Here is a 144,179-nt window from a genome sequence, read left to right on the forward strand (position 1 = left end):
TCCACTGTGCTGGTGGAAAGCACAATCAGCTTGCAGGCTGAATCACAGGTGAGTTGTTAGAATGCACCTGGATAGGGAGTCTCTACTGCTGATGGCTGGAGCACACTGCAGGTGTGAAAGGTGTGAAGCCAGAAAGGTATTGCTGTGGTGCTGGTGCTTGTAGTTCCACGGAGTAGCAGATACAGGAGAATATCCAGGAACACGGAGACACAGGGGAGTATCCAGGAACACGGAGGATCAGGTGAATATCCAGGAACACGGAGGAACAGGATAACAGGTCCAAACACACGAGTCGCAGGAGTGACACAAAGTTCAGGACAACCTCTGACTCACCCAGCAGCTCCTGATATACCCCCTGACCGGCAGGCATTGGCTGGAGTGAGACAAGGGGGTGCGGCCAAGCTCCGGATTGGCCGCCGCACTTACACTGGGGAATACTGTCATGGCGGCGCCCATGCCGCGGCCCGGCAGGGACGCGGCGCACTCACACGCCCGTTGACTCCAGAGGCGCCTCCAGGCCCGCGGCGACATCCATGAGCAGGGCGACAGGTGACAGCAACATGCAGTGACCCCAGACGGAGTCCGCTCCGGCGGACCGACATAACAGTGGTGAGTCGATTCCTGACACTGTGTTTACATTATATTAAGTATGCGGGGGGAATCCAGAGGAGGCCACCCACAAGAGAAGCTGAGAAAGACATAGCCCACCTTTTCAAATCAACCTATGACCTCTCCCGTAATGAAAAGGTACATCTCTGTGTCCAATAGACAAAGGGATTACAGTGACCATTGTATTGTTTTGGATGAAGTGAATAAATAGAGCTTGCAGCAGGCTTGGTCACACAAGACTCTGAAGGCTTTCTACCTGATAGCTGAGGACTGGTCCAGGACGCGCTTGCGAACGATTCCCCACGTATGTATATTCTCTGTAGCCATTATTCTCTGTTATTCTGTTTAGATTTCCTTGTTAGCCTGTAGTGTATAACTTGTATCTGTTTACCCCTTTTCTCTGAATAATCCACTGCTGTGTTAGAGCCCAGTGGTTTACCACAAACAGTGTTGTCTTTTCACTTTCCTGCCTAGGCTTTTAAAGTAGATTAACCTGTTTAACCTGTTTTAGATTAACCTGTATTGTTAAGGTGTATGCACTGCGGATACTTTGTATCGCCAGTGCTATTTAAGGTTTAAAGTATAAGCATATCATTACATTGTTTCATTAATAAGGTATACAGTATTTCAATCCGTGTGCGTACGTGCCGCATGTGCGTCGCACCCACGGCACAGCGTCTTTTACGCTAAGTGCGTATCCATACGGTACTCAGTACGCAAATAGCGTACTTAGTCCGTAGTGTGTGTAATAAGTCTAGCGGCCATAGCGGCTCCACGGTAACAGTGTATAGCTTTATGTTTTAAGATAATATTTGACATTATCACTGCAGACACAGGCTGGTGGGAAGGGACACACTGAATGGCCCATTTTCAAGGACTCCACCACATCACCCTGTTCTCCGTAATTTGGGCCTTGAGGTCCTTGCAAGGGCAGCAAGGCCCTTTGTACCTTGTTGGATGTTGCCCTATTGGTGCTGGTTGTGAAGGGGCCCACATAACAATTCAAGCTTCAGGGCCCTAAAAATTAGGCTTACCATATTATCTCTTTAAACCAGGACACTCACGAATTACACAGGTTATGTGGCTGGCTGACTTCAACTCTGCATTTCGCCTGTAATTAAGCAGCTAGAGAACCTGTGTAATTCATGAGTGTCCTGGTTTCTGTATGGTAAGCTTACCAAAAATGTGGGTCTGCCACTGTATATCAGGTAGTGTGTACAGACCAAACAATTTGATCAAAATCATTGATGTCTTCATATTTGTCTGCACTGCAGGCAGATCTCACGATGTGATAAAAAATGTAGGGGAGCGCGATAGTGTGTACACACTGGATGATGTAAACGATTTCTCATTCCTATTCAGCTCCAAACGACAAATTGTCCAATATATTGTCTAGTGTGTACCCAGCTTATGCAAAGTGTGTCTAGTCAATGTTTTCAGATAATGGGGAATAATCAATTGTTTGAAAAGTCAGTTGGGAGTCTGTTTTTTAATATCTAATAGACAGGAAAATACAGACACCCAAATGACTTTCGAAACATTTGAATTCCCACCATTGACTTCAGCAGTTAAAATACATAAAAATGTTTTCATACATTAAGATGTCGAGTTTGGGTTTCAGCTGTCATAAAAAAAAAATGTTAAATAAGTAAGCAACAGGCATTTTATGAAATGTAGACATATTGTCAATGTGACAATTGGGAAGCTGAACTAAATGATAACTGAAATGTCTCCTAACCCACCAGAAAAATGGCGGCTCGCTATAGCAGCGTCACTTTCTCATAGAGCTTGTATTCCGGGCGCATGTGTCGTCGCTTCAGGGGTTGAACCAACCTTTCCAACACAGCTGACGGTCTCCTCAGCTGTCACTCAGCTAAGCCGGCAGTGACGTTGCCTAGCATCGGAAACAGGGGCGGTCTCCGATGAGGGAGCTGCCGGAGTTCGGGGAGCGGAGCTGGGAGAGGCCGAGGCTCGGGCCGGGGCCTGCGGAGCCACCGGGGTCATGCGAGGCGCAGCGGCAGAGGAGGACGCCGCGTCCTACCGGGTGCTAAGCCGGCTGCTAGGCTGCGGAGCAGAGGCTGGGGAGGAGGCGGCAAGACCCAGGCTCATGGTGTTCCGGAATATGCTACGAGGGGAGGAGGACGCGGAGGCCTCCACGGAGCCAGGGGCCGGAGTGGAAGAGGTGCCCGCAGAGGGGGCTCCCCTCGCGGCTGAGCTGTGCAGTCGGCATCGCAAAGTCGCGCATCCCGGGGAGGGCCTGGAACTGCAGCTCGGGGCGCTGGGGCTGCGGGGGGCCGGCTGCCCGTGCGAGGAGACCAGTGATGCCCTGCTGGTGCTGGAGGCGCCCGAGGCCCGGAGGCTAGAGGAGGAAGAGGACGCCGCAGAGGCAGTGGAGGGACAGGCCGGGGCGGCCGCCCGGAGGGGAACGGGGAGGAAGGGGTCGCTGAGGATTCGCCTATCCAGGATTTTCCGGACCAAGAGCTGCGCTGGATCCGGGGCTGCTGCGGACAGGAGAGGAGCTGGCGACCTGGGAGGCTCTGGCGGCAGCCTGACTGACATGTCCAGGGAGCGGGAGCTGGACAGGTGAGAACTGGCATGTGTGAGCCCCCAGCGTTCCTCCTGCATGTGCACACACTCCCGCTGTGGCCTAATATCTTTTTTTTCCCCATGAATGTGGTCTGAATAAGATGATTGGTGCTAATATCGTAGTGTGGACAAAAAACAACAACAGTAACACACTATGGGAATGTATTTTGCACCATAAAGAAACCTAGTTTTCCCATGACTGTGAATGTGGAGTTTGTATGCTTTTCTTGTGTTTATGTGTGTGTTTCCTCTTAGTGCTTCTATTTGCTGCTAGTCTTAAACCATTTCATTAGGTAAATGCATGTCATGCTGCATTCACACATGTGACCCATGAGTTTGCGGGGTCTAGCATGCCGGCAAATTCCCCGGTCTCTGCTCCGTCACCCTGATCAGGAGCAGAGTCGCGGACTCGGGATTTAGGGGTCTATTTACTAAGCCTTGGATGGAGATAAAGTCGCTGGAGATAAAGTACCAGCCAATTGGCTCCTAACTTTCGTTTTTCAAACACAGCCTGTGGCATAGCAAGCAGTTAGGAGCCGATTGGCTGGTACTTTATCTCCAGCAACTTTATCTCCATCCAAGGCTTAGTAAATAGACCCCTAAGTGCCGGGGCGTTTGCATTCAGTTCTACCTAAATAATGAGTTGATGCACATTTACACACACGAACCCAGGATTTAGGTGCTAGTGTGAAAGGGGTATAAGAGAACGTAGAAGTACCACTGTATTCAGGCTGTGTATATGTCAACGACACAGATTATTCCGCACAGCAACACGGGTTATGTGCTGCGCTCGTGTGCAATAACACGTGTTAATAGGGGTATGTCTGTCAACATTCACAATGTTATCTGATGACATTCTAACATGTAGACATTTTGGGGGTGTATACAGTTAGCTACGCAAAAACATTGGGTGCGTAAAATGTCAGTTTTTTGCAATTTTTCCCAATGTTTCACAGATACTATTTTTACAGGCTATCCAATTGGATCGTCCATTAAAAAAAAAAAAAAGTAAAAAAATCACACAGGTTCAGTGAAACCTGTGTGTTTTTTCGCTGGCTGCTGCGGGGCTGCTTATGGTGTTTGGTTTTGCCTGCCTGAGGCAAGTGAAACAAAATCCCAAATAAGCCACAGCACGAGCCATCTTATTTAGGCTAATTGGATACCCCCCTTTGATTGTTGACATGCTGTCTGAGACACACAGAGACTAATGTGAAACATTCTCTGTAAAGTGTTGCATAATATGCTGATGGTTAATAAATAATAATTACCTTTGGATCTTTCATTTGTTTCTAAGGAAATATTCACCTGTATTTCTGTTGAGGCTCATACCCTCTGGCAATTCTGTTACATGATTTTTATTAGTGTTTTTAACACTATTAAAATATATGCGCAGACATGACGCTACATTATTTCTATTGTCCCAATACCCTCTAATGCTGTTTAGATCACTGTTGCAGTTGCTTTCTCTGTTTTGTTCTATGGGGGTCATTCCGACCCGATCGCTCGCTGCAGTTTATCGCAGCGTTCCGGTCGGAACTGCGCTTGCGCCAGCGCACTGGCTGAAGGCCGTCGTTGCCTAGCAATCGCTTCTGAGGCAGAGGCGGTCGCTGGATGGCAGCATCAAGCTGCTTTTTTGGGGTGCGGTCCAGCCCACCGTTGGGGGGTGGGCCGCGGCGGCTGCGTGACGTCACACGCAGCCGCTGCGACCCGGGGCAGCGAAGAGGTTCTCCCGGCCAGCCGCAGGAGCTGCGCTGGCCGGGAGTAACTCCTGAGATGCAAAAGCATCGCCGCTGTGCGATGCTTTTGCATTTCTGCGGGGGGAGGGGGCGGCACTGGCATGTGGGGCGGACTAGCCCTGTGCTGGGCGTCCCCCCGCATGTCTGAGTGCCTGATCGTAGCAGTGCTAAATTTATCACAGCTACGATCAACTCTGAATGACCCCCATAGTTCTGCTTCCCACAGATAAATGCATTGCAAAAGCTTACTGTGGCTTCTCAGATGCTAATGCAGGTCAAACATGTTTGCATGCAACATGCATATTTTTTACTAGCTATATGCACCTTAAAAGCTATATATATTCTTGCTTCCTATCTCATAACAATGCCGATTTAATAAGCATCTGGAGAATGCATATTCTCTGTAGGGAAAATGCACAGATTACGGTTGCGTTTGTTAGCTACAGAACATATTTGTCATGCATCTATGATATATGATGCTAGATGATTGCCCCCCTTGTAAGCAGAAGAGGCACTGCCCAAATAACGTACCTACAGTCTCTGTTTTTATTGCTAAAATGAATTCACAACAAATAGCTCATAGTAGATCTTTTTTCTACGTCTGATCAGGTTCACTCAGATTCAACTCCCAACCACCGCATTAGTGTAGTCACAAAAAACCATATGTACAGTTTATACAACACTGGAATATAAGAAAGGAGTCTCCAATGTATTATAAGGGAGGTTTGTGAATGTTATCCAAACGTTTGTAGCATACACTTACAATGTGGTAATAACCTAGCGTTGTCACACAGAGAGGAATCTAGGGCCTAATTCAGAGATGCAATGTTGGTTTTGTACGCAGTGGAGCGATTTTTTTTTTTTTGCCACTGTGCATGTGTCCTTAGTCACATTGCCCATGTGCCACAATGGTATTGAGACAGTGGTTGTTGTGAGGATTTCTTTACAAAGCGAGTGGCAGTAATGGGCCAATTCAATTGTTTTGGGCATCTAGAAATCTGGTCTAAGCAGGACTTTTTAAGACGCCCAAACAATTGTTACAATTCAATTGTCGCGCCAAAACAGGACCGGTTTTAGCCACCTAAAGCAGCTAAACACATCTAAATTCCCTGCTTTGGGCATCCAAACTCAGTTTGGACGCCCAAAGTGTTGAGTTTCCATACATTTTTTTTTCCCGCATCTCAGGATGCTGCAAGAAAAATGTGACCTCCGTAGCTGCTGGGCGCCCGAACAACAGAACAATTGGATTGTTGCCATCGAACACCCTCTAGTGGCGGCCGCGTAAAACAAACAAACAATTGAATCGCCCCCTTAGAGCCCATTTGGGGAGGTAAATGGGGAAGTCACGACTCAAACACAGGCGTGTCGCAACTGTTTCAAGGGCATGTGACGGTGTGCCACTGTGACCCTGTGTGCAGTTACAATGGATTTAGTGTCTTACTTCCAGCAGCCATGCTGTGCGACCATAGGGACACTCAGAAGGTTAATGTTTAGCCAATGTGCTTCCCATGGCTGCATCTTTGTATACCAGTGGTGGTTCAGAGGTGCTGCCAGTGGACGTCTCAGTACAAGTCTCCGCGGCTGCAACGTTTGCATATATTCGCACAGCCGCTGCATACATATTCACAGCTGCAGTGGCATTAGTGTACATCTGAGTCCTGCCCCTAATCCATGTTGGAGAATGCAGAGCACTTGCATTAAGGAGAGAGGAGTCTCTAATAGATAGACTGGTTCTGTAGTGTAAGTGCATTATATACTGATTCTATAGAAAACTTTAAGCCTCACATTTAATCTAATGGAAGATCCTTTTTTTATGCAATACAACTCTCCATACATATTGATCATCCCTAATACTGGTATAAACAATATTATAATATTGCATTGTACCAGAGAGATAGATACAGTGTTCTGAATCCTGAGTAGTGGAATATCTTATCAAAAGGGATCTAATTCTTTCTTGTTACACAAGTGCTTAGGATATAATTATAAAGAGGTTACCAAGACTGTAGGTTTGTTTACATTGGTTAAAAAAAGACCTGATATAGAAGGAATGATTAATATGTATAAATCTACACAAGGATAATACAGATGTGTCTTACAACCTTTTTTTTGCATCATGTGACATACAAACAGGGTGACTAATTGTGACTGGAACAAAGACGCTATGAACGTTTGAAGGGGGTCTTCACGGAAAGGGAGATTAAGCTGAGAAGTTCCACCTGAGGTCGTGGTGGTGGCAACTTCACAAATCGAACAGAAAAATAGACTGGATGCCTTTCTTACAATGTGTTGAAGTTGGCTCTGTAGGACATAAAATTTCCCTATACGCTGACCACGGCCTAATGTGTAGCACCAGGCACACATCTCTCCCTAATCCCTTTCATGATCTTCATCCATTTGCTAAAATCTTAAACTATGAGAGTAATGCAAAAGAGCCTGAACTCTTGATTTCAGTCTCCCTCAATATTTGGTTGTCTGTTAAGCATCCTATGATTTCTCTTTGCTATCCATATCTACTTAAACATTTGTGGGTCTGTTTAACTAGGTCGTTCAAACAGTAATTTGGTGCCAATTCCCCCCCACTGATAAAATGAAATTGGCGCTCTCACATTAGGACAAGTTATTTATGCCCCGGATGGGTAGAATAATATAGATTAAAATGAATATTTTACCACTTGTACTCTCTCATTCAAACATTTATCGGCTATATCCTTGCTAATACTTTTAAAGTAATACGGCAGCTAGCCAGCAAACCAAGAATTCAAGTTCCGTTCTCCCTAACCTGTCCATGAGGGTGGATTGGAAGAAATAGAGCTGTTAAATATTATAGGGCTTTCTACCTCGCCCAGTGTGTTTATATTGCACTTGCTCACACAGAAGGATTTCGTTTGCTATAGGGGCTAATAAAACTAATCTCTTTTCATATTTAATATTGTTCATTTGTAAACCAACATTCACACCTCACTTAACAGTCTAGCTCCTACAGTAATTTTAGCTTTCTCCACTACAATCTGGAACCATGCAGCTAAAACCTACAAGATGCTCACTAACTGTTGGGAATGACCACCTCCTTGGGATTACTCTCCTCCTTTTGGGGAGTGGACTTGTGATTACATTCTTGGCGGATACAGCTCCACTAATGTTCCACAGCATATGCATATCTTTGCTCTCTAAAGGCCAGTACTGACGGTAGAGATTTGTGCTGAGCGATCTTAACACAGAACGCTCAGCACACATCTCTCCCCTCCGCTCAGTACAGCGCGATGAGTGCTGAGCGAGGTGGGTGCTCATTTCACCCAGCGGGTGAAATGAGCAATGTGCCAGATTGAGCCTGCATGCTGGCCAATCTAGCACCAGCGATAGCGACACGCGGGGCTGCGCATCGCTATCGCTGTGGGAGTACACACTGAGAGATCAGTGCTTAAATTCCAAGCAATCTAGTCACGTTGCTTAGAATTTAAGCACTGATCTCTCCGTGTGTACCCCTCCTAATGCTTGCTTTTATCTATATCTCCAGATCATATATTTTTACATGTCCTCCAGCAGAACTTGTCCTGGCTCTCAGCCCCTGCTTGCAAAATACTTAATCTTCATAGCCTTTAATTCTGAATTAAATACCATTCACAGCAGTAAACAATGCTAAGCATGAATATGAGTATTGAAATAAAAACACAGGTAGGGAGTGACAAGCACAGGGGAAAGGGTAGGGCATCTCACTATCTACAGTAGAGTCAGTAGGCAGTAGTGAGATGCAGGGAAAAGTACAACAGCTCTCAATGATCCTGTATCTATTGTATGGGTGACCAGATAGTTTCAGAGTTGCTGACTCAAAGATTGATGCAGTGGACAGTGGGGACAGAAGAGAGTGTGATGGTGTCATTTCAGAGAGAGGGGCATAAGTGGAAGATCCTTGAAGGTGAGAATTCGTTCAATTTTGTCATTGTAAGTTTCAGGAAGGTCACATATGTTAGATGGCAGAGACACAAGCGTTGGAGGAGAGGCAGATTTGGAGAGAGATTGGTGGAGGAGAGGCAGATTTGATAAAATTGAAGGTTGAAGCTGATGAGAAGGGAGGAGGTGTTGAGAGAAGAAAAGGAGGACAAGGATGAACTCTTGGTGGTTACGAACAGGTTGAGAAAATGAGGAGGTGGAGGTAGGAACTCAGAAAGATCCTTAAGAGAGTAACTTTAGGAGGGACATGGGGGTGATGGAGGTAGTTCACAGTGGTGTGAGAAAATGAAATATATGAATAGATCGTATGAGTGTGAGCAGTTTAGAAGCAGCATCATCACTGGGAACATCCAGTGGTGTATTGGAGTTGTAGAGGATGAGCAGGAAAGTCAGTGGAGAGGAAGATGGGATAGCCAGGTGTCAAAATTGTCAAGAAAGTGGGAGCAGGGGGATGTTAGAGTATCAGGACCAAAGGTAAAAACGGTGCAAGAAACATATGGAATGGATCTCCTAAGGGAGACTTGGGAGGGAGGAAGCAGAAAGTGCAACAGAAGATAAGGATTCCCAAATTCACTGCTTGATTGGTACCAGGACAAGAGGTGTGGGAGAGACCTAGTTTCCTATTGTTTACTAACACCACAGGGGACACTCAAAGGGCCTAATTCTGAGTTGATCAGAGCAGCAAATTTGTTAGCAGTTGGGCAAAACGTGCACTGCAGGTGGGGCTTATGTAACATGTGCAGAGAGAGTAGATTTGGGTGGGGTGTGTTCAAACTGAAATCTAAATTGCAGTGTAAAAATAAAGCAGCCAGTATTTAGCCTGCTCAGAAACAATATAACCCACCCAAATCTATCTCTCTGCAAATGTTATATCTGCCACACCTGCAGTGCACATGGTTTTGCCCAACTGCTAACAAATTTGCTGCTGCCATCAACTCTGAATTACCCCCAAAGTCTTTTGTTTACTCCCTATTGTCCAACAGTAAACTTGCCAGACAGGGGGGCTCTCTGGCTGATGTAGTCGCCTTGATTATGTGTTGTATTCCAATGCTTTAAGCTCCTAAAGCCCCGTATACACGGGGAGAGATGTGTGCTGAACGATCGCTCAGTGACCGCTCAGCACAGCGCGATGTGTGCTGAGCGAGGGGGGCGGACGGGGGTGGGGGGCGCTCATTACACCCAGCGGTGAAATGAGCTACCTGCTAGATTGTGCCTGTGTGCCTAGCACCGGTGATGGCGGCGCGTGGGGCCATGCATCGCTATCTCTGTGGGGCATACACACAGATAGATCCGTGCTTAAATTCTAAGCAATCTAGTCAGATTGCTTAGAATTTAAGCATTGATCTCTCCGTGTGTACCCCCCTTAAGACACAGAAGTCAAACACACCCCTGCAATATGAAGCTTCTGGGGGGGATAAGTAGAGCTTCCCAGAGAGCTGAAGGGACATTCTCTGCTCCTTGACTAATACCTGTTTTACTCCGCCAGCATATGACATGGGTCATTGCACATAAGCGTGCATAACCTGTGTTGCCGGTTGGTGTAAAAGGGTCGAGTTGTAATAATCCAGGTAGAGTAACTAGATATTCTAACTCTGGTAGTTTGCAAGGTTGCCTGGCAAACTCTGCAGTGTAAACCGGAGCTGGGTCGCATCAACCCGGCTTCCTGTTCAAAGTGATCTACAGGCAGGTGCTTGGAGATCATGTGATCTCCAAGCGCCGCCCCCACCGCATCACCGGCAACATCAACCTGGCAATATGCCGGGTTGGTGACTGCAGTGGAAAAGGGGACTGACACGGGTCGCAGCCGAGTAGCACCTGTGTCAGGCTCCTGGCTGAGACCCGCGCTTTTAGGGGTATATTCAACAAGAGTCGGATCCGACTTTTGGATTTGGCCGTACACAGGGTCCTGTCAGGCCGATGGTGTCAGCGGCTGCGGAAGCGCTGACAGCAGCGGCCAGGGGAGCAGAGATCGGCGACCGTGACTAGGAGGGGCTGGCTGCTGGGGACATGTGTGGAGCGGCAGGGCGAGGCGCTGCAGGAAGAGAGGTGTGACGGGGGGAGCAGAGATCGGTGGCTGGCAGCGGGGGAACATGTCTGCGGCGTGGGGTGGCGCTGCAGGGAGAGAGGTGCATGGCCGGCGGGGGGAGGCGCTGCAGGGAGAGAGGTGCAGCCAGGCACCTCTCTTCCCTCCTGCCGCAGCAGACATGTCCCCCTGCAGCCAGCTCCCCCTGCTGGCCGTCGATCTCAGCTCCCAAGCCGCCCGCAGCACCGCTCCTCTCCTCATCTCAATCCAACTTGTTTTCAAGTCAAATTGAGTTTGTTGGAAAGGGGGCCAAAACCTGTCGGATTTGGCCCCATTTCCGACAGAAGCACGTGGATCGGCGTCTATTCCGACGATCCACGTGTTTACCGACAAGTCGGGAATTCCCGACTTGTCGGAAAAAATCAGCCCTTTTTGAATAGGTCGGAACCCCTTCCGACCTATTTCTGTCGGAAGCTGCCGTCTTTCCGACAAGACGGCAGCTTCCGACAGTTATTGAATACACCCCTTAGTCTAAAAGGAGTATTAGAAGTAATGTTCTGTCAGGAGTTAGTGGTGGGAATTGTCATGTGAAATTGGATTACAGTAGTGTGCTAAACTTTTTATAACCCATTCTGTTCAATAAACTACTTTTGGATTTTCATCGACCACTGTGCCTGAGTGATTTGGAACCCTGTGGGGTATATGCAATTGCGGGCGAATCGCGGCAATTTTTCACCCGTTTTTCAATTCGACAGGTGAATTCCGGCAGGTGGGTGCCGGAATTCACCATATTCAATGAAAAACGGATTCGACAGTCCCGCGGTCGAAAAACGGCCGATTTGACGGATTTTGATCCGGTTTTTTAAAAACGGGAAAAACCCGAAAAAAAAATGGCGTAGGGTCCCCCCTCCAAAGCATAACCAGCCTCAGGCTCTTCGAGCTGGTCCTGGTTCTAAAAATCCGGGGGGGAAATTGACAGGGGATCCCCCGTATTTTTAAAACCAGCACCGGGCTCTGCGCCTGGTGCTGGTGCAAAAAATACGGGGGACAAAAAGAGTAGGGGTCCCCCGTATTTTATACACCAGCATCGGGCTCCACTAGCTGGACAAATAATGCCACAGCCGGGGGTCACTTTTATACAGTGCCCTGCGGCCGTGGCATTAAATATCCAACTAGTCACCCCTGGCCGGGGTACCCTGGGGGAGTGGGGACCCCTTCAATCAAGGGGTCCCCCCCAGCCACCCAAGGGCCAGGGGTGAAGCCCGAGGCTGTCCCCCCCCATCCAAGGGCTGCGGATGGGAGGCTGATAGCCTTGAGAAATGTGAAAGAATATTGTTTTTTCCAGTAGTACTACAAGTCCCAGCAAGCCTCCCCCGCAAGCTGGTACTTGGAGAACCACAAGTACCAGCATGCGGGAGAAAAACGGGCCCGCTGGTACCTGTAGTACTACTGGAAAAAAAATACCCAAATAAAAACAGGAGACACACACCTTGATAGTAAAACTTTATTACACAACTGCCGTCACACACATACTTACCTATGTTGACCCGCCGACTGCCACAGTCTCCGACGATCCGGGGTACCTGTGAAAAAAATTAGACTCGCCTGATCCAGTGTCCGGGAGATAATCCACGTACTTGGTAAAAAAAGAAAACGCATACCCGACCATGCCGGACTGAAAGGGGTCCCATGTTGACACATGGGACCCCTTTCCCCGAATGTGCCGTGACCCCACGTGACTCCTGTCACTGAGGTCCCTTCAGCCAATCAGGAAGCGCTACTTCCGTGGCGCTCACCTGATTGGCTGTGCGCGTCTGAGGTCAGACAGCGCATCGCACAGCTCCCTCCATTACTTTCAATGGTGGGAACTTTGCCATCAGCGGTGGGGTTACCCGCGGTCAGCCGCTGACCGCGGGTGACCCCACCACTAACCGCAAAGTTCCCACCATTGAATATAATGGAGAGGCTTTGCGATGCGCTGTCTGACAGCTGAGAAGCGCAGCCAATCAGCAGAGTGCAAGGACGTTGCGCTCGCTGATTGGCTTAAGAGACCTTTCAGTGACAGCAGTCACGAAGGGGTCTCTCTGCATTCGGGGAAAGGGGTCCCATGTGTCAACATGGGACCCGTTTCAGTCCGCTGGCACGGGTTTGTCGTTTTATTTTTTTGCCAAGTACGTGGATTATACTCTGGACCCTGGATCAGGTGAGTAATTTTTTTCACAGGTACCCCGGATCGTCGGAGACGAGACGTGCCAGTCGGTGGGTCAACATAGGTAAGTATGTATGTGTGTCGACATGTGTGAAATAAAGTTTTACTGTCACGGTGTGTGTCTCCTGTTTTTATTTGGATATTTTTTTTTCAGTAGAACTACAGGTACCAGCGGGCCCGTTTTTCTCCCGCATGCTGGTACTTGTGGTTCTCCAAGTACCAGCTTGCGGGGGAGGCTTGCTGGGACTTGTAGTACTACTGGAAAAAAACAATATTCTTTCACATTTCTCAAGGCTATCAGCCTCCCATCCGCAGCCCTTGGATGGGGGGGACAGCCTCGGGCTTCACCCCTGGCCCTTGGGTGGCTGGGGGGGGGACCCCTTGATTGAAGGGGTCCCCACTCCCCCAGGGTACCCCGGCCAGGGGTGACTAGTTGGAAAAAATACTTGTGCCTCCAAAAAAGACAAACCAAGTACCTAATCCCTTCTAATATAAATAGATATGCTATTACCAATAAAAAAAACACCAAAAAAAACATGTTTTAAATTTTTTTTATTAGTTTCACCCACCAAAGTGTGGCGGATTGAAAATGACGAATTTACTGTCTAAAAGCACTGTTGTCGAATTTGCAAACCTCAATTGAATATACTTTGGTCGAATTGCAGCACTTGTATCATTGCAGAAAAGTCGAATTTCAAAAAGTCGAATTTTGAAAGTCCGTTTTTTTGACGGAAAGTACTGAATTGCATTGACGATTTATTTTTTTTGGCGAAAAAGTCCAGTGTTTCGCCAATTTCGGAAATTCGACCGCAATTGCATATACCCCTGTATCTTCACAGGGATGAAGTTGGCAAGCTCACTAGAGCACCAAAGAGGTTCTTGGGAGTGAAGGAGCAGGTGATAGGTGGAGTGTTTGAGAATAGACTTGGAGGCAGGGGCAGTGCCGTAAGAGGGTGGTTAGGTAGGGGGGTGGGAGTTGGTGCAGTAATAAATATAATAATAATAAAAGGGATGCAGTCAGTTTACCGGCTGTCGGGATCAGGAGTCCAACGCTGGCATCTCCACACCTGCCCGTACTTCCCACTCGGTTGGTGGGTCCATGACACGAGCGAAGCTGGCCACCACGCCCAAAGCTCGGCAAGCGCAGCCGCTGCCTTGCCGCAGGTATTAAGGCAGATTAGATACTGCTGTTGGGATACTTACTGCTGGCATCCCGTCTACCGGGATATTGTATGTATTCGTAATGAAAAGCATGAGTGGGAGTAGTAGTGAGTGAAATTGTTGATCCAGAAGAGTGTGCTGAGTTCTGACTGGGGTATTATGTTATATATATATATCTGCACTAATTTTTCGTCCAATAAAAATGGGCTGTTATAGCGATTTTAGCCTGATGGACGTTATCTGGCTATCCAATTAAAGTCCACTTTTAGCTGCCGAAAAATGTCTTGTTTTTGATCAATAACACATATTTAGAATATAGTTTAAAACTGGGTACACATTACACTATTATTATTATTATTATTATTATTATTATTATTATTATTATTATTATTTTCTCCAGCAGGATCCACAGGATAACGTTGGGATATGATGAAGCAACAGCAGATATGCACCAATCGGTCAAAGCTTTTCGGCCTCCCAGCATGCAATGGGCCCGTCCATATATCCCCGCCTCCTGGCTCAGGCTTTTTGTTTGGTGCGGCAGGAGCTGGACCATGGTCAGAGGGCTGCTGTGTTTTTTTTTTTTTTTTTTAGCATCCCTAAGCTTTCTTATTTTATTTTTATAGTCTTAATATTTTTTCTTGAGTGATTTTTCTAAAAAGCGTCTTATACGTACCTTAGAAAGAGTCGCTCCAACAACTCTCTGCCGGGTTGCGAAAACGCTTACCTATGAGTACAGTGCTGTTTTGACGGGCGTCTGTGTTGGATATAGTAGCAGGTCCAGCAGACGTTACCAGGCTGTGGCCGGAGCACGGGGAGAAGGTAAGGCATCGGTTCCGCTTAGAAGGGGAATACGGACACAGCCGCACTGTTTTGGGAGGAGGCTACCAAACAGTTGCTGACGTGGCTGCCACCTCGGGTGCACCAGCGCTAGGCCTTAGGGATCATAGGCTCCAGGAATAGTATGAGGCCGCGGTCCATAAGGTTGATGTCAGCAGTGGGGAGTCAGACGCTCTCCTGGTCGCCCCTCCCCCCGGTTCATGACCAGTTATGCGTTTGCCTTTAAGAAGCACCCTCCTCAAAGGTTTTTTTGTACCAGCCCGTCTTGGGTAGAGACGAAGGCCAGAGCTTTGTTAGAGGTAGTCCAGAAATTGCTTCAGTCAGGAGTAGTCATTCCAGTTCCTCCTGCACAAAGAGGACAGGGTTTTTACTCCAACCTGTTCTTAGTTCAGAAGCCAAATGGGCCATTTCGGCCCATTCTCAATCTCAAAGCGCTGAACAAATACATTTGGGTACCTCGGTTTCACGTGGAGACGTTGCGTTCCATCATTTTAGCCAGGGGATTATATGGTATCCCTGGATATACAGGATGCTTACCTACATGTTCCTATAGCACTGTCCCATCAGTGCAATCTCAGGTTCGCTATCCTCCAACAGCATTTTCAGTTCCAGGCCCTACCTTTTGGGTTAGCCACAGCCCCCAGAGTATTTACGAAGATTATGGTGGTAAGGGCAGCTTATCTCCATCAGCAGGGGATAAGAATATTTCCATACCTCGACGATCTTTTAATCCTGGCACAGATGCAGGAATTGCTTTTATGTCATCTGCAACAGACAATAACGTGTCTGCAGAACCACGGGTGGCTCATAAATTGGGCAAAATCGTCTCTGGTTCCGTCACAGCGGATGACTCACTTGGGGGCTGTACTGGATTCAAGTCATCAGAGTGTAATTTTACCTCTGAACAAGATATCCAAGGTTCAGTCAAGGATTCAGGACTTGTTACACAGTCGAAAGGTATCCATTCACCCAGCAATGCGTGTCATTGACATGGTGGAGTATGCACAATTCCACACAAGGCCTCTGCATTGTCTGATTCTTGCCAAATGGAATGGGTTGCATCAGACGATAAAAACACAGACTATGGTTCTTGCGTTAGAAGTAAGAAGGTCACTAGCCTGGTGGCTACAGACATCCCATCTGGACAAAGGGAGACCCTTTTGGATATCAGATTGGGAAATTCTGGCGACAGATGCCAGTCTCCAGGGCTGGAGAGCAGTGTGATGCGATGTGACGGCAGTAACGTATCTCAACCATCAGGGAGGAACTCGCAACCGAAAAGCGATGAAGGAAGTAAGTCGCATACTAAAGTGGGCAGAACTTCATCATCCAGCCTTGTCCGCAGTGTTCATCCCGGGAGTCTTAAACAGGCAAGCGAATGGGCTCTACAGCCAGAGATATTCCAGACTCTAGTAGACAAGTGGGGGTTGCCAGAGATAGATCTCATGGCGTCCCGTCTGAACAACAAAGTGCTCGCATACGGGTCAAGAACAAAGGATCCCAAAGCGATCTTTGTGGATGCCCTGTTGGTGAGATGGGACTTTTATCTGGCTTATGTGTTTCCTCCAATCACCCTATTACCCAGGGTGGTGAGAAAGCTAAAGCAAGGAAAAGGTGCCGTGATACTAATAGCTCCGGCTTGGCCCAGAAGGCATTGGTACACAGATCTGCAGAGAATGTCGATGGATGTTCCACTTCTGCTCCCTCAATGTCCAGATCTACTGATGCGGGGTCCTTGTTATCACAGACATCTGGATCGACTGTCTTTGACGGCGTGGCTCTTGAAACCTCTATCCTAAAGTCAAGAGGATTCTCACAACAGGTAATTCAAACTATGTTCAGAGCAAGGAAACCTTCCTCAGCTCGCATTTATCACCGAATATGGCAAACCTATATTCATTGGTGCAGTGAATGGAAAATGTACCCTAAGTCTTTCATTGTTTCCAGGGTTTTAGCATTCATTCCGGCAGGAATGAATAAAGGTTTGAAGGTGGCTTCCTTGAGAGTGCAAGTGTCAGCATTGACTGTATGGTTCCAGAAGAAAATTGCCAATTTACAGGATGTGCGTACTTCTTTTTTCCTGGGAATGCTGCGCATTGAACATCATTTTGTTCCTCCTACAGTGCCTCTAGTCCTGAAAGCCCTTCAAGTTGCCCCGTTTGAATCACCTAATAAAGTGGATCTTAAATGGTTGACAGCTGAAGTTCTTTTTCTACTGGCTATGGCGTCAGCTAGAAGAGTATCAGATTTAGCAGCATTATCGTGTCATTCCCCATTTCTCTTACGTCCTAGAGGATGCTGGGGACTCCGTAAGGACCATGGGGTATAGACGGGCTCCGCAGGAGACATGGGCACTATAAAGAACTTTAGATGGGTGTGCACTGGCTCCTCCCTCTATGCCCCTCCTCCAGACCTCAGTTAGATCTTGTGCCCAGAGGAGACTGGGTGCACTACAGGGGAGCTCTCCTGAGTTTCTCTGAAAAAGAATTTTGTTAGGTTTTTTAGTTTCAGGGAGCACTGCTGGCAACAGGCTCCCTGCATCGTGGGACTGAGGGGAGAGAAGCAGACCCACTTAAATGATAGGCTCTGCTTCTTAGGCTACTGGACAACATTCGCTCCAGAGGGTCGGAACGCAGGTCTCGCCCTCGCCGTTCGTCCCGGAGCCGCGCCGCCGTCCTCCTCACAGGGCTGGAAGATAGAAGCCGGGTGAGTATAAGAAGAAAGAAGACTTCAAAGGCGGCAGAAGACTTCAGATCTTCTCTGAGGTAACGCTGTTCGCCATTGCTCCCACACACAACACACACAGCGGGCACGGAAGGGCGCAGGGGGGGCGCCCTGGGCAGCAATAATAAACCTCTAGGGACTGGCTAACATAGGCTGCGGAGACAGTATATTATATAATCCCCGCCAGTATTGGAAATTTGAGTGGGGGCGGAGCTTGATCCCCCAGCACTAACCAGCGCCATTTTCTCCACAGCACACTGCAGAGAAGCTGGCTCCCCGGACTCTCCCCTGCTGAACACGGTGACAGAGGGCAAAAAAGAGGGGGGGGGGGGCACTTTTAATTGGCGCAGTGAGTGTATATGTATGTATGTGTATATGTATGTATGTATGTATGTGTGTATATATATATATATATATATATATATATATATATATATAATTCGCTGTTTTATCTGGGAATTTTGTTTCCAGTGTCAGTTGGCGCTGGGTGTGTGCTGGCATACTCTCTCTCTGCCTCTCCAAAGGGCCTTATTGGGGAACTGTCTCCATATAGATATATCCCTGAGTGTGTGGGGGTGTCGGTACGCGTGTGTCGGCATGTCTGAAGCGGAAGGCTCATCTTTGGAGGAGGTGGAGCAGATGATTGTGGTGTCTCCGTCGGCAACGCAGACACCTGATTGGTTGAATATGTTGAATGTTTTAAATGCAAATGTGTCTTTATTACATCAGAGATTGGACAAAGCAGAGTCATGGGATAGAACAGGGAGTCAATCCATGGCTTTGACTGTGTCACAGGGCCCTTCAGGGTCTCAGAAACGTCCCTTGTCCCAAGTAGCAGACACTGATACCGACACGGATTCTGACTCCATTGTCTACTACGATGATGCAAGGTTACACCCAAGGGTGGCCAAAAGTTTTCATTATATGATTATTGAAATAAAGGATGTTTTACATATCACAGATGACCCCTCTGTCCCTGACAAGAGGGTACACATGTTTAAGGAAAAGAAACCTGAGGTAACCTTTCCCCCATCTCATGAGCTGAACGCGTTATGTGAAAAGGCTTGGGAAACTCCAGACAAGAAACTGCAGATTACCAAAATAATTCTTATGGCGTATCCTTTCCCTGCGCAGGACAGGTTACGGTGGGAATCCTCACCAGGGTGGACAAGGCGTTAACGCGCTTGTCCAAAAAGGTGGTGCTACCGTCTCCAGACACGGCAGCCCTCAAAGATCCTGCTGATCGCAGACAGGAAACTACCTTAAAATCAATTTATACACATACGGGTGCCTTGCTCAGACCGGCAATAGCGTCGGCTTGGGTTTGTAGCGCTTTTGCGGCTTGGACGGATACTTTGTCAGCTGACATTGATACCCTGGATAGGGATACCATTTTATTGACCATAGGTCACATTAAAGACGCAGTCTTATATATGAGAGACGCTCAGAGAGACGTTGGTCTGCTAGGTTCGAGAGCCAACGCCATGGCGATTTCTGCTAGGCGAGCCCTGTGGACCCGCCAATGGACTGGTGATGCCGACTCAAAGAAGCATATGGAAGTTTTACCTTACAAAGGTGAGGATTTATTTGGCGAAGGTCTCGTGGACCTGGTTTCCACAGCTACCGCGGGTAAATCTACCTTTTTACCTTATGTTTCCTCACAGCAAAAGAAAACGCCGCAATATCGGATGCAGTCCTTTCGGTCGCATAAGTCCAGAAGAGGTCGGGGCTCTTCCTTCCTCGCCAGAGGTAAGGGTAGAGGGAAAAGACTGCCTGCTACGGCTAGTTCCCAGGAGCAGAAGTCCTCCCTGGCTTCTACTAAATTCACTGCATGACGCTGGGGCTCCACTGAGGGAGTCTGCGCCGGTGGGGGCACGTCTTCGACTCTTCAGCCACGTCTGGGTTCAGTCAGACGTGGATCCTTGGGCAATGGAAATTGTATCCCAGGGTTACAAGCTGGAATTCGAAGACGTGCCTCCTCGCCGGTTTTTCAAATCGGCTTTACCAGCTTCTTCCCCAGAAAGGGAGATAGTTTTGGCTGCAATTCAAAAGCTGTGTCAACAACAAGTGGTTGTCGAGGTTCCCCTAGTTCAACAGGGGAAGGGGTACTTTTCAACCCTATTTGTGGTCCCGAAACCGGATGGCTCGGTCAGACCCATTCTAAATTTAAAATCCCTAAACCTGTACTTGAAAAAGTTCAAATTCAAGATGGAATCGCTCCGGGCAGTTATCTCCAGCCTGGAAGGGGGGGATTTTATGGTGTCACTGGACATAAAGGACGCATACCTTCATGTCCCCATATATCCCCCTCATCAGGCGTACCTGAGATTCGCTGTACAGGACTGTCATTACCAGTTTCAGACGTTGCCGTTTGGGCTTTCCACGGCCCTGAGGATTTTCACCAAGGTAATGGCGGAAATGATGGTGCTCCTGCGCCGGCAGGGAGTCACAATTATCCCGTACTTGGACGATCTCCTGATAAAAGCGAGATCGAGAGATCAGTTGCTGAAAAGCGTGGCGCTCTCCCTGAGAGTGCTGCAGCAACATGGCTGGATTCTGAATCTACCAAAGTCACAGTTGGTTCCAACAACTCGGCTATCTTTCTTAGGCATGATTCTGGACACGGAACAAAAGAGGGTTTTTCTCCCAATGGAAAAAGCCCAGGAACTCCAGAACATGGTCAGAGACCTGTTAAAACCGAAAAGAGTGTCAGTCCATCAATGCACTCGAGTACTGGGGAAAATGGTGGCGACCTACGATGCCATCTCCTTCGGCAGGTTTCATGCGAGGACGTTTCAGTGGGATCTTGTGGATAAGTGGTCCGGGTCCCATCTTCAAATTCATCAGAAAATAAGCCTGTCCCCCAGGGCAAGGGTGTCTCTCCTGTGGTGGCTACGGAGTGCTCACCTTCTAGAGGGTCGCAGGTTCGGCATTCAGGACTGGGTTCTGGTGACCACGGAAGCGAGCCTCCGAGGATGGGGAGCAGTCGCACAAGGAAAAAACTTTCAGGGACTATGGTCAAGCCAGGAGGCTTGTCTACACATCAACGTACTGGAATTGAGGGCCATATAAAACTGCCTACGTCAAGCGGAGAATCTTCTTCGCGACTTACCGGTTCTGATTCAATCAGACAACGTCACAGCTGTGGCTCATGTAAACCGCCAAGGCGGGACAAGGAGCAGAGCGGCATTGGCGGAAGCCACCAGGATTCTTCGCTGGGCGGAAAATCACATAAGCGCGTTGGAAGCAGACTTCCTCAGCAGACACGATCTCCATCCAGGAGAGTGGGGACTTCATAAAGAAGTTTTTGCAGAGATAACAAGTCATTGGGGACTTCCTCAAATAGACATGACGGCATCACGCCTCAACAAGAAGCTTCGGAGGTATTGTGCCAAGTCAAGGGACCCTCAGGCAGGAGCAGTAGACGCCCTGGTGACACCGTGGGTGTTTCAGTCGGTCTGTGTCTTCCCTTCTCTTCCACTCATCTCAAAGATATTGAGAATCATAAGACGAAAAAGCGTGTTGACAATACTCATTGTTCCAGATTGGCCTCGAAGGGCCTGGTATTCAGATCTTCAGGAAATGTTCACAGAAGATCCGTGGCCTCTTCCTCTCAGAGAGGACCTGTTGCAACAGGGGCCCTGCGTGTTCCAAGACTTACCGCGGTTACGTTTGAAGGCATGGCGGTTGAACACCGAATCCTAGCTGGGAAAGTCATCCCTACTCTGATAAAGGCTAGGAAGGAGGTGACGGCGAAACATTATCACCGTATCTGGAGAAAGTATGTATCTTGGTGTGAAGCCAAGAATGCTCCTACAGAGGAATTCCATCTTGGCCGTTTTCTCCACTTTCTACAGACAGGAGTGGATATGGGCCTAAAATTAGGCTCCATTAAGGTACAGATTTCGGCCTTATCAATTTTCTATCAAAAGGAATTGGTTTCTCTCGCAGAAGTCCTGACCTTTGTAAAGGGAGTGCTGCACATACAGCCTCCTTTTGTGCCTCCAGTGGCACCATGGGACCTTAACGTGGTGTTACATTTCCTAAAATCTCACTGGTTTGAACCTCTTCAAACGGTTGAATTAAAATTTCTCACTTGGAAGGTGGTCATGTTGTTGGCCTTGGCATCTGCAAGGCGGGTGTCCGAATAGGCGGCTTTGTCTCACAAAAGCCCCTATCTGATTTTCCATGTGGATAGAGCGGAATTAACGACTCGTCCTCAATTTTTGCCTAAAGTGGTTTCATCGTTTCATATGAACCAACCTATTGTGGTACCTGTGGCTAAGGGTGACTTGGAGGATTCCAAGTCCCTTGATGTAGTCAGGGCCTTAAAAATTTATGTAGCCAGGACGGCTCGGGTTAGGAAAATAGAGGCACTGTTTATCCTGTATGCAGCCAACAAGGTTGGCGCTCCTGCTTCTAAGCAGATTAATGCTCGCTGGATCTGTAACACGATTCAGCAGGCTCATTCTACGGCTGGATTGCCGTTACCAAATTCGGTAAAGGTCCATTCCACTAGGAAGGTGGGCTCTTCTTGGGCGGCTGCACGAGGCGTCTCGACATTACAGCTTGCCGAGCGGTGACTTGGTCGGGTTCAAACACTTTTGCAAAATTCTTCAAGTTTGATACCCTGGCTGATGAGGACCTCATGTTTGCTCAATCGGTGCTGCACAGTCATCCGCACTCTCCCGCCCGGTCTGGAGCTTTGGTATAATCCCAATGGTCCTTACGGAGTCACCAGCATCCTCTAGGATGTAAGAGAAAATAAGATTTTAAACCTACCGGTAAATCTTTTTCTCCTAGTCCGTAGAGGATGCTGGGCGCCCGTCCCAGTGCGGATGTATTTCTGCAAGGCTTGTATATAGTTATTGCTTACATAAGGGTTATGTTACAGTTGAGATCAGTCTTTGGCTGATGCTGTTTTGTTTCATACTGTTGACTGGTTGCGTATATTCCAGGTTATATGGTGTGGACTGGTATGAATCTTGCCCTTAGATTAACAAAAATCCTTTCCTCGTACTGTCCTTCTCCTCTGGGCACAGTTCTCTAACTGAGGTCTGGAGGAGGGGCATAGAGGGAGGAGCCAGTGCACACCCATCTAAAGTTCTTTAGAGTGCCCATGTCTCCTGCGGAGCCCGTCTATACCCCATGGTCCTTACGGAGTCCCCAGCATCCTCTACGGACTAGGAGAAAGATTTACCGGTAGGTTTAAAATCTTATTTTCTGATTATTATTTTTTTATCCAGATAAAGCAATTCTCAGAACTAGATCTGGGTATCTTCCGAAGGTGGTGTCTAAATTCCATCTTAATGAAGAAATTGTAGCCCCGGCGTTCCAGGTACCGGGACTTTCTGCGGGAGATGCATCGCTGGATGTGGTCCGTGCATTAAGGATCTACGTGGATGGTGCCAGTGCCATCAGAAAGATTCTCTCTTCATTCTCTACGGATTTCACGAGAGGATGGCCTGCTGATAAGCAGATGCTGGCAAGATGGCTTCGGATGACTATTTCAGAAGCATATTCTCAGGCTGATCTCCCTGTTCCGGCTAATGTCTCTGCTCACTCTACTCGCTAGGTAGGTCCATCATGGACAGCACAACAGATATGTAAGGCGGCCACATGGTCTTCTATTAACACATTCATTCGATATTATGCCTGATTTCGGGAGAAGGATTCTCCTGTCTAATCAGGAGTGTCCCCACCACTAAATTGCTTTTGGGAAATCCCATTGTTATCCTGTGGATAACCTGCGAACCCTGCCGGAGATATATACATTATGGTAAGAACTTACCCTTGATAACGGTATTTCTCCTAAGTCCACAGGGATCCCACCCTGACGCACCTGGTTTGAGGATCCTTTTACTTACTAACCTCTTCCCTCATGTACGGAAGGGTGTGCTTGTGTGTTCTTATTGCCTGATTAGGGCTATCTGTAATGCTCCTGCCTTAAGCTTTGGAATACAACTGATTTGCCTGAGCCAGGAGACGGGGATATATGGACGGGCCTGTTGCATGCTGGGAGGCCGGAAAAGCTTTGACCGATTGGTGCAAATCTGCTGTCGCTTCATCGTATCCCATTGTTATCCTGTGGTCTTAGGAGAAATACCGTTATCAACGGTAAGTTCTTACCATAATGTATATTTTCTTTTTATGTTCCCATTGTGTTATTTTGCCTCCTCACAAACTATTCTTTACTGATCGGTATGTAAACAGTACATGCAGAAGCTCTTTATTTAGTGTTCTGTCTTAATTTGTAGACCTGAGCTTGTTTGTGTGAAGCAAACGAGCATCATCAAACTGAATAAACATCCGAGTGAGATGTCACACAGTGAGATATTGACTATCTCCGGTTTTGACTTTGCGGTTTTCCCTGAATTCCCCGGAGCCCTGAACCACCGATATTCACTATCTTTACTTAAGATTTGGTCTATGTGAGATTTTGACTAAGTGCCAATTTTGACTATACTATGTACTAGATTATACACAATATAGTCAAGATTTTTCTTTTCTTGCATTCTATAGGAAAGAACATCGGTATCGCAAGCTGTGTACACATGGTGCGATTTGCACTAACTTTCCTTAGGATTTTGACTATACATATAGTCAAAATCATAAGGTTACAATGCACCGTAATATTATCCACACACGGTGCGATTATCGCATGCTATTTGATGTTTTTAGTTTAAATCGCATTGTGTCTAGTTCAAAACGCAATGTGTTTAGTGTTCCATGCGATGTACGCTCCTATGTAGTCCATATCACAAGGCTAAATAGTATGTGCAGGCAGGTAATTCTGAACTACATTGCATACATTGCATATTGTAGTGCAGTCAAATTCAGGTGTAGTTCAAATAGCATACCACTAAAGTACAAATAGCATAGCACACATACTGTAGTATAGCTCAAATCGCACCTACAATAGATAGCACCGTGTGTGGGCACTATTCGTCTTTATCACAACTGCATCTCAGTCTAGCTGGGCCAAGTGACCAGATGCTGTACATACATGTGTACCTATAGAGAATTTCCGATTGGGTCAAACATTAATGACACTGTAGAATGTTGTTTCCAACCTGGATGCATTCTATGTGGCATGTGCAGCTTAATGTTGAATATTACACCAGCAGTTAATGTGTGGATATGGAACTGATCTCTGAGGCTATGATACACTTGCAGTATGCAGTTAGTGGGGGCAGTGTTATGACTGCCTCAGATCTCATATTTTTCATTTTCTTTGCCATGGGAACTCTGTATTTTCTTGTATGATTTGTGACATGGTGCCAGACCCTCCTTCGGATCCTCTGTCTGTACTCGGTGGAGGTGGCATCTCCGACAGTTGCCTTACACGTTCTCTATCATTTCTGTGCTTCCATGTAGTCCTCTGTATTTGTAAGGATACATACACACTGGTGTTAGAATTCTGTATTTAAGGCGTAGTACATAATTACATATTTTCGTGCATTTTTATTCATTTGAAAACATCAATTCCTCTGCATTATAGCGTGTTGTAAATGCTGGAGTCATTAGAGATGTGATTAAGAAGTCTTTCCATATGGATGTGGCTTAGAAAAAAAGCATATTGAATTTGTGCATAAATGCAGTTACATTTATATGCATATTTGCATTCCAGCAAACCCATTGCAGACATAAGTGTGGACACTGTTGTGACAGCCCACTCCTCTCTAAACATATTGGAAGATGTATGGATTTCAGGTTGTTGGTTTAGGTCATGCTTATCTGATGCAGGACTCTACATTGCAGCTTGAAAAAACTCCTGACATGGCATTTGGCGCTCCCAGCAGACATTGCATACCTGGGCTCGGTCTCTTACTGCAGGTGCAGAGGCACTGGTGGTTGGGACGGGCAGTCTAGCAGTGAATCAGAATTAATCGGCTGCACTTTGATCACATATGTACAGATGTATCGTCCTATATCTTGCCTCTATACGCCATGCAGTGGAAGATGCCTGGCATGAGTAAGTGGACAGGTCCTGTGCAACTGTGTTATAAATGAGCATCTCTTTTTGGCAAAAATGCATCTTAATCGTTTCGCTATATGAATAAGACGCATAAGCAGACTGCTGATTAAATTAATATGCGGCATGCATGTATTCTGTGTGCAACCACGCTTTTATCTACATATGAACTGCTACAATTCGGCATGTCTTGACTAGAAGCACTGTTTAACGTGCAGCAAGGCTAGATGTAGGTGGACAGATGTCCTAAGCCTTGGAGAGTGGTAAAGTGTAGAGAGATAAACTTCCAACTAATCCATTTCTAACTCATTTTTCAAACACAGCCTTTAACATTGCAGCAGGGAGCTGAGTGGCTGGTACTTGATCTCTCTCCACCTTATCACTCTCCAAGACTTAGTCAATTAGCAGCAATAAACCGTTTTCGTGGGAAAAACAGGCTTTTATCACCATTTGCAAAAAAAATTACTTATTGAATTATTATTGTCCGGCAATAATTCTGATACGTTTTATTGCAAATGTCTTTCTCTGACGTCCTAGTGGATGCTGGGGACTCCGTAAGGACCATGGGGAATAGACGGGCTACGCAGGAGACTGGGCACATCTAAAGAAAGATTTAGGACTATCTGGTGTGCACTGGCTCCTCCCCCTATGACCCTCCTCCAAGCCTCAGTTAGATTTCTGTGCCCGGCTGAGCTGTATGCACACTAGGGGCTCTCCTGAGCTCCTAGGAAGAAAGTGTTTGTTAGGTTTTTTATTATCAGTGAGACCTGCTGGCAACAGGCTCACTGCATCGAGGGACTAAGGGGAGAAGAAGCGAACCTACCTAAGTGGTGGTAGCTTGGGCTTCTTAGGCTACTGGACACCATTAGCTCCAGAGGGATCGAACACAGGACCCGACCTCGTCGTCCGTTCCCGGAGCCGCGCCGCCGTCCCCCTTACAGAGCCAGAAGCAAGAAGGTGGTCCGGAAAATCGGCGGCTGAAGACTTCTGTCTTCAAGGTAGCGCACAGCACTGCAGCTGTGCGCCATTGCTCCTCATGCACACCTCACACTCCGGTCACTGATGGGTGCAGGGCGCTGGGGGGGGGGGGCGCCCTGAGCAGCAATACTGACACCTTGGCTGGCAAACTGGCACCATATATAGCCCCAGAGGCTATATAGGTGCTTTTTAACCCCTGCCAGAATCCATAAAAATGCGGGAGAAAGTCAGCGAAAAAGGGGCGGAGCTATCTCCTTCAGCACACTGGCGTCATTTTTCCCTCACAGCTCCGTTGGAGGGAAGCTCCCTGGCTCTCTCCTGCAGTCAATACACTACAGAAAGGTTTAAAAAGAGAGGGGGGGCACAATTTAGGCGCAGTATACAATATATATAGGCAGCTATAAGGGAAAACACTCTTTATATGTGATATCCCTGTGATATATAGCGCCCTGGTGTGTGCTGGCATACTCTCCCTCTGTCTCCCCAAAGGGCTTTGTGGGGTCCTGTCCTCTGTCAGAGCATTCCCTGTGTGTGTGCTGTGTGTCGGTACGGCTGTGTCGACATATATGAGGAGGATAATGATGTGGAGGCGGAGCTAATGCCTGTAAATGTGATGTCACCCCCTGCGGGATCGACACAGGTGTGGTTGGACTTATGAAAGGATTACGTGAAAATGTCAACTCCTTACACAAAAGGTCGACGACACAGAACAGCGGCTACTCAGCTTGTGCCTGTTCCAGCGTCTCAAATGTCATGGGGGGCTCTAAAAACGCCCGCTACCTCAGATGGCAGAAACAGATGTCGACACGGATACCGACTCCAGTGTCGACGACGATGAGACTAGTGTACCCTCCAAATAGGTCCACCCGTTACATGATTGAGGCAATGAAAAATGTATTACACATTTATGATAATACCCCAGGTACCACATAAAAGGGTATTATGTTTGGTGAGAGAAAACTACCAGTAGTTTTTCCTGCATCTGAGAAATTAAATGAGGTGTGTGAGGAAGCGTGGTCTTCCCCCGGTAAGAAATTGATAATTTCTAAACGGTTATTGGCAGCGTACCCTTTCCCGCCAGAGGATAGGTCACGTTGGGAAACACCCCATAGGGTAGATACAGCGCTTACACGCTTATCAGAAAAGGTGGCACTACCGTCTCCGGATACGGCCACCCTGAAGGAACCTGCTGATAAAAAGCAGGGGGTTACCCTGAAAGATATTGTCACACACTCGGGCATTATATTGCGACCAGCCATTGCTTCGGCATGGATGTGCAGTGCTCCCGCTGCGTGGTCAGATTCCCTGTCGGAAAATAACTAGGGATAGGGACAATATTTTGCTGACAATAGAGCATATAAAAGACGTGGTCTTATACATGCGTGATGCACAGAGGGATATTTGCCGGCTGGCATCAAAAATAAGCGCTAGGTCCATTGCCGCCAGACGGGGGTTATGGACTCGGCAATGGTCAGGCGATGCCGACTCTAATCGGCACATGGAAGTTTTGCCCTATAAGGGGGTAAAACTGTTTGGGGATGGTCTTTCAGACCTCGTTTCCACAGCTACTGCTGGGAAATCTACTTTTTTGCCACAGGCTACCCCACAACTAAAGAAAGCACCGTATCATCAAGTACAGTCCTTTCGGCCCCAGAAAAGCAAGAGGGCTAGAGGCTCATCCTTTCTGCCGAGAGGCAAAGGTAGAGGAAAAAGCTGCAGCGCACAGCTAGTTCCCAAGAGCAGAAGTCCTCCCTGCGTCCGGTGGGGGCCCGTCTCAGAAATTTCAGCGCCCAGTGGGCTCTCTCGCATGGATCCCTGGGTCCTTCAAGTAGTATCTCAGGGGTACAGGCTGGAGTTCGAGACGTTCTTCCCCCTGCCGTTTCCTAAAATCTGCCTTACCGGCACCTCCCTCTGCCAGGGAGGTGGTGTTGGTGGCTATTCAACACTATAATCACAACAAGTGATGGTCAAGGTGCCCCTCCTTCAGCAAGGAAGGGGTTACTATTCCACAATGGTTGTGGTACCGAAACAGAACGGTTCGGTGAGACCCATCTTAAAATTAAAATACTTGAACTTTTATATCAGAAGATTCAAGTTCGAGATGGAATCGCTCAGGGCGGTTATTACGAGCCTGGACGAGGGGGATTACAGGGTCTCCCTGGACATCAAGGATGCGTACCTGCATGTCCCCATTTACCCTCCTCACCAGGAGTACCTCAGATGTGTGGTACAGGACTGTCACTATCAGTTCCAGGCGCTGCCGTTGGAGTTGTCCACGGCACCGAAGGTCTTTACCAAGGTAATGGCCGAAATGATGATACTCCTTCGCAAGAAGGAAGTTTTTATTATCCCGTACTTGGACGATCTCCTGATAAAGGCGAGGTCCAAAGAACAGTTGGTAGTGGGGGTAGCACTCTCTCGGGAAGTGCTACAACAGCACGACTGGATTCTCAATATTCCAAAGTCACAGCTGGTCCCGACGACACGTCTTCTGTTCCTGGGAATGATTTTGGACACAGACCAGAAAAGTGTTTCTTCCAGTGGAAGCACACGAGTCCTGGAAAAAATGGTAGCTTCGTACGAAGCATAATTCCATTCGGAAGGTTCCACGCAAGGACGTTCCAGTGGGACCTGTGGGACAAATGGTCCGGGTCCCATCTACAGATACAACAGCGGATAACCCTGTCTGCAAGAAACAGGGTGTCGCTGCTGTGGTGGCTGCAGAGGGCTCATCTACTAGAGGGCCGCAGATTCGGAATACAGGACTGGGTCCTGGTGACCACGGAGGCCAGCCTTCGGGGCTGGGGTGCAGTCACACCGGGAAGAAATTTCCAAGGAGATTTCGCTTCACATAATTATTCTGGAGCTAAGGGCCATTTACAATGCCCTAAGCCAAGCAAGGCCCCTGCTTCAGAACCAGCCGGTACTGATCCAATCAGACAACATCACGGCGGTCGCCCATGTAAACAGACAGGGCGGCACAAGAAGCAGGATGGCGATGGCAGAAGCCACAAGGATTCTCCGATGGGCGACCTACACCCGGGAGAATGGGGACTTCTTCCAGAAGTTTTCCAAATGCGGGTAAACCGTTGGGAATGACCACGGGTGGCCATGATGGCGTCCCGCCTCAACAAAAAGTTGAAAAGATATTGCGCCAGGTCAAGGGACCCTCAGGCGATCGCTGTGGACGCTCTAGTGGCACCGTGGGTGTACCAGTCGGTTTATGTGTTTCCTCCTCTACCTCTCATACCCAGGGTACTGAGAATAATAAGAATGCGAGGAGTGAAAACCATACTCATGGTTCCGGATTGGCCAAGAAGAGCTTGGTACCCGGAACTTCAAGAGATGCTGGCAGAGGACCCTTGGCCTCTGCCGCTCAGACAAGACCTGCTGCAGCAGGGACCCTGTCTGTTCCAAGACTTACCGCGGCTGCGTTTGACGGCATGGCGGTTGAACACCGGATCCTAAAGGAAAAGGGTATTCCGGAGGAAGTCATCCCTACCCTGATCAAAGCCAGGAAGGATGTCACCGCATGACATTATTACCGCATTTGGCGGAAATATGTTGCTTGGTGTGAGGCCATGAAGGCCCCGAAGGAGGAATTTCAACTGGGTCGATTCCTACACTTCCTGCAAGCAGGGGTGACGTTGGGCCTCAAATTGGGGTCCATCAAGGTCCAGATTTCGGCTCTGTCGATTTTCTTCCAGAAAGAACTGGCTTCACTGCCTGAAGTTCAGACTTTTGTCAAAGGAGTTCTGCATATTCAGCCTCCTTTTGTGCCCCCAGTGGCACCTTGGGATCTCAACGTGGTTTTGGCATTCCTGAAATCACATTGGTTCGAACCACTTAAGACTGTGGAATTAAAATATCTCACGTGGAAAGTGGTCATACTGTTGGCCCTGGCTTCGGCCAGGCGGGTTTCAGATTTGGCGGCTTTGTCTTGTAAAAGCCCTTATCTGATTTTCCAGATGGATAGGGCAGAATTGAGGACTCGTCCTCAGTTTCTCCCGAAGGTGGTCTCAGCTTTTCACTTGAACCAACCTATTGTGGTGCCTGCGGCTACTAGGGACTTGGAGGACTCCAAGTTGCTGGACGTAGTCAGGGCCCTGAAAATGTATGTTTCCAGGACGGCTGGAGTCAGAAAAACTGACTCGCTGTTTATCCTGTATGCACCCAAAAAGCTGGGTGCTCGGGAGCGTGGCCTGGCTGTGAATGGAGTCAGAAGCAACTTTGCAGAGCTCCTCAAACTACGGGAGATTAAACACAGTTTTACCCCCCTTACAAGCCTTCCTGGGTACACAATTACCCTCACTGTTTCCCCTGGTCCCCCTACCGAGCCCCTAAAGGTGCCGCAGAATCGGGGAGCAGTTTTAACTGCTCCTGCGGATTGCGGCCTACGGACCAGACGAAGCCGGGGCCTCAAGTTTCACGCACCACCGACGACTGCTCCAGGACCTGGCGGACCGCGGTGCGGACTCGTTCCGGAGCCCAAAACGCTCATCAACTGCTGCCAGCAGTTAAGAAGGACCCTCCACTGCCGGCCAAGTGCTCCAAGAGCTCCAGCTGCCCGGGGATCCGGAGATAGAAGGCCGGGAATGGACCGGACGGACGCCCGGCGGCCTCCATACACGCGAGTCCCTCCACAGCCTGACGGCTCCCCTGCGGTCTCCTACCCTCTCACTCGACTCTGCACACAGCTGCGGACACCCCTCCGAGCACGGGGCTAGTCCGAGAGGCCCTTACACCACAGGCGGAATCGAGGCCTACGCTGACAGAAGAGACCAGGGCCTCGATTTTCGCCTTCCCCCGACCGCGAGCTCCAGGCCCAGACGGAGACTGAAACGGGACCCACAGCGGTGCCCAGCGTACCCACTCTTACCCCACGTTGCCCCACAACCTACTTCAATCCCTCAGACACCTACCAGACGGGGACACACCGCCCAAAAGGCACTGGGTCAGCATTTAATCTGAGGTTTTCCAGACCTGCATGTACCACGGCGGCCATCTTGGATTCTTAGGCAGCCCTGGATGAAGGAACTCGGAGTTCTCACCCACTATCATACGCACCGATCCTGGGGACACCTGGCATCTATTAAAAGCACCCCTACAGCCGTGGTCTGGACACCTGTCTGAACAGACACCTGTGGCTGTCACTCCCACCTATGCGGTCTTTTACATATTGAAAAAAGCACCCGTGATGTATATGTAATTCACCTTCCTTTCGCTGCACGGCACTGGACAATACCCCTTTCGCTTCACAGTTTTTGAATTTTTCCTATACATCTACACATCGTCACCCTAGATCTGGAGATGTGGCCTCTCTCCTCGCTCCTGACCCCTCAGTAAGCCGCTGCACATTCTAGAGGGCTCCCTGTTGCTTTTACCAGCTCCGTAGGCCAGGGACCAGGACGAAAACGGGGCAGCCCGGCGGAGCTAGAAGAAGTCCGGCGGCCATCTTGGGAGCAGAACACACTCCATCAGACCGGCCCACTGCGGCTCCACTTCACCCTCTGAGCCTCGCTTAGTGACCTCATCAGAATTCCTTACCCTGCTCTCACCCTCACCTCCTGAACACCCTATCACACCCTATAGGTGCTCCTACGGGCTAGAACTACTGGACCAGATAGCACCTCAGAGGGTTCAGGCCACTATTAACGGTACTCTTTAAGCACCCTGCAGGGCCCTCCCCCCCCCTGACACCCACACACGCCTGCAGGGCCTTGAGTATCTCTGAAAGAAGCCCCGGCCTCCGGAGGATCCCAATCCTGCCGGAGCTTAGAAGCGTCACTCATTACCTACATGCCGTGGCATGCCCAGCTGGACCCTTTTGACCATCTTCTTCAAAGTGCCTAGCATGTGACCTCGATATGTACTACACCTGGTTCCGTGTGTGATCCTAATGATATAGGAGCCTCCCTCGTCCTTCCCAGGTGTTGACAACCAACCTACCTCACCTCTTTCCGCCAATATGCCTAAAGGGGGGAAAAAGACGAATGCCCATAACCTGGTGGGCTACTTCAAGAATTCGGCTCCATCTTCCGCCCGGAGAGCAACCTCACCCCCACTCACTTCAGCAACCTCTGACAAAGACTCGGACGATGACTCTTCCTCCACTCCCGCCACAAAGGCTGATGTCGCCCTTCTCCTATCCGAGATGCGTAATATCAAAAAATCAATTCGTGCAGAAGTACAGGAGGCTATCTCGGGTCTAAAATCGGACGTGGATAGCCTGGGCACCAGGGTGGATGCCATCGAAAGAAAACAAGAAGAGCTTATCGCCTTCCAACAAGAATCAGAACAGGAGATATCTCAAATGCGTACGGATGTTATGCTCTTAGCGGATAAACAGGAAGATTTGGACAACAGAGGCCGTCGGAACAATCTTAGAATACGCAACGTTCCCGAGACGGTGGAACAAAATCACCTCACGGATTATCTACTCCGCCTCTTCCGCTCACTTGCTCCCTCCGTCCCAGACGATATGCTTCTTCTAGATAGGGCCCACAGGGCTCTACGTCCTAGATCCCAAGACGCCAAAACACCAAGAGACGTAATTCTCCGCTTTCACTATTTCGCGGTCAAAGATCGAGTCTACGCCAAAACCAGGAGGATGTCGACTATCCCGTTCGAGGGCTCCGATCTCTTGATCTTCCAGGACCTGTCGCCGGTCACGCTGAATAGAAGGAGGGAGCTAAAAGACATAACCAAAGCCCTAAGAGATCATAATGTCAGATACAGATGGGGCTTCCCTTTTGCCCTCCAAGTCAGAGCGGATGGTAAAACCCTCTCTGCTAGGTCCCCAGATGAGGCCCTCCAACTACTCCATCAACTGAACATCTCCGGCCCCCCGACCACTCCTCAACGCTCTCTTCCAGTCAACACCTCCCCTTCTCTCACAGCCCCAGCCTCAAACTGGACCACCGTCGGATCTGCTTCCCACACCTCCCCAGATACATGAATCGCCATGTATAGATGTCCATGATGGGTCTCGATGCGCATACGAGCCCCTAACGGACTGCAGGGGGTCTTTCCGCACTATGCCAAGATCCCCATAGGATGTAGAGACTTTGGTTAAGCTAATGTTTACCATTTATTGCCTTGGTGATCCTGTTGTGGGGGGGCCTGTCCGGGCCCTCGGGGCCGGGGTTCGTCGTGGCTGGCCGCGGGGGCTCCGGCCCCGGGAGGCCCGTCTGGGCCGAACCTTCTCTCTTTACCTCATGCAGGTTGTAATGTTATTATTGTTGCTATGTGGTCGACATGACATGTTTACCCCCAGTTCCATTAATGCTGTTTCCCTCCCTCCTCCCCCCCCTCCTCCCTCCCCTTCTCCCTCCCCTTTAAGCTCCCCTAGTTTATTGTTCGCAATATGTACACTTAATTTTAGTCTGATTGCACACGGGACCTGGTCTCCTCTCCGAGCAGCTAGGTCCACCCACCCCCCATTCGACCTTTAAGGTCGACGTCGGACGACTTGGACCTGCGGGTCGACTTCTTCCTTGGGTCCGACTAACGAGAATGGATTTTCTCCGCCCTCTAGCCACTGATACTAATATATGCTTGTCCTTCATCTGTTCTCCTACCCTCTCTTTTCTTCTCTCTCTGATCCTCTTTCCTTTCCCTTCCCCTATCTCTTTCGGAGCCCAGCTGGTGCGCTCCCACATGAAGAGTGCTCTGTTCTCATACCATGGTTCTTAGAATAATCACATTGAACACGAAAGGTCTGAATAGCCCGCGTAAACGCTCTCTCTTATTCCAATCCCTTAAGCAACTTAAAGGCGACATTGTTTTCCTACAGGAGACTCATTTCTCGGGTAAATCTCATCCAGAACTTAAGTCCAAACACTTCCCGCTCACTTTCCATGCTTGCGACCCCATACGCAAGAAGAAAGGGGTCACTGTACTCTTTGCTAATCATTTAGATTTCATCCCCTCTGAAATACTGAGCGACCCTGAAGGTAGATACCTGTTGCTGGTGGGGTTGTTAAACGGGTCCCCCTATACATTCTTAAATGTCTATGCTCCAAACCAGAACCAGGCCCCCTTTTTCCACTCCCTAAATAGCCTCTTAGCCCTACACAGATGCGGTAGTGTGGTATTAGGGGGGGATTTTAATGTGACTTTGGACAGCGTTCTGGACAGATCTAAACCTCTGCCCAGATCTATGCGCCCCTCACATACGCGTAATACAGCTGCTTTGAACCTCCTGCTGTCACGCCACCTTCTCTTCGATACATGGAGAGTGAAAGAGCCGACTGCTAAAGATTACACATACTATTCCCCCATATACGATGTTTACACAAGACTGGACATGATTTTCCTGAGTTCGGAGCCTGCGCAATGTATCATAGACACCTCCATTCACCCCAACACGTGGTCAGACCACGGCCCGGTCACTGTAGATGTCCAGGGCTCACATCCACCCGCTCGCCATCCTGTGTGGAGATTGAATGACAGACTCCTTCTTAACCCCCAAACGAAAGCCCACATAGCCGCCGAAATCTCCCACTACTTTGAGACAAACGCATCCCCATCTGTTCCCCCTATGTTACTATGGGACGCTCATAAAGCGGTTATACGTGGATGCCTGATCAGCGCCTCCTCTTATAACAAGAAGACCAGATCTAAACGCATCCGGGAACTCTCAGACATGCTTAGTTCCCTCTCACTGAAACACAAAAAAACAGGGTCCGAAACGGATCTCTCCTCCCTATCTGCGGTCAGAGGTGAATTAAATATGCTCCTGACGACGAAGGTGGAGACCAGCCTGAAGTGGCTCAACCAATCCTTCTACGAAAAAGGGGATAAAGCCGATCGGCTATTAGCCTCTAGGCTCCGGGCTAAACTTGCAAGGAACAACGTTATGTCCATCCAGCCTCTCTCTGGTGAGAAGACTAGGGATCCTAAACGTATCACTGAAACTTTCTCTCGCTTCTACGAGAAGCTATACAACGCCCATGAGACCACTCAGACGAAACCAGACTTTATTGGGGCTATCCGTACCTTCCTATCCCACTGCCATCTCCCTCGTCTGAGTTCATCGGTTTCTGCCGAATTGAATTCAGAGATATCCGACGAAGAAATTGCCACTGTTGTCAAAACCCTAAAACTTAACAAAGCCCCTGGCCCAGACGGCTTTACGGCCGCATATTACAAGACCTTTCTCCCCCAGCTTACACCTCACCTCTCAGCCCTTTTCAATGCTGTCTTGCAGGGAGCTTCTTTCTCCAAATCGGCACTGGAGGCTAAGATTATAGTCATTCCTAAGGAGGGTAAGGACACATCTAATCGCGCTAATTATAGGCCTATATCACTACTTAACTCAGATATCAAGATCTATGCCAAAATATTAGCCCTCCGTCTAAATAGTGTCTTGCCCCACCTTATCCATAACGACCAGGTAGGATTTATTCCCGGCCGCCAAGCCCCAGACAACACGAGACGAGTTATTAGCCTGACTCATTATATCAACCTTACACACACTCCTGCTCTCTTGCTTTCTCTGGACGCGGAGAAAGCATTTGACAGAATAGGATGGCCCTTTATGTTTGAAACCCTTGCTCATTTGGGTTTTCAGGGGGAATTCCTTGCAGGGATACAAGCTTTATACTCGACCCCTTCCGCTAGGGTATCTGTGAACGGAGTACAATCAGACCCTTTGAACATTTCCAATGGTACCAGACAGGGCTGCCCACTCTCACCCCTGATTTTTGCCTTAGTGATAGAGCCATTAGCAGCCCGCATACGAGCCTCGCCTGATATCGGAGGACTGGAAGTGGGGGACTCTGTTTACAAGATCTCCTTGTTCGCAGACGACGTCCTCCTATCACTTTCCTCACCTCACACCTCTCTGCCGAACCTTTTTACTCTCCTGTCTGATTACGGAAATATATCGGGCTACAAAGTCAATTGGTCCAAGACAGAAGCTCTTCCCTTCCACATCTCCCCTTCCCAAATAGCCAACATGCAAAACAACTTTAAATTCTCCTGGTGCACTTCTAAAATTCGATATCTGGGGGTCTATATTACGAGTCGCTATGGAGACTTGTTTAAGGAAAACTTCTCGCCATTGCTTAAAAACCTTAAGGCCGATCTCCATAAATGGCAATCACTAATCATCTCTTGGCTGGGTCGTATTATTGCTCTGAAAATTAATATTATCCCCCGTCTCCTCTATTTGTTTCAGACGCTGCCAGTGAAAGTCCCGGATTCGGTACTGGCACAAATCCATTCGTGGTTGCTTCGTTTTGTGTGGAGAAATAAAACCCCTAGGATAGGGTTTTCTACCCTCCGCAAACCAGTGCAAGAAGGGGGGAGAGGATTCCCAGACATCCGTCTTTACTATCTGGCTACCCATCTCAGCCAAGCAGTGGCATGGTTCGCCCCTACGCAGTCCATACGTTGGCTTCAGTTAGAGAGGACGCTTAGCCACACTCCATCTCTATCATCTATACTCTTATCCCCTCCTAAAACTAGATCTCCCCATTTGCAACTCCACCCGGTTCTGGAATTCACTTGCCAGATCTGGGACTATTGCACACGTCATTTCCACATGCTGTCATTCCCCTCGGCGCTTACCCCCTTATGGGACAACCCTGCTTTCGTCCCAGGCCAATCCATAACCCGCTCGCGCCCATGGTCGACACATAACATTCGCTTTGTTCTAGATGTGTTGTCCGAGGGGTCTTGTGCACCCTTACCGGATATCATATCAAAACATGACTTCCCGGAAGCGAATCCTTTTACCTATCTCCAGGTGAAACATTTTGTCTCATCCTTAATGAGCTCATCCCCATTCCAACCTCTCTCCACTCTGGAGTCCTATTGTTATCACAAACCGCTTGCTCGAGGAATCATCACCCTACTGTATTCCCTTCTCCAGGCAGAGGATAAATCGGTGACCCCGGCTTTTATACTCAAGTGGGAACAGGACCTTGGCCCGATACCGGATGACTATGATTGGTCAGATATCTTTACGGCGGCCGCGAAATCCTCTATCTCAACCTTAGTTAAGGAAAACGCATATAAAATATTATATAGGTGGTATCTAGTCCCCTCTAGACTCCACAAAATGTTTCCCTCCTCTCAGCCTTTGTGCTGGAGAGGGTGCGGAGGACATGGCTCTTTCCTCCACATATGGTGGACGTGCCCCAAAATTAAGCTATACTGGGATTCAGTCGCACGCTTGCTGAGTACAGTACTCCAGACCCGGATATACAAAGACCCTTGGTCATTCCTGCTAGGTCTCCCCATTGCCAATGCACCTCCGAACTCGGGTAAATTACTGACACAGATCTTGAACGCGGCTAGATGCGCAATTGCCCTCCATTGGAAAACGAAGGAGCCCCCCCCTATACAACAGATCATCAACAAAGTATGGTACTTCGCAAGTATGGAAAAAATCACTGCATACCTCCATAACAGATCTTTCCAGTTCCTTAAAAACTGGGAACTATGGTTCGACTCACAGGCTCCCGCACATGGAGTACGACCCTCCGGGAGCTCGACGGCCCTCCTATCATGATCCCTGTACTCTCCTAACCTGATAAGTAGCCCGTGGGATATCCTCAACATATCCTTTCCGTGTTCCCCGAATAGCACTTTCCATCTTGTACTGGCGCCCTGTGCGTAGCCAGCGCAACACGGGGGCGTACCAGCGGCCTCTCTCCAACCTTGTCCCCTCTCCCCCTCTACTCTATTCCCTCTCAGTCTTCCCTGTCTCTTCTTCTCGCCCTTCATGTTCTCTTTCTTTAGTCTTTATCCTCTTATTGATATAATCATGAGCTTGTTTTTTTGGTTCCCATCCAATTGAACAGTATCTGCTTACCCCGATGCATAACTCCTTGCTGTATCTGTGCATCATGGGAACCATATGTTCCTTATTTTAAGGTTATATCTCTGCTTTTGGTACTATAATGTTAGACGGAACAGCCCACCCCAAGAATGGGGGGAGGCTGCTGTAATGTTTGTAACCTGTAAAGTTTATAACCTGTAAATTAAAATAAACAATTTAAAAAAAAAAAAAAAAGCTGGGTGCTCCTGCTTCTAAGCAGTCTATTGCGCGCTGGATTTGTAGCACTATTCAGCTGGCGCATTCTGCGGTAGGATTACCGCAGCCTAAATCAATAAAAGCCCATTCCACAAGGAAGGTGGGCTCATCTTGGGCGGCTGCCCGGGGGTCTCGGCTTTACAACTTTGCCGAGCAGCTACTTGGTCAGGGGCAAACACGTTTGCTAAATTCTACAAATTTGATTCCCTGGCTAAGGAGGACCTGGAGTTCTCTCATTCGGTGATGCAGAGTCATCCGCACTCTCCCGCCCGTTTGGGAGCTTTGGTATAATCCCCATGGTCCTTACGGAGTCCCCAGCATCCACTAGGACGTCAGAGAAAATAAGATTTTACTCACCGGTAAATCTATTTCTCTAACGTCCTAAGTGGATGCTGGGACTCCGTAAGGACCATGGGGAATAGCGGCTCCGCAGGAGACTGGGCACAAAAGTAAAAGCTTGGTGTGCACTGGCTCCTCCCCCTATGACCCTCCTCCAAGCCTCAGTTAGATTTTTGTGCCCGAACGAGAAGGGTGCATGCTAGGTGGCTCTCCTGAGCTGCTTAGAGTAAAAGTTTATTTTAGGTTTTTTATTTTCAGTGAGTCCTGCTGGCAACAGGCTCACTGCATCGTGGGACTAAGGGGAGAAGAAACGAACTCACCTGCGTGCAGAGTGGATTGGGTTTCTTAGGCTACTGGACATTAGCTCCAGAGGGACGATCACAGGTTCAGCCTGGATGGGTCCCGGAGCCGCGCCGCCGGCCCCCTTACAGAGCCAGAAGAACGAAGAGGTCCGGTGAAATCGGCGGCAGAAGACGTTCCTGTCTTCAACTAAGGTAGCGCACAGCACTGCAGCTGTGCGCCATTGCTCTCAGCACACTTCACACTCCGGTCACTGAGGGTGCAGGGCGCTGGGGGGGAGCGCCCTGAGACGCAATAAAAACAAAAATACCTTAGGATGGCAAAAGAAATACATCACATATAGCTACTGGGCTATATGGATGTATTTAACCCCTGCCAGTTTTCCAGAAAAAAGCGGGAGATGAGGCCGTCGTGAAGGGGCGGAGCCTATCTCCTCAGCACACAAGCGCCATTTTCCCTCACAGTTCCGCTGGAAGGACGGCTCCCTGACTCTCCCCTGCAGTCCCTACAGAATCAGGGTAAAAACGAGAGAGGGGGGGCACTATTGGCAGCTAAATTATAAACAGCAGCTATAACAGGGAGTAACACTTATATAAGGTTATCCCTATATATATATATATAGCGCTCTGGTGTGTGCTGGCAAACTCTCCCTCTGTCTCCCCAAAGGGCTAGTGGGGTCCTGTCCTCTATCAGAGCATTCCCTGTGTGTGTGCTGGGTTTCGGTACGATTGTGTCGACATGTATGAGGAGGAAAATGATGTGGAAGCAGAGCAATTGCCTGTATTAGTGATGTCACCCCCTAGGGAGTCGACACCTGACTGGATGGTTGTATTTAAAGAACTACGTGACAATGTCAGCACTTTACAAAAAACTGTTGACGACATGAGACAGCCGACAAATCAATTAGTGCCTGTCCAGGCGTCTCAGACACCGTCAGAGGCGATAAAACGCCCGTTACCTCAGTGGGTCGACACAGACCCAGACACGGATACTGAGTCCAGTGTCGACGGTGAGGAGACAAACGTAATGTCCAGTAGGGCCACACGTTACATGATCACGGCAATGAAGGAGGCATTGAACATTTCTGGCACTACAAGTACCACAAAGAAGGGTATTATGTGGGGAGTGAAAAAACTACCAGTAGCTTTTCCTGAGTCAGATGAATTGAATGAGGTGTGTGATAAAGCGTGGGTTTCCCCCGATAAAAAAGTGCTAATTTCTAATAAATTATTGGCACTATACCCTTTCCCGCCAGAGGTTAGGGCGCGTTGGGAAACACCCCCTAAAGTAGATAAAGCGCTCACACGTTTATCTAAACAAGTAGCGTTACCGTCTCCTGATACGGCCGCCCTCAAAGAACCAGCGGATAGAAGGCTGGAAAATATCCTGAAGGGTATATACACACATACTGGTGTTATACTGCGACCAGCAGTCGCATCAGCCTGGATGTGCAGTGCTGGAATGGCGTGGTCGGATTCCCTGACTGAAAATATTGATACCCTGGATAGGGACAGAGTATTACTGACTATAGAGCATTTGAAGGATGCATTACTATATATGCGTGATGCACAGAGGGATATTTGCACCCTGGCATCAAGAGTGAGTGCTATGTCCATTTCGGCCAGAAGAGCGTTATGGACGCGACAGTGGTCAGGGGATGCGGATTCCAAACGACATATGGAAGTATTGCCGTTTAAAGGAGAGGAGTTATTTGGGGCCGGTCTATCGGACCTGGTGGCCACGGCAACGGCCGGAAAGTCCACCTTTTTACCCCAGGTCACCTCTCAGCAGAAAAAGACACCATCTTTTCAAACTCAGTCCTTTCGTTCCCATAAGTACAGGCGGGCAAAAGGCCACTCATTTCTGCCCCGGGGCAGAGGAAGAGGAAAAAGACTGCACCAGGCAGCCTCTTCCCAGGAGCAGAAGCCCTCCTCTGCTTCTGCCAAGTCTTCAGCATGACGCTGGGGCTTTACAAGCGGACTCGGACACGGTGGGGGCCCGTCTCAAAAATTTCAACGCGCAGTGGGCTCACTCGCAAGTGGACCACTGGATTCTGCAGGTAGTATCACAGGGGTACAAACTGGAATTCGAGACGTCTCCCCCTCGCCGGTTCCTGAAGTCTGCTCTACCAAAGTCTCCCTCCGACAGGGAGGCAGTTTTGGAAGCCATTCACAAGCTGTATTCCGAGCAGGTGATAATCAAGGTACCTCTCCTACAACAGGGAAAGGGGTATTATTCCACGCTGTTTGTGGTACCGAAGCCGGACGGCTCGGTGAGACCAATTTTAAATCTAAAATCCTTGAACACTTACATAAAGAGGTTCAAATTCAAGATGGAGTCACTCAGAGCAGTGATAGCAAACCTGGAAGAAGGGGACTATATGGTGTCTCTGGACATCAAAGATGCTTATCTCCACGTCCCAATTTACCCTTCTCACCAAGGGTACCTCAGGTTTGTAGTACAAAACTGTCATTATCAGTTTCAGACGCTGCCGTTTGGGTTGTCCACGGCACCTCGGGTCTTTACCAAGGTAATGGCCGAAATGATGATTCTTCTTCGAAGAAAAGGCGTTTTAATTATCCCTTACTTGGACGATCTCCTGATAAGGGCAAGGTCCAGGGAACAGTTAGAAGTCGGAGTAGCACTATCTCAGTTAGTGTTACGTCAGCACGGGTGGATCCTAAATATTCCAAAATCGCAGCTGATTCCAACGACACGTCTCCTGTTCCTAGGAATGATTCTGGACACAGTCCAGAAAAAGGTGTTTCTCCCAGAGGAGAAGGCCAGGGAGTTATCCGAGCTAGTCAGGAATCTCCTAAAACCAGGCCAGGTGTCAGTGCATCAGTGCACGAGGGTCCTGGGAAAAATGGTGGCTTCTTACGAAGCGATTCCATTTGGAAGATACCATGCAAGAACGTTTCAGTGGGATCTTCTGGACAAATGGTCCGGATCGCATCTTCAGATGCATCAGCGGATAACCCTGTCGCCAAGGACAAGGGTGTCTCTTCTGTGGTGGCTGCAGAGTGCTCATCTACTAGAGGGCCGCAGATTCGGCATTCAGGATTGGATCCTGGTGACCACAGATGCCAGCCTGAGAGGCTGGGGAGCAGTCACACAGGGACAAAATTTCCAAGGCTTGTGGTCAAGCATGGAAACATCTCTTCATATAAACATTCTGGAACTAAGGGCCATTTACAATGCCCTAAGTCAAGCAAAACCTCTGCTTCAGGGTCAGGCGGTATTGATCCAATCGGACAACATCACGTCAGTCGCCCACGTAAACAGACAGGGCGGCACGAGAAGCAGGAGGGCGATGGCAGAAGCTGCAAGGATTCTTCGCTGGGCGGAGAATCATGTGATAGCACTGTCAGCAGTGTTCATTCCGGGAGTGGACAACTGGGAAGCGGACTTCCTCAGCAGACACGACCTTCACCCGGGGGAGTGGGGACTTCATCCAGAAGTCTTCCAAGAGATGGTAAACCGTTGGGAAAAACCAAAGGTGGACATGATGGCGTCCCGTCTCAACAAAAAACTAGACAGATATTGCGCCAGGTCAAGGGACCCTCAGGCAATAGCGGTGGACGCTCTGGTAACACCATGGGTGTACCAGTCAGTGTATGTGTTCCCTCCTCTGCCTCTCATACCAAAAGTACTGAGAATCATAAAAAGGAGAGGAGTAAGAACTATACTCGTGGTTCCGGATTGGCCAAGAAGGACTTGGTACCCGGAACTTCAAGAGATGCTCACGGAGGACCCGTGGCCTCTACCTCTAAGAAAGCAGGGACCTTGTCTGTTCCAAGACTTACCGCTGCTGCGTTTGACGGCATGGCGGTTGAACGCCGGATCCTGAAGGAAAAAGGCATTCCAGAAGAAGTCATCCCTACCCTGATAAAGGCCAGGAAGGATGTAACCGCAAAACATTATCACCGCATTTGGCGAAAATATGTTGCGTGGTGTGAGGCCAAAGAGGCCCCTACAGAGGAATTTCAACTGGGTCGCTTCCTACATTTCCTGCAAACAGGACTGTCTATGGGCCTAAAATTAGGGTCCATTAAGGTTCAAATTTCGTCCCTGTCGATTTTCTTCCAAAAAGAACTGGCTTCAGTGCCTGAAGTCCAGACGTTTGTCAAAGGGGTACTGCATATACAGCCTCCTTTTGTGCCCCCGGTGGCACCTTGGGATCTCAATGTGGTTTTGGGGTTCCTAAAATCACATTGGTTTGAACCACTCACCACTGTGGAATTAAAATATCTCACATGGAAGGTGGTAATGCTGTTAGCCCTGGCTTCAGCCAGGCGTGTCTCAGAATTGGCGGCTTTATCTTATAAAAGCCCTTACCTGATTTTTCACACGGATAGGGCAGAATTGAGGACTCGTCCTCAATTTCTCCCAAAGGTGGTTTCAGCGTTTCACGTGAACCAGCCTATTGTGGTGCCTGCGGCTACTAGGGACTTGGAGGACTCCAAGTTACTGGACGAAGTCAGGGCCCTCAAAATATATATTTCCAGGACGGCTGGAGTCAGGAAATCTGACTCGCTGTTTATCCTGTATGCACCCAACAAGCTGGGTGCTCCTGCTTCTAAGCAGACGATTGCTCGTTGGATTTGTAGTACAATTCAACTTGCGCATTCTGTGGCAGGCCTGCCACAGCCAAAATCTGTAAAAGCCCATTCCACAAGGAAGGTGGGCTCATCTTGGGCGGCTGCCCGAGGGGTCTCGGCTTTACAACTTTGCCGAGCAGCTACTTGGTCAGGGGCAAACACGTTTGCTAAATTCTACAAATTTGATACCCTGGCTAAGGAGGACCTGGAGTTCTCTCATTCGGTGCTGCAGAGTCATCCGCACTCTCCCGCCCGTTTGGGAGCTTTGGTATAATCCCCATGGTCCTTACGGAGTCCCAGCATCCACTTAGGACGTTAGAGAAAATAAGAATTTACTTACCGATAATTCTATTTCTCATAGTCCGTAGTGGATGCTGGGCGCCCATCCCAAGTGCGGATTGTCTGCAATACTTGTATATAGTTATTGTTACAAAATTCGGGTTATTATTGTTGTGAGCCATCTTTTCAGAGGCTCCTTCGTTTATCATACTGTTAACTGGGTTCAGATCACAGGTTGTACGGTGTGATTGGTGTGGCTGGTATGAGTCTTACCCGGGATTCAATATCCTTCCTTATTATGTACGCTCGTCCGGGCACAGTATCCTAACTGAGGCTTGGAGGAGGGTCATAGGGGGAGGAGCCAGTGCACACCAGCTAGTTCAAGCTTTTACTTTTGTGCCCAGTCTTCTGCGGAGCCGCTATTCCCCATGGTCCTTACGGAGTCCCAGCATCCACTACGGACTATGAGAAATAGAATTATCGGTAAGTAAATTCTTATTTTCTCGTAGTCCGTAGTGGATGCTGGGCGCCCATCCCAAGTGCGGATTGTCTTCAATACTTGTACATAGTTATTGTTACAAAAATCGGGTTTTGTTGTGAGCCATCTCTTCAGAGGCTCCAATTGTTATCATACTGTTAACCGGGGTTCCTATCACGTGTTATATGGTGTGATTGGTGTGGCTGGTATGAGTCTTACCCGGGATTCAAAATCCTTCCTTATTGTGTCAGCTCTTCCGGGCACAGTTCCTAACTGAGGCTTGGGGGAGGGTCATAGGGGGAGGAGCCAGTGCACACCAGATAGTCCTAAATCTTTCTTTAGAGTGCACAGTCTCCTGCGGAGCCCGTCTATTCCCCATGGTCCTTACGGAGTCCCCAGCATCCACTACGGACTACGAGAAATAGATTTACCGGTGAGTAAAATCTTATTTTTAACCACCTCTGAGAAGGTGGAAAGTTGGGGAAAAATACATATTTTAAGGTAAAAGCATTGGGGTTTTATTCAGAGCCCTGGGACACCCCCCTTACTGACTAACTAGGCAGTTGGAAATTTGTAATTCTTTTTAATTGGCCAATAATTACGTCACTTTTTTGGTGAAAAGCGCAAAATGATGCAAGTTGGGGAACAAGGTATTAGACCGGTATATTGGGGTGCTTTATAAGCGAGTCCAGTGTTTTTAGGCTTGCAGCTAGGAGTAATCTATTTTTTTTTTCCTTAGCTTAAAATGACCCATAAATATGCTTAAATCCATTTTTCTGTACATGTAATTTAATTTTAACTTTGTTTTGCTGAAAAACACTTGCTTTCTACCACTTTTCCACTTTATTTTTAAATGCATATATAGTAACAGCCATTTGACCCAATTTAAGTACCCCAAATACTTTTATTATGACCACTATTTGACTTCCATAATGAGCTCTTGTATGTCATTTTAGGCTTTGCAAAGGAGATAATTGCACTGGTAAAAGATGTCATGCAAAAGAAAGTACTAAATATTGGAAAACAGTAGAAAAAGCAAAAACATGTATACTACAGCTGCTCTATGAGTTCAGAGCTTGGAATAGATAATGGAATTGGTTGCAAGGATATTTTTCTTCTTGGGATTGTTATGCAAAGTACCTCTTATATGCCAGGGAAATCAAAGCAAGGTGATGCTTGTGCTCCAAGTGTGTTCTTCAGGCAGAAGGGAAGTGCGGTATGATTGTGTGTCACTAAAGTCATCACATAACAGAGGTCATTATTAATGTATGCCCTTTGTTACTAGATTGATTTCCTGCAATCGCAGGGGTTAAACATAAATTCTTCTTTTGTCTTCCATGGACAGGACATATAACAGAAAAAAGCCTGCTTTAACCATGCTAAAAATCAGTTTCTCTTACGTCCTAGAGGATGCTGGGGACTCCAAAAGGACCATGGGGTATAGACGGGATCCGCAGGAGCTTGGGCACACTTAAAAGACTTAATCTGGGTGTGAACTGGCTCTTCCCTCTATGCCCCTCCTCCAGACCCCAGTTAGACTTTGTGCCCAGGAGTGACTGGATGCACACTAGGGGAGCTCTCCTGAGTTTCTCTAGAAAAGACTTTGTTAGGTTTTTTATTTTCAGGGAGACCTGCTGGCTACAGGCTCCCTGCAGCGTGGGAGTGAGGGGAGAGGAGCAGACCTACTTCTTCTTAGTTAAGGGCTCTGCTTCTCGGCTATGGGACACCATTAGCTCCAGAGGGTTCGATCACTTGGTGCGCCTAGCTGCTTGTTCCTGAAGCCGCGCTGTCACCCCCTCACAGAAGCCAGAAGAAAGAAGTCGGGTGAGTATGAGAAGATCAGAATACTTCAGGACGGCAGAAGACTTCAGTAACGGAAGGTACAGCACAGCGGTAACGCTGTGCTCCATGCTCCCACACACATCACCAACGGTATTTACTGGGTGCAGGGTGCTGGGGGGGGGCGCCCTGGGCATCATGTTACTGGAGTTTTCGGGCTGGCAGAGAGCTTTTCGGTGCCACGGCACCGTTTCCAGAAACCCCTGCCGGCATTTTTCATTTTTAAATTTGGTGGGCCGAAGCGCGCCGGGAAGGGGACGGAGCTTCGTCCCGCGGCTCACAGGCGCATTTTCTCCTTCAACACGCGGCTGAAGGGAGACGCTGCCGGGACCTCCACATTCCTCAGACAAGTAACGGGGAGATATTCAGAAGGGGGGGGCCGCAGTGTGGTGCTTATTATCATTACAAAGCAGCGCTGGGTACATATATCTTTTCTTGTGATATATGGGCGCTGGTGTGTGAGCTGGCATACTCCCTCTGTGTCCTCTATCTGGGCTTCATTGTGGTCCTGTCACCTAGCTGGGACGTTCTGTGTGTTGTTGTGTGTCGGTACTACGTGTCGGCATGTCTGAGGCTGAATGTTATTCACCAGAGGAGGTTATTGGGGGAGCGGATGCGGGGCTAGATTTGGCACTGTCGACGCAGCCGACACCTGATTTACTCGCATTGCTCAGTACGATAAATTCGAATGTTGCTTCTTTATCAAAGAGGTTAGATAAGTCTGAGTCATAGACGCAGGTGTGGAAAAAGTCCATGGAAGAGGCTTTGTCTCAGGTTCAGACCCCATCCGCGGCCATTTACTCAGGTGGTAGATACTGATACCGACACGGACTCTGATTCCGAGGTCGATTTCACTGAGGCTGCTTTACATCCACGGATAGTTAAGAGTATTCAGTACATGATTGTGGCTATAAAAGATGTTTTACACATTTCTGATGAACCTGAGGTACAGGAAACAAGGATTTGCTTGTTCAAGGGAAAAAAAACCTGAGGTGAAGTTTCCCCCTCTCATGAAATGAATACTCTTTGTGAAAAGGCTTGGGAGTCGCTGGATAAGAGGTGGCAGATTCCCAAGAGAATTTACATGGCGTATCCTTTCCCCACTGATGACAGGGAAAAATGGGAGGTGTCTCCAAATGTTGACAAAGCTCTATCTCGTTTGTCTAAGAAAGTGGCACTTCCGTCCCCTGAACGGCAGCTCTCAAGGATCCGGCGGATCGTAAGCTGGAGACGTCTTTGAAGTCCATTTTCGCTAATTCGGGTGCATTGCTCAGACCTGCTGTGGCGTCGGTATGGGTGAGTAGTGCTATTGCTAAATGGGCTGAGAATTTAGCTAATTATATGGATACCCTTGATAAAGATAATGTCCTTTTGACTCTCTGTTATATCAAGGATGCTGCAAATTACCTGAAGGATGCGGCGAGGGACGTCTGTCTCTTGGGTTCAAGAACCAATGCCATGTCGATATCAGCCAGGAGGGCGTTGTGGATCCATCAATGGAACGCTGATGCCGACTCCAAGAGGGCTATGGAAGTGTTATCCTTCAAAGGTACTGTCTTGTTTGGGGACGGCTTGGCTGACCTGGTCTCGACCGCGACTGCGGGTAAGTCCTCTTTTCTTCCTTATGTTCCCACACAACAGAAAAAGGCACCACATCAGCAAATGCAGTCCTTTCGTCACAATAAATACAGGCGTGGAAAAGGTTCGTCCTTCCTCGCTTCAAAAGGTAGAGGAAGGGGAAGGAACCCTCCTGCAGGCTCAGGCGCCCAGGACCAAAAGTCCTCCCCTGCTGCTACCAAGTCCACCGCATGACGCTGTGGCTTCCCTGGGGGAGTCCGGACCGGTGGGGGGCCGTCTACGAATATTCAGTCAGTTCTGGATTCAATCAGACCTGGATCCTTGGATCCTAGAGATTGTGTCTCAGGGATACAAACTGGAGTTTCAGGAGATACCCCCTCACCGGTTCTTCATTTCGGTATTACCAGTAGCTCTTCCAGACAGGGAGGTGGTGCTGGCAGCGATGAAAAAATTGTGTCTACAGAGGGTCATTGTTCCCGTTCCCTCGTCCCAGCGGGGGGAGGGGTTCTACTCGAGCCTCTTTGTTGTGCCGAAACCGGACAGTTCGGTCAGACCAATTCTAAATCTGAAATCCCTCAATCCATACTTGAAAGTTTTCAAGGTCAAGATGGAATCCCTTCGAGTGGTAATTGCCAGCCTGGAAGGGGGGGATTTTATGGCGTCAGTCTACATAAAGGATGCCTACTTACATGTCCCGATATATCCTTCGCATCAGGCCTTCCTCAGGTTTGCGATACAGGATTCTTATTACCAATTTCAGACGTTGCCGTTTGGGCTCTCCACGGCTCCGAGGATTTTCACCAAAGTCATGGCGGAAATGATGGTTCTCCTTCGCAAACAAGAGGTTACAATTATCCGTACTTGGACGATCTCCTGATAAAGGCGAGGTCCAAGGAACGGTTGCTGAGAAGTGTAGATTTGTCACTGTCGGTTCTGCGACAGCACGGTTGGGTACTCAATTTGCCAAAATCTCAGTTGATTCCGACCACTCGGCTGCCTTTTCTGGGCATGATTCTGGATACGGATTTACAGAAAGTGTTTCTTCCAGAAGAAAAGGCTCTGGAACTGCAGGCGATGGTCAGGGAACTTGTGAGGCCGACGAGTGTGTCAATCCATCACTGTACTCGGGTTCTGGGGAAGATGGTTGCTGCGTACGAAGCCATTCCATTTGGCAGGTTTCATGCCCGGGTGTTTCATTGGGACTTGCTGAGCAAATGGTCCGGGTCTCACCTGCACATGCACCGGAAGATAAGTCTATCTCCCAGAGCCAGAATTTCTCTCCTGTGGTGGCTACAAGATCATCACCTCCTAGGGGGACGCCGGTTCGGTATCCAGGATTGGGTGCTTCTAACAACAGATGCAAGTCTCCGGGGCTGGGGCGCAGTCACCCAAGGAAGAAACTTCCAGGGGAAATGGTCGCTCCAGGAAGCCTGTCTCCACATAAATGTTCTCGAGTTAAGAGCCATTTACAACGGCCTGCTGCAAGCAAGAAGCCTTCTTCAGGGTCGACCTGTCCTGGTACAGTCAGACAACATCACAGCGGTGGCGCATATAAACCGTCAAGGCGGAACAAGGAGCAGAGCGGCAATGGCGGAGGCCACAAGAATCCTTCGCTGGGCGGAACAGCACATGAGCGCCCTGTCAGCAGTCTTCCTACCGGGAGTGGACAACTGGGAAGCAGATTTCCTCAGCAGACACGATCTCCATCGGGGAGAGTGGGCTCTTCACCAAGAGGTATTTGCAGAGGTGACAAAGCGTTGGGGAATTCCGTTGATCGACATGATGGCGTCTCGTCATCGTCAAGAAGCTCCCGAGGTATTATTCCAGGTCAAGGGACCCCCAAGCCAGTGCAGTGGACGCCCTGGTGTCTCCGTGGGTTTTCCAGTCGGTGTATGTGTTCCCTCCACTTCCTCTCATTCCAAAGGTACTGGGGATCATTCGACGAGCAAGGGTTCAGGCGATTCTCGTTGTTCCAGATTGGCCAAGAAGGGCCTGGTACCCGGATCTTCAGGAAGTACTGGTGGAAGATCCTTGGCCGCTTCCTCTAAGAGAGGACCTGTTGTTGCAGGGTCCATGCGTGTTTCCAGACTTACAGCGGCTGAGTTTGACGGCATGGAGGTTGAGCGCCAGATCTTAGCTCGTAAGGGTATTCCCAGGGAGGTCATTCCAACTCTCATTAAGGCTAGGAAGGAGGTTACGGCGAAGCATTATCACCGTATTTGGAGAAAGTATGTTTCCTGATATGATTCTAAAATGGCTCCTGCGGAAGATTTTCACTTGGGTCGCTTTCTCCACTTTGTACAGGCGGGAGTTTGATGCAGGCCTGAAATGGGTTCCATCAAAGTGCAGATTTCGGCTTTGTCTATTTTCTTTCAAAAAGGGTTAGCTGTCCTCCCAGAGGTTCAGACTTTTGTGAAAGAAGTAATGCATATCAATCCTCCGTTTGTGCCTCCTGTAGCTCCATGGGACCTTGATGTAGTCTTACGGTTTCTCATGTCTTCCTGGTTTGAGCCTTTGCATAAGGTTGAGTTGAAATTTCTCACTTGGAAGGTAGTTATGCTATTGGCACTGACGTCTGCCAGGCGGGTGTCAGAGTTGGCGGCCTTATCTCATAAGAGCCCGTACTTGATTTTTCATTCGGATAGGGCGGAATTGAGGACTCGTCAATAATTTCTGCCGAAGGTGGTTTCTTCATTTCACATTAACCAACCTATTGTGGTCCCGGTGGCTACGGAAGCTGTGGCGATTCCAAAATCTCTGGATGTTGTAAGAGCGTTGAAGATCTACGTCACTAGGACAGCTGTTGCTAGGAAAACTGAGGCGCTGTTTGTCTTGTATGCTTCCAACAAAATTGGTCATCCTGCTTCAAAACAGACTATTGCACGCTGGATTTGTAGTACGATTCAGCAGGCTCATTCTTCGGCTGAACTACCGGTGCCGAAGTCAGTAAAAGCCCATTCTACCAGGAAAGTGGGCTCATCTTGGGCGGCTGCCCGAGGCGTCTCGGCGTTACAGCTTTGCCGAGCAGCTACTTGGTCGGGTTCAAACACTTTTGCGAAGTTCTATAAGTTTGATACCCTGGCCGATGAGGACCTTGCGTTTGCTCAGTCGGTGCTGCAGTCTCGTCCGCACTCTCCCGCCCGTTCTGGAGCTTTGGTATAATCCCCATGGTCCTTTTGGAGTCCCCAGCATCCTCTAGGACGTAAGAGAAATAGGATTTTGGTACTTACCGTTAAATCCTTTTCTCCTAGTCCGTAGAGGATGCTGGGGACTCCAAAAGGACCATGGGCTATAGACGGGATCCGCAGGAGCTTGGGCACACTTAAAAGACTTAATCTGGGTGTGAACTGGCTCCTCCCTCTATGCCCCTCCTCCAGACCCCAGTTATAGGAACTGTGCCCAGGAGAGACGGACATTTCGAGGAAAAGATTTTTGTTTAAACTAAGGGCTACAAACATACCAGCCCACACCACAAACATACCGTACAACCGGAGTAACTTTAAACCAGATAACAGTATGAATTAACACCAGCAAGAAGCTGAAACAAGAAATACACAACCCATGTATAAACTAATTTAACCAGCAAGAAAACACTGCAAGTAATAGTCCGCACTGGGACGGGCGCCCAGCATTCTCTACGGACTAGGAGAAAAGGATTTACCGGTAAGTACCAAAATCCTATTTCTTTATCATCCACTAGGGGTCACTGGAGTACTCTTGGGATATGGACGGGCTTCCGTAGGAACAGCACTGAATATTTAAATTTAGAACACTCCACCCCTCCATATCCCCGAGTACCTCTCAGTGTTTTTTCTGTGCTCGAAGTAGTAACAGCTCTGTGACTCAGGTCACGATTACTTTGAAGAATTTTTATTTTTATTTTTATTTGATTGTTTTTCTATTTTACACATCCCTTTCCCCCTTCCAAAAGGCAGGGTCAGGGATAGTGCAGCTGCTGATAGCAGCAGGGGCGTGTCGGGCCTCTCTGAAAGAGCTCCCTCACAGCCACACAGACACACACAGCCTCCTGCACTGGATGGCCGGCGCTTGTTCAGAAGCCCCGTCGGAGCCTCCTCACAAGCTGCAGGATAAAGGTATGTGAACTGGGCGGTCAGCTCCCGCTGCCGCCCCGAGGTGTGGGGACATTGTTAGCGCTTAGCGCCGCTGCTCGCTCCACTTAGCCGCCCGCCGCTGCTATCCCCACTCGGCCGCCCTCCCCACATGGCGACGGCCACAGCAGATCTTCCGCACGCCTCCGGCCGCCGCTGCTCTGCCGCTCAGAGGGCGCCGGCCGCCGCAGCTCTCCCGCTCAAGGAGCCGGCCGCCGCTACTGCTCCGGGTCCCACCGCTGGTTGACGCGCTGCTCACCCGGTCTCACATCGCTCGGCGATACCCGCTGGGGCTCCACACGCTGCGCTGCCGCTGCTCTGAATCTGAAAGAGCATGCAGCCATTACACAAGGGTGAGGCGGAGGGGGGGGGGGGGGGGCAATAAATAAGGGGGCAATAAGCGGCATAAGAAATACTGCAGCACCAGATGCTAGGCTGCAGGGATATTTGCAGGAATTATTAAGCATAGCATGGCAGCCATTTTTAACCATGCTTCCTGTGTCTTCCTCTGTGATTCCAGAACGTTCCAGTACTACATCTCTACTCCACCGGAGGCGCAGGGGTGTTAGTGGGAATTTGGGATCACATTTCATAGTACTGGCCACGTGTACTGCACTTGGCCAGATATATATACAGAGACACCTTACTGCTATTTTACGGAGTCGTGCAAGTGTCTGGTTTTTGTGTATTGTATTGTCTGTCGCCATAATGAGTAAGGCACCAGCAAAAACTAAAAAGCATAATTGCAAAGTCTGTAGCAGTGTGTTACCGGATGGATCTACCACATGTACAGTATGTTTTGTGGATTCGGTTCAGAATACCATTTCTGCTCCTGTTTTACAACCAATGTCCTCACCGGACCCTCCGTGGGGTATGTTAGTAAATGTACTGGATAGGTTACAATCAGAATTGACCGCCGCTCGTCAGGAGCGGGAAACGGCAAGATCTGAGTCTAGGGTGGGACCGCCAGAACTACCGGAGGCGTCTCAGCCTTGCGTAAGGTCCAAAATCCATTTTGGGTAAACGGGATAAATTTCATATGTCTTATGATTTTCCAGTGTCTGCTATGTTGCAGTCTGACGATTCCATGCCAGACCTCACGGAACAAGATGAGGGTGAGGAGGGCGAAGTGGAGTCAGATGGCGAGGATTTTAACAGTTCCGGCATTGATGATCTCATCAGAGCGGTACGTCAGTTTCTGAAGTTTACTGAAACTGAGGAGCCTCTCACAAATGATCAGGTCGTATTTACTAAACGACAAAAAACACCAATAAGTTTTCCTGTGTCGGAATCTCTTAATCAGATGTTAGTAGAAACACGACAGAATCCAGATAAACGGTTTTCTATACCTCGCAGATTTAAGTCTAGTTACCCGTTTCCAGACTCTGTAACATGTACATGGGAGAATCCACCAATAGTTGATTCTTCAGTGTCAAAGCTTACCAAGAAATTAACCATACCAGTGCCAGCAGCTACTACGCTTAAAGACCCTTCATATCGCAAGATAGAAACTATGCTAAAATCCATGTATGTAGCAGCAGGTGTGATGCTAAGACCGGGATTGGTTGGCATTTGGGTCACTAAGGCACTCATAATATGGCTTACAGAACTCAAAGACCTCAGCCCTTTCGAGGACGTGGCAGAGGAACAGCCACGCCTGCTAGACGTGGTCGCGGACGTGGTTTCCAACAAACCAACACAACTCGCCAGGACGCTAAGGTTACCGACAAGCCAGTGGCATTACGGGCTACCAGCCCATCTCGGTTCTCCGATTGTGGGAGCACGCCTTCAGACGTTCCATTTGGCGTGGTTCCACACATCCGCGGATGGGTGGATCCGCAATTTAGTGTTAAAAGGTTACAAAATAGAGTTCGACTGTCTTCCGCCTCTGCGGTTTTTCAAGACAGGATTGCCTCTGTCGGACGACAAGAGGACGGTTCTGCAAATTGCCATTCAGTCCCTACTGGATTCGGCAGTTTTGATTCCGGTCCCTGTACACCAACAGGGTCAGGGTTATTATTCAAGTCTGTTTGTGGTACCGAAGCCGGATGGCTCAGTCAGACCAATATTGAACTTAAAGGGTCTCAATCAGTACGTAACTTACTACAGATTCAAAATGGAGTCTCTGCGTTCGGTGATTGCGGGTTTAGAGCCAAGGGAATTTATGATTGCGCTAGATCTCAAGGATGCGTACTTACACATTCCAATTTGGCAGCCTCATCAGAAATTCTTACGGTTTGCAATACGCCAGAACCATTACCAGTTTCAGGCTCTACCGTTTGGCCTGTCATCAGCGCCTCGGGTATTCACCAAAGTGATGTCTGTGATGATAGCTCATCTCAGATCCCTGGGAGTGACAATAGTTCCGTATTTAGACGATCTGCTCATCAAAGCTCCGTCTCAACAGATACTTCTCCAACATGCGCTGCTAACATACGATGTACTGGTTCACCACGGTTGGATTGTCAACTTCAAGAAATCACATCTAATTCCGTCTCAACGCCTTCAATTTCTAGGTATGATTCTCGATACGGTCAATCAAAGAATTTACCTACCACAGCAGTAAGTACAAATTCTACGCCATCTAGTACAATTAGTGCTCAAGCCACGCACAGTGTCGGTACACTTGTGCATTCGCCTCTTAGGCACAATGGTGGCAGCTTTCGAAGCGCTTCAATTCGGAAGATTTCACTCTCGTCCATTTCAACTGAATGTGCTCGCCCAGTGGTCGGGCTCGCATCTGCAGATTCACCACAGGGTGAGGTTGTCGCCAAGGGCAAGAGTATCTCTGCTCTGGTGGCTCAAGGAACACAATTTAACCGCAGGAAGACGGTTCGGGGGCTGGAATTGGATAATTCTAACTACGGACGCCAGTCTCAGAGGTTGGGGAGCGGTAATTCAAAATTGTCAGCTCCAGGGTCTCTGGGCGGATCACGAGAAATTGCTGTCTATAAATGTCCTAGAACTCCGCGCAATTTACAATGCGCTACGACAAGCAGTGCACATGCTTCGCTCTCAGCCTGTCCAAGTGCAGTCGGACAATGCGACGGCGGTCGCATACATCAACAAACAAGGAGGAACGAGAAGCCGCATGGCAATGCGGGAAGTAGCTCGTATCCTCAATTGGGCGGAATGCCACCAGGTGATATTGTCGGCAGTGTTCATTCCGGGAGTGGACAACTGGGAAGCAGATTATCTCAGTCGTCGGGATTTTCATCCAGGCGAATGGGCATTAAATCCAGAAGTGTTTCACATGTTGGTTCAGAGATGGGGTTATCCTCAGGTGGACCTGATGGCGTCTCGACACAATCACCAAACGCTCCAGTATGTGTCCAGAACAAGAGATCCAAAGGCAGTGGCGGTGGATGCTCTCACTGTCGCGTGGCCGTACAGTCTTGTGTATCTGTTTCCACCGTTTCCGTTGCTCCCTCTGGTGCTAAAACGGATCAAAAGAGAGTCGCTCACAGTCATACTAGTGGCGCCTCATTGGCCTCGGAGAGCTTGGTTCTCGGATCTCCGAGGATTACTCGCAGACGATCCTTGGCCGCTCCCGCTACGTCCAGACCTGTTACAACAGGGTCCGTTCCTTTACCCCGATTTAGCGCGGCTGCGTTTGACGGGGTGGCTGTTGAGACCGCCCTCTTAAGAAGAGAGGGCATTCCAGATTCAGTTATACCAACCATGTTACGAGCTAGGAAGCCGGTTACGGCAGCTCATTATTACAGAATATGGCGTGCCTATATAGGTTGGTGTGAAGCTCGGAAATTTCCGACATCATCTTTCAAGTTATGCCGCCTTTTGTTGTTTCTACAAACAGGGTTAGATGGAGGACTGCGTTTATCTGCACTAAAGGTGCAGGTATCTGCTTTGTCAATTTACTTTCAAAGACGATTGGCTCTATTGCCGTCTATACGCACTTTTCTCCAAGGTGTCCTCAGAGTACAGCCTCCATTCATTCCACCTACAGCGCCATGGGACTTGAATCTGGTGTTAGAGTTCTTACAGTCTTCATATTTTGAACCCTTACAGCAAGTGGATATAAAGTTTCTCACTTGGAAAACAATTTTTCTCCTAGCCTTAGCTTCGGCAAGGCGTGTTTCGGATTTGGGTGCCTTGTCATGCAAGGCACCGTATTTGGTGTTTCATGATGACAGAGCGGAACTTCGGACGAATCCCGCTTTCTTACCAAAGGTAGTGTCATCTTTTCACATCAATAAACCAATAGTAGTTCCTGTGTTGACAACACATTCTGGAACTCTGGATGTGGTACGCGCATTACGCGTTTATGTATCCCGAACGTCTTCAGTTCGTAAGACGGATACGTTGTTTGTTCTCTATGATGCTGCCAAGATAGGTTGGCCAGCGTCTAAACAAACCTTATCCAGATGGATAAAACTGACCATACGTCAGGCTTACCTTCATGCTAGGTTACAACCGCCTACGTCAGTAACCGCTCATTCCACACGTTCTGTGGGAACTTCATGGGCAGCTGGTCGTGGGGCTTCTACGACGCAGCTTTGCCGTGCGGCTACATGGTCTTCAGTGCACACGTTTGTGCGCTTTTACAAGTTTGATACGTTTGCGGCATCAGCATCTAGCTTTGGCCGCCTAGTGTTACAAGTGCCAAACAGCTCTCCCGCCCACGGGGGAAGCTTTGGTACGTCCCAAGAGTACTCCAGTGACCCCTAGTGGATGATAAAGAAAATAGGATTTTGGTACTTACCAGGTAAATCCTTTTCTTTGAATCCATAGGGGGCACTGGACGCCCACCCAGAGCAGTTTTACCTAGTTGTGGTGAGTTCTGAGGATCTTATGGTAACACACTTTCACCGACTGGTTCAAATTACAAGTGCTGGTTAGGGTGTCAACTGTTTAGTTGTCAGTAACGTTATGTGTCAACTTCGTTATTGTCCGTTATGTTATATGTAATACTCCATTGTCAACCTCTCTATAGTTCCTGTTCGGCTCAGTAAAAAACACTGAGAGGTACTCGGGGATATGGAGGGGTGGAGTGTTCTAAATTTAAATATTCAGTGCTGTTCCTACGGAAGCCCGTCCATATCCCAAGAGTACTCCAGTGCCCCCTATGGATTCAAAGAAAAGGATTTACCTGGTAAGTACCAAAATCCTATTTTTTTTCATTGTGTGTCAGTCTCTTTACCTATTTGTCCTTACTTGCATCAAACTGGTTCAGACATTACTATCTTGCAACTCCTTTTTGATCGTGATCTCTTGTTTAGAGTGCACTTGTTGCCTACATGCAGTGGGATGTACCAATAATCGACATTTGCTAATGACTAGTGACATCGCTGAGGCATGAGGCACAACACATGCAGTGCCTCAGCAATGTGGCCACTGCCTGATGCATTAATAGGCTACATTCTTGCAAATTTTGGTTCAGCTGATAAAATTACTGCCTCCATTACTAATAGGTCACAGGGTACACGTCTATATTTTTAATTTCTGGGCAAGCATTTTCCCCCTCAGTTGATGATATATAGAAGAAAGAATGATTGTCCTGTTTCCCACTCTATGTTATTGCTAATTTTGGTCATCACATAACGTCATTTCTCATACGTCCTAGAGGATGCTGGGGTCACATCAAGAACCATGGGGTATAGACGAGATCCGCAGGAGACATGGGCACTTTAAGACTTTGAATGGGTGTGAACTGGCTCCTCCCTCTATGCCCCTCCTCCAGACCCCAGTTTAGATCTGTGCCCAGGCAGACTGGATGCACTCTGTGGAGCTGTACTGAGTTTCTCGGAAAAAGATTTTTGTTAGGTTTTTTATTTTCAGGGAGACTGCTGGCATTAGTCTCCCTGCTTCGTGGGACTTAGGGGAGAGAAGTCAGACCTACTTCTAGTGAGTTTAAAGGCCCTGCTTCTTTGGCTACAGGACACCATTAGCTCCTGAGGGTTTGGAACACTAGGTACGCCTAGGGGTTCATTCCCAGAGCCCACCGTCACCCCCCTTGCAGAGCCAGAAGTCAGAAGATAGATGAGTAGAAGAAGAAAAGAAGACTTCAGTGACTGCTTCTGAGGTACCGCACAGCGATCGCGCTGTGCGCCATGCTCCCACACACAGCAGCACTGTAGGGCGCGGGGGGGCGGCGGCGGCATAAAATCCTCATATGTGACTGGAAAACAAGGGTATGAGTGCCTAGGCACTAAATCCTGACCCCCGCCAGTATAAATATAATAAAAAATAGCGGGGCTGAAGCGCGCCATTAAGGGGGCGGGGCTTAGCCCTCACAGCTCTCATCGGCGCCATTTCCTCTTGTAGAGACGCTGGTCCTTCCTCACACTACTGTATACATAACAGAGTGAAAAATGGGGGGGGGGTCACAGTTGATTTGAGGCAATATAAGTTACTTATAAGGTCTGAGGCAATATATAAAGGTTTTAGAACCGGGATTGAGCGCTGGGTTGTGAGCTGGCAAACTCCATTTGTGTCTTCCTGACAGACTTCACTGTGGGTCTGTCCCCTATATGCCTGGTGTGATGGTGGGTGTTTGGTATGTCTGAGGCTGAGTGCTCGTCCCACAAACGACTGTGGGAGTGACCCTGTCGACACCGCCGGCTTTTTATGCTACATGGCACTTGTGTGTCGACACGTCGGTGGCTGAATGTTTTTCCCAAAACAATATTAGGGACACAGACAGGTGTGGGTGGCCATGTAGGCACCACCATTATCTGACTGGGTAGAAAATCTGCATATCAGAAAGGGTATATATGTGTGTGTGTGTGTGTGTGTGTATATGTATATATATATATATATATATATATATATGTGTGTATATATATATATATATATATATATATATATATATATATATATATATATATATATATATATTAATGTTGAATAACTCTGTGTCCCCAACACAGACGTAGAAATATCTATGGAGGATGTCATGTTCATAGCTATATTTCCCTCAGACCCCTCGGGGTCGCAAAAATGTTATTTTGCCCAGTTACTACTCCCTGATATCGACACGGATACTGTTTCCTATGTCGACCATACTGTTTCCTGATTACATCCCAAAAAAAAAAGAGCATTCAGTACAGGAGTAGTGCACATTAAAGACGTCACTGAGGACTCTGGCTGTTCCTGACAGAAGGGTCTATGTGTGGATATGTGTGTGTATATATACACTGCTCAAAAAAATAAAGGGAACACTAAAATAACACATCCTAGATCTGAATGAATGAAATATTCTTATTAAATACTTTGTTCTTTACATAGTTGAATGTGCTGACAACAAAATCACACAAAAATTATCAATGGAAATCAAATTTATTAACCTATGGAGGTCTGAATTTGGAGTCACACTCAAATTTAAACTGGAAAAACACACTACAGGCTGATCCAACTTTGATGTAATGTCCTTAAAACAAGTCAAAATGAGGCTCAGTAGTGTGTGTGGCCTCCACGTGCCTGTATGACCTCCCTACAACGCCTGGGCATGCTCCTGATGAGGTGGCGGATGGTCTCCTGAGGGATCTCCTCCCAGACCTGAACTAAAGCATCCGCCTACTCCTGGACAGTCTGTGGTGCAACGTGGCGTTGTTGGATGGAGCGAGACATGATGTCCCAGATGTGCTCAATTGGATTCAGGTCTGGGGAACGGGCGGGCCAGTCCATAGCGTCAGTGTATTTGTCTTGCAGGAACTGCTGACACACTCCAGCCACATGAGGTCTAGCATTGTCTTGCTTTAGGAGGAACCCAGGGCCAACCGCACCAGCATATGGTCTCACAAGGGGTCTGAGGATCTCATCTCGGTACCTAATGGCAGTCAGGCTACCTCTGGTGAGCACATGGAGGGCTGTGCGGCCCCCCAAATAAATGCCACCCCACACCATTACTGACCCACTGCCAAACCGGTCATGCTGAGGGATGTTGCAGGCAGCAGAACGTTCTCTTTGGCGTCTCCAGACTCTGTCACGTCTGTCACATGTGCTCAGTGAAAACCTGCTTTCATCTGTGAAGAGCACAGGCGGCAGTGGCGAATTTGCCAATCTTGGTGTTCTCTGGCAAATGCCAAACGTCCTGCACGGTGTTGGGCTGTAAGCACAACCCCCACCTGTGGATGTCGGGCCCTCATACCACCCTCATGGAGTCTGTTTCTGATCGTTTGAGTAGACACATGCACATTTGTGGCTTGCTGGAGGTCATTTTGCAGGGCTGTGGCAGTGCTCCTCCTGTTCCTCCTTGCACAGAGGCGGAGGTAGCGGTCCTGCTGCTGGGTTGTTGCCCTCCTACGGCCTCCTCCACATCTCCTGATGTACTGGCCTGTCTCCTGGTAGCGCCTCCATGCTCTGGACACTACGCTGACAGACACAGCAAACCTCCTTGCCACAGCTCGCATTGATGTGCCATCCTGGATGAGCTGCACTACCTGAGCCAGTTGTGTGGGTTGTAGACTCCGTCTCATGCTACCACTAGAGTGAAAGCACTGCCAGCTTTCAAAAGTGACCAAAACATCAGCCAGAAAGCATAGGAGCTGAGAAGTGGTCTGTGGTCACCACTGCAGAACAACTCCTTTATTGGGGGTGTCTTGCTAATTAGCTAGAATTCCCACCTGTTGTCTATTCCATTCGCACAACAGCATGTGAAATTGATTGTCAATCAGTGTTGCTTCCTAAGTGGACAGTTTGATTTCACAGAAGTGTGATTGACTTGAAGTTACATTGTGTTGTTTAAGTGTTCCCTTTATTTTTTTGAGCAGTGTGTGTGTGTATATATATATATATATATATATATATATGTGTGTATGTATGTGTGTGTGTGTATATGTGTATATATATATATATATATATATTGCACAAAATGGTAAGCTGCTCAATCAGATTGTGATGTCACTCAGGTGCTAAAAGGGAGGGGTAATTCTGTGTAGGAAAAAACTATGTGTTCCCTAATGCACACCGAGTGAAAAATATTACTACATAATAGTCAGATAATACGGAGATTTTAGTTGCGTATATCTGCAGATATAGGGTTAAGCCCCCAGGCCGATCGACAAGGCTTCTCCGTCACTGGGGGTCCCTAATACTAGGTATGGGTCCGGGGTGCAGGACCCTATAACGTCGGCTACCCCAGGTCAGCACACAGGTGAGAATTAATAAGGGTTGATAAGAAGCACAGAAGTGCTATGTAAGTGGTGTGATTAAAATAATACATTGTGTTGTTTAAGTGTTCCCTTTATTTTTTGGAGCAGTGCGTGTATATATATATATATATATATATATATATGTGTGTGTGTGTGTATATGTGTATATATATATATATATATATATATATGTATGTATGTGTGTGTATATATATATATATATATATATATATATATATACACACATATATATATATATATTTGTGTATGTATATATAAAGTTATCATGAAAGCTGAGGTATCGTTCCTCATTCTCATGTGCTGAGATCTTTGTGTGAGAAAGTCTGGGTCAGCCCTGACAAAATGGTTTCAAATCCTCATGAGGATTCTGATTGTTTATTTATTTTCCCGCCGCGTACAGAATAAAGTGGGAGTCGCCCCCTGTTCTGCACGGGGCCCTGTCACAAATACAGTGGATCGTATGCAGGAAGCTACGTTATATTCTAGTTATGTGTCCACGACTACGTTAGTTAGTCCTGCCATTACATGCGCATGGGGGAGTAGTAGTATTCAAATGGGGTTGGGTACCTTGTCATCCGATGTAGATACCCTGGGGAGAGATGGGATACTCCTTATGTTGGGTCATATCAAGGACACTGCAGTATACTTTCGTGCGACTGCAAGGGATATAGGACTCTTGGGTTCACTGGCCAATTCCATGGCGGTCTCGGCTAGGAGGGAGTTGTGGATTCACCAATGCAGTGCTGATGCTGACTCTGAGAAGAAAGGGAGTCTCTTCCCTATGAAGGTGAAGCCTGGTTTGGTGACGGCCTAATTAATTTCATCTCGACAGCTGCCGCTGGTAAGTCCGCCTTCTTGCCCTATGTTCCCTCACTATGGATGATGACACATCATTATCGGATGTAGTCATTTCGGCCCAATAGATACAGATTCCTCTTTCTTTGCAGGTAGAGGAAGGAGAAAAGGGAAGAGGTCCGCAACCTCTTCAAGATCACAGGAGAAGAGATCATCCTCTGTTTCTGCCACATCCACCGCATGACGCTGGGACTCTCTTGTGGGAGCCCACACTGGTGGGGCCACGTCTAAACCTCTTCAGTCAGTCCTGGAACGGACCTAGACCCGGGAGATTTTACGAATAGTGTCCCAAGGGTACATACTGGAGTTTTCAGACGTTTCCCTTCACCAGTTTTTCAAATTACCGGTTCTCCTCCGGACGGGGAGGTAGTATGCGACGCAATACAAAGGTTGTATCAGGATCATATCATTGGCCTGGTTTCCCCCGGTCACAACAGGGGGAAGGCTTTTATTCAAGCCTCTTCGTGGTCCCGAAGCCAGACTGCTCGGTCAGACCAATCCTAAATCTGAAATCCATCAATTTCTACTTAAAAAAAATTCAAATCCTAGATGGAATCTCTCAGGGTAGTGATTTCCAATCTGGAAAAAGGAGTTTTATCATGGTCTCAGTAGACATAACGGAGGGCTAATTACATTTTTCTCCTCATTAGGCTTACCTGAGGTTTGCAATTCAGGGTTGTCATTACCAATTTCAGAGTGATGGCGGTAATGATGGTTCTCCGTTGCTAGTAAGGAGTCACAATTGCACTCTCCCTGACAGTTCTTCAACAACAGGGTTGGCTCCTGAACTTGCCGGAATCACTGTTGGTCCCAACGACGCGGTTGTCGGTTTTGGGAATAATACTAGACACAGAACTACAGAGTTTTTTCTTCCAGGGGAAAAGGCTCTGTAGATCCAGAGTCTGGTCAAACAAATTCTGAGACCAGTAAGAGTGTCAATTCATCAATACATTCGGTTGCTGGGAAAGATGGTTGCGGCCAGGGTGTTCCAGTGGGGCCCGTTGGACAAGTGGTCCGGTTCCCACCTACACATACACTGGAAGATAATCCTGTCTTCCAAGACCAGAATCTCACTCTTGTGGTAGCTGCGCAGTTCTCACCTCCTAGAGGGGCGCAGGTTCGAGATCCAGGACTGGATCCTAGCGACCACGGATGCAAGCCTCCGAGGGGGAGGGGGGGGGGGGGGGGGCAGTCACACAGGGGGAAAACTTCCAAGGAAGATGGTCAAGTTAGGAAACTTGTCACCACATAAACGGTCTAGAGTTAAAGGCCGTTTACAACGGTTTTCTACAGACGAAAAGCAGAACAGCAATGGCAGAAACCACAAGGGTTTTCCGCTGGGCGAAAAAACATACAAGCGCTCTGTCGGCGATGTCCATTTCAAGAGTGGACAACTGAGAAGCAGACTTCCTCAGCAGACACGATCTCCATCCAGGAGAGGGGAGACCTCCTCCAAGTAGTCTTCGAAAAGGTGACATGTTGAGATTTCTTCAAGTAGGAATGATGGCATCTCGTCTCAGCAAGAAGCTTCAGAGTTCCAGGTCAAGGGACCCTCAAACAGGAACAGTGAATGCACTGGTGACACCGTGGGTGTTTTCAGTCGGTATATGTATTCCCTACGGGTTCTCTCGTTCCAAAAGTTCTGGGATCAAAAAAAGGAAATTCGAGTGAGCCTCATGGTCCCGGACTGGCCAAGAAGAGCTTGGTATCCAGATCTCAGGAATTACTCATAGGTCCCTGGCTTTGTCCTTTGCGCGAGGACCTGTTGCGGCAGGGGCCGTGCGTGTATTAGGTTTTACCACCCCTTTCCTGAGGATTTTTTTTTCTATGACACACCACCAAATACTTTTCCTTATGGCAATGTGACCTTTAATAGGGCTCCTTAGTCCACACTCGTCCAAATATAAAGGAAAAGAGAGGATATAATGGTGAAGTACGTTTTAATTCAAAGATATTGGTCAATAACACAGTCATATAAAAATAATTCATATCTTCCAATAGGATACTACAGCATGCGTACCAAATACTGTGGGGTGCCCATCCACAAACAGCGTGAATTTATTCGATACCTTCCTGGATTCAGGGACCGGACCCGGGAATGTATTAAATTCACGCTGTTTGCGTGCCCTTGTGGCAGAAGGTGAATTGGTGCTCCCCCTCTTGCACTGTAAAGCATGGACAGTGCGCTCCGGAGGGGCGCAGCAAAAAATTAGGGACATGGCCACATAATAGAGCCAATTCACAATACACCACACAGTAGTGCCGCTTATACACAATGCACCAGGTAGAACCTCCTATACACACTGTGCCAGGTAGAGCGCGTTATACACTCTATGCCAGGTAGAGCGCGTTATACCTGATGCCCCAGGTAGATCACATTATACACGTTGCACCAGGTAGAGCGTGTTATACACGATGCACCAGGTAGATCACATTATACACGATGCCCCAGGTAGAGCGCGTTATACACAATGCCCCAGGTAGAGCGCGTTATACACGATGCCCCAGGTAGAGCGCGTTATACACGATGCCCCAGGTAGAGCGCGTTATACACGATGCCCCAGGTAGAGCGCGTTATACACGATGCCCCAGGTAGAGCGCGTTATGCACGTTGCACCAGTTAGAGCGCGTTATACCAGGTAGAGCGCGTTCTACACATTGCAGCCACCACCTTAGACTCCCCCAGACACCGTGATCGCGGGTGTCAGTGGAGGGGGTTTCCACAGTGATCGCGGGTGTCAGCGGGGAATGGGGTGCCCACAGTCATCGCAGGTGTCAGTAGAGGGGGTGCCATGTGTTAAACTGCATGGAGCTGAATATTGTCCCTCTTGAACAGACTTGTATAACCTGTGGCTCTGTTGTGGAACTACATGTCGCACATTGCCCTGACATTCTGTGCCTCTGGCTGTCGGGACATGATGAGGCGTGTAATTCTAGAAAACCACAGAGCAGTGAAAGAACAGAGATCACTTTGGTTGGAGTTGGTATCCTTTACATTGTACACCTCTTGCACTGTAAAGCATGGACAGTGCGCTCCGAAGGGGCGCAGCAAAAAATTAGGGACGTGGCCACATAATAGTGCCAATTCACATTACACCACACAGTAGTGCCGCTTATACACATTGCACCAGGTATACACACTGTGCCAGGTAGAGCGCGTTATACATGATGCCCCAGGTAGATCACATTATACACGTTGCACCAGGTAGAGCGTGTTATACACGATGCACCAGGTAGATCACATTATACACGATGCCCCAGGTAGAGCGCGTTATACACGATGCCCCAGGTAGAGCGCGTTATGCACGTTGCACCAGGTAGAGCGCGTTATACACATTGCAGCCACCACCTTAGACCTCCCCAGACACAGTGATCGCGGGTGTCAGTGGAGGGGGTTTCCACAGTGATCGCGGGTGTCAGCGGGGAATGAGGTGCCCACAGTCATCGCAGGTGTCAGTAGAGGGGGTGCCATGTGTTAAACTGCATGGAGCTGAATATTGTCCCTCTTGAACAGACTTGTATAACCTGTGGCTCTGTTGTGGAACTACATGTCACACATTGCCCTGACATTCTGTGCCTCTGGCTGTCAGGACACGATGAGGCGTGTAATTCTAGAAAACCACAGAGCAGTGAAAGAACAGAGATCACTTTGGTTGGAGTTGGTATGTTTTACATTGTACATCTCAATATAAGCCGTCTCACTAGGGCTGTGCAACATAGTGGCTGCACTACTGTAATGTTTTTGGATGTCAGATGGCAACTAAAGTATGAACTTTGGGGGTGATATTGGATCGGACACATGTATTGCCACCACTGAGCATCCAGATACCTCCCCCATGGGAAAACTATGCACACAGATTCCCCCTGCCACAGCGCTGAGCATTCAGACACAGGGGCGCCGACGATACGGATTCCCCTCCCGCCCGCAGGAAAACTATGTAGACAGCAACCCCCCGACCAACCCAAAGCCCCTCCCCCCTATAGGGACGCGCCCACTTTTAAAATGTGAGTCCTTGATCATCAAAACAGGGTAAAATACGCGCTACAGCGCCTTTTTGCGAACACTGTACACACGCACATTTTAGAAAGGGAAAGCATACGTTCTTTGACTAGTAAAAACTACAGCTCATTTACTCTCATGACATTGTTATTAAATAAGTTAACTAGTTGTTAAAGCCAGTTCTGTATTGGAGCTGACAGGTTATATTGGGGTAGATGTATGACCAAGTGTTATGGGGTAAAGTGGTATCAGCGCACATTACTGTAGCGACGTGTGGTAAATGACCGGACGGCTAGCATCCCGTCATTATCAGCACTGCTATCTTTAAAATAGAGTTCCAATGTGTCCTGCGATGCATGACCAGTCAGTGGCACTATAGTATATAGCTAGCTCCACCTAGCTTCAAATTTTAGCATACATGGTACTTTGCAGCTTAGCCATGCCAAAACACTAATCCTAAATACCTAGTACACTATAAGCGAACTAAAACCAGTACACACTGGACGATTTCAGCATAAAAAATTAGCGATAACGACATAAATGTATGGTTTTATCTTTAGGCTTATATTGTCCAGTTTGTATGGGGTAATATTGGTAAACGATGCACGCTCCCACACATCGTTCAGCGTTCACCAGTATTGAGCTGATATGCAGCTCAACCCGTCAATGTCAGGCTGAGCTGCATGTTCGGGAATGCCGGCAGTGACGTCACTGATCGTTATCGTTAAACGATAATGTTCCGTGTATACATGCTATATCGTTCAGCGATATAGTCGTTCATCGCCAACATTTCAGCATCACTCAGTGTGTACTGGGCTTAAGACACAAAACTTAGGAAAAAGTTCACAATCTAGGATAAGAATTCAAAATTCTGGTATGAGTGACCCACCCCATGCATCATTATGCTTAATCTGCAATTATATACTAATTATTTTGATACAAAAATACTAATCCTAAATACCTAATACACTATATGCATACTGAGTCACATATGAGGAAAAAGTACGCAGCACGGTACCAGCTACCCGTAGGTCGCGCCAGGCATCTTGTAACATTTGACGCATATATAATGTGTATGAGAACACATCTGTAGTACAGGGAAAATTTAATGAATGTATACAGTTTCAGTTTCAGAATGTCCAATAGGAATTATTCTTAGGACCTCCCTATAGTTACACTGCATGATTTTTATAGGAACTACCTTTAGACAGAATCCATTTCGCAGGTCGACCCTGCTTTAGTCGACAGCCACTATTGGTCGACATTGACATGGTCAACACATGGAAATGGTCGACACAGGACATGTCGCAAAGGTCGACAGCGGTAGCGGAGCGAGGCATCTTGTGCGCAGTCGCTCGCCATGCAAGGGGACGCAGTACATTAATTGGGGTTCCTGGTCATGTTACGAAAAAATTACACCAAAAACAGTTTAAAAATCCATGGCAATCTTTCCATGTGTTGACCTGTCCCGTGTCGACCAATTTACTGTGTCAACTATTTGTCAATGTCGACCAATAGTGGTCGATCTAATGACTGGCGACGTTAACATGGTCAACCATTCATACCAGAACCCCTTTAGACAACATCTAAACATTGTTGTGCTGGGCACAGACCAATAGCTCTGATTGGCCAAGGTGGAAATTTTCAGCCAAATTTCAACACCATAGCAGTGCCTGGGAATTGGTAGCATTGAGATGTTTGAGCAATCTTTAGCCAGTGACTACATCTATTCATTCACATTGGTCAAACGTATTTCTTTTCAACAGTTGTGTCTAGATGTGTGTATCACCACATTTGTGAGTAGATCATATGTAACGCTGGAGATATATATGGGTAGCTGTACTTTATGCAGGAATATGGAGCTCATGTAAACCTGGCTTGCTTAATTTTCTGTGTTTCTGTTCACAGAAAGCCCCGTTTGACCAGAACTCAAAGTGCCTTCTCTCCAGTCTCCTTCAGCCCCCTCTTCACTGGTAAGTGGTCACATGGGAATTCTTGGCACGTCAATGGGATGAGGTCTTTGTGTGCAGTTTCTGACCTGTTCTTTGTTGTTCGGCAGGCGAAACGGTGTCACTTGTGGATGTGGACATTTCTCACCGAGGATCATGCTCTACACACCCCCCTACTCCACCTCCACCTCCCCGTAGGAGTCTCAGCCTTCTAGGTAATGCTCTCTTCCTTGTCCGTTTTCTGAATGTTTATCCACTTAAACACGTGGTAAAAGCCTATGTATCTCTAGGAGAGTAGTACATCTAGAATTGTATAGCCAGTCCACTGCTTTTCTGCTACAGTGTTGTGGAATTGGATAGAAAGTGGTCTTAGTGTGCTTATTCTTTTTTCTGTCGTATGTATTTTTTGCTGTTGGTCTTCTGCCAGATGACATTGGAGGCATACAACCAGCATCTGTTCTAGTAGGTCCCATGGGGTCTTCTCTGCAGTCCTTTCCGCTCCCCCCACCACCGCCGCCGCATGCTCCGGGTCAGTCTTTACCTATGTACTGTGTACCATTTATATTGGATGTAAACACAACAGATCATTTTTTTTTGTATTTTATAGCACAGGGTGAATTTTCATTATAGTGCTATTCTGGATAAAAAGCATCTGCAATTCAACTCACGAAACTGAATAAAGCAGTTTGTTTACAGTAACAAGTTAATGACATTTTTACATTTTTTTTCTTACAGTATTTTTTTTCATGCATATCTGACATAGGGGGGTATGCAATTAGTTCTGATCATTTCGGAGCTAATGACTTCACCCCACATGAGTGTTCAATTAGGGCCGTTTTTGGCTGTTTTTGAAGGCATTTTCGCCAATGCCTATTCACCTTTTTTATTAAGTGAAAAAGCATTGGCGAAAAATGCCTCAATCTGCGAAAATGGGGCGCATTTTAGACAGAAAACAAGTGAATTCGCTGATGTACGTGTTTTCCGCCACCTGCCACGTTTTCTGCCTAGGCGAAAATCCGTCCCTGCTATGGCATAGGGCGAATCTCCATTTGCACTAAAGATAGCGAAAAAAAGCTCTTTTTTTTTTTTTTCCACCTAGGCAAATAAACAGAGCTAATTGCATACCCCCCATTATCCTAAAAACACACACCTTTTCTGTAATTGGAATTATCTTTGTTACTGGTATATACAGTATAGAATACCAACTTTTAGCTTCATCTTCATGGCAGACCCATTAAAAAAAAAAAAATTATTTTGCGAGGTTTGAAAAGAGGTTTGGTGGACTTGCTCGCAGAAGTTTTTTGTTAAAAGTTTTTTTGTGTTCTCTTTTTCTGTAGATCCTCTGCCACGGGTGGTTCCTCTTCGGCCACCCGAGTGCATGCCTGTTCCACTGGTGCAACCCTTACAGTGCCCCATATTCCGACAGGATGCCAGCACCTTTGCTGCTAGCCTGAGAGAACTGGAAAAGGTAAAGACTGTTTCTTAGCCCCACTCATCACTGTTGTCTGGTGTCTTTTAAACTTAACACACCTCTCTTCCTGCAGTGTGGCTGGTACTGGGGTCCTATGAATTGGGAAGACGCAGAAATGAAATTGAAAGGAAAACCAGACGGCTCATTCCTAGTGAGAGATAGCTCTGATCCTAGATATATCCTGAGCCTCAGCTTTCGCTCCCAAGGCATCACCCACCACACGCGCATGGAGCATTATCGAGGTGGGTCAACCTTCTGGAACCGTAAGAGTGCAAGGGGGTTGTTGTATATGTAGCTAAGCTACAGCTGTGACCCCCATACACTAGGTGTCTTCGCGACATAGAGCAGAGTAGCGTACTCTGTTTTTCTTTAAATTTTTTATCTTAGGGCGGTATCCAATTATAGCGCTTTTTTGGGCTCAAAAAGTACCTGTTTTTGGATGAAAAACACATGGGATCTGGGATAAGTTCCCAAACCCATGTGTTTCCACAAAAAAACAGGGCTCTAAGGGCTGGTTATCAAGGATTTTTTTCAGATAACTGCTGGCGTGGCGGCTAATAGGATAACCCTAGGCGAGTCAATTAGCCATGGTAAATTTCCGCAGCTAATTGAATACCGTTCTTAGTCGCATCACAAATAAAGCGGAAAGCAACTCGCAGCTTACTACAAATGCTAGGCTGAGACTCTACCTGCACAGGAATTGTTTTTACACATGTAAAAAGTTGCAGATGAAGCACAGTGAATTGTTGCATGAGGAAAAGATGCAGCTGCTCGCATCGGGTGCCCTTTTTACACAGATATAGACTCGGTCGCACAACCCACTGATCCGTGTACTCTAGCAGTGCAGTTCTGTTGCTCCCGTATGTGCTATTTATGCCAATGAGATGGACATTTTAAGTGAGAAAGTTGCCCGGCACATGGCGCGACAATAGGGGATGTTTGGCATACTGCAGCCACAGTAAAAGAAAAAACCTATATCTGCAGTGGTCTCAATTTTCAGGTCCCGATTGACCCCCTTATAATTAAGTATCCAACTTGCTGTGAGTTGCAGCAATGGATACTTACTGTAGCAATAAAAAAATTGCTCCAGTGCGTGGATAGATTATCTGAAAATGAAACAGTTTACACATTCGCACTGCACCTGGGAAAGCAGGGCGGAGGGTGTCCTGTTTGCAACCTGGACTGAAATGGCGGAGGGTCCCACAAGCACACCCCAAAACTTCCATATTTCAGAGTTCGCTGATTACTAGGTGGCCCCATCAGAACCCTAATAATGAATGTGCCTTATGCTAATAACATGCGGAAATGCTAGTAACTGGTCGATTAGTGCTCATGAATAGTCCCCCCTAATGAACATGTTGGCTATTAAGGCAGAGTTTCCAAACGCGGTCCTCAAGGCACCCCAACAGTCCAGGATTTAGGTATATCCATGGCTCAGCACAGATGGTTAAATCAGATTGACTTAGGTGCTAATTAAGTCACCTGTGGCCAAGCATGGATACATTTAAAACCTGGACTATTGGGATGCCTTGAGGACCGCTTTTGGGAACCTCTGTATTAATGGAATATTATTATTTTTACTTTATATTGTATCCAGAAAGTTTCCATATGAGCAAATTTTACATGTGTGGAATGTTAGTTTTTGTTTTCAATTTATGGGGCCATATATAAAGTAAATATGTGTTATGGCAAAAATGTTTTTTGTGTAAAGTAAATTTTCACCTTTGCTAAATATCACCTTGTCCATTTATTTCTTCCAGGCACGTTCAGTCTCTGGTGTCATCCCAAGTTTGAAGATCGTTGCCAGTCAGTAGTTGAATTTATTAAACGAGCTATCATGCACTCAAAAAATGGGAAGTTCTTGTATTTCCTGCGTTCACGGGTGCCAGGTCTGTACCACACAGTTTCTTTTTTGTCTGGCATCTTATCACATCTTTGCATTACCACTTCTCTGTCGACCTTTTTCCTCCATTTGCTTTTCTTCTGTATTCTACTTTAATAGGATTTTGGTACCTACCGGTAAATCCTTTTCTCGTAGTCCATAGAGGATAATGGGGTCCACATTAGTACCATGGGGTATAGACTGGTCCACCAGGAGCCATTGGCACTTTAAGAGTTTGAGAGTGTGGGCTGGCTCCTCCCTCTATGCCCCTCCTACCGGACTCGGTCTAGATTCTGTGCCCGAGGAGACGGACATACTTCGAAAAAGGACTTAACACAGATAGTGGGGAGATTCATACCAGCTCACACATACAAGGCACGTCAAGACAACTAGCTTGAACTACTCAACAACAGCTGAAACATTACTTACCAAGTAACAATGCAGTACTCAACTAAAACGAAGTTGTACTGAACCAAATAACAATAGCAGGAAAACGAAGCGCTGGGCGGGCGCCCAGCATCCTGTACGGACTATGAGAAAAGGATTTACCGGTAGGTACCAAAATCCTATTTCTCGAACTTCCTAGTGGATGCTGGGGACTCCGTAAGGACCATGGGGATAGACGGGCTCCGCAGGAGACATGGGCACTTTAAGAAAGAATTTAGGTTCTGGTGTGCACTGGCTCCTCCCTCTATGCCCCTCCTCCAGACCTCAGTTTGATACTGTGCCCAGAGGAGCTGGGTGCTTTTCAGTGAGCTCTCCTGAGTTTGCTGAGAGAAAGTATTTTGTTAGGTTTTTTATTTTCAGGGAGCTCTGCTGGCAACAGACTCCCTGCATCGTGGGACTGAGGGGAGAGAAGCAGCCCTACTCTCTGAAGCTAGGTCCTGCTTCTTAGGCTACTGGACACCATTAGCTCCAGAGGGATCGTACGCAGGATCTCACCCTCGCCGTCCGATCCCAGAGCCGCGCCGCCGTCCCCCTCGCAGAGCCGGAAGACAGAAGCCGGGTGAGTATGAAATGCAAAGAAGACTTCACAGGCGGCAGAAGACTCCGTTCTTCACTGAGGTAACGCACAGCACTGCAGCTGTGCGCCATTGCTCCCACACACCTCACATACTCCGGTCACTGTAAGGGTGCAGGGCGCAGGGGGGGCGCCCTGGGCAGCATTTGGGACCTCTTTTGGCAAAAGTTTAACATATATACAGCTGGGCACTGTATATATGTATGAGCCCCCGCCAAAAATTGCATATTTAAGCAGGACAGAAGCCCGCCGCCGAGGGGGCGGAGCTTCTTCCTCAGCACTCACCAGCGCCATTTTTTCTCCACAGCTCCGCTGAGAGGAAGCTCCCCAGGCTCTCCCCTGCAGAGACACGGTAGTAGAGGGTAAAAAGAGAGGGGGGGCACATAATTAGGCGCAAAAATCAATATAAAACAGCAGCTACTGGGTTAACATTAATTTACTGTGTTATTCCTGGGTTAATAGCGCTGGGGTGTGTGCTGGCATAATCTCTCTCTCTCTCTCTCTCTCTCTCTCTCTCCTAAGGGCCTTGTGGGGGAACTGTCTTCAAAAATGGCATTCCCTGTGTGTGTGGTGTGTCGGTACGCTTGTGTCGACATGTCTGATGAGGAAGGCTATGTGGAAGCAGAGCGGGAGCAAGTGAATGTGGTGTCTCCGCCGACGGCGCCGACACCTGAATGGATGGATATGTGGAAGGTTTAAATGATAATGTTAATTCCTTGCAGAAAAGGTTAGAAAAAGCTGAAGCCTCAGGACAGTCAGGGTCCCAACCCGTGCCTGGTCCTATGTCGCAGAGGCCGTCAGGGTCTCAGAAGCGCCCACTATCCCAAATTGTTGACAGATACCGACATGGATTCTGACTCCAGTGTCTATTACGATGATGCAAAGTTACAGCCAAAATTGGCTAAATCCATCCGTTATATGATTATAGCAATTAAGGATGTGTTGCACATCACAGAGGAAATCCCAGTCCATGACAAGAGGGTACATATGTATGGGGAAAAGAAACCGGAGGTAACCTTTCCCCCCTCACACGAGCTAAATGAGTTATGTGAAAAGGCTTGGGAATCTCCAGGTAAAAAACTGCAGATTTCCAAACGGATTCTTATGGCGTATCCTTTCCCGCCAACGGACAGGTTACGCTGGGAATCCTCCCCTAAGGTGGACAAAGCTTTAACACGCTTATCCAAGAAGGTAGCCCTGCCGTCACAGGATACGGCTACCCTCAAAGATGCTGCGGATCGCAAACAGGAGGTTACCCTGAAGTCCATTTATACACATTCAGGTACCTTACTGAGGCCGGCGATCGCGTCGGCCTGGGTGTGTAGTGTTGTAGCAGCATGGACGGATACCGTGTCTGAGGAAATTGATACCTTAGACTAGGATACTATATTGTTGACCTTGGGGCATATTAAAGACGCTGTCATATATATGAGAGATGCTCAAAGAGACATTAGTCTACTGGATTCTAGAATAAATGCTATGTCAATTTCTGCCAGAAGGGTCCTGTGGACTCGGCAATGGACAGGTGATGCCGACTCAAAAAGGCATATGGAGGTTTTACCTTACAAGGGTGAGGAATTGTTTGGGGAGGGTCTCTCGGACCTGGTCTCCACAGCTACTGCTGGAAAGTCAAATTTTTTGCCATATGTTTCCTCACAGCCTAAGAGAGCACCGTATTACCAAATGCAGTCCTTTCGATCACAGAAAAACAAGAAGGTCCGAGGTGCGTCCTTTCTTGCCAGAGGCAGGGGCAGAGGAAAGAAGCTACAGAACACAGCTAGTTCCCAGGAACAGAAGTTCTCCCCGGCCTCTACAAAATCCACCGCATGACGCTGGGGCTCCGCAAGCGGAGCTAGGCCCGGTGGGGGCACGTCTTCGAAATTTCAGCCACAAGTGGGTTCACTCCCAGTTGGATCCCTGGGCAATAGAGATTGTGTCTCAGGGATACAAGCTGGAATTCGAGGAGATGCCCCCTCACCGATACCTCAAATCGGCCCTGCCAGCTTCCCCCCACGAGAGGAAAATAGTGTTAACTGCAATTCACAAATTGTATCTTCAACAGATGGTGGTCAAGGTTCCCCTCCTTCAACAAGGAAGGGGTTATTATTCGACCATGTTTGTAGTCCCAAAACCGGACGGTTCGGTCAGACCCATATTGAATTTAAAATCCCTGAACGTATACCTGAAAAGGTTCAAGTTCTAGATGGAATCGCTGAGAGCGGTCATCGCAAGCCTGGAAGGGGGGGATTTTATGGTATCTCTGGACATAAAGGATGCATACCTTCATGTCCCCATTTATCCACCTCATCAGACGTTGCCGTTTGGTCTCTCCACGGCACCGAGAATATTTACCAAGGTAATGGCGGAAATGATGGTGCTCCTGCGGAAGCAAGGAGTCACAATTATCCCATACTTGGACGATCTCCTCATAAAAGCGAGATCAAGAGAGCAGTTGCTGATCAGCGTAGCACTTTCTCTGGAAGTGTTACGGCAACACGGCTGGATTCTAAATATTCCAAAGTCGCAGTTGGTTCCTACGACTCGTCTGCCTTTCCTGGGCATGATTCTGGACACAGACCAGAAAAGGGTTTATCTCCCGATGGAGAAAGCTCAGGAACTCATGACACTGGTCAGGAACCTATTAAAACCAAAACAGGTGTCAGTGCATCACTGCACTCGTGTCCTGGGAAAGATGGTGGCATCATACGAGGCCATTCCCTTCGGCAGGTTCCATGCGAGGACTTTTCAATGGGACTTACTGGACAAGTGGTCCGGATCACATCTTCAGATGCATCGGTTAATCACCCTATCCCCCAGGGCCAGGGTGTCACTCCTGTGGTGGCTACAGAGCGCTCACCTTCTCGAGGGCCGCAGATTTGGCATTCAGGACTGGGTCCTGGTCACCACGGACGCAAGCCTCCGAGCTTGGGGTGCAGTCACACAGGGAAGAAATTTCCAAGGTCTGTGGTCAAGTCAAGAGACTTGCCTTCACATCAACATCCTGGAATTAAGGGCCATATACAAAGCCCTACGTCAAGCGGAGACCCTGCTTCGCAACCAACCGGTTCTGATTCAGTCAGACAACATCACTGCAGTGGCTCATGTAAACCGCCAAGGCGGCACAAGGAGCAGAGTGGCGATGGCGGAAGCCACCTGAATTCTTCGCTGGGCGGAGAATCACGTAAGCGCACTGTCAGCAGTGTTCATCCCGGGAGTGGACAACTGGGAAGCAGACTTCCTCAGCAGACACGACCTCCACCCGGGAGAGTGGGGACTTCATCAGGAAGTCTTCGCACAGATTACAAGTCGGTGGGAACTGCCACAGGTGGACATGATGGCATCCCGCCTCAACAAAAACTACAGAGGTATTGCGCCAGGTCAAGAGACCCTCAGGCGATAGCTGTAGACACCCTGGTGACACCGTGGGTGTTCCAGTCGGTCTATGTGTTTCCTCCTCTTCCTCTCATACCCAAGGTGCTGAGGATAATAAGAAAAAGAGGAGTGAGAACAATACTCCTTGTTCCAGATTGGCCACGAAGGACTTGGTATCCAGATCTGCAAGAAATGTTCACAGAGGACCCGTGGCCTCTTCCTCTAAGACAGGACCTGCTGCGGCAGGGGCCCTGTCTGTTCCAGGACTTACCGCGGCTGCGTTTGACGGCATGGCGGTTGAACGCCGGATCCTAGCGGAAAAAGGGATTCCGGAGGAAGTCATTCCTACCCTGATCAAGGCCGGGAAAGATGTGACGTTAAAACATTATCACCGTATATGGCGGAAATATGTTTCTTGGTGTGAGGCCAGAGCTGCTCCTACGAAGGAGTTCCATTTGGGCCGTCTACTTCACTTCCTTCAAACAGGAGTGACTTTGGGCCTAAAATTAGGATCCATAAAGGTCCAGATTTCGGCCTTATCCATTTTCTTTCAAAGAGAATTGGCCTCTATTCCTGAAGTACAGACCTTTGTGAAAGGAGTGCTGCATATTCAGCCTCCCTTTGTGCCTCCGGTGGCGCCTTGGGATCTTAACGTGGTGTTACGTTTCCTCAAGTCACCTTGGTTTGAACCACTCAAAACTGTGGAGTTGAAATACCTCACGTGGAAAGTGGTCATGTTGTTGGCGTTAGCTTCGACTACGTGTTTCCGAATTGGCGGCTTTATCACATAAAAGCCCATACTTGGTTTTTCACGTGGATAGGGCAGAGTTGAGGACTCGCCCTCACTTTCTGCCAATAGTGGTCTCATCTTTTCATGTGAACCAATCTATTGTCGTGCCTGTGGCTACACGGGACTTGCAGGATTCCGAGTCCCTGGATGTAGTCAGGGCTTTGAATATTTATGTGACCAGAACGGCTAGAATCAGGAAGACTGAAGCTTTGTTCGTTCTGTATGCGGCCAACAAGGTTGGCGCTCCTGCTTCAAAGCAGACTATTGCTCGCTGGATCTGTAACACGATTCAGCAGGCGCATTCTACGTCAGGATTGCCGTTACCGAAATCGGTTAAGGCCCACTCCACTAGGAAAGTGGGCTCTTCTTGGGCGGCTGCCCGAGGGGTCTCGGCATTACAGTTGTGCCGAGCGGCTACTTGGTCGGGGGCAAACACCTTTGCAAAGTTCTATAAATTTGATACACTGGCTGAGGAGGACCTCCTGTTTGCTCAATCGGTGCTGCAGAGTCACCCGCACTCTCCCGCCCGTTTGGGAGCTTTGGTATAATCCCCATGGTCCTTACGGAGTCCCAGCATCCTCAAGGACGTTAGAGAAAAAAGCAAATTATACTTACCGATAATTTCATTTCTCCGAGGTACTTCATGGCAGCCCTTACTCTTGGGATTGTATCCCATTCCTAAACTTAGACAGGGAATCCTCTCAACACTTTAGGACCACCCACCTTGGGTATATAGCCCTGCTCCTCCCCTTCCTCCATTAGTCTTTTGAGTGTCTCCTGTGACCAGACTATATTTAAACTTCACTAAGGGAGGGTATATTGTAGGCTGCCATGAAGTACCTCGGAGAAATGAAATTATCGGTAAGTATAATTTGCTTTTTTCTCCTACACTACTTCATGGCAGCCCTTACTCTTGGGATATACCAACACTCAATATAGGGAGGGCAATAAAAAAAAAAAAAAAATACCACAGACATCTTGTCAATGCTGAAAACTATAATTTGTTTAATTCAATGCTGCATCAAAGACACGTTTCCCAAAGTGTGCTTCCATAACATCCACCGCATAATGACTGGAGAATGTATGCATAGAAGACCATGTGGCTTCTGCACATATATCCTTCGCCGAAAGCCTTGCCTTCTTAGCCCAGGAAGCTGCCATGGCCCTGGTAGAGTGTGCCTTTAGCTGCTCCGGAACCTCTTGACCATTCTGTTTGTAAATAAACGCCAGGAGTTCTGTGATCCATCTGAAGATGGTCTGTTTCGTAGGTTTCTCACCCTTCCTTGCACCTGAATATAACACAAACAGGTGTTTCGTCTTACGGAACTCTTTCACTCTATCCAGATACACTGAAATTGCTCTGATTAGATCCAAACTATGCATTCTCTTCTCCTCCTCATTCTGCGGCTGTGGGTAGAATGATGGTAACACGATGTCTTGATTCAAATGGAAATCTGACACCACCTTGGGCAAAAAATCTGGATTAGTCCTTAAAACAAGTCTACCCGGGAGGAAATTAAGGTAGGGCTCCTCTGACCACAGGGCCTGTAGCTCTCCAACTCTTCTGGCTGACGTAATGGCTACCAGGAACACTACTTTCCAAGTTAGAAATTTAACTGAGACGTCCTGCAATGGCTCAAACGGAGACAACATTAATGAATTTAAAACTAAATTCAGATCCCACGGAGCGACCACCGACCTGAAGCGAGGTCTTATCCTTTTAATTGCCTGACAGAACTTCCTCACTAAGCTCTCATCAGATAATCTTCTCTCCAATAGGACACTCAGTGCTGCTATCTGGACCTTGATGGTAGATACCGCCAGCCCCTTCTCAAATCCATCAAACAAGAATTGAAGGACCTGCGATGTCTCTGCTTCCTGTGGGTTAAATCTTGAGCCCGACCAGGAAATGAAAGTTTTCCAGACTCTATAGTAGATCTTAGAGGATACCTTCTTTCTCGACTGAATCAGCAAATTAACAACTTGCTCAGACAACCCTTTATCTCTCAATAATTGCCGTTCAATTTCCATGCCGTCAAATGCAGTTGTCGCAAATTCGGGTGCAGCAATGGACCCTGATGCAACAGATCCGTTATTAGCGGCAACGTCAAAGGTTCCCCTGCTGCCATCCTCAGTACTGAAGGAAACCACGCTCTCTTTGGCCAATATGGAAGAACTATTATGACCTGCGCCCTCTCTTCTCTGATCTTCCTTAGAATACGTGCAATCATTGGAAACGGAGGAAAAACATATGCTAGTCTGAACCCCCATGGGAGAGAGAAGACATCCACCCCGCTTGATCCTGGGAGATGATATCGGGAGAAGAACAGAGGAACCTTCGTATTAATGTGTGTGGCCATCAGATCCACCTGTGGCTGGCCGAACCTCTGTACAATCTGATTGAACACTGCGTCGTTCAATTCCCACTCTCCTGGTAACACCTCTTGTCTGCTGAGGAAATCTGCCACATAATTGTCTACTCCGGGAACATGTAGTGCTGATAGGGATTCTAGATGACGTTCCGCCCAATGAAGTATGTTTGACACCTCTTCCATTAATACATGACTTCTGGTGCCTCCTTGCCGATTGAGATAGGCTACCACTGCTACATTGTCTGAAAATATCCTGAGATGTTTCCCCTGTAACTGCTTCTGGAAATATTTCATCGCCTTCCACACAGCTCTCATTTCCCTGTGGTTTGAGGATAATCTTCTCTCCTGGTGGTTCCACCTTCCTTGGCAGTTCTGTTGCAACAGGTGCGCCCCCCAACCGACTGCACTTGCATCTGTTGTTAGAATGAGGAAGTGACGATCCGACAAAGTCGTCTTCCTGTCGATCAGTTCTGTTTCCATCCACCAGTCTAGAGAACGTTTTGCCCCTTGACTTAACCCTATGCGATGATTCAGGGAATAACGTCTCCGACAATAGCCTAGTATCTCTAGCTGAAGGCCCCTCATCCGCCATCTCGCCCACGGGACCACGTCTATGGAGGAGGCCATCATACCCAAAAGACTCATCCCCTGACGCAGAGTCACACTGTTGCATTCCCTTAGCAAAGAAGCCAGACTCCGAATCTTCGAGCATCTTTCTTCTGAAAGACCTATTGTATAATTGGCAGTATCCACCTGTACTCCGAGAAACTGAATTTCTTGTCTTGGTTCTAGTTGACTTTTCTTCCAATTTATTAACCAGCCATGTTCTTGTAGGATCTGCAGCGTCACTTCTAACGCCATCTTTACTTCCTGTTTTGACTCTCCGCACACTAGTAGATCGTCTAGATATGCCCAAATTGCAATTCTTTGACCTCTTATTACGGTTACCAGTGCCGACAGCACCTTGGTAAATATCCTTGGAGACGACTTCAGACCGAAAGGGAGGCATGTGAACTGAAAATGCTTGCCCATGACCGAAAACCTCAGGTATCTTCTGTGCCGTGTGTGTACCGGCACATGAAAGTAAGCATCCTCTAGGTCTATGGACGCTAGGAAATCCTCCTTCCTTACCCCTGACAGAATGGATTTCATCGTCTCCATACGAAATTTTATCGTCTTTACATAATCGTTGAGCTGTCTGAGATCTAGTATCGTTCTGAAATCTCCCGACGCCTTTCTTATCAGAAAAATTCTGGAATAAAATCCCCTCTTTCTTTCTGAAGGCGGAACAGGCTCTACCGCATTCACCTGGATCAATTTTTCCAAACTGTCTTCCAGAGCCTTTAGTTCCAGACTCGCAGCTGGGCTTCTTGAACTCACAAATTTGTCCCCCTTTGGAACTTCGGAGAACTCTATCCGGTATCCCTGAGATATCACATCCAGTACCCAAGTGTCCTGAATTGAATACTGCCAGAGACTGGCAAACTTCTGGAGCCTGGCTCCCACCGGAAAGGATACCAGAACTCCGCGACAGTCATTGTCTTCGTCCACCTCTCCTATAGGCCTGGCGAAAGGACTGCCTATTCGTCCCCGAGGAATACCTTCCCATATAAGCTCGCCCCGGCCTATAACTTCTCGCTTCCTTAAATTGTTGCTTAGAAGAAGGAAACGGAAATTTATTCCTCTTGTCCTGAGGCAGCCTCGCTGACTTACCCCCTGACATCTTTTGTATAATAGCCTCAAGCTTATTTCCAAATAATAGGGAACCCTCATACGGTAATGACACCAACCGGTTCTTGGAATGCATATCCGCCGACCATGATCTAAGCCACAAAGCTCTTCTAGCCATAACACCTGCCGCCATGGATTTCGCTGCGAAATCTAACACATCCAAAGAAGCTTCGCACAGATACTCTATGCCCTTGAGCATAATACCCAGGCTTCTCTGCAAATATTGCCTTGAGATTTTCTCTTCAATATCTGTGGACAACACTGATCCCCACACTCTCAAAGCTCTGGAAACAGATGCAACAGCCACACCGGACCTTAAGGATACTGCCGAGGACATATGTAATTTTTTTAGCGCACTCTCCATACGCTTATCCATGCCATCCTTAAGGACAGCTCCGTCCTCTAACAGAATCGTAGTTTTAGACACCATTTCTGCCACTGCCGCATCAATCTTAGGCACTGTGCACCAGCCCAGAAATTGCTCATCTTCTACTGGAAACATCCGATCCACTCGTTTAATACTTCCAAGTCTCTTATCTATGTTTTGCCACTCCTTAGACACTACATCCTTCAATGCTCTGTGAACCGGAAAATATCTGCTCCTTTTGGACTTATCTCCAAACAAAACATCCTTATCTTCATCTCCTTTATCCTTTTGCCTATAGTTCATGGTCTTAAATATATTCTTTAAGAGACTGTCAACGAGATCCAAATTAAACTCTCTAACTTCCTCCTTCTCTTCTGACCCAGAACTAGAGGAAAACTGATAATCAGCATACAAAGAGGCTGACTCGTCCTGAGAGTCAATACTAGCCAGGGATCTAGACCTCTTATTTCCCTGCAAATCAGCCAGCTGTTCTCTCGTAACAAAAGACCTCTTCATCCAGTCCTTCAATTGCTGAATCTGACTGGTTTGACTAGCCTGCTGAATGTCACTCTGTATACAGTCCTCACAGAACTTCACATTCTCAGTAGAAGAAAAGATCTTATCACATGCTGCACACTGTATATCCATATGCCTCTTCTTGCATAGCCTCTTCTTAGGAGGAGACACACTAAAAAATGAACAGCAGTAGCACTACATTAAAATCCTAACCACGCAGAAAATCAAAAAACATATCCTCTATGAGGACTTACCTCTTCCGGGCACTCATCGGCTTATGGGGAGAAGGCTCTCTATCCATCCTGCTGGTAAGCATACACCTGCCCAGCTCATAGGAGACTCTCACTCCTAGTGTGCAGCGCCATATTTAAGCTCCAAAAGAATCATAGAGAGCGGCGCTGAGCAGACCGTCCCAGCTACAGGACGGCCGCCCCAGCACTTCGGCCCGCCAACCGCCGCACGCTGTCTCTCACAGCGCTTCCGCCCGCCAGCCGCACTTCCCCTTCGCCCCGCTGCCCTTCCGGCCACCCGCACTTCTGGTCTCGCCGGAGATACAGGCGCTGCGGCTAGCGGAGCAAAGCACCCGGGGAGACGGCTTCAGACAGCGGCACTAGGGAGAGGGACCAGCAGCAAAAACAGCGGGCGGACACCTTAAGCTGAACAGCGGGGACTTACAACCGCCCCAAGCACACTCTGCCTTCTCCAGGGAGCCACCCTCTTCCAGTACGGCTACACAGAGGCGTATTACTGGGAATAGAGGTAAAACGTTCTCAAAAACCAAACACATAATCCCCTGTCAAGCTAGGAGACAGGAAAAAGACTAATGGAGGAAGGGGAGGAGCAGGGCTATATACCCAAGGTGGGTGGTCCTAAAGTGTTGAGAGGATTCCCTGTCTAAGTTTAGGAATGGGATACAATCCCAAGAGTAAGGGCTGCCATGAAGTAGTGTAGGAGAAAATAAGATTTTACTTTACCGGTAAATCTATTTCTCGTAGTCCGTAGAGGATGTGCGTCCCATGTGCGGACTTCTTCTGCAAGACTTGTATATAGTTATTGCTTACATAAGGGTTATGTTATAGTTTTTAGGTGGAACCGTGGCTATGTTGTTGTTCATACTGTTATCTGGGTAAGTTTATCACAAGTTATACGGTGTGATTGGTGTGGCTGGTATGGATTTCGCCCTTAGATTTACAAAAATCCTTCCTCGTACTGTCCATCTCCTCTGGGCACAGTTTCCCTAACTGAGGTCTGGAGGAGGGGCATAGAGGGAGGAGCCAGTGCACACCCAGAGTCCAAAGCTTTCTTAAAGTGCCCTATCTCCTGCGGAGCCCGTCTATTCCCCATGGTCCTTACGGAGTCCCAGCATCCTCTACGGACTACGAGAAATAGATTTACCGGTAAGTAAAATCTTATTTTCTCTTACGTCTTAGAGGATGCTGGGGTCCACATTAGTACCATGGGCATGTACCAAAGCTCCCAAAACGGGAGGGAGAGCGCGGAGGCTCCTGCAGAACTGATTGACTGAACTTCAGATCATCAGAGGCCAAAGTATCGAACTTGTAGAACTTTGCAAACGTGTTCGACCCAGACCAAGTTGCAGCTTGGCAAAGTTGCATTGCCAAGACACCCTGGGCGGCCGCCCAGGAAGACCCCACCTTACGAGTAGAGTGGGCCTTAACAGATTTTGGACACTGCAGTCCTGCCGTAGAATAAGCGTGCTGGATAGTGATAGTCTGCTTAGAAGCAGGACACCCAATTTTCTTGGGATCATATAGGACAAACAGAGAGTCAGACTTCCTGTGACGATAAGTTCTCTTCACATATATCCTCAGAGCCCTTACAACATCCAAGGACTTTGAAGTAATTGAGGAGTCAGTAGCCACTGGCACCACAATCAGGTTGGTTGATATGAAATGCCGACACAATCTTCGGAAGAAACTGCTGACGAGTCCGGAGCTCCGCTCTATCTTCGTGGAAGTAAGGGCTTTTACAGGATAAAGCCCCCAGCTCGGACACACGTCTAGCAGAAGCTAAGGCCAACAAATTGACCGCCTTCCATGTAAGAAATTTGAGCTCCACCTCCTGTAGAGGCTTAAACCAATCCGACTGTAGGAACTGCAACACCACGTTAAGGTCCCATGGCTCCGTAGGCGGTACAAAGGGAGATTGGATATGCCGAACTCCCTTCAAAAAGGTCTGAACCTCAGGGAGGGCAGCCAATTGCTTCTGAAAGAAAATAGATAGGGCTGAAATCTGGACCTTCACAGATCACAACCTCAGACCCATATCCACTCCTGCTTGCAGGAAGAGGAGGAAACGTCCCAGTTGAAATTCCACCGCAGGAAACTTCTTGGACTCACACCAAGAAATGTATTTCTTCCAATTACGATGGTAATGCTTTGACGTTACCCCTTTCCTAGCCTGTATGAGGGTAGGAATAACTTTCTTGCTCGGAAAGGTATTCCGAAGAATCAGGCGCTCAACTTCCATGCCGTCAAACGTAGCTGCGGTAAGTCTTGATAGGCGAACGGCCCCTTCTGCAGCAGGTCCTCCCGAAGAGGAAGAGGCCTCGGCTCTTCTTGCAGTAGATTCAGAAGGTCCGCGTACCAAGCCCTTCTTGGCCAATCTAGGGCAATGAGGATCGCTTGAACCCTTGTTCTCCTTATGAGCTTTACGATCTTGGGATGAGAGGGAGTGGTGGAAACACGTACACTGGCTGGAACACCCACGGAGACACTAGGGTGCCCACTACCACTGCCTGTGGGTCCCTCGACCTTGAACAATAACGCCGAAGCTTCTTGTTGAGACGAGAGGCCATCATGTCTATTTGGGGTAATCCCCAAAGATCTGTTATTTCCTTGAACACCTCCGGATTGAGTCCCCACTCTCCTGGATGGAGATCGTGTCTGTTGAGGAAGTCTGCTTCCCAGTTGTCTACTCCCGGAATGAAGATGGCTGACAGCGCCAACACGTGTTTTTCTGTTCAGAGGAGTATTCTTGTCACCTCTGACATTGCCGCTCTGCTCTTCGTTCCGCCCTGTCGGTTTATGTAAGCCACTGTTGTTACGTTGTTTGACTGCACTTGGATGGCCCGATTTCTTAGAATAGGGGCCGTCTGAAGAAGACCGTTGTAGACTGCTCTTAGTTCCAGGATGTTGATGGGCAGGCCGGCTTCCAGGCTTGACCACCGTCCTTGGAAGGTTACTCCATGAGTGACTGCTCCCTAGCCCCGGAGGCTCACATCTGTTAGCAGGACCCAGTCCTGAATCCCGAACCTGCGGCCTTCTAGGAGGTGAGGCAGTTGGAGCCACCAGAGGAGAGAAATCCTTGCCCTTGGTGACAGACGAATTCTCTGATGCATGTGGAGGTGAGATCCCGACCACTTGTCCAGGAGATCCAGTTGGAAGGGCCTATCCTCCCGTACTGGAGAGCCTCGTAGGAGACCATATTTCCCAATAGGCAAATGCATTGATGAACCGACACCCGGGGTGGTTTCAAGACATCATGGATTGGATCACCAATGCCTTGTCCCGCGTAAGAAACACCCGCTGCACTTCCGTATCCAGGATCATTCCCAGAAATTACAATTTCTGGGTTGGTTCCAAATGCGACTTTGGAAAATTCAGAATCCACCCGTGATTCTGGAGCAGTCGCGTTGTGATAACAGTGGACTGCAGCAGCTTCTCCTTGGACGATGCCTTTATCAGGAGATCGTCCAGATAAGGAATGATGCTCACATCCTGCTTGCGGAGTAGCATCATCATTTCCGCCATCACCTTGGTAAACACCCTCGGTGCTGTGGAGAGGCCGAATGGCAGGGCCTGGAACTGAAAATGACAGTCCAGCAATGCGAAGAGGAGATAAGCCTGATGCGGCAGCCAAATTGGAATGTGAAGGTACGTATCCTTGATATCCAGTGATTCCAGGAATTCCCCCTCTTCCAGACCTGATATCACCGCACTGGAGACTCTTTCTTGAACTTGAACTTCTTTAGAAAGGAGTTCAACGATTTTAGGTTCAGAATGGGCCTGACTGAACCATCCGGTTTCGGTACCACGAAAAGGTTCGAATAGTAACCCTTTGTCACCATGTGAGGTGGTACCGGCACAATGACTTGTGCCTCCACCAGCTTTTGGACAGCGTCTTGAAGCACTGTGCTGTCCTCCAACAGAGTTGGCAAGCCCGACTTGAAAAAACGATGAGGAGGGAGACTTTGAAATTCCAGCCTGTATCCCTGAGACACAATATCTATCGCCCAGGGATCCAGGCCGGACGATACCCAGACATGACAGAACCGTCTGAGCCTCGCTCCCACAGGCCCCACCTCCGGGCCGTCCCGTCCACCGTCATGCGGAGGACCTTGGGGTACCTGAAGCAGGCTTTTGTTCCTGGGAACCTGCAGTGGCAGGTTTCTTGGACTTAACCTCACCTCCCCTAAAGAAGGTATTGGATGATCTGGCCTTTCTGGGCTTGTTAGGCCGAAAGGACTGCTGTGCAGGTGTTGCTGAGGGAAGCAACGGAGGTTTACCCGCTGTAGCGGTGGATATCCATGCGTCTAGAGCTTCACCAAAGAGAGCCTGACCTGTATAGGGTAGCGACTCCACACTTCTTCTGGATTCCGCGTCGGCCGACGAGCTGAAACAGACATGGAAGAAATTCCCGCAGCCATGGAAACCAGGTCTTTCATGGATTCTACCATAAAACCTGCAAAATCATGAATGTTGCGTAAATACAATGCAACCTCATCCCTATCCATCGTATCCAAATCCTCAATTAAGGCAGCCGACCACTTCACTATAGCCTTTGCAATCCATGCACTAGCAATAGTGGGACGTAATTTGGCCCCTGAAGCAGTGTACATTGATTTCAGAGTATTATCAATTTTCCTATCTGCTGCCTCCTTTAAGGCGGTAGATCCTGGTACAGGTAAAACCACCTTTTTGGAGAGTCTGGATACAGATGCGTCAACAATTGGTGGGTTTTTCCACCTTTTCCTATCCTCCTCAGGGAAAGGAAAAGCTACTAGAATCCTCTTAGGGACCTGGAATTTTTTCTCAGGGTTTACCCATGCTTTTTCAAATATAGCATTCAGCTCTTTTGACGCAGGGAAGGTTAACGAGGCTTTCTTATTTTCAGTGAAAAAAGCCTCCTCAACCTGCTCAGGTGTGCTATCATTAACATTTAACACATCCCTGTTAGCCTCTATAAACAACTGCACTCCCCTTGCAAGAGATGCGGACCCCGCAACACATCCCCATCACCATCTGTAGTGTTAGAATCGGTATCCGTGTCGTCTTGTGTTACCTGCACAAGCGCACGTTTGTGGGGGTATATAGCGGGGTGACCCGAGGTACCAGACAAGGGTCATACAGCCATAGAGGTCTGCAATACCTGGGTTGCAGATTCATTACTGGCAACCCTGTCAGAAATCTGAGAAAGCCAAGTCTTGATAGAGGAAAACCACTCTGGTTCCCTTGCTGGAATCTGTGCTAAACCAGTGCTAACCTGATTACATGGAATGGGATCATCCATGGAGGATAAATCCTCTGCAGCATATGACACTGTATCCGTGGACATTGCTACAGGTGACCACCAAACATTCCACATACACACAGGTGGGGGTAAGACAGAGTTTCCCCCCAAGAATGGCAAGAGAGAGACAGATTGGAGCCAACTCACACCAGCAATTTTTAGGAGAAAGCCCTTATCAGCGCTGACTTGTGCTCCTTAATAGGACACGCAGTCAATATAACAGCCTCCCCTCCCTTCTACAACCCCCTGATACCGTTATACAGTAAGCTGGAGTTGCTGTGGAGGTACCAGTATCTTCCTTTCAGCTCTGCATGCAGGAAAACGGCGCTGGAACGCTGCAGGGTCCGCTCTGAGGAGAAGCTCTGCCCCCTTAATGGCGCTGTCTTCCCGCTCTTCTGATGTTTAAACTGGCCTGAGGAGTTTTGCTGGCTGAGATCCCTGGACCCCGACAGGCTTTCTGACCAGTGTGTGGGTTAAGCGCTGGCCCAGGGCGCCCCTCACAGCGCCGCACTATGTGCCTCTGGTATCGTCCAGGAGCGCGGTTAATACCGTGCTCCATCCCCATTTGCTGCCATCTTCACACCGGCCCCCCGCTTGCTAGGTGGGGTCGGTGACTAACTCACCACTCACTTCAGCTCTGTAAGGGGTCGGCCGCATGCTGCTGGGGCGAGCGGTTCCCCTGTGGCAGAGACCGATAAGACCCCTCTGGAGCTCAGTGTCCAGTCAGCGGAGTCAGTGGCTCAGACTCCGCAGGGCGGACACTGCTCCCCCCCTTACTCCCTCGCTGCAGGCAGGCTGTTGCCAACAGCCTCCTGTAAAAAAAAAAAACCTCTAATTTAATTTAAAACTTTTCCAGGAAAGCTCAGGAGATTTCCCCTAGCTGTTACCGGCTCATCCGGGCACATTTTCTAAACCGAGTCTGGTAGGAGGGGCATAGAGGGAGGAGCCAGCCCACACTCTCAAACTCTTAAAGTGCTAATGGCTCCTGTTGGACCCGTCTATACCCCATGGTACTAATGTGGACCCGAGCATCCTCTAGGACGTAAGAGAAATAATGGTATGTGATCAGACCGCATATGCACACTGGATTCCTGTCATTTCTCTCCGTTATGTTTCTTTTTATTGGATGACTCCTCCAATTCTGTCCCCCTTTATTTATATAGTCTTTTGGTGTTATATGCACCATTATGCAGTAAACTACCTCAACCAATCAGATTTTAGCTGCTATTTCCTAATGATTATAAAGTGAAAGTATATGTCTTTAGTGATTGCTTTGGGTTACAGCCCCTTTGTACATATAGCACCATTTTATTATCTATGCCTCTTTGTCTATTTCAGGTCTCCCTCCTACTCCAGTACAATTGTTATACCCTGTGTCCCGCTTCAGCAATGTGAAGTCTCTGCAACATTTGTGTCGCTTTCGTATTCGGCAATTAGTCCGGATAGACCACATTCCAGAGCTCCCTCTACCCAAGTGAGTATCGAAGTCTCAATTACAGCCAGGGGCTGCTTTGTGTTTTGCACAGTCTAAAGAATAACAAACTATATTGGGGAGCTACAAGCTGAGTGCATAACTGCGATGAAAATCTATTTACAATGTCAAAAAAGCTAACAGGGGTGAGTCTATTGGGCCCTACACACAGCGCGCGGTGCCAGGTGGCTGACCCAGCGCATTGGGGGGGGGGGGGGGGGGGGGTGTTGGGTGAACGGAGGAGTGACGTTTCTTCACTCTCACCCGTCCCCATAGTCCTGCATGCTAATATGGACGATAATGTCCACATTGGCCTGCATGCATAAACGAGCCTGCACCAACGATGAACGATCGCAGAGCAGCTTATTGTTGGTACCTACGCACTGACATATATGAACAATATCTCATTCATTAATGAACGAGATCGTTCATATCTTTCAGTGTAATCACTAATGGATTACACTGAAAGATATGAACGATTTTGTTCATAAATGAACGAGATGTGCGGCCCCGCGCTCGTTCATCGTTGGTGCTGGCTCATTTATGCATGCAAGCCAATATGGACAATATCATCCATATTAGCATGCAAGGCTATGGGGCCGGGTGATGGGGGGGAGTGAAGTCGTCGGGCACCTCGGCCGGCAGTCGTCCAGTGTGTAGGGCCCTTTAGTGTGTAGGGCACATAACTTACTGTATTGCTGTGTTAGCTGCTAAATCTCAAAGTATGGTACTATGGGGGTCATTCAGACCTGGTCAGGTCTGAATTAGGCCCTATACTGATAGCTCTGTTAGGGTCTAACATGGGTGAGCCTGGTCACTGGACCTAAGCAGCCTATTCTAGGTTTGTGGACAAACCAATAGACCTCTTTAATTTTGTTGGAGGATGGTAACACAACACTGCACATAATTTTTGCTTTGTTCCTGTGTTGACACCAGCTTAAATACCACTTGTCACCTACACACACTGCATTTAATATCTGAAAAGATAAGTAAACATATGTTTGCCGTTAAAGTGTAATATATTTTAGATTGTAAGCTGGCAAGAGCAGGGCCTTCTTTCCTCATGTGCCTTTCCTTTTCTTACTTACACTATCTTATACTCCCTTTGATGGCACCCTAACCTGTCCTATATTGTCTTGTACTGTAAGTGCTGTTTTCTTGTTTACTCATTTGATTATGTACTGTGTAATGGGCGCTGCGGATCCCTTGTGGCGCCATATAAATAAAGGATAATAATAATATATCTGTATAACTGATCACGGTGAATTTAGCCATCATATGTGAGTAGTAGTGAGTGTGTAAACCATTCCATGTACTGGAGGTGCATGCTCGCGCCATGACCCTGCCAGCGGTCAGCACATTGACTTATTTGTCACATGAGTTCAGTATCACATGTACTTCTGCCAACACAGAGAGCTCCTTTAAACAATGCCTAAAGCATTTGACACAGAGAACTGATTTTTTTTTATTAGCAATGATGTGTGGTAATAACTGCATTGCAAATAGGCTGTTACACAGGCTGTACTATTAATGTTTAATGTTCCTAAACTATAAGAAAAGTCAACTTTACCACATTGTGTGCTGCTGTTCTTAGTTGTATAGGTTTGTAGCTCTGCATAGACCCCAGAATCATATAATACGAACACCAATAAATTGGCAGGAAAAGCGCCTGAACTACCACCTTTTAAATATGCTGCATTTTCCTTGTGTTTTATACATACTGTATAAAGGCACACAGCTGGTTTTACTTTATACCTTTATTGTATAGAATGGTTGCCATCTACAAATCCTTACTATATGGCACAGGCCTTGTCTGGCGTGCTCCCCCTTAAATACTACTGTACAGAGCAGTGTGTGTAAATACAATTTTCCCTCCTATATAATTATACTTTCTAGCGTCAACACTAATTATTAGTCACAGCCAGGCAGAGCCCTTGCTAAGTGCTGTTTATGTTGCTCTGGGAGGTCTGCGGGTTGTGCTGTGTTGGCTGCAGTCTAACAGCTTGTTCACCTCACGTCAGAACATAGATTACACGTTATTAGTAGTATTGTGTGTTTGTGCATTGTTGCTGACTTCATGATATAGAAGGCTTGAAGGGCTGTGTGTACAAATGTTACTCGCAGTATTGTTTGTTATTCACATCCTGTAACTTGACATGATTATAAGCAAACTGTTATTTAGCTTCAGCCGAGGTACTGTTTGAGGCATTCCAGACTTGTCTTCTGTTTAGTTCCTTATTTCTTTGTGTTTTTCCATAGACCTCTCATCACGTACCTGCGCAAGTTCTATTACTATGACCCGCAGGAGGAAATATACCTTTGTTTAAAGGAGGCTCGTCTTGTTCCCAAAATGGAATCTGGTACCGAGAGCTCCACGTAGCAAGGCTCTCAAAAATATTTTATTTTGTTTGACCCAGGTAAATATAGAACCAACAATACAGGTTGAGTATCCCATATCCAAATATCCGAAATACGGAATACAGGTTGAGTATCCCATATCCAAATATTCCGAAATACGGACTTTTTTGAGTGAGAGTGAGATAGTGAAACCTTTGTTTTTTGATGGCTCAATGTACACAAACTTTGTTTAATACACAAAGTTATTAAAAATATTGTTTTAAATGACCTTCAGGCTGAGTGTATAAGGTGTATATGAAACATAAATGAATTGTGTGAATGTACACACACTTTGTTTAATGCACAAAGTTATACAAAATATTGTCTAAAATTACCTTCAGGCTGTGTGTATAATGTGTGTATATGTAACATAAATGTATTCTGTGCTTATATTTAGGTCCCATCACTATGATATCTCATTATGGTATGCAATTATTCCAAAATACGGAAAAATCCGATATCCAAAATACCTCTGGTCCCAAGCATTTTGGATAAGGGATACTCAACCTGTATTCCGAAATACGGACTTTTTGAGTGAGATGGAGAAACTTTTGTTTTTTGATGGCTCAATGTACAGAAACTTTGTTTAATACACAAAGTTATTAAAAATATTGTATTAAATTACCTTCAGGCTGTGTGTATAAGGTGTATATGAAACATAAATGAATTGTGTGAATGTACACACACTTTGTTTAATGCACAAAGTTATAAAAAATATTGGCTAAAATGACCTTCAGGCTGTGTGTATAAGGTGTATATGAAACATAAATGCATTCTGTGCTTAGACTTAGGTCCCAACACCATGATATCTCATTATGGTATGCAATTATTCCAAAATACGGAAAAATCCGATATCCAAAATACCTCTGGTCCCAAGCATTTTGGATAAGGGATACTCAACCTGTACTTTGTCAGTCTGTGTTTGACTTATAATGAATCTTGTCCATAAGCTTAGTTTAGTCTTGGGCAGAGATTGGCAGAGTCAGATACAGCGTAAACGGATTTACATTATACCTTCTTCAATTTTGTTTGCATATATCGTTTTTTGTGACCTAAACACAGGGATAACTCAAGATGAGTTGGGATGGATATCCTGGCGGACGGGATGCTGGTGGTCAGAATACTGACCACGGCAACCCAGATTATCCAAATCCCGAAAGAGGAAGGTAAGTATACTTACCTTTACCCTAACCCTCCCCTCCCCCCGGGATGCCGGTATCGGGATTCCGTTGTGTGTCAGGATTCCGGTGTCAGTATTTTGACAACCAGGATCCCGACCACCGAGATCCTAACCGGATCCCCCCAAGATGTGTATACAATAGTGTAATCTAGGCCACAAGTCTATGCCTACAAGAAAAGTCATTCAGGTTGGGTGAGATTTTAGCAACTTATTAGTAAGAAAAAAAAACAACATAAAAAAACATAAAAAAATTATATATATATTTTTAGTTTTGTAAAGGCAGAGAGAGAAACACAGTAGTACACAATAAAATATAAGGAGGCGTAAGGCTTGAATGCAAGATCCCACAATAGAAATCATCATATAACAGAATAATAACATACCAAGAAAAAGGGGGAAACATACAGGTTGTAAAGAAAAAAAAACCCGGCTTCCAGTTTGTAGGTGGAGGTTTAGGAGAGCAATCCATCCCAACAGATAGCCTCTTCTCCGCCCAATATTTGCTTCATCCAAACCACTTAATGATTAATCAGTGGATGACAGACTATGAGTAGGGGCTTCACACAGTCTCAAAATCACATAGGACTTGTACCTTACACTCACTAGATGCAGTAGTCTGCACTACTGCAGAGCGCTAATATTGGGCTATTAAAGCTTTAGGTGCTATTAGTATATGGCGCACAATATACCTACCGTTTAATCCTTAGATGTGTTTATTTTATTAAATAGATTTTAAGAAATTAGGCTAAAAGCATGTATATAGAGTGGCATTGAACAGTGGTCTGGAGCACAAAAGGCAGGTGAGGAAGCCCCATGAATTTTGCATCAAGCTATGGCATTACAGGCTTATTCATGGGCATTTTGGACAAGAACCCTGGTTGTGGTGAAAAGGGGGGGGGGGTCTTCTCTGAATTATGCCACAGCAAATTATTATACCTAAATTATCAGATAAATGTCAGGACTGCTGTATGTACTTTGTAGGCTGATTTTAGGCCCCTTGCTTTGGTTGTTACCAGGTGACAAATTTGAGCATCTGCTTTAACTAACAATACAGGTCAATAATTTATATTTGTTGAATGTTGATGTAATGTTTGGAAGCTGTAACTGCTCTTTGTCTCTTGTTAGGAAACAGAACACTGGTATGAGAACACTGGATAACCCCCAGGAATGGAGCAATTTGGTTGCAGATCCAGCTGATCACTTCTGTCCCTCCATTCACACAATCGAGGGATAACTTGCAAGTTCTCTTTTAAGAAAAATGGATTTGAGTGCCACACTGCCAGCACTTTCCTAAACCCCATATTTCCAAAAGCCCCTGCAGAGAAGTTAATTGCCGATTATACAGTTCTGCCAGCATCTTTACTGTTACAGTATGCTATTGTGGCAACATTTCCTGGGGAATATTTCGAACAACATGGGCTTTGGCCCCATTCAAACTACTGAACAACAGGTCATCTCATTCTGGAGTTTCTTCAGAACTTCTTGTGTAAGCATCACTTGAAAACTTCTTTACGATATAGTGGGCTCCAGTCCTCCCGCATTGTAAGCTATTTTACTGGGAAAGGTCCAGTAATTCTGTACATCTCATAAACATTTGATATCTTTGGAAGTTCTCTCAGCCCAGTTTCCAGTTACAGACAGATTATACTACTGATACACCTCTCACAATGAACCTGCAGGGCAGCCTTGACTTGTACTACTGATGGAACAGTGCAATTTTACTTCTAGGATCATGAATGTCCTGTCGCCCTATAATGTGATTTCCCACATTTTGGTGTCTTAATCCAGGCAAAACATTTGCAAAAGTTACCGGTCTGCTCACTGGAGATAACGCACCCATATCTAAGACTGAGATAAGTTACGGCTACTAGCCAGGTTACCTGTACTAGTAACCCACATGATTTTTCGTTGTGACTGCCAGAACCATTCCCTAGTCCCTTAAATAATCGCTGCACTTTTTCTTTTATTTTATCTACATCCTTCCCCCCCCCCCCCACATTTTTGGTTGGTGGAAATAGTGAAGATTTTTTGCTGCCCTTACAAAGGAATAATGTAAATTCAATTAATGGAGGAAAAGGAAGAAAACTTAACTCCAGCACAATCCTCCCCCCATCCCTAAATTCTTAATAATTTTGTGTATATTTTTTTCTGCGCTTAATTTATTGAATATTAGTCTGTGTGTAATTTATTTTACATGTCTTTTGACTCTTTCCTCAAGTTCCTTGTTGAGTTTTAATATATGAAACTTGCTGCAGAACCGGTCCTGCGTGATTGTTTGGGATGTCAGAAGAAGATTAATGTGCCCTACAAGCCCTGTTTGTATATATTGTGTTATAGGCATGATAGGGACACATTATTTCCCATTTTAATTTTTTATTTTTTAAACCTATTTTTTGGACTCCCAAGAATTCTTTCTTTGTAGACGTTGAATAGGAATTAACGGCAAAATTGTTTTGTGTCAGTGATGAGTCTTTCAATTTTGTCTCTCCCTTTCCTTCCCGGTCCCCAGACATGAAAGCACTCATCTATCTCAGCTCCTGTCTTTGGTGCTTTATAGATTGACTTTTTTTGTTTTGTTTTTCAGCCATTTTGTCGTTGGATATTTCAAGAGGGGTGGCGAATGGGTTTAAAATAAACCGTTTAGATATAACAACAACACTTGAGTGTAACTGCTTTCTGATTTACAACCACGGTATAAATGTGGCAATATTTTGTTTAATGAAAATACAAAACAAGGTTTAAAGTTTACTTATCACTGATATGTGGTGAAGCAGTGAGAGGGCTGCATATTCTCTAGGAACCAATGACCTCATTGAGGCACGAGACAGTAGTTACTGAGCAATTCATTTTGGGGAATTATGTCAAGTGATTGTAACTGTTGCTCAAAAGCAGATGCTTGTTCTCAAATTATTCATTGAGTCACTGGTCCTTGCCTACTGGTGTGCTTTGCGTCTGCCATGCTCCTACACCAACCGCTACGCTAGCCGGAAAGGTTGGAGTAAAGCCACAGATGAAGAGGGACGTTCGAGTGGAAGGGAAATACTGGGTAGTTATCCTAATATTGCAGCACGTGCTCGCAAGGTGGTCCTCCCATACCAGTTGATACTCCAACTGAAATGGATCAAATAAATGTCACAGGTTGGTAAATGCGTTGGATGATAACCACAAATGACTGCACACAGAAGCTGGTAGATGTAACATCTGAGCACAGCTCATGCTGGAAGAAATGCTGCTGCTGCTTGGCTGGAGTGCCAGTAGGCAATATTCTTATTTTTTATTATTATTAGTTTCTTATATTGTGCTTTACAATTGGAAACCACAGTGATAAAACAAAAATGGGTAATAGTAGAGGCCGTAGAGATAGGAAGGCCCTGCTCACTAGTTTACAATTTATAGGAAAGTGGACATTGATACACAAGGGTAGGTGTTGGTTATTGCATAATGGTCCACCAGATTAAAAGGTTATTGGTGGGCTGTATGATATGGTTACACAGCAATGTTGGCCTGGGGTCAGGGGGATGGGAAAGTGAAGAAAAGGGAAAATGTGAGGCTCTCGCTGAGGAAAGTAAAACAAACCATAAAAAGTTTAAGTATATAAATGGTAAAAGGTTAAAAAAAATAAAAAAAATAGGACCATTAAAAGGCGAGTTGGGAGTCTTGGTTAATGTTGACAAAGAAAAAGCAGAAATATTGAACACATTTTTTTTCATCAGTGTTTATTAGTGAGGACCAGATGGTGGGAATAGTGCATAACAATAGTAATGATAATGTCCCGTTGCTTAATACTTGTTTGAGTGAGGAAGTTGTCCGTGAGCGCCTAAGCAAAATTAATATTAATAAATCTTCTGGTCCAGATGGACTTCACCCAAGGGTTCTTATGGAGCTAAACTCCGAGCTAGCAAGGCCTTTATATTTTATTTTCTAAATATTGGAAGGTATATAAAGTGATAGCATACAGGAGTACTTGGAGACCTCCAAAGTTATTAATAGGAACCAACATGGTTTTGTGAGGGATAGGTCATGTCAAATTTAATTAGCTTCAATGAGGAAGCGAGCGTTTTTCTTGATCAGGGAAGCGCAGTGGACGTGGTCTATTTAGATTTTGCTAATACCTTCGACACAGTGCCTCACAGGCTGATTTTCAAGTTAAGAGAGCTTAGTCTAGGAAACACTATTTGTACTTGGGTAAGTAATTGGCTGGATACCAGGGAACAGCGAGTGGTGGTTAATGGGATGTTTTCCAACTGATCTACAGTATTCAGTGGAATACCGCAAGGGTCCGTACTCGGGCCACTCCTGTTTAACATATTTATTAATGACCTAGGAGAAGGTCTGGAAAGCATAGTGTCAATTTTTGCAGATGATACTAAACTATGTAGGGTAATTAATTCAGACGTGGATGTTGAGTCTCTTAAGAACGACTTATTTAAACTGGAAATATGGGCAGCTAACTGGAGAATGAGATTTAATTTAGAAAAATTTTAAGTTATGCACTTTGGGACTAATAACAAATATGCAACCTAAATGGGGAAAATGTACGGGAAACGGTATTAGAAAAAGATTTGTGGGTGTTCATTGATAGTAGACTTAGCAGCAGTACCCAATGTCAAAGTGCAGCAACGAAGGCTAATCAGGTATTAACATGCATAAAACGGGGAATTGAGACAAGGTATGAGAGTGTAATGCTCCACATAAAAAAACATATCTGGGAACTTGAAAGGGTTCAGAGGCGTGTTACAAAATTAAGGGGTTAGAGGCACTGGTTTACAAGGAAAGGCTTACTAGGTTACATATGTTTATACTAGAAAAACGGTGTGTCTGAGGAGATATGATTAATATTTACAAATATATAAAGGGACAATACATGAAGCTATCAGACGATTTTGTTTATTGAGAGATCTCTACACAGGAAAGGTGGACACCCTCTGAGGTTAGAGGAGAGGAAATTCCATACCCAGCAAAGGAATGGGTTCTTCACAGTAAGGACAGTAAGGATTTGGAACTCTCTGCCAGAGAAGGTAGTAAAGGAGGACTCGGTAATATGTTTAAAAAAGGGTTCGATAAATTTCTAACGGATAACGATATCCAAGGATATAGCATTTTAAACTTACCGGTAAATCTATTTCTCCTAGTCCGTAGAGGATGCTGGGGACTCCGTAAGGACCATGGGGTATAGACGGGTTCCGCAGGAGATAGGGCACCTAAAAAGAACTTTGACTATGGGTGTGCACTGGCTCCTCCCTCTATGCCCCTCCTTCAGACCTCAGTTAGAGAACTGTGCCCAGAGGAGATGGACAATACAAGGCAGGATTTAGCAATCCAAGGGCAAGATTCATACCAGCCCACACCAATCATACCATGTAACCTGGAACATACATAACCAGTTAACAGTATGAACAAAAACAACAGTAACGGTCCAAGACCGATGTCAACTGTAACATAACCCTTATGTAAGCAACAACTATATACAAGTCTTGCAGAGTTTCCGCACTGGGACGGACGCCCAGCATCCTCTACGGACTAGGAGAAATAGATTTACCGGTAGGTTTAAAATCTTATTTTCTCTTACGTCCTAGAGGATGCTGGGGACTCCGTAAGGACCATGGGGTTTATACCAAAGCATCCAATCGGGCGGGAGAGTGCGTATGACTCTGCAGCACCGACTGAGCAAACGCTAGGTCCTCATCAGCCAGGGTATCAAACTTGTAGAATTTAGCAAAAGTGTTTGACCCCGACCAAGTCGCCGCTCGGCAAAGTTGTAAAGCTGAGACGCCTCGGGCAGCCGCCCAATAAGAGCCCACCTTCTTAGTGGAATGGGCCTTAACCGAATTTGGTACCGGCAATCCAGCCGTAGAGTGAGCCTGCTGAATCGTATTACAGATCCAGCGAGCAATAGTCTGCGTTGAAGCAGGAGCGCCAATCTTATTGGCCGCATACAGGACAAACAGAGCCTCTGTTTTCCTAATTCTAGCCGTCCTGGCTACATAAATTTTTAAGGCCCTGACTACATCCAGGGATCTGGAATCCTCCAGGTCACCGGTAGCCACAGGCACCACAATAGGTTGATTCATATGGAACGACGAAACCACTTTAGGTAAAAATTGCGGACGTGTCCTCAATTCAGCTCGATCCACATGAAAAATCAAGAAGGGGCTCTTGTGTGAGAGAGCCGCCAATTTTGACACTCGCCTTGCTGATGCTAAGGCCAACAACATGACCACCTTCCAGGTAAGAAATTTCAACTCAACCTTGTTAAGCGGTTCAAACCAGTATGATTTTAGGAACTGCAACACCACGTTCAGGTCCCATGGTGCCACTGGAGGCACAAAAGGGGGCTGGATGTGCAGCACTCCTTTTACAAACGTCTGGACTTCTGGAAGAGAAGCCAATTCCTTCTGAAAGAAAATCGAGAGGGCCGAAATCTGTACCTTAACCGAGCCTAATTTCAGGCCCATATCCACTCCTGTCTGTAGGAAGTGGAGAAGACGACCCAGATGAAAATCTTCCGTAGCTGCATTCTTGGTCTCACACCAAGACACATACTTTCGCCAGATACGGTGATAATGTTTTATCGTCGCCTCCTTCCTAGCCTTTATTAAAGTAGGGATGACCTCTTCCGGAATCCCCTTTTTGCTAGGATTCGTCGTTCAACCGCCATGCCGTCAAACATAACCGCGGTAAGTCTTGAAATACACAGGGCCCCTGCTGCAACAGGTCTTTCCTCAGAGGAAGAGGCCAGGGGTCTCCTGTGAGCATCTCTTGTAGATCCGGGTACCAGGCCCTTCGAGGCCAGTCTGCGACAACGAGTATCCTATGTACTCTTCTTCGTCTAATGATCCTCAACACTTTCGTGATAAGAGGAGGAAACACGTAGACCAATTCGAACACCCACGGTGTTACCAGTGCGTCTACTGCTACTGCCTGAGGGTCCCGAGACCTGGCGCAATACCTCCGAAGTTTTTTGTTGAGGCGTGACGCCATCATGTCTATTTGAGGAGTTCCCCAAAGACGTGTTACGTCTGCAAAGACTTCTTGATGAAGTCCCCACTCTCCTGGATGGAGATCGTGTCTGCTGAGGAAGTCTGCTTCCCAGTTGTCCACTCCCGGAATGAAGACAGCCGACAGAGCGCTTACATGATTTTCCGCCCAGCGAAGTAGCCTTGTGGCTTCCGCCATCGCGACTCTGCTTCTTGTCCCGCCTTGGCGGTTCACATGAGCCACTGCTGTGACATTGTCTGATTGAATCAGAACCGGTAGGTTTCGAAGAAAACTCTCCGCTTGTCGGCCGTTGTAAATGGCCCTGAGTTCCAACACATTGATATGTAGACAGGACTCCTGGTCTGACCAAAGACCCTGAAAAGTCTTTCCCTGTGTGACCGCTCCCCATCCTCGGAGGCTCGCGTCCGTGGTAACCAGGATCCAGTCCTGAATCCCGAACCGGCGACCCTTCAGCAGGTGAGCACTTTGCAACCACCACAGGAGGGACACTCTGGTTCCTGGGGACAGAGTTATTTTCCGATGTAAGTGCAGATGGGACCCGGACCACTTGTCCAGAAGGTCCCATTGAAAAGTCCTTGCATGGAACCTTCCGAAGGGAATGGCCTCGTAGGCCGCCACCATTTTCCCCAGAACTCGAGTGCATTGGTGAACTGACACCCTTTTTGGTTTTAGCAGGTCTCTGACCATGTTCTGGATGTCTTGGGCTTTCTCTATTGGGAGAAAGACCTTAATTTGTTCCGTATCCAGTATCATACCTAGGAACGGTAGTCGAGTTGTCAGAATCAACTCTGACTTCGGTAGATTTAGAATCCAACCGTGTTGCTGGAGCACTCTCAGAGAGAGCGCCATACTGCTCAGCAATTTCTCCCTTGATCTCGCTTTTATCAGGAGATCGTCCAAGTATGGGATAATTGTGACTCCATGCTTGCGCAGGACCACCATCATTTCCGACATTATCTTGGTGAAAATCCTCGGGGCCGTGGAAAGTCCAAACGGCAACGTCTGAAATTGGTAATGACAATCCTGTACAGCAAATTCTCAAGTATTCCTGATGGGGGGCATATATGGGGACATGAAGGTACGCATCCTTTATGTCCAGAGACACCATAAACTCCCCCTCCTCCATGTTGGCTATTATTGCTTTGAGAGATTCCATTTTGAATTTGAATCTTTTTATGTACAGGTTTAGGGTTTTCAGATTCAAAATCGGTCTGACTGTTCCGTCCGGTTTCGGGGACCACAAATAGGGTTGAATAATAACCTCTTCCCTGCTGGTGCAGGGGAACCTTGATTATCACTTGCTGTATACACAGCGTTTGAATTGCAGCTAACACTACATCCCTTTCCGATGTGGAAGCTGGTAGGGCCGATTTGAAAAATCGGCGCGGGGGCACCTCCTCGAATTCCAATTTGTAACCCTGGGAAACTATTTCCACCACCCATGGATTCAGGTCCGAACTGACCCAGGCCTGACTGAAAAGTCGAAGACGTGCCCCCACCGGTGCGGACTCCCTCAGGGGAGCCCCAGCGTCATGCTGTGGTTTTTGGAGCAGCCAGGGAGGACTTTTGTTCCTGGGCACCTGCCGAAGCAGGTGCTCTCTTGCCTCTGCCCTTACCTCTGGCGAGGAAAGAGGATCCCCGACCTCTCTTGGACTTGTGCGACCGAAAGGACTGCATCTGATAGGGTGTTGCTTTCTTTTGCTGTTGGGGAATATATGGTAAAAAATTTGATTTACCTGCTGTAGCTGTGGAAACCAGGTCCGTCAGCCCATCCCCAAACAATACATAACCCTTATAGGGTAGCACTTCCATATGTTTTTTGGAATCCGCATCACCCGTCCATTGGCGAGTCCATAAGGAACTTCTCGCTGAGATAGACATGGCAATGGCCCTAGAAGCTAGCCATCCAATGTCCCTTTGAGCATCCCTCATAAATAAGACTGCGTCTTTTATATGGGCTAGAGTTAGGAATATAGTATCCTTATCCATAGTATCAAATTGATCTGTCAGCTCATCTGTCCAAGCTGCAATTGCGCTACACACCCATGCCGACGCAATCGTCGGTCTTAACACCGCACCCGTATGAGAATAAATATCCTTTAAGGTAGTTTCTTGCCTGCGATCTGCAGGGTCCTTAAGGGCCGCTGTCAGGAGACGGTAGCGCCACTTTCTTGGACAAGCGCGTCAGGGCCTTGTCCACAGTGGGGGGTGATTCCCAAATCTCCCTGTCCTGCTTAGGGAAGGGGTATGCCATAAAAATTCTTTTGGGTATCTGCGGTCTCTTATCCGGAGTCTCCCAAGCTTTGCCAAAGAACTCATTTAATTCATGAGATGTGGGAAAATTAATAATCTGTTTCTTTTCTTTAAACATGTGTACCCTTGTGTCGGGGACCGAGGGTTCATCCACAATATGCAACACATCCCTTATTGCCACAATCATACACTGAATGGTTTTAGTCACCCTAGGGTGCAATTTTACTTCGTCATAGTCGACACTGGAATCAGAATCCGTGTCGGTAGTAGTGTCTTGTGTTAAGGGACGCCTTTGAGACCCCGCCGGGCCCTGTGAGTCAGTCCAATCTGAAGATTGACCGCCTGATGTCCCCCCTAAACCAGCCTTATCAAGCCTTTTATGTAAAGATGCCACACTTGCATGCAACGTATGCCACATGTCCATCCAATCTGGAGTCGGCACAACCGACGGGGACACACCACTCATATGCTCCACCTCCTCCTTAGAGAAGCCTTCCGCCTCAGACATGTCGACACACACGTACCGACACCCCACACACACAGGGATTAACCTATAAGGGGACAAAACCCCAACCAGGTCCTAAGGAGAGACAGAGAAAGAGTATGCCAGCGCTCAACAACACTGGAAGAAAATATATATATATATATCCAGATAGCGCTTTTTTATATATATATATTATGTCAATTCCCACTCACTGCGTCGCCAAAGTGCCCCCCTCCTCTTTTTTCCAGCCTGTGTTCAGCAGGGGAGAGACCAGGGAGCCAGCGTTTTCTTTCTCATGCAGCTTCTGTGGAGAAAATGGCGCTGGTTAGTGCTGAGGATCAAGCCCGACGGCGGGCTTCGGTCCCAGTGATTTTTCAATAAAATGGCGGGGGATCAGCGATTTACTGCCTCCGCAGTTTAATGCCACTGTTTTGTGCCAAAATGTGAGGTTTATTGCTGCCCAGGGCGCCCCCCCCTGCGCCCTGCACCCTACAGTGCTGCTCTGTGTGTGTGTGACTGGGAGCAATGGCGCGCAGCTTACTGCTGCGCGCCTTACCTCATGAAGATCTGATGTCTTCTGCCGCCTAAGATGTCTTCTGCCTTCTCTATCCGGCTTCTATCTTCGGCATCTGTGAGGAGGACGGTGGCGCGGCTCCGGGACGAACCCCAGGTGAGACCTGTGTTCCGATTCCCTCTGGAGCGTGTGGTGTCCAGTAGCCTTAGAAGCAGTGCCCAACTTGACAAGCCAGCTCTGCTTCTCTCTCCTCAGTCCCACGATGCGGAGAGCCTGTTGCCAACAGGACTCCCTGAAAATAAAAAAACCTAACAAAATTCTTTTTCCACAGAAAACTCTGGAGAGCTCTCTGCAGTTCACCCATTCTCCTCTGGGCACAAGATCTAACTGAGGTCTGGAGGAGGGGCATAGAGGGAGGAGCCAGTGCACACCCATAGTCAAAGTTCTTTTTAGGTGCCCTATCTCCTGCGGAGCCCGTCTATACCCCATGGTCCTTACGGAGTCCCCAGCATCCTCTAGGACGTAAGAGAAAATGTATTTTAATAACATCATGGATTATAGTGGTCAATTAAACTATAAATGTAACTTCATCTGGGTCATTATAGTTAATCTATGGTTACAGACACAATAGTACAGGAAATATAATACAGATCGGACTCGATGGACAACTTGTCTTTTTGTCAACCTCGTTAACTATGTTACTATATGTGCGGACTGTAAGGTGGAGATGCGATTGAATAGGAACGTTTTAAAGGTTATGTGAGTTATTCTGGTATTTGCTAAGCTTTCCTGAAGAGTTGAGTTTTCAGGGGATGCTTGAAGGTTTGGAGACTATAAAGTCTCATTGTCCATGGGAGGGCATTCCACAGCATGGGTGCAGCCCGAAGGAGTCCTGCAATCATGAACGGGAGCAAATAATGAGTGTGGATGAGAGACGTAGATCTTGTGAAGAGGTCAGATTGTGAGATAAGCGAAGAGTTGTACATTGCTGTAATTTGGTTAATCGCCTTGTGTGTGAGTAAAAGTTTTTTATATTGAATATGGTAGAGTACAGGTAACCAATGGAGGGTCTGACAGAGTGGATTCGCAGACGATGAACGTCTAGAAAGATTGGCCTCGCAGCTGCATTTAGAATGGATTGTAGTGGTGAGAGTCTTTTTGGTAAGACCAGTAAGAAGACAAAATGCAATAATCAGTTTCTTTGGCTGGGTCCACAGGTTATCCACAGGATAACATTGGGATATGCCAGAGCGACAGCGGAAATGGCAGCAAACGGTCACGAGCTTTCTGGCCTCCCACTCACTCAGTCAAATCAGTTTTTTGTTTGGTGCGGCAGGAGCCGGACCATGGTCACAGGGCTGCGATTAAATAGCAGCCTGAAGCTTTTATTATTTTATTTTTATAGTCTTACTATGTTTTTTTTTCTCTTTTGAGTGACTTTTCTTAACAGCGTCTTAAACGCATACTAGAAAGAGTCGCTCCAACAACTCTCCACCGGGTCACAACAACGCTTACCTTCGCGGTATAGTGCTGTCTCGACGGGCGTCTGTGTCGGATGATTCTAGCAGGTCTAGCAGACGTAACCAGGCTGTGGCCTAAGCATGGGGAGAAGGTAAGGCATCGGTTTCCTCTTACTAGGGGGTCCGGACACAGCTTCACTGTATTGGAGGAGACTATAAACAGTGGTTGATGCGCCGCCACTCTTAAGTGCAACAGCGCTATACTTTAGGGATCATAGGTGCCAGGACTAGGTGAGGCCGCGATCCTTAGAGTTTAAGTCAACGGGGGGAGTTAGACGCTCTACTGGCCGCCCCTCCCCCAAGTTCATGACCAGTTTCCGTGCGTCTCCCGTCCATGAACTAATGACCTCACTTCCGGCTCAGACGCTACCACGAGGGTGCTTGGTCGCAGCTTAGACGCTGCGATAGTGTACACTAGACTTTCTATTACGTCCTTGAGGATGTTGGGGACACCAAAAGAACCATGGGATATAGACGGATCCGCAGTAGACATGGGCACTTTAAGACTTTCAAAGAGGGCGTGACCTGGCTCCTCCCTCTATATCCCTCCCCAGACTTAGTTTAGAAAATGTGCCCTGCGAGATGGAGGCACTCGGGGGAGCTCTTAGAGTTTCTCTGAAAAGACTTAATGTTAGGTTTTTTATTTTGGGGAGATTTGCTGGCTACAGACTCCCTGCTTCGTGGGAAAGGGGAGAGCAGTCTAGACCCACTTCTAATGAGTTTCAGGGCTCTGCTGCTGCTGACAGGATGCCTTCAGCTCCTGAGGGGAGATGAATGCCGGGCTCTCCTGGATGCTCGCTCCCACAGCTTGCCGTCCCCCCTCTTCAAGCCAGAAGTCAGAAGATAGGTGAGTATGTGAGGAAAAGACATCTTCTCTTCAACAAAGACGACATATAGAGGTACCGCGCAGCATGATTTGCTCAGTGCGCGCCAATACCTCATAAATAAGGCTGGCATATCTGTACAGTGCCCTGGCACTGCCCGCAAACCCCCTGCCAGGATAAACATGTAAAAATAAGCGGGAAGAAGCGCGCCACGTTGGGGGCGGGGCTTCTTCCTCCAGGCTCACTTGGCGCCATTTCCTCCTCCAAGCAGCAGCGCTGGTCCTTCCTCACAGCAGACAAGTACCAGGGGCTATAAAAACGAGGGGGGGGGGGGGGGGGGGAGATTATTTCTATACAGAAATATAGTGCTGCAGCTCTGTGACACTTGAGGGTGTTTTCAGACCTGCACTTTGGTGCTGGGGTGTGAGCTGGCTCCTTTCCTTTTGTTCCCTCACAGGCTTTTCTTTGGGTGCTGTTAGGGAGACAGCATGTTTGAGGCAGAATTTTCCTCTCAAGGGGATAATTTATTGGGGACACCAAATGTTTTGGGGGTCCTGACGGCACCGCCAACGGCTGATTGGTTAACTGCTTTAAATGCTAATGTTACACTGTTAAATCAAAAGTTTACTGAATCTGACTCTCAACTGCAGATTTGGAAGAAATCAGTAGATGACGCTTTATTTCAAGGGTCACTGAAACGTAGTGTTGACCAATTAGATGACACAGATACCGACACGGACTCTGATACCGGTGCCGATTATGCTGATTCTAGGTTAGATCCTAAATTGGCTAAGAGTATTCAATATATGATTGTGGCTGTCAAAGACGTATTACGCATTGACGAGGACCCCTTTACACCAGAAACGAGGGTCCTTATTTACAAAGAAAAGAGACGCTCTGTTTCTTTTCCTCCTTGTTTTGAACTAAATGACCTTTTTGATGGCATTTGGAATACACCTGATAAGAAATTTCTCATTTCTAATAGGATCAAGGTTGCATACCCCTTTCCCGCAGCGGATAGGGATAAGTGGGAAATACCACCCACAGTAGACAAAGCCCTAGCACGCTTGTCTAAACAGGTAGTGCTCCCTGCGGCTCAGTCGACGACTCTTAAGGAGCCGGCTGATCGTAAGCAGGAGGCTACTTTAAAAGCTATTTTTGCTACCACTGGGATGCAGCTTAGACCGCTTATTGCGTCAGCGTGGGTTAGTAGCGCCATTGAAAAATGGGCTGAAAGTTTATCTGCGGATTTAGATACTCTGGATAGGGATAGCATCCTAGTGACGCTTGGTTATATAGGGACGCGGCTGCGTACTTGAAAGAGGCTGCAAGAGATGCTGGCCTCCTGGGGGCTAAGGCTAATTCTATGTCAATTGCGGCTAGGCGTGCGCTATGGACTCATCAATGGAATGCTGACGCCGATTCCAAGAAAAATATGGAGTCCTTTCCCTTTAAGGGTGGGGAACTGTTTGGTGACGGCCTTGCTGATTTAGTATTAGCGGCCACAGCGGGTAAATCTACTTATTTACCTAATGCTCCTGCGCAACAGAAGAAACCGCACTATCAAATGCAGTCTTTTCGGCCCAATAAATATAGAAAAGGCCGAGGTAACTTCTTCTTCGCTACCAGAGGTTGAGGAAGGGGCAAGAGAACTCCCGCTTCCTCGAGTTCACGAGCAGAAGTCCTTCCCGGCTTCCGCCAAATCCACCGCATGACGCCGGGTCTCCCTTACGCACCGGTGGGGGCACGTCTTAGGCTTTTCAGTCAGGTTTGTGTTCGCTCGGTCCTGGACCCTTGGGTGTTCCAAATTGTGACCCAAGGGTACAAACTGGAATTCCAAGACGTTCCCCCTCGCCGTTTTTTCATTCACCCTTACCAGTTTCGCTTCCAGACAGAGTTCTAGTCTGTGGAGCAATACAAAAATGATGTCAAAATCAGGTTGTGATCCCGGTCCCCCGGGCGCAACAAGGGGAAGGGTTTTATTCAAGCCTATTTGTAGTGCCGAAGCCGGATGGCTCGGTACGACCAATCCTCAACCTAAAATCTCTAAATTTTTTCCTGAAGAAATTCAAATTCAAGATGGAGTCTCTCCGAGCGGTGATCTCCAGCCTGGAGGAGGGGGAATTCATGGTGTCTTTGGACATAAAGGATGCCTACCTCCATGTTCCCATTTATCCCCTTCATCAGAGTTGTCTCCGGTTTGCAAACCAGGATACTCATTACCAATTTCAGACGTTGCCGTTTGGCCTGGCCACGGCTCCGAGGATTTTCACAAAAGTCATGGTAGAAATGATTGTTCTCCTCAGAAAAAGGAGTTACAATTATCCCGTACTTGGACGATCTCCTGATAAAGGCGAGGTCCAAGGAAAAACTGGTACAGGACATTGCACTATCGCTGTCACTTCTACAACAGCACGGCTGGCTCTTGAACCTGCCGAAATCACACTAAATTCCAACAACCCGGTTGGCATTTTTGGGTATGATTCTGGACACGGTACAGCTGAGAGTGTTCCTCCCTCCGGAGAAAGCACTGGAAATTCAGAGTTTGGTAAAACTCATTCTGAAACCACCAACTGTCTCCATTCATCAATGCATTCGGTTGCTGGGGAAGATGGTGGTGGTATACGAGGCCCTCCAATTCGGGAGGTTCCATGCCAGAGTGTTTCAGTGGGACCTGTTGGACAAATGGTCCGGATCCCACCTTCATATGCACCGGAGGATAGTTCTATCCCCCAACACCAGAATCTCACTCCTGTGGTGGCTACACAGCTCTCACCTCTTGGAAGGATGCAGATTCGGGATCCAAGACTGGATCCTAGTGACCACGGATGCAAGTCTCCGGGGTTGGGGAGCAGTCACACAAGGGGTGACCTTCCAAGGAAGATGGTCAAGTCCGGAAACTCTTCTTCACATAAACGTGCTGGAGTTGAGGGCCATTTACAACGGCCACTACAAGCAGAGCATCTTCTTCGAAACCGGCCTGTCCTGATCCAATCGGACAATGTGACAGCAGTAGCATACATAAACCGCCAAGGCGGCACAAAGAGCAGAACAGCAATGGCAGAAGCCAAAAAGATTCTTCGCTGGGCAGAGACTCGGGTAAGCGCTCTGTCGGCAATTTTCCTTCTGGGAGTGGACAACTGGGAAGCAGACTTCCTCAGCAGACACGATCTACATCCAGGAGAGTGGAGCCTCCATCAGGAGGTCTTCTCCCTACTAACGAATCTATGGGGGGTTCCCCACATAGCCTTAATGGCGTCCCGCCATAACAAAAAACTACTAAAGTATTGTTCCCGGTCCAGGGACCCTCAGGTGGCGGCAGTGAATGCACTGACGTTACCTTGGGTGTATCCATCGGTGTACGTTTTCCCTCCGCTTCCTCTCATTCCAAAGGTTCTGAGAATCCTAAGAAAATCACAGATTCCAGCGCTCCTTGTAGTTCCAGACTGGCCAAGGAGAATTTGGTACCCGGATCTTCAGAAGTTGTTAGTCGAAGATCCATGGCCTCTTCCTCTTCGCGAGGATCTACTGCGGCAGGGGCCGTTCGTCTATCAAGACTTACAGCGGCTACGTTTGACGGCATGGCGGTTGAACGCCAGATTTTAGCCCGTAAGGGTATTCCCGATGAAGTCATCCCCACTCTTATCCTTGCTAGGAAGGGTGTGACGTTGAAACACTATCACCGTATTTGGAGGAAATATATTTCCTGGTGCGAGTCCAAGAAAGCTCCAGTGGAGAAGTTTGACCTTGGACGTTTTCTCCATTTTCTACAAAATGGGGTGGATGCGGGCCTTAAATTAGGCTCCATAAAAGTGCAGATTTCTGCTTTGTCAATTTTCTTTCAGAAACAATTGGCCTCACTTCCTGAGGTGCAGACCTTTGTAAAAGGGGTCCTGCACATCCAACCTCCTTTTGTGGCACCTTGGGACCTTAATGTGGTTTTGACATTCCTAAAATCACATTGGTTTGAACCTTTAAGTAAATTGGAGTTGAAATTCCTCACTTGGAAGGTTGTCATTTTGTTAGCATTGGCATCCGCAAGGCGGGTGTCTGAATTGGCGGCCTTGTCTCACAAGAACCCTTATTTGATCTTCCATGAAGATAGGGCAGAATTGAGAACTCGGCAACAATTTCTGCCAAAGGTGGTTTCCTCTTTTCATATTAACCAACCTATTGTGGTGCCAGTGGCTACTGGCACTTTGGCTGAGGAAAAGTCTCTGGATGTCGTCAGAGCTTTGAAAATGTACGTTGCCAGAACGGCTCCAGTTAGAAAATCAGAGTCTCTGTTTGTGCTATATGCTCCCAATAAACTTAGGTATCCTGCTTCAAAGCAGACCAATGCCCGCTGGATATGTCACATGATTCAGCAGGCTCATTCCACGGCAAGGCAAGTTTGCCGTTACCTAAATCGGTAAAAGCCCATTCCACCTGGAAGGTGGGCTCGTCCTGGGCGGCTGCCCGGGGTGTCTCTGCATTACAACTTTGCCGAGCTGCTACTTGGTCGGGGTCAAACACGTTTGCTAAGTTTTACAAGTTTGATACCTTGGCCGATGAAGACCTAAAGTTTGGTCAATCGGTGCTGCAGAGTCATCCGCACTCTCCCGCCCGGTATAGAGCTTTGGTATAATCCCATGGTTCTTTTGGTGTCCCCAACATCCTCAAGGACGTAATAGAAAACAGTATTTTAATACCTACCGGTAAATCCTTTTCTAGAAGTCCGTAGAGGATGTTGGGCGCCCGTCTCAGTGCGTACTGTATCTGTTTAGTTCTGGTTATACACAGGTTGTGTTATGGCTTCTTCAGCTTGTTGCTGAATTTTGTTCATGTCCGTTGCCATGTGTTCAGTTGAATGCCATGTTATTCGACATGTTTATGGCGTGAGCTGGTATGATGCTCACCTTGTTAATTCCTTTCCTCAAAATGTCCATCCCTCCGGGCACAATTCCAAACTGAGTCTGGGGAGGGATATAGAGGGAGGAGCCAAGTCACGCCCCCTTTGAAAGTCTTAAAGTGCCCATGTCTCCTGTGGATCAGTCTATATCCCATGGTTCTTTTGTTGTCCCCAACATCCTCCACGGACTTATAGAAAAGGATTTACCGGTAGGTATTAAAATCCTGTTTTCCGCCTAGACCCGGTCGCAGACAGGAGCGTCTGCATACACTTATCGTTCAATGAGCGTCGGTGTCCATTAAAGAACGTCTGTGTCTCATCAGTCATCAAGAGCGGCAGTGTACACTAATAGCGTCTGAATCCACTCTTGCGAGCGTATTGATGGATATGGAAGTGTGGTGAGTCTCCCTGTATCCCACTCTATGGAGAAATGGGTTATACAGTACTATAAATTCTCTGTACTTGTTAGTATGAATTGTTAATTTTTGGTACATATTGCAGATGAGGCATGTATATTACTGTTATTTTCTGCATGATATGTCTAAAAAATTGGTTAAAAACAGAAATACTGTTTTCCCACTTACTTGTAAGCTATTATGATGGTGATTGTATTCTCATATGACAATGTCTAATATTTTAACATGTGACTGACTGCTAGTATGTGTGCTGACTTTTATATGTTGTCAGTTCTGTTCTGAACCTCAATTCAGGTGCACGGTTGTGGTCAAATTGATCTCACTTCTATATATTTATATATAGGTGATTTTCAGTCACAAATTGTGTAGTCATAAAAACAGATTATTACCATGTCTGTGAGCGGCAAAAGTGACGAGGAGAATTTATCAGGCACTCCTACATCCTTAACATGTTTATCTTGTAAAACAGGGTTAATTGGAATAGGCCAGTTGGTCACTTATGAGGGGTTATGTGCAAACTGTTTTGCTTTTCAGCAAAGTAAAAAGCAGGAATTGGTTCAACAACCAGTAGAGCCACCTGTTTGTGCAGACTTTGTCTTCAATAGCAGACAGATTAACTCCTGCAGCTCCACCCCAGGAAATAGGTTACACTATTAACCCCCCTATGGTTTGGTTCCAGTAGCCTCTACAAGTAACTAGGCTATTAACCAGGGTACAGGTAAGACTAAAGTAGATAAGACTGTTACAGACTACACAAGATGATACAACAGATGATGATACAGTATATTCAAATACTCCGTATGATGATCAGTCGCAGAGTTTCAGCTCAGAGGATGTAGCTGAACTTATTGATGCAATAAAGGCTATTCTCTCTTTGGAGGAGTCAGCCAAAACAGTGTCAAAATCTAAAGCACCTGTGTTTAAACGAACAAAAACAGTTAAGACTGAATTCCCAGCGTCAGAGGACCTGACGGAAATGATGGAAGATCCCTGGGCGACGCCCAGTAAAAAAAAAAATAAGATTTCCAGCTAAGGATTGTTCAAAAAGAGAAGTTCCTCCTAAAGTAGATGCACATGTACTGCGACTTATGCATAAACCTGCTTTGCCATTGTCATCTACCTCACTAAATTATGTCACAGACAGAAGGGTAGATAGCTTCTTGAAAAATATATTTTCTCTTACGTCCTAGAGGATGCTGGGGACTCCGTAAGGACCATAGCGATAGACGGGCTCCGCAGGAGACATGGGCACTTTAAGAAAGACTTTAGGTATGGGTGTGCACTGGTTCCTCCCTCTATGCCCCTCCTCCAGACCTCGGTTTACTACTGTGCCCAGAGGAGACTGGGTGCATTACAGGGAGCTCTCCTGAGTTTCCTGTCAGAAAGTATTTTGTTAGGTTTTTTATTTTCAGGGAGCCTGCTGGCAACAGACTCCCTGCATCGAGGGACTGAGGAGAGAGAAGCAGACCTACTTCTGTGAGTTTCAAGGCTCTGCTACTTAGGCTACTGGACACCATTAGCGCCAGAGGGATCGGCACGCAGGTCTCACCCTCGCCGTCCGTCCCAGAGCCGCGCCGCCGCCCTCCTCACAGAGCCGGAAGATAGAAGCCGGGTGAGTATGAGAAGAAAAGACTTCAAAGGCGGCAGAAGACTTCATGATCTTCACTGAGGTAACGCACAGCGGTGAAGCTGTGCGCCATTGCTCCCATACACCTCACACACGGCAGTCACTGTAAAGGTGCAGGGCGCAGGGGGGGGGCGCCCTGGGCAGCATATAAACCTCTTTCTGGCAAAAATAGGTATATATACAGTTGGGCACTGTATATATAAAGAGCCCCCGCCAGTTTTCAGTATATTTGAGCGGGACAGAAGCCCGCCGCCGAGGGGGCGGGGCTTCTCCCTCAGCACTCACCAGCGCCATTTTCTCCACAGCACAGCGCTGAGAGGAAGCTCCCCGGACTCTCCCCTGCTTAACCACGGTGAAAGACGGTTTTGAAGAAGGGGGGGGCACATAATTTGGCGCATTTATATATGTACAAACAGCGCTACTGGGTAAACATATTTATATAGTGTTTTTTCCTGGGTCATATAGCGCTGGGTGTGTGCTGGCATACTCTCTCTCGACTCTCCAAAGGGCCTTGTGGGGGAACTGTCTTCAGATAAGAGGATTCCCTAAGTGTGTGGTGTGTCGGTACGCGTGTATCGACATGTCTGAGGTAGAAGGCTTTCAGGGGGAGGAGGAGAGAATGAGTGTGGTGTGTCCGTCGACAATGCCGACACCTGACTGGATGGATATGTGGAAGGTTTTAAGTGCTAATGTAAATTTATTGCACAAAATATTAGACAAAGCTGAAGCTAGGGAGCAGCCAGGGAGTCAACCCATGTCTGTCCCTATGTCGCAGGGACCTTCGGGGTCTCAAAAGCGCCCACTATCCCAAATTGTAGACACAGATGCCGACACGGATTCTGACTCCAGTGTCGACTACGATGATGCAAAGTTACAGCCAAAATTGGCTAAATGTATTTGATATATGATCATTGCAATAAAAGATGCACACGAGGGTACACATGTATAAGGGAAAGAAACCTGAGGTAACCTTTCCCCCCTCACATGAGTTGAACGAATTATGTGAAAAAGCTTGGGAATCTCCAGACAAAAAAACTGCAGATTCCCAAAAGGATTCTTATGGCGTATCCTTTCCCGCCAACGGACAGGATACGGTGGGAATCCTCCCCTAGGGTGGACAAAGCATTAACACGCTTATCCAAAAAGGTAGCGCTGCCATCCCAAGATATGGCTACCCTCAGGGATCCTGCTGACCGCAAGCAGGAGGTTATCTTGAAGTCCATTTATACACATTCTGGTACCTTACTCAGACCGGCGATTGCATCGGCCTGGGTTTGTAGCGCGGTAGCAGCATGGACAGGTACCTTATCAGCGGATATTGAGACCCTAGATAAGGATACCATTTTATTGACCCTAGGGCATATAAAAGATGCAGTCTTATATATGAGAGATGCTCAAAGAGACATTAGTCTACTGGGTTCTAGAATCAACGCGATGTCCATTTCTGCTAGACGAGTCCTATGGACCCGGCAATGGACAGGTGATGCCAACTCAAAGAGGCATATGGAGGTTTTACCTTACAAGGGTGAGGAATGTTTGGGGAAGGTCTCTCGGACCTGGTCTTCACAGCTACAGCTGGTAAATCAAATTTTCTACCTTATATTCCCTCACAGCCTAAGAAAGCGCCACATTATCAAATGCAGTCCTTTCGATCACAAAGAAACAAGAAAGTACGAGGTGCGTCCTTTCTTGCCAGAGGTAAGGGCAGAGGGAAAAAGCTGCACAACACAGCTGGTTCCCAGGAACAGAAGTCCTCCCCGGCCTCTACAAAATCCACCGCATGACGCTGGGGCTCCTCTACAGGAGTCCGCCCCAGTGGGGGCACGTCTTCGAGTTTTCAGCCACATCTGGGTTCACTCACAGGTGGATCCCTGGGCAATAGAAATTGTTTCTCAGGGTTACAAGCTGGAATTCGAAGAGGTGCCTCCTCGCCGGTTTTTCAAATCGGCCCTACCTGCTTCTCCCCCGGAAAGGGAGATAGTGTTAAATGCAATTCACAAATTGTATCTTCAACAGGTGGTGGTCAAGGTTCCCCTGCTTCAACAAGGGAGGGGATATTACTCAACCCTATTTGTGGTCCCGAAACCGGACGGTTCGGTCAGACCCATTTTAAATTTAAAATCCCTGAACCTATACTTGAAAAGGTTCAAGTTCAAGATGGAATCGCTCAGAGCGGTCATGGCCAGCCTGGAAGGGGGGGATTTTATGGTATCTCTGGACATAAAGGATGCATACCTTCGTGTTCCCATTTATCCACCTCATCAGGCGTACCTGAGATTTGCGGTACAGGATTGTCATTATCAATTTCAGACGTTGCCGTTTGGGCTTTCCACGGCCCCGAGGATTTTCACCAAGGTAATGGCGGAAATGATGGTGCTCCTGCGCAAGCAAGGTGTCACAATTATCCCGTACTTGGACGATCTCCTCATAAAAGCGAGATAAGAGAGCAGTTACTGAACAGCGTATCACTTTCACTGATGGTCTTACAGCAACATGGCTGGATTCTCAATATCCCGAAGTCGCAGTTGGTTCCTACGACTCGTCTGACTTTCTTGGGCATGATTCTGGATACAGACCAGAAAAGGGTTTATCTTACAATAGAAAAAGCTCATGAACTCATGACTCTAGTCAGGAACTTATTGAAGCCAAAACAGGTGTCAGTGCATCACTGCACTCGAGTCCTGGGAAAGATGGAGGCATCATACGAAGCCATTCCCTTCGGCAGGTTCCATGCGAGGACTTTCCAATGGAACCTATTGGACAAGTGGTCCGGGTCACATCTACAAATTCATCAGTTGATCACCCTGTCCCCCAGAGCCAGGGTATCTCTCCTGTGGTGGCTGCAGAGTGCTCACCTTCTAGAAGGCCACAGGTTTGGCGTTCAGGACTGGATCCTGGTGACCACGGACGCGAGCCTCCGAGGTTGGGGAGCAGTCACGCAGGGAAGAAACTTCCAAGGTCTTTGGTCAAGTCAAGAGACTTGTCTTCACATCAACATCCTGGAACTGAGGGCCATATACAACGCCCTACGTCAAGCGGAGACCTTACTGCGCGACCGTCCAGTTCTGATCCAGTCAGACAACATCACCGCAGTGGCTCATGTAAATCGCCAAGGCGGCACAAGGAGCAGAGTGGCAATGGCGGAAGCCGCCAGGATTCTTCGCTGGGCGGAAAATCATGTTAGCGCACTGTCAGCAGTGTTCATTCCGGGAGTGAACAACTGGGAAGCGGACTTTCTCAGCAGACACGACCTGCATCCAGGAGAGTGGGGACTTCATCAGGAAGTCTTCGCACAGATTGCAAGTCAGTGGGGACTGCCCCAGATAGACATGATGGCATCCCGCCTCAACAAAAAGCTGCAGAGGTATTGCGCCAGATCAAAAGACCCTCAGGCGGTAGCTGTAGACGCCCTAGTGACACCGTGGGTGTTCCAGTCGGTCTATGTGTTTCCTCCTCTTCCTCTCATCCCAAAGGTGTTGAGAATAATAAGGAAAAGAGGAGTACAGACAATTCTCATTGTTCCAGCTTGGCCACGAAGGACCTGGTATCCGAATCTACTGGAAATGCTCACAGAAGATCAGTGGCCTCTTCCTCTATGACAGGACCTGTTGCAACAGGGGCCCTGTCTGTTCCAAGACTTACCGCGGCTGCGTTTGACGGCATGGCGGTTGAACGCCGGATCCTATCGGAAAAGGGCATTCCGGATGAGGTCATTCCTACTCTGATAAAGGCTAGGAAGGACGTGACAGCTAAACATTATCACTGTATATGGCGAAAATATATTGCTTGGTGTGAGGCCAGGAATGCTCCCCCGAAAGAATTCCACCTGAGCCGTTTCTTCACTTCCTACAAACTGGAGTGAATTTGGGCCTAAAATTAGGCTCCATTAAGGTTCAGATTTCTGCCTTATCCATTTTCTTTCAAAAAGAATTGGCTTCTCTCCCAGAAGTACAGACTTTTGTAAAGGGAGTGCTGCATATTCAGCCTCTTTTTGTACCTCCGGTGGCGCATTGGGACCTTAACGTGGTGTTGAGTTTCCTTAAGTCGCACTGGTTTGAACCACTTAAAACGGTGGAGTTGAAATATCTCACTTGGAAAGTGGTCATGTTGTTAGCCTTGGCTTCGGCTAGGTGAGTGTCGGAATTGACGGCTTTGTCTCATAAAAGCCCCTATCTAGTTTTCCATATGGATAGAGCGGAATTGCGGACCCGCCCTCAATTCTTGCCTAAGGTGGTGTCATCTTTTCATATGAACCAACCTATTGTGGTGCCTGTGGCTACGCGCGACTTGGAGGATTCCGAGTCCCTTGATGTAGTTAGGGCTTTGAAAATTTACGTGGCCAGAACGGCTAGAGTCAGAAAAACAGAAGCACTGTTTGTCCTGTATGCAGCCAACAAGGTTGGCGCTCCCGCTTCAAAGCAGACTATTGCTCGCTGGATCTGTAACACGATTCAGCAGGCGCATTCTACGGCAGGATTGCCGTTACCAAAATCGGTTAAGGCCGATTCCACTAGGAAGGTGGGCTCTTCTTGGGCGGCTGCCCGAGGGGTCTCGGCACTACAGCTTGGTCGGGGTCAAACACCTTTGCAAAATTCTATAAGTTTGATACCCTGGCTGAGGAGGACCTCCTGTTTGCTCAATCGGTGCTGCAGAGTCATCCGCACTCTCCCGCCCGTTTGGGAGCTTTGGTATAATCCCCATGGTACTTACGGAGTCCCCAGCATCCTCTAGGACGTAAGAGAAAATAAGATTTTTAAACCTAACGGTAAATCTTTTTCTCGTGGTCCGTAGAGGATGCTGGGCGCCCGTCCCAAGTGCGGACTACTTCTGCAAGACTTGTATATAGTTTTGCTTACATAAGGGTTATGTTATAATTTTCATCTGTCTTGGACTGATGATATGTTGTTTTCATACTGTTAACTGGTTAGTATATCACAAGTTATACGGTGTGATTGGTGTGGCTGGTATGAATCTTGCCCTTGGATTAACAAAAATCCTTTCTTCGTACTGTCCGTCTCCTCTGGGCACAGTTTCTCTAACTGAGGTCTGGAGGAGGGGCATAGAGCGAGGAGCCAGTGCACACCCATACCTAAAGTCTTTCTTAAAGTGCCCATGTCTCCTGCGGAGCCCGTCTATCCCTATGGTCCTTACGGAGTCCCCAGCATCCTCTACGGACTACGAGAAAAAGATTTACCGGTAGGTTTAAAATCTTATTTTCTCTCTCAGAAGCAGTGGTAAGGCCTGCAGTGGCTTCAGCCTGGATGGCAAGGGCAATGGTAGAATGGGTGGAGGAACTAGAGAATGGCCTCTCCCCTCCTAATAGGGAGCAGGAGTATCATCTGGGCCATTTAAGACAAGCTGTCCAATATTTGGAAGAAGCAGCAATTGATATGGGTACGATTGCTTCTAAAGCATCAGCCTTGACAGTAGCCGCTCGAAGAGCAGTTTGGCTATGCACTTGGAAAGCATATGCAGAATCCAAGAAAGCTCTGGAAGCTTTGCCTTTCATTGGTAATATATTGTTTGGGAAACAATTGTCAGATATTCTAGAATCGGAAGCTGAATCCAAAAAAGTCAGATTTCCGGCTAGTTACAACCCTAAGACTAGGGATTCAAAATTTCGGCCATTTCGAGGGCAAAGCAAAAGCTAAAGAGGACTCTAAGCAACCCCAGTTCAATAGATCAGCCAGGGGTAGGAAGCAATGTGCTAGTAGAAAGCCAGCTTCCAAGCCTGAACAGAAACCATCAGCCTGAGGAGACGGGCCTCCACCTGGAGGATTCCAGGGTTGGGGGCCGACTCCTTCATTTTTGGCAACAGTCGCCGACAGATGCTTTGGTGCAGAAGGTGGTATCTCTCGGTTATGGGTTCCCATTCAGGAGGCAGACTCCTCAAAGGTTTTTTTGCACCAGCCCGTCTCATATAGAGTCGAAGGCCAATGCCCTGCAAGAAGCCGTTCAGAAATTGCTTCAGTCGGGTGTGATTGTCCCGGTACCCCCATCACAAAGGGGACAGGGTTTTTACTCCAACCTATTTTTGATTCAGAAGCCAAATGGGTCATTCCGACCAATTCTCAATCTCAAAATGTTAAACAAATACATTTGGATTCCAAGGTTCCACATGGAGACGTTACGCTCTATAGTGTTGGCTATGGAACCGAGAGATTACATGGTATCTCTGGATATACAGGATGCTTACCTACATGTGCCTATAGCACGGTCTCACCAATGTTACCTCAGGTTTGCCATCCTCCAGCAACATTTTCAGTTCCAAGCCCTACCCTTCGGGCTAGCAACAGCACCCAGGGTGTTTACCAAAATTATGGCGGTTATGGCAGCTTATCTCCGCAAGCAGGGAATAAGAATATTTCCATACCTCAACGACCTTTTAATCCTAGCACATTCGCAGGAATTACTTTTGAGCCATCTTCATCAGACTGTAGTTGGTCTACAAAGACACGGGTGGCTCATAACTGGGAAAAGTCGTCTCTGAATCCGTCACAGCGGATGGTTCATTTGGGGGCCATATTGGATTCAGGTCTACAGAGAATTTTCTTACCAGAGAAAAAGATAGCCAAGGTGCAGGTCATGACTCAGGAGTCATTGCACACTCGACAATGTCAGTCCATGCAGCAATGCGACTGTTGGGTCTGATGGTGTCAACCTTCGAAATGGTGGAATATGCACAATTCCACTCCAGACCACTACAGCACCTTATTCTGACCAAATGGAACGGAAATCATCAGACAATAAAAAAACATTTGATAAAGTATGCGGTAAACGTAAAAAGGTCTCTAGCTTGGTGGCTACAGAGGGACCATTTAAACAAGGGGAGACCCTTTTGGGTAAAAGAATGGCAAGTCCTGACAACAGATGCCAGTCTTCAAGGCTGGGGAGCGGTGCTCGAAAGCCTTTGGTTCCAGGGAAAATGGACCACAAGGGAAAGTCGCCTACCAATAAATCTGTTGAAAATAAGGGCCATTTATATGGCTCTAGTTCAGGCAAAGGACAGTCTGCAAGGAAGACCAGTCCAGATTCGCTCAGACAATGCAACAGCAGTAGCGTACCTCAATCATCAGGGAGGAACTTACAGCAAAAGATTGATGGAGGAAGTAACTCCCATAATAAGGTGGGCAGAACTCCATTTTCCAGCATTGTCAGCAGTGTTTGTTCCAGGTGTACTTAATTGGGAAGCGGATTTTCTCAGTCGACACACCATTCAGGAAACCGAATGGGCATTACACCCAGAAGTGTTTCAGACTATAGTGAACAGATGGGGTCTGCCAGAGATAGACCTCATGGCGTCTCGTCTAAACAACAAAGTTCCGAGGTACGGATCAAGAACAAAGGATCCCGGAGCGATCTTTGTAGACGCACTGTCAGTAAAATGGAAATTTCATCTGGCATATCTGTTCCCTCCAATATCTCTGTTACCCAGAGTAGTGAGGAAAATAAAGCAAGCAAAGGGAGCCATAATTCTAATAGCTCCAGCTTAGCCCAGAAGGCATTGGTATACAGATCTACTAAGGATGTCCGTGGAAGCACCAATACTGCTCCCTCAACGTCCAGATCTGCTAATGCAGTGTCCTTGTTATCACAGCCATCTGGATCGTCTGTCTTTGACGGCGTGGCTGTTGAAACCTCTATCCTAGAAGCTAGAGGATTTTCAAAATAAGTAATTCAAACTATGCTTAGAGCAAGAAAACCTTCTTCAGCTCGTATTTATCATTGAATATGGCAGGCCTATATTCATTGGTGTAGTGAAAAAAGTTTGAATCCAGGATCTTTTAAAGTATCCAGGATTTGGGATTTTCTTCAAGCATGATTGGATAAGGGGTTAAAAGTAGCTTCCTTGAGAGTTCAAGTATCAGCATTAACTGTATGGTTTCAGAGAAAGATTGCTGACTTACAGGATGTGCGTACTTTCTTTCAGGGAGTTGTACACATTCAACCTCCATTTGTTTCTCCTGCAGCTCCTTGGGATTTGAATTTGGTTCTTAAAATCCTTCTGGGACCTCCGTTTGAACCACTTAAGAGAGCAGATCTTAAATGGTTGACGGCTAAGGTGCTCTTTCAACTGGCAATGGCGTCAGCTAGAAGAGTGTCAGATTTAGGAGCACTGTCGTCTAAGTCTCCTTTTCTAATATTTTTTCCAGATAAGGCAGTTCTCAGAACTAGATCTAATTATCTTCCGAAGGTGGTTTCAAAATTTCACCTTAACAAAGATTGTAGTCCCAGCTTTTCAGATATCAGGACTTTCTGCTGGAGTAGCGTCGCTGGACGTGGTCCGGGCGTTAAGAATCTACGTAGATCGTACTAGTGCCATCAGAAAAACAGATTCTCTCTTCATCCTCTACGGATTTCATAGAAGAGGATGGCCTGCTAGTAAACAGACGCAGGCAAGATGGCTCCGAATGGTAATTTTAGAAGCTTATTCTCGTGCTGATCTCCCTACTCCGGCTAATGTCTCTGCTCGCTCTACACGTAAGGTAGGTCCTTCATGGGCAGCACAACATGGTCTTCCATTAACACTTTCATTAGACATTATGCCTTGGATACTTTTGCCTCTCATGACGCTGAATTCGGGCGAAAGGTTCTCCTGTCCAGTCAGGAGCGTCCCCACCACTAAAACTGGCTTTGGGAATCCCAATGTTATCCTGTGGATAACCTGTGGACCCAGCCAGAGAAATATACGTTATGGTAAGAACTTACCGTTGATAACGTGATTTCTCTTATGTCCACAGGTATCCACAGGAGTCCCACCCTGACGCACCTGATTTGAGGATCTCTTCTTGCATGGAAGGGTGTGCATGTGTGTTCTTATTACCTGAATAGGTTTCTACCTGATGCTCCTGCCTAAATTGCTGTAGAAAGAACTGATTTGACTGAGTCAGTGGGCGGGATTATATGGAGATGCCCCGATGCATCCTGGGAGGCCAGAAAGCTTGTGACCGTTTGGTGTCATTTCCGCTGTCGCTCCGGCATATCCCAATGTTATCCTGTGGATACCTGTGGACATAAGAGAAATCACGTTATCAACAGTAAGTTTTTACCATAACGTATATTTTCTCTTACATCCTAGAGGATGCTGGGGTCCACATTAGTACCATGGACTATAGACTGGTCCACTAGGAGCCACTGGCACTTTAAGAGTTTGAGAGTGTGGGCTGGCTCCTCCCTCTATGCCCCTCCTACCAGACTCAGTTTAGAAAATGTGCCCGGAGGAGCCGGTCACAGCTAGGGGAGCTCTACAGAGTTTCTCTAGTAAAGTTGTTTTTTTAGAGTTTATTATTTTGCAGGGAGGCTGCTGGCAACAGCATCCCTGCTTCGTGGGACTAAGGGGGGGGGGGGGGGGGGGGGGAGTAGTTTCCGCCCTGTGGGGTCTGATCCACTATCACTGCTGACAGGACACTGAGCTCCTGAGGGGATCGAACGTTCCCCGCCACAGGGGATCGCTCACCCCGGCAGCATGCCGCCACCCCCTTACAGTGCCAGAAGATCAGTGGCGAGTAAGTCACCGGCCCCCCTAGCAAGCGGGGAGCTGGTGTGAAGATGGCGGCAACAGGGTGTGGAGCGCAGTACTAACCGCTCCAGGGCTCAGCAGTACATAGTGCGGTGCTATGAGGGGCGCCCTGAGCAAGTGCCTACACCCTACACTGACCTCCAAGCCTGTCAGGGTCCCAGGATCGCTGCCAGCATGATTCCTCAGGCCAGTATAATCTCCAGAAGAGCTGGAAGACAGTGCCATTAAGGGGGCGGAGCTTCTCAGAGGTGACCCAGCAGCGTTCAGCGCCATTTTCCTGCCAGCAGAAACACTGTCGGTGAGAGCAGTCCCTCCATATCAACTCCAGCTATCTCTTATGGTACCAGTGAGTTGTAGAAGGGGGTGGTGGGGAGGCTGTGTAACCTATTAAGGTGCACAGTCAGCGCTGGTTGGGGTTTCCCTATACCTTGAAAGTGCTGTGTGTGGGTTGGCTCCAATCTCTGGGTCTCTCGCCATTCTTGGTGGTGAAACTCTGTCTGTCCTCCCCTGTGTGTGTGGAGTGCCTGTGGTCTCCATTTAGCAATGTCCAGGGCCTCTGTGTCATATGCTGCAGAGAATATGTCCTCTCAGGATGATCTCATTCCATGTAATCAGGAGTGCACTGTTTTAGCGCAGATACCAGCAAGGGGGCCTGAATGGTTATCCTCTGTCAATCTATGATTTCTCAGATTTCCACTAGGGTTGCACAGAATGAATCTGCAACTCAGGTTTTACAGAACTCTATGGCAGTTTAGTCCGGTTCAGTTACCTCAGGGCCCCCTTTTGTAGGTTACCACAAACGTGCTCTTGCCCTGATTATGCAAAATGACACGGATACCGATTCTGACACGGCAGACTATGATGGGGATGTGCTCAGGGGGGCGGCATCTCTTGCTAAAGGGGTGCAGTTGATGATAGAGGCTATTAGAGATGTGTTGAATATTGCTGATACAACACCTGAGCAGGTTGAGGAGGCTTACTTCACTGACAATAAGAAAGCCTTGCTAACCTTCCCTGCGGCCAAAGAATGAAATGCTATTTTTGAGAAAGCATGGGAAAACCCGGAGAAAAAATTCCAGATCCCTAGAAGGGTTCTGGTTGCTTTCCCCTTCCCTGAGGAGGATAGGAAAAAATGGGAAAACCCACCCATAGTGGACGTGTCTGTATCCAGACTCTCAAAAAAGGTGGTTTTACCTGTTCCAGGATCTACCACCTTAAAGGAGCCGGCTGATCGCAAAATTGATACTACGCTCAAATCCTACCCTACACAGGTCAGGCTCTCTTTGGGGAAGCGTTGGATGCGTGGATCTCCATGGCTACAGCGGGTAAGTCACCTTTTCTTCCCTCAGCTGCACCTGCTACGAAGAAACCCACCCATAGTGGACGTGTCTGTATCCAGACTCTCAAAAAAGGTGGTTTTACCTGTTCCAGGATCTACCACCTTAAAGGAGCTGGCTGATCACAAAATTGATACTACGCTCAAATCCTACCCTACACAGGTCAGGCTCTCTTTGGGGAAGCGTTGGATGCGTGGATCTCCATGGCTACAGCGGGTAAGTCACCTTTTCTTCCCTCAGCTGCACCTGCTACGAAGAAACCTTTTTCTTCAGCTGCATCACAGTCCTTTCAGGTTGCTAAAACAAGAAAGGCCAAACCGTCCAACACCTTCTTTAGAGGCTGTCGACCAAAATCCAAGAAACCTGCTGTCGGTTCCCAGGAACAGAAGCCTGCTTCAGATACGCCAAAGTCCTCAGCATGACGGTGGACCATGCGGCCTGGAGGGTGGGACCGGTGGGGGCAAGACTCGGGCATTTCAGTCACGTATGGGTGTCGTCCGACCTGGATCCCTGGGTGCAAGATATTGTGTCCCAGGGGTACCTGCTGGAATTTCAAGATCACCCTCCTCACCGGTTCTTCAAATCAGGCTTGCCAGCTTTGCTGGCAGACAGGGCTATCCTACAGGAAGCCATCCAGAAGTTGGTGGAGGCACAGGTTATTGTACCAGTTCCTCCCCAGATGCAAAACAAAGGTTACTATTCGAACCTTTTCATGGTACCGAAACCGGATGGTTCGGTCAGGCCCATTCTGAACGTAAAATCACTAAACCCCTTCCTGAGGGAATTCAAGTTCAAAATGGAATCTCTAAGGGCGGTGATATCAGGTCTGGAGGAGGGGGAAATTCCTGGTATCCCTGGATATCAAGGATGCGTACTTCCACATTCCAATTTGGCCACCGCATCAAGCTTATCTCCGATATGCACTGTTGGACTGTCATTTTCAATTCCAGGCCCTGCCATTCGGCCTCTCCACAGCACCGTGGGTATTCACCAAGGTGATGGCGGAAATTATGGTTCTCCGCAGACAAGGGGGTGAACATAATTCCATATCTGGACGATCTGCTGATAAAGGCATCATCCAAGGAGCAGCTGTTACAGTCCATAGCTCTCACGACCCAGCTTCTCAGGGAACATGGTTGGATCCTGAATCTTCCAAAATCACATTTGGAACCAAACAGGAGGCTGTCATTTCTGGGAATGATCCTCGACACGGAAGTGCAGAGGGTGTTTCTTCCAGAGGAAAAAGCGTTGGTGATGCAAACAATGGTCCGGGATGTCCTGAAGCCAGCCCGGGTGTCTGTTCATCAGTGCATTCGCCTTCTGGGGAAGATGGTGGCCTCTTACGAGGCTCTGCATTATGGGAGATTTCATGCTAGGTCCTTCCAACTGGATCTCCTGGACAAGTGGTCGGGATCTCATCTACACGTGCACCAGAGAATACGTCTGTCGCCAAAGGCCAGGATCTCACTCCTCTGGTGGCTGCAAATACCTCACCTTCTGGAGGGCCGCAGGTTATGGATTCAGGACTGGATCCTTCTAACCACGGATGCAAGTCTCCGGGGCTGGGGCGCGGTCACTCAAGGGGAAACCTTCCAAGGAAGGTGGTCAAGTCTGGAAGCCGGCCTACCGATAAACATTCTGGAACTAAAAGCCGTCTACAACGGTCCTCTCCAAGCGGCCCATCTTCTGAGAAATCTGGCCATTCATGTGCAGTCGGACAATGTAACGACAGTGGCTTACATAAACCGACAGGGCAGAACGAAGAGCAGAGCTGCAATGTCAGAGGTAACAAGAATCATCCTCTGGGCGTAAAAACACGCGTTGGCGCTGTCAGCAATCTTCATTCCGGGAGTAGACAACTGGGAAGCGGATTTCCTCAGCAGACACGATCTCCATCTGTTCAAGGAGGTAACAGATCTTTGGGGCGTACCCAAAATAGACATGATGGCCTCTTGCCTCAACAAGAAGCTTCGACGATATTGTTCCAGGTCGAGGGACCCGCAAGCAGTGGCGGTGGACGCCCTAGTGACTCTGTGGGTGTTCCAGTCGGTGTACGTGTTTCCTCCACTTCCACTCATTCCAAGAGTTCTTAAACTCATAAGGAGAACAAGAGTTCAGGCAATCCTCATTGCTCCGGACTGGCCAAGAAGGGCTTGGTATGCGGACCTTCTGGATCTACTGCTAGAAGAGCTGAGGCCTCTTCCTCTTCGGGAGGACCTGCTGCAGCAGGGACCGTTCGCTTATCAAGACTTACCGCGGGTACGTTTGACAGCATGGAGGTTGCAAATAGAAACATAGAATTTGACGGCAGATAAGAACCATTTGGCCCATCTAGTCTGCCCTTTTTTTTTTACTTTTTTTTTTCTCTAACCTTGTTTGATCCTTATTTCTTTGTAAGGATATCCTTATGTCTATCCCATGCATGTTTAAATTATTCCCACTGTCTTACCCTCTGCCACCTCTGGTGGGAGGATATTCCACTTATCCACTACCCTTTCTGTGAAGTAATTTTTTCTCAAATTTCCCCTCCCGTCTCAGTGCATGTCCTCGTGTCCTATTGCTTCTCTTTATTTGGAGAATGTTTCCCTCTTGGACTTTGTTAAAACCCTTGATATATTTAAAAGTTTCTATATCATGTCTCTCCTTTCCCTTCTCTGCTCCAAACTATACATATTGAGATTTCTTGTACGCCACATATTAGCTCCGAAGGGCATTCCGAAACAAGGTTATTCCTACCCTGATACAGGCAAGAAAAGGAGTAACGTCAAAGCATTACCATCGCATTTGGGAAAAAGTATGTGTCTTGGTGTGAATCCAAGAAGTTTCCTACGGTGGAGTCTCAACTTGGACGGTTTCTCCTCTTCCTCCAAGCAGGTGGGCCTGAGATTAGGTTCCGTAAAGGTCCAGATTTCAGCCCTATCCATTTTCTTCCAGAAACAGTTGGCTGCCTTCCCTGAGGTTCAGACTTTTTTGAAGGGAGTTCTGCACATCCAGCCTTCCTTTGTACCGCCTACGGCGCCCTGGGATCTTAACGTGGTGTTGCAGTTCCTCCAGTCGGACTGGTTTGAGCCTCTACAGGAGGTTGAGGTCAAGTTTCTCACGTGGAAGGCTTTCACTTTGTTGGCCTTGGCTTCTGCTAGACGTGTGTCGGAGTTGGGGGCTTTGTCATGTAAAAGACCATACTTGATCTTCCATGAAGATAGAACTGAGCTCCGGACACATCAGCAGTTCCTTCCGAAGGTTGGATCGGCATTTCATATCAACCAACCTATTGTGGTGCCAGTTGCTACTGACTCCTCAATTTCATCAAAGTCCTTGGATATTGTAAGGGCTCTGAAAATCTATGTGAAGAGTACTGCTCGTCACAGAAAATCGGACTCTCTTTTTGTCCTGTATGATCCCAAGAAACTTGGGTGTCCTGCTTCTAAGCAGACAATCTCTCGCTGGATCATGTTCACTATCCAGCATGCGTATTCTACGGCAGGATTGCCGTGTCCTGCGTCTGTTAAGACCCAATCTACTCGTAAGGTGGGTTCTTCCTGGGCGGCTGCTCGGAGGGTCTCCGCTTTACAGCTTTGCCGAGCGGCTACTTGATCGGGGTCGAACATGTTTGCAAAGCTCTACAAGTTCGATACCTTGGCCGCTGAGGACCTGAAGTTTGGTCAATCAGTTCTGCAGCAGCCTCCGCCCTCTCCCTCCCGTTATGGGAGCTTTGGTACATCCCCATGGAAAATAGGATTTTAATTACTTACCGGTAAATCCTTTTCTTGTAGTCTGTAGAGCAGTGATTTTCAACCTTTTTTTACTCGCGGCACACCAAACAATATTTTAAAATTGCCAAGGCACACCATCAGTAAAAAAAAATCCACACATACATTGGCCTACACAGAAAAAACAATCACATTGCTCCCCACATAAATCATGTTGCTCCCTACATAAATCCTAATGCTCCCCACATAAATCAATCACATTGCTCCCCACATAAATCCATATTCTCCCCACATAAATCCTATTGCACCCCACAGGAGAAATAACATAACAAATATTAGCCCCTACCGGTCAGCTGTCCTCCTCCCTGTCCCTCAGTGGCGGGGGTTATTCATAGTGGAGTTCTGCGAATACTGAGCAGCGGGTGGTCGGGTATGTGTGGATGTGGGTGTGCAAAGAAAGCTGTGTATGCAGGCAGGAACTGGAAGATGCATATTACAGGCGGGTGGGCTGGCTGGGTGGTGAGACGCGGCAGCCGTGACCTATGATATCACACCACTGCGTCTTCAAGGCATAGGTCACGGCCGGAGCATGACTGATCCTTTAAGAAGAGCCTGGGCCAACAGTTCACTCTGAAGGTGCAGGAAGCTGCTCTGGCTCCGCGGCACACCTTGCAACTGGTCGCGGCACACTAGTGTGCCACGGCACACTGGTTGAAAATGCCTGCTGTAGAGGATGCTGGGCGCCCTCCCAGCGCTTCGTTATCCTGCGTTGGTTATCTAGTTCAGTACAACTTTGGTTTTTAGTTACGTACAGCATTGTTACTTGGTAAGTAATGTTTCAGCGGTTGCTGAGTTTCAAGCTGGTTCGCTTGTTTTGCCTTGTGTGTGAGTTGGTTTGAATCTCGCCACTATCTGTGTTAAATCCTTCTCTCGAAGATGTCCGTCTCGGGCACAGTTTCTTTTTTTAATCCAATATTTTTTATTTTATTTTTTCACGATTTCAGACAAACAAAAGAACCACAGAGAGGAAAAAAAAACAAAAAAAACAGACAAACAAAAACACCAAAAAATAACGCAACACAAACATTTCCAGATTAAGGGAATACGCAGATTCCCACATTATAACCAATATCAAAAATATCATTAGAACTATGCAGGCTTAAGGTCAAAAATCTGCATCTACAAATTCAAAGAAGTGTCACAGGTTGTCATAGATTATTCAAATATCGTGCATAAAATTACTTGTATCGAAGAAACATAGTTATGTAACACATAACATATCAGAACGTGCGGGCAAGGGAGCGGCTGGTCGCAGGCGCCAGGGAACTTCACGGGGAGAGAAGACTCTCCCGGTGCAGAGCTATGTCCGATATATTAACACAGGTCACTTGATAAGTGTCTTATTCCTCTACACATCCAGGTGTCGGACACACAGTGGCCGGTACTCAAACATTCCGATTCAGTGAGTGCGAGGACTCAAGCCATCTACCCCACAGATCTTGATATTTTTTCCCTGCTTTCCTGGCTAAATATACATATTTCTCGTGAGCAGCTGTATCATTAACAAGTGAAACCCAAGACTGTAATGTGGGAGCATCTTTAGCCAGCCACCGTCTGGCAATACACACCGTACCCAAGCCACAAAGGTTAATTACGTATTGTCTGGCAGGAGGATCCAGGGCATCCTCCTCCATAGCTGAGAACACACAAGTCACCGGGGAGCATATAGAAGATGGAATTCCGGTCGACACCAGGGCGTTAATAACACCAGACCAAAATATAGCCATCTTGGGACAAAGCCAGAGAGTGTGCCAGAAGTCTGCATCCAAATTACCACATTTAGGACAACTAGTGGAGTGAGTACCCCCCATGCGGCACAATCGCACTGGTGTCATATATACTCTGTGTATGATAAACAATTGGATTTGTTGAAATCTAGTGGTGGATAGTCGTGGGGAGCCCAAAGCACCCTCCCATATCTCATCAGAAACAGGGCCCAGATCAGATTCCCACTTAGTCCTGAGAAGGGATAGTGGGTCAGAGTAATGAGGCCGAAGCACAGTAGTATAGATATTGGATACCAAACGTCTATTCCCCAGGCTTTGTAAAAGGGACTTGACTGGAGAATCGACAAGGACTGGAGGGGTATCAGGAAACTGGGCATTAATCGCATGTCTCAATTGCAAGTAGCGGTAGAAATGAGAATAGGTTATGTTGTAGTCCTGCTGGAGCTGCAGGAAGGATTTCAGTACGTTGCCATTATATAAGTGTCCCAGGGACGTCACACCCCATCTCCCCCACACCGCCCAAGGTTGCAGCGAGGCCAATTCTGGGAAATCAAGGACATTGTCCAAAGGAGTATCTGGGTCTATACCCTGGCCTAATAAAAGAACATGTACCTGTTTCCATACAAGAATGGCCTGCTTGATTATAGGGATCTTGGACAATTTAGGGTTCCTACAGAGAAGCATTTGTAAGGGAGTGCCGTCCGGATATTCTTGTAAAAGCATTTGCGAGTGTATAGTAAGGGTATCAGTATCAGTCACCCATTCCCACACATGTGCCAACTGTGCAGCGTAGTAATAGAATTTAAAGATAGGGAGAGCCAAACCGCCCAGCAATCTTGGTCTGGACAAGATGTCAAGCCTCAACCGTGCTCTCCTACTGGCCCAGATCAAGGAAGATAGCAGGCTGTCAATCTGTTTGAATATTTTTAGGCAAATATAGACAGGGGACTGCTGGAGGACGTACAGAAGCTTAGGCAAATACACCATTTTCACCAAGTTGACCCTACCAGTAACCGTCAGAGGCACTCGGGCACAGTTTCTAGACTGATACTGGTAGGAGGGGCATAGAGGGAGGAACCAGCCCACACCCTCAAACTCCTAAAGTGCCAATGGCTACTAGTGGACCCGTCTATACCCAATGGTACAAATGTTGACCCCAGCATCCTCTACGGACTACGAGAAAAGGATTTACCGGTAGGTAATTAAAATCCTATTTTTGCAGTATCTTGTGTAAGATATGGTCGTATTTTGGATGTGTTTCTTAGATGCATGTAACATGATTTTGAGACATATTGAATATGGTGAGCAAAGGACAGTTCAGAGTCAAGAATGAGCAAAGGACAGTTCAGAGTCAAGAATGACACCTAGACAGCAAGCTTGATTGTCCGCCGGTGGTAATATAATTTCTCTAACGTCCTAGTGGATGCTGGGGACTCCGTCAGGACCATGGGGATTAGCGGCTCCGCAGGAGACAGGGCACAAAAATAAAGCTTTAGGATCAGGTGGTGTGCACTGGCTCCTCCCCCTATGACCCTCCTCCAAGCCTCAGGTTTTTGTGCCCGTCCGAGCAGGGTGCAATCTAGGTGGCTCTCCTAAAGAGCTGCTTAGAAAAAGTTTTTAGGTTTTTTATTTTCAGTGAGTCCTGCTGGCAACAGGCTCACTGCATCGAGGGACTTAGGGGAGAGAAGTCAACTCACCTGCGTGCAGGATGGATTGGCTTCTTAGGCTACTGGACACCATTAGCTCCAGAGGGATCGAACACAGGCCCAGCCATGGAGTCCGGTCCCGGAGCCGCGCCGCCGACCCCCCTTGCAGATGCCGAAGATGGAAGAGGTCCAGAAGCAGGCGGCAGAAGACTTTTCAGTCTTCCTGAGGTAGCGCACAGCACTGCAGCTGTGCGCCATTGTTGTCAGCACACTTCACACAGCGGTCACGGAGGGTGCAGGGCGCTGGGGGGGCGCCCTGGGCAGCAATGTATAATACCTTTTTATGGCTAAAAAATACATCACATACAGCCCTTGAGGCTATATGGATGTATTTAACCCCTGCCAGATCTCACAAACTCCGGAGAAGAGCCCGCCGAAATAGGGGGCGGGGCTTATTCTCCTCAGCACACAGCGCCATTTTCCTGCTCAGCTCCGCTGTGAGGAAGGCTCCCAGGACTCTCCCCTGCACTGCACTACAGAAACAGGGTAAAACAGAGAGGGGGGGCACTTTTTTTGGCGATATTACTATATTTAAGCTGCTATAAGGATACAACACTTATATAGGGTTGTTCCCATATATATTATAGCGCTTGGGTGTGTGCTGGCAAACTCTCCCTCTGTCTCCCTAAAGGGCTAGTGGGGTCCTGTCTTCAATAGAGCATTCCCTGTGTGTCTGCTGTGTGTCGGTACGTGTGTGTCGACATGTATGAGGACGATGTTGGTGTGGAGGCAGAGCAATTGCCGGTAATGGTGATGTCACCCCCCAGGGAGTCGACACCGGAATGGATGGCTTTGTTTATGGAATTACGTGATAATGTCAGCCAGCACATTACAAAAATCAGTTGACGACATGAGACGGCCGGAAAACCAGTTAGTACCTGCCCAGGCGTCTCAGACACCGTCAGGGGCTGTAAAACGCCCTTTACCTCAGTCGGTCGACACAGACCCAGACACGGACACTGAATCTAGTGTCGACGGTGAAGAAACAAACGTATTTTCCAGTAGGGCCACACGTTATATGATCACGGCAATGAAGGAGGCTTTGCATATCTCTGATACTACAAGTACCACAAAAAGGGGTATTATGTGGGGGGTGAAAAAACTACCTGTAGTTTTTCCTGAATCAGAGGAATTGAATGATGTATGTGATGAAGCGTGGGTTAACCCAGATAGAAAAGTGCTAATTTCAAAAAAGTTATTGGCATTATACCCTTTCCCGCCAGAGGTTAGGGCGCGCTGGGAAACACCCCCTAAGGTGGATAAGGCGCTCACACGCTTATCAAAACAAGTGGCGTTACCGTCTCCTGATACGGCCGCCCTCAAGGATCCAGCTGATAGGAGGCTGGAAACTACCCTAAAAAGTATATACACACATACTGGTGTTATACTGCGACCAGCCATCGCCTCAGCCTGGATGTGCAGTGCTGGGGTGGTCTGGTCGGATTCCCTGACTGAAAATATTGATACCCTGGATAGGGACAGTATTTTACAGACTTTAGAGCAATTAAAGGATGCTTTTCTTTATATGCGAGATGCTCAGAGGGATATTTGCACTCTGGCATCGAGAGTAAGTGCGATGTCCATATCTGCCAGAAGAAGTTTATGGACACGACAGTGGTCAGGTGATGCGGATTCCAAACGGCATATGGAAGTATTGCCATATAAAGGGGAGGAATTATTTGGCGTCGGTCTATCGGATTTGGTGGCCACGGCAACTGCCGGGAAATCCACCTTTTTACCTCAGACCCCCTCCCAACAGAAAAAGACACCGTCTTTTCAGCCGCAGTCCTTTCGGTCCTATAAGAAGCGGGCAAAAGGACAGTCATATCTGCCCCGAGGCAGAGGAAAGGGTAAGAGAGGGCAGCAAGCAGCTCCTTCCCAGGAACAGAAGCCCTCCGCGGGTTCTGCAAAGCCCTCAGCATGACGCTGGGGCTTTACAAGCGGACTCGGGAACGGAGGGGGGTCGACTCAAGAATTTCAGCGCGCAGTGGGCTTGCTCACAGGTGGACCCCTGGATCCTGCAGGTAGTATCTCAGGGTTACAGGTTGGAATTCGAGAAGTCTCCCCCTCGCCGGTTCCTAAAGTCTGCTTTGCCAACGTCTCCCTCAGACAGGGCGACGGTATTGGAAGCCATTCACAAGCTGTTTTCTCAGCAGGTGATAGTCAAGGTACCCCTCCTACAACAGGAAAAGGGGTATTACTCCACGCTATTTGTGGTACCGAAGCCGGACGGCTCGGTAAGACCTATTCTAAATCTGAAATCTTTGAACCTGTACATACAAAAATTCAAGTTCAAGATGGAATCACTCAGAGCAGTGATAGCGAATCTGGAAGAAGGGGACTTTATGGTGTCCCTGGACATAAAAGATGCTTACCTGCATGTCCCAATTTGCCCTTCACATCAAGGGTACCTCAGGTTCGTGGTGCAAAACTGTCATTATCAGTTTCAGACGCTGCCGTTTGGATTGTCCACGGCACCTCGGGTCTTTACCAAGGTAATGGCCGAAATGATGATTCTTCTGCGAAGAAGAGGCGTATTAATTATCCCTTACTTGGACGATCTCCTGATAAGGGCAAGGTCCAGAGAACAGCTGGAGGACGGAGTAGCACTAACCCAAGTAGTGCTGCAACAACACGGGTGGATCCTGAATTTTCCAAAATCTCAGTTGACCCCGACAACACGTCTGCTGTTCCTGGGAATGATTCTGGACACGGTTCAGAAAAAGGTGTTTCTTCCGGAGGAGAAAGCCAAGGAGTTATCCAAACTTGTCAGGAACCTCCTAAAACCAGGAAAAGTGTCTGTGCATCAATGCACAAGAGTCCTGGGAAAGATGGTGGCTTCTTACGAAGCAATCCCATTCGGCAGATTCCACGCACGTACTTTTCAGTGGGATCTGCTGGACAAATGGTCCGGATCGCATCTGCAGATGCATCAGCGGATAACCTTATCGCCACGGACAAGGGTGTCTCTTCTGTGGTGGTTGCAGAGTGCTCATCTGTTAGAAGGCCGCAGATTCGGCATACAGGACTGGGTCCTGGTGACCACGGATGCCAGTCTGAGAGGCTGGGGAGCGGTCACACAGGGAAGAAACTTCCAGGGAGTATGGTCAAGCCTGGAGATGTCTCTTCACATAAATATACTGGAGCTAAGAGCGATTTACAATGCTCTAAGCCTGGCAAAACCCCTGCTTCAGGGTCAGCAGGTGTTGATCCAGTCGGACAACATCACGGCAGTCGCCCACGTAAACAGACAGGGCGGCACAAGAAGCAGGAGAGCAATGGCAGAAGCTGCAAGGATTCTTCGCTGGGTGGAAGATCATGTGATAGCACTGTCAGCAGTGTTCATTCCGGGAGTGGACAACTGGGAAGCAGACTTCCTCAGCAGACACGATCTACACCCGGGAGAGTGGGGACTTCATCCAGAAGTCTTCCACATGATTGTGAACCGTTGGGAAAAACCAAAGGTGGATATGATGGCGTCTCGCCTCAACAAAAAACTGGACAGGTATTGCGCCAGGTCAAGAGACCCTCAGGCAATAGCTGTGGACGCTCTGGTAACACCGTGGGTGTTCCAGACAGTGTATGTGTTTCCTCCTCTGCCTCTCATACCAAAAGTACTGAGAATTATACGGCAAAGGGGAGTAAGAACGATACTCGTGGCTCCGGATTGGCCAAGAAGAACTTGGTACCCGGAACTTCAGGAGATGCTCACGGAAAATCCGTGGCCTCTACCTCTAAGACGGGACCTGATTCAGCAGGGACCGTGTCTATTCCAAGACTTACCGCGGCTGCGTTTGACGGCGTGGCGGTTGAACGCCGAATTCTAAGGGAAAAAGGCATTCCAGAAGAGGTCATTCCTACACTGGTTAAAGCCAGGAAGGAGGTGACTGCACAACATTATCACCGCATTTGGAGAAAATATGTTGCGTGGTGTGAGGCCAGGAAGGCCCCCACGGAGGAATTTCAATTGGGTCGATTCCTACATTTCCTGCAAACAGGATTGTCTATGGGCCTCAAGTTGGGGTCCATTAAGGTTCAAATTTCGGCCCTGTCGATTTTCTTCCAGAAAGAATTGGCTTCAGTTCCTGAAGTCCAGACTTTTGTAAAAGGAGTACTACATATACAGCCCCCGGTTGTGCCCCCAGTGGCTCCGTGGGACCTTAATGTAGTTTTGGATTTTCTCAAATCCCATTGGTTTGAGCCACTCAAATCGGCGGATTTGAAATATCTTACATGGAAAGTAACCATGCTACTGGCCCTGGCTTCAGCCAGGAGAGTGTCAGAATTGGCGGCTTTATCGTATAAAAGCCCATATCTGATTTTCCATTCGGACAGGGCAGAACTGCGGACGCGTCCTCATTTTCTGCCTAAGGTGGTGTCAGCGTTTCACCTGAACCAGCCTATTGTGGTGCCTGCGGCTACTAGCGATTTGGAGGATTCCAAGTTGCTGGACGTTGTCAGGGCATTGAAAATATATATTTCAAGGACGCTTGAGTCAGAAAATCTGACTCTCTGTTTATACTGTATGCACCCAACAAGCTGGGTGCTCCTGCTTCTAAGCAGACGATTGCTCGTTGGATTTGTAGCACAATTCAACTTGCACATTCTGTGGCAGGCCTGCCACAGCCTAAATCTGTCAAGGCCCATTCCACAAGGAAGGTGGGCTCATCCTGGGCGGCTGCCCGAGGGGTCTCGGCATTACAACTCTGCCGAGCAGCTACGTGGTCGGGGGAGAACACGTTTGTAAAATTCTACAAATTTGATACCCTGGCTAAAGAGGACCTGGAGTTCTCTCATTCGGTGCTGCAGAGTCATCCGCACTCTCCCGCCCGTTTGGGAGCTTTGGTATAATCCCCATGGTCCTGACGGAGTCCCCAGCATCCTCTAGGACGTTAGAGAAAATAAGATTTTACTTACCGATAAATCTATTTCTCGTAGTCCGTAGTGGATGCTGGGCGCCCATCCCAAGTGCGGATTGTCTGCAATACTTGTACATAGTTATTGTTACAAAAAAATCGGGTTGTTCTTGTTGTGAGCCGTCTGTTCAGAGGCTCCTACGTTGTCATACTGTTAACTGGGTTCAGATCACAAGTTGTACGGTGTGATTGGTGTGGCTGGTATGAGTCTTACCCGGGATTCAAAATCCTTCCTTATTGTGTACGCTCGTCCGGGCACAGTATCCTAACTGAGGCTTGGAGGAGGGTCATAGGGGGAGGAGCCAGTGCACACCACCTGATCCTAAAGCTTTATTTTTGTGCCCTGTCTCCTGCGGAGCCGCTAATCCCCATGGTCCTGACGGAGTCCCCAGCATCCACTACGGACTACGAGAAATAGATTTATCGGTAAGTAAAATCTTATTTAATTCTGTTTTGGAAATATTACGTTTGAGGTGGGGATGGGACATTCAAGATGAAACTGCTGGAAGGCATTCAGTTACATGAACCAATACAGATGGTGACAAAAGAGGGGGAGATAAGTAGATTTGAGTATCATCCGCGTACACATGATACGGAAATCCAAAAGAGCTAATTAGTTTGCCAAGAGATGTGGTATAGGTTGAGAAAAGCAGAGGACCTAAGACTGAGCCTTGCGGTACTCCAACTGATAGAGGTAGAGAAGAAGAGGTAGAATCAGAGAAGTGAACACTGAAAGAGCGATTAGGAAGGTAGGATGCGAACCAAGTAAGGGCTGTGTCCTGAAGACCTAGGGATTGTAGTGTTTGTATGAGAAGAGAGTGGTCAGCTGTGTCATAAGCAGCAGCGAGATATAGAAACATAGAATTTGACGGCAGATAAGAACCACTTAGCCCATCTAGTCTGCCCATTTTTTTTATCCTTTAGGTAATCGCAACCCTTTTTGAACCTTAATTCTTTGTAAGGATATTCATATGCCTATCCCAAGCATGTTTAAATTGCTCTACAGTCTTAGCCTCTACCACCTCTGATGGGAGGCTATTCCACTTATCCACTACCCTTTCTGTGAAATAATTTTTCCTTAAATTTCCCCTGAACCTGCCTCCCTCCAGTTTCAGTGTATGTCCTCGAGTTCTAATACTTCTCTTCCTTTGAAAAATGTTTCCCTCCTGAACTTTGTTAAAACCTTTAATATATTTGAAAGTTTCTATCATGTCTCCCTTTTCCCTTCTCTCCTCCATACTATACATGTTAAGATCTTTTAGCCTTTCCGGGTAAGTTTTTTGTGATGTAGGCCATGGACCATTTTAGTTGCCCTTCTTTGTACACTCTCTAATGTATTTATATCCTTCTGGAGATATGGTCTCCAGAACTGGACACAGTATTCCAGATGAGGCCGCACCAATGACCTATACAGTGGCATTATTACTTCTCTTTTCCTGCTACTGATTCCTCTCCCTATGCAACCAAGCATCTGACTTGCCTTTCTCATTGCTTTGTTGCATTGCTTTCCTGCCTTTAAGTCACTTGAAATAGTGACTCCTAAATCCCTTTCCTCCTCAGTAGTTTCCATTATAGTACCCTTGATACTATATTTAGCCTTTGTGTTTTTGAGACCCAAGTGCATGATTTTGCATTTTTTAGCATTAAACTGTAGTTGCCATGTTCTTGACCATTTTTCAAGCCTAGCTAGGTCACCAATCATTTGTTTTACCCCTCCTGGTGTGTCTACCCTGTTGCATATCTTTGTATCTTCTGCAAAAAGGCATACTTTCCCTTCAATACCATTTGCAATCTCACCAACAAAGATATTAAAGAGAACTGAAGAATAAGAAGTGAGTAATGGCCTTTAGACTTACCATTGACCAGATCATTTGCTACTTTAGTCAGTACTGTTTCTGTGGAGTGTTGGGAACGAAAGCCTGACTGAAGTGGGTCCAATAAATTGTGTGAGTTAAGAAAGTGTGTGAGGTGAGTGTAGGCAAGTCTCAAGTAGCTTGGAGGGACACGGGAGCTGAGAGATGGGACGGTAGTTTGAAATAGAGTTAGGGTAAAAAAAAATTTTTAGAATGGGAGTAATCGCTGCTTGAACAGCGAAGTAAAGATACCAGTGGAGAGAGAGATTACAAGCTAGTTAAGGTTGGGATGAGCACAGGAGACAGATCTTTACTTATTTGTGAGGGCATAAGATAAAGAGGAGAGTTAGTAGAGTAGGAGGATGAGAGTGTTGATACTTCATCTTCATTTGTGGAATCAAATGAAGAGAAGGTGCCAGAGGGGTCAGGTAGGGAATTGAGCAGGTCACTGGCTGAGGAAGAGTGTACCATTTATTCTCAGATTTTATCAATCTTGTCCTTGAATTGAGGTTATAGGCTTGAGCAGAGATAAGAGTTTTTTTTTAAATATGTTTGTTTGGATGTTTCCAGGGCACTATGATAGGTGTAGTTAATAGTCTTAAGTGAGGAAGTCGTTTGGAGTACGAGATTCACGCCACTGAAGTTCAATTTTTTACGTGAGCGTTTTTGTATGTGTCTTGTGAATTTAGAGTGCCATGGTTGACATCTAGGCCTACGTGGAGTGTGATGGGTAGCTGGAGAAACCTTCATCAAGGGCTATTTCTAGTGTCTGGTTCAAGTGTGATACAGCTGTCTCAGGAGAAGTGAATGCAGACACAACGATATGTCATAGTCTCTGTGACATGCAGCAGTCAACATTCATTATGTCAGCCTTAAATGTTGACGTAATAGAATGTCAACATATCGTCCCTGGTGGTCCAGGGGTTCACTTAGCGGATCCTGGCGGCTACAGCTGTGTCTTCCAGTTTCCAGCGTTCGTGTGACTATCACTTCCAGTGGGAGTTATCTGGCTGTGTTACAGTGATTGTTCTCCCCCTGTTTTGGCATGTCTTGATGTCTCAGTGGCTAATGGTTTCAGTGCCTTGGCTTTTCAATCCAATCTATCACTTCCTTTGCATTACACTAGTCCAAGACAACATGTAGTTCTCAAGGTGTTGTGAAATTACAAGTCCCAGCATACCATATCAATGGCAGCCATGCTGGGCCCTGTAGTTTCAAAACACTTGTGGAACTGGTACTACATAATGCCCTAATCTTCATATTTTAGTATCTGAATGAATAATCAGTTAATTCTGAACATCAAAAACATGAAGAGGTGAACTGCATGGCAGCAAGACTTGTACATGTCCAATAAACGCATCATTTGTCATACTTTACAATGTTTTTCTGCCCTCGCTGCGACCACTTCCGATCCTGGGCAAATCCCTATTAATTAAGGTTTATTCCAACTTTAGCAGAGTTCAATTTATTGGATTGTAAATGCTTTCCTGCAACTTCTCTAAAATACAATGGATTATCTTTTTAGTTGCCATATTTGCATTTCAGTCATTTCTTTATATCATCAGGAGAAACTCCCCCTCTCCTTACCCCTCTTGATTTAAATATATTTAATATAAATAGGACAGCAAAATGGGCGGCTCATCATCATTATACCTTTCCAACACCTGTTATCTAAATCCCGTCAATGACTCCCATGAAGACATAATTATGCAATGGTAAAGCAGAATGCTGACACATTGGGGGTCATTCCGACCCGTTTGCACGCTGCAGTTCATCGCTGTGGTGCGAATGGGTCGGAACTGCAGATGCTTGGCGCCCGCAATGCGCATGTGCGTCATTGCCCGGTGACGGCAACGACAAGAAGAAAGTGGTCGCTAGCGCGATTACAAGAAGATTGACAGCGGGGAGGCGTTCTGGGGCGGATACTCACCGTTTTCCGGTCGTGGATATTCGAACACAGGCGTGTCCAGGCGTTTGGAGGGCGGTTGTCTGACGTCAGTTCCGGGACCTTCATCGCTGGAACCATCGCACAGGGTAAGTAACTGCAGGGCTGGTCTTGTTCTGCACAAAACTTTTTTTAGCATAGCAGGGCTGCACAAGCGATCACAACCCTGCTATTCTAAAATACACTCCCCCATAGGCGGTGTATAGTTGATCGCACAAGCAGCAAAAAGTTGCTACGTGCGATCACCTCGGAATGACCCCCCATTCCCCACTTATTTCTCTTTGCAAAATAATGCATACTTTAACTTTGTTTCTTAGGGTACTATTTATCAAAGCTTTGAGAGAGAAAATTCTGAGAGCTAAAAGTACCACCCAATCAGCTCCTAACTCATTTTTCAAACACAGTCTGTACATTGTAAGGTAGAAGCTGATTGGCTGGTACTTTATCTCTCACAATTGTATCTCTTTGAGTTCTGCTAAATACCCCCCTTAATGTTTGTTTCAGTGCTTAGTTTGATTTACCTATACTGTTAATTATATCATCATTTACTAATTTTTATGAGGTGAACATGTTTATATCTCTATTCAAAGCCTGCTTTTTTTTTTCTTTTAGCATTATTCACATTTTTGCAAAACAGAGACACCCTGTATGTACATGGATTGCTCAGGATACAGGTAGGTAGGTAGATAGATAGGTAGATGGATAATTCAAGAGTGGGGCATCACTACTGTGTGGATAGAGATTACATTAAGCTGAGGGGGCCATGTACACAATTCTGTGAATGTTAATCAAAATACACACTATTTCACATTGAATTTATACATACACAAAATGAACTAAATGTCATTCATTTAATCTAGTATTTAGAAAGCACTAACTGACAGCAGTAAAGCCGGAAGGGATTTGACTACTCTTATTTCTCTTAGACAAACAGCTGGATCTTGTCAGATTTGGCAACCAGCATGTGTGTACGAATTAAATGATTATTCTGTTGAACTTTAGGTTCAAGTACCACTTCTGCCTTTGCTTTCACACTTCACAATATCCATAGGATCAATGTAGCCCCAACAAAATCCTCACTTAACAATACAGAGGAATTATCCATTTCTTAAGCTAGACGCAAAATGAAAACTCTACCAAGGATTAATATATTTGTTTTTCTGCAGCAGAGTACACTGGTATTCCACAGGGAATAACATCGGGGTGTAGAGTTAGATCTTGATCCAACAGGCTAAAGATTTGACTGTTCCCAGGATGCACTGCACCGCCTCCTCTATAGCCCCGCCTCCAGGCACTGGAGCTCAGTTTGTAAGTTGGTGACTGCAGTGCAGGTCAATAACGGGGGGGGGGGGGGGGCTGCGCTAGGCAGCCCTGAAAAGAGCTTTTTAAGAAGACTTCAAGGGCCGCAGCACTTTTGTCATTCTGACACGCTGTGCTACGGCTCCATCACCTCCCTCAGCGGCGCTGCATACTCCTGTGGCCTGGTTCCCGGGTACTTGCAGCGGGGACGCACCGGTTTCTAGCTATACCACCGCTGCTGCTCTCCTGGATCGCGTGGCTGCACGACAGGGAGGAGGTAAGAGGGTCCCCCAAATGGCACCCGCCAGTAAATCGCGATCTGCTGGCGTGGACACTCTGGCCGTGCAGGGACCCCACTATATCCACCAGGGCAGGGAGCACAGGTCGGATTCACTAAAATTTATTTAATATAGGCTCCATAGTACCCTGTGGTGAAGTCCAGCAGAGGGGATAAGGCGCTGACCTGTATCCCCTCCCCCAGCTCCGGGCGCCATCTACTTCTGGTGTTCCCGCCCTGGAGCCAGGGCCGGATTAACAATGGGGCGGATGGAGCTGCAGCTGCAGGCCCCCCACAGGAAATAGGCCCACAGATCCCCTGCAGTTCAGATAGTGTTGACAGAAAGAAAAAAACTTTTCTCCTGTCATCACCAATAGCATTCTCTCACTCGACTCCTGTCACCAGAGCCGGCCCTAACCAATATGATGCCCTAGGCAAGATTTTGGCTGGTGCCCCCTAACACCACCGCTGGTTCCGCCTCTGACCTTGCACCTCTTTCCCAGCACCATCACCCCTCACCCATAGCAGTCCTTATTTTGGCGTTTGTACCCCCTATATTTTAAATAGGAACAGTTCGCACATTTGCGCACAGCCCAAAGAGGGGTATGTTTTTGTTGGCAAGGGGCATGGCCACACAATAGTAACCCCAATTCAAATTACGCCGCACAGTACTGCAACTTTATTCACATTTGATCATGCGATAGTGTCCATAATTCATATTACATCCCACAGTAGTATCACTTTACCTTATAAACGTTACTCCTCACAGTAGAGCCCCTTATTCACATTACATCACACTGAATTGCTCCTTATTCACATTACACCACACCCTATTGCTCTTTATTCACATTAGACGACACAGTTGTGCTCTTTCTATACGCAATGCCACATAGTAGAGCACCTTATACACATAATGCCACACATTAGTAATGCATTTATACACATAATTCCGTACCGTAATGCCCCTTACACTTATGAGACACATTATTAATGTCCTTATAAACATAATGCGCCTTACACATTATTACAACCTTTATTAATGCCCTTTTACACATAATGTCCCTTACACATATGCCGCACATTATTAATGCCCTTATACACATAATGACACACATTGTGCCCCCTACACATTTGCTGCATATTATTAGTGCCCCTATACATATAATGACACACATGTGCCCCTTACACATATGTTGCACATTATTAATGCATTTTTACATGACACACATAATGCTCCTTACACATATTCTGAACACTATTGCACAACCAACCCACTCACATGTACACAGCAATCACACTGCCACTAACACTGTGACTTCTGCTTGGATACAGATGTGTCCTCATAATTCTTGCCTCAATGCTAATGTCGGGCACCTTTTTTTATGAAAATGCATCTTATTTGCAGCGCTATGTGGTTAGGATGCACAAGCTGCTTCTGCTGATTAAAATGATATGCAGCATGCCTATATACTGTGTGAGACTGTGGCTGTATCTGCATATGAAATGCTACACACAGAATATAGGCATGCCGCGTATCATTTTAATCAGCAGAAGCTGCTGATGCCCCTAGGCATATCAAATGCCCTAGGCAATTGCCTAGTTTGCCTATGGCCGGCTCTGCCTGTCACGGAGAGACAGAACTCTGCCTATCTCCTCTGAAGCTACCAACAGCTGTCACTGCCCAATGAAGCACATACCCAGGATCGAAATAAGCTCCTCCCCCAGATCGTGATAAGCTCCGCCTCCTGGTGCATCTACAGCTGTGCCCACGATTGCTCAAAGTTCTTCTCACTTGCCATCCCAAGCTGTGTCTCTGTGGGACCTTTATAAACTTACTCAGCCCCCTGGTTCTTCCACTGCTGAGCCCTGGCCCCTGTTGCCTGAAGCCACACCCCTGGGGCGTTCTAAGCCCCGCCCACTGGACAGTACACTGCAGTGCAGTGCTCCCCGCCTGTGTGATCTGTGAGGTGTTCTGCAGCTGCAGTTTGAGGTACAAAGAAGTATATGCTGTGTAGCCCTATGCCCAGGACTTTCTCACACTTAAAGTTATGTGTGCATGTTCTGTGACCTTAATGGCATACTGTTTTAATTTATCATGCATGATAATCAATTGAATTCCGGCCAGTGTGTATACGGACACTACCTTGCAGTGTAATGTGACTATCAGACACTGCCGTGCGGTGTAATGTAACTATCGGACGCTGCCGTGCGGTGTAATGTAACTATCAGCACTGCCTTGCGGTGTAATGTGACTCGGACACTACTGTGCAGTGTAATGTGACTATCGGACGCTGCCATGCAGTGTAATGTGACTCGGACACTAGTGTACGGTGTAATGTAAATATCGGCCGCTGCCATGCAGTGTAATGTGACTAGGTCACTACTGAGCAGTGTAATATACAGTAACTGTCGGACGCTGCAGTTCGATGTAATGTAACTATCGGACGGTGCTGTGCGGTGTAATGTAACTATCGGACGGTGCTGTGCGGTGTAACGTGTCTCGGACACTACCGTGCGGTGTAATGTAACTAGCAGACGCTACCGTGCGGTGTAATGTAACTATCAGATGCTGCTGTGCGGTGTCATGTGACTCGGACACTACTGTGCGGTGTAATCTAACTATCGGACACTGCTGTGCGGTGTAACGTGTCTCGGACACTACTGTGCGGTGTAATGTAACTAACGGGCGCTGAGGCATATCCCCTGCTCCCCTCTCCTTAATCCAATCTTCTGCAGCGGTACACAATAGGCCTTTCCTATATTTCAGCTCCAGGCCCATGTGCACATTAATCTGGCACTGCCTGGAGCTGCATCTCTCTCTCTCTCCCTCACTCCCTGAAGAGATTTTGGCGCCATTACATAGCTGGGCTGATCTCCAGGACTGCTGGGCACTGTCTCCTCTGTAAAACTGCCTGTCTTGTCAGCGCTGTGTATTTACAGACACTTAAGTATTCTACATGTCATTTTAGACAGTGTTAGTTAAGAACAGGTGTACTGCTATATGAATATTTAGTACAAGTATTCTGTGATATACATCCAGTGTTTACTGTGCACTGTTATATCTGTATACATACATATGTATATGTAGATTTACTAGTCCAGTGCAGTCTTACTGTTTTATATGTAGTAATTTCTGCATTGTACCTGTTACTGTGTGTTCCTATAGCTGCTGTGTGGATTCTATTCTGTGTTTCACACGTATTGCTATCACTATATTCTGTACCCTGAGGGACTAAGTGCGTCAGGGTCTCATTTCAAATATAGTGTTTCACAGGATATACTGTTTTGTATTTTTCACTGTTTCAGTCACCTCACACCGCTTAAATACTCTGTTTTGTGGTTTGCATTTGCTATCACATAACACAGGTTTTTTTTTTTTGCAGGTATTGTGTTTGGCTATATTGTACTGCTGCTCCCTAAGGTTACATTCCCAATAATGTCTGCTACTCAGACTGGGAAATCCGCAGACGCTCCTTCATCATTAAGTGCTGGCGCTATGGATTTGTCTGAGGAAAAGGTTTCAGCTGAGGGTTCAGGTACTGCGTGCCCTGCACCTTCCAGTCAGTTTGCAGCACCTGTGGCAAATCAAGACCCACCTTGCTTTTTCAAATATGCTGTTGACGCTTGTAACGCGGCTTACGCCCCCTGTGGGACCTCCTGTGCCATTGCAGCCACATATTGTCCCTGTAGTCAACCCGCTTTGGGCGGATGCTCTGTCTACCCAGTTACAACAATTAAATCAGTCTTTGGTTAGGCAAAAACCTACTCCTCGCCCTGCTGGGGCAAAGGGGTCATCTAAACTGGACATTTCTTCCTCACAGTCCACTATTTTGGATGATTCTTCCGATGAGGATGGGGATTATACTGATCCGTCAGACACTGATACAGTTGCTTCTGATG

The 144,179-nt window shown here is 47.4% G+C and overlaps 1 protein-coding gene across 2 annotated transcripts; it reads left to right on the forward strand.

The window, feature by feature from the left end:
- The first annotated feature begins 2,405 nt into the window (after positions 1 to 2,405).
- On the forward strand, positions 2,406 to 95,057 carry SOCS7 (suppressor of cytokine signaling 7). 2 transcript variants are annotated; one of them, XM_063959657.1, is made up of 10 exons: positions 2,406 to 3,192; positions 68,259 to 68,323; positions 68,410 to 68,514; positions 68,727 to 68,828; positions 69,637 to 69,767; positions 69,844 to 70,012; positions 71,531 to 71,659; positions 88,692 to 88,827; positions 91,084 to 91,241; positions 93,527 to 95,057. In XM_063959657.1, the coding sequence occupies exons 1-9, from the start codon at positions 2,612 to 2,614 to the stop codon at positions 91,202 to 91,204; spliced, it is 1,539 nt and encodes a 512-aa protein (XP_063815727.1). In that variant the 5' UTR covers positions 2,406 to 2,611; the 3' UTR covers positions 91,205 to 91,241; positions 93,527 to 95,057. The 2 variants fall into 2 exon arrangements, with proteins under 2 accessions (XP_063815727.1, XP_063815728.1); XM_063959658.1 differs by lacking the exon at positions 68,727 to 68,828 and having other exon boundaries at positions 2,407 to 3,192.
- The last annotated feature ends 49,122 nt before the right edge of the window (positions 95,058 to 144,179 follow it).

The sequence above is a fragment of the Pseudophryne corroboree genome, chromosome 3 (genome assembly GCF_028390025.1).
Source record: "Pseudophryne corroboree isolate aPseCor3 chromosome 3, aPseCor3.hap2, whole genome shotgun sequence".
In the NCBI taxonomy this organism is placed as follows: Eukaryota; Metazoa; Chordata; class Amphibia; order Anura; family Myobatrachidae; genus Pseudophryne; species Pseudophryne corroboree.

Excerpts from the sequence above, each read along its gene's own strand:
- SOCS7 (XM_063959657.1), top strand. The coding sequence starts at position 2,612 with ATGCGAGGCGCAGCGGCAGAGGAGGACGCCGCGTCCTACCGGGTGCTA. Across the intron at positions 3,193-68,258 it reads AGGGAGCGGGAGCTGGACAG|AAAGCCCCGTTTGACCAGAA; the intron begins GTGAGAACTGGC and ends TTCTGTTCACAG. Across the intron at positions 88,828-91,083 it reads CCAGAGCTCCCTCTACCCAA|ACCTCTCATCACGTACCTGC; the intron begins GTGAGTATCGAA and ends GTTTTTCCATAG.